Below are 144179 nucleotides of genomic sequence, written 5' to 3'. Positions count from 1 at the left end.
GTCTTCGATCAGACAGCCAGTTACCTATCCAATCAGCCAACTTTCCCTCTATCCCACACCTCCTCACTTTCATCATAAGCCGACCATGGGGGACCTTATCAAACGCCTTACTAAAATCCATGTATATGACATCATCTGCCCTACCTTCATCAACACACTTAGTTACCTCCTCAAAAAATTCTATCAAATTTGTGAGGCACGACTTGTCCTTCACAAATCCGTGCTGACTATCCCGGATTAATCCGCATCTTTCTAAATGGTCGTAAATCCCATCTCTAAGGACCTTTTCCATCAATTTACCAACCACCGAAGTAAGACTAACCGGTCTATAATTACCAGGGTCATTTCTATTCCCTTTCTTAAACAGAGGAACAACATTCACCATTCTCCAGTCCTCTGGCACCATCCCCGTGGACAGCGAGGACCCAAAGATCAACGCCAAAGGCTCTGCAATCTCATCCCTTGCCTCCCAAAGAATCCTAGGATACATTTCATCAGGCCCAGGGGACTTATTGACCTTCAGTTTATTCAAAACTGCCAGGACATTCTCCCTCCGAACATCTATTTCCTCCAGCCTATTAGCCTGTAACACCTTCTCTTCCTCAAAAACATGGCCCCTCTCCTTGGTGAACACTGAAGAAAAGTATTCATTCATCACCTCGCCTATCTCTACTGACTCCATACACAAGTCTTCAGAACCCTACCTAATAGTAGAACTATTTACATTCCAAAAAGCATAAGCAGAGCTAAGCAATTCCACAACCAAAGGAATAGATCTAAGCTCTGCAACCCTGCCACATCCAGCCATGAATGGCAGTGGATAATTAAATAACTCACTGGAGGAGGAGGCTCCCCAAATGTCTTCATTCTCAATGATAGAGGAGCCCAGCACATTAGTGCAAATTAAAAGTTTCAAGTATTCACAACAATCTTCAGCCAGAAGTGCCAAGTGGATGATCCATCTCAGCTTCCTCTGGAGGTCCACAGCTTGACAAATGTCCGTCTTCAGCTAATTCAATTTACGTGATATCAAGGGATGGCTGAATACTGGATACTGAAAAGGCTATGGATCCTGGCAATATTCCAGCACTAGTACTGAAGACTTCTGCTCCAGAACTTGTCGTGCTCCTGGCCAAGCTGTTCCAGTACAGCTACAAAATTGGCTTCTGCCGAGCAATGTGGAAAGTTGCCCAGGTATATGTCCTGTACACAAGAAACCAGACAAATTCAACCCAGCCAATACCACCCCATCCGTCTACTCTCAATCATCAGTAAAGTGATGGAAGGGGGCATCAGTTACCCAGCAATAACCTGTTCACGGATGCTCAGTTTAGGTTCCGCCAGGGTCACTCATCTTCTGACCTTGGTTCAAAAGAGCTGAATGCCAGAGGTGAGGTGAGAATGACTGCTCTTGACATCAAGACAGCATTTGACACAATATGGCATTAAGAAGTCCTAGCAAAACGGAGTCAGTGGAAATTGGGGGGAAAACCCTCCGCTAGTTAGTCATACCTGGCACAAAGAAAGATGGTTGTGGTGGTTGGAGGTCAATCATCTCAGCTCCAGGACATCACTGCAGGAGTTCCTCAAGGTAGTGTTCTAGGCTCAACCATCTTCAGCTGCTTTATCAATGACCTTCCTCCTATCATAAGATCAGAAGTGGGGATGTTCATTAATGATTGCACAGTGTTCAATACCATTTGCGACTCCTCAAATACTGAAGCAGTCCATCTCCAAATGCATTAAGATGTGAACGATATCCAGGCTTGGGCTGACAAGTGGTAAGTGACATTCGCGCCACACAAGTGCCAGGCAATGACCATCTCCAACAAGGATCTAACCATCACCCCTTGACATTCAATGGCATCACCATTGCTGAATCACCCACTATCAACACTCTCACTATTGGGAGTTACCATTGACCAGAAACTGAACTGTACTAGCCATATAAATGCTATGGCTACCAGAGCAGGTCAAAGTCTAGGAATCCTGCAGCAAGTAATTCACCTCTTGACTTGCCCAAGCCTGTCCACTATCTACAAGGCACAGGTCAGGAGGGTAATGGAAAACTCTCCACTTACCTGGATGAGTGCAGCTCCTGTCACACTCCAGAAGCTCGACACCATCCAGGACAAAGCAGCCTGCTTGATTGCTACCCCTTCCACAAACATTCAATCCCTCCACCACAAAGAACAAAGAACAATACAGCACAGGAACAGGCCCTTCGGCCCTCCAAGCCCGCGCCACTCCCTGGTCCAAACTAGACCATTCTTTTGTATCCCTCCATTCCCACTCCATTCATATGGCTGTCTAGATAAGTCTTAAACGTTCCCAGTGTGTCCGCCTCCACCACCTTGCCTGGCAGCGCATTCCAGGCACCCACCACCCTCTGTGTAAAATATGTCCGTCTGATATCTGTGTTAAACCTCCCCCCCTTCACCTTGAACCTATGACCCCTCGTGAACGTCACCACCGACCTGGGGAAAAGCTTCCCACCGTTCACCCTATCCATGCATTTCATAATTTTATACACCTCTATTAAGTCTCCCCTCATCCTCCGTCTTTCCAGGGAGAACAACCCCAGTTTACCCAATCTCTCCTCATAACTAAGCCCCTCCATACCAGGTAACATCCTGGTAAACCTCCTCTGAACTCTCTCCAAAGCCTCCACATCCTTCTGGTAGTGTGGCGACCAGAACTGGACGCAGTATTCCAGATGTGGCCGAACCAACGTTCTATACATCTGCAACATCAGACCCCAACTTTTATACTCTATGCCCCGTCCTATAAAGGCAAGCATGCCATATGCCTTCTTCACCACCTTCTCCACCTGTGACGTCACTTTCAAGGATCTGTGGACTTGCACACCCAGGTCCCTCTGCGTATCTACACCCTTTATGGTTCTGCCATTTATCATATAGCTCCTCCCTACATTATTTCTACCAAAATGCATCACTTCGCATTTATCAGGATTGAACTCCATCTGCCATTTCTTTGCTCAAATTTCCAGCCTATCTATATCCTTCTGTAGCTTCTGACAATGCTCCTCACTATCTGCAAGTCCTGCCAATTTTGTGTCGTCCGCAAACTTACTGATCACCCCAGTTACACCTTCTTCCAGATCATTTATATAAATCACAAACAGCAGAGGTCCCAATACAGAGCCCTGCGGAACACCACTAGTCACAGGCCTCCAGCCGGAAAAAGACCCTTCCACTACCATCCTCTGTCTTCTGTGACCAAGTAAGAAGTTTAACAACACCAGGTTAAAGTCCAACAGGTTTATTTGGAGGCAAAAGCCACACAAGCTTTCGAAGCTGCAAGCCCCTTCTTCAGGTGAGTGACCAAGCCAGTTCTCCACCCATCTAGCCACCTCCCCCTTTATCCCATGAGATCCAACCTTTTTCACCAGCCTACCATGAGGGACTTTGTCAAACGCTTTACTAAAGTCCATATAGACGACATCCACGGCCCTTCCCTCGTCAACCATTTTGGTCACTTCTTCAAAAAACTCCACCAGGTTAGTGAGGCATGACCTCCCTCTCACAAAACCATGCTGACTATCGTTAATGAGTTTATTCCTTTCTAAATGCGCATACATCCTATCTCTAAGAATCTTCTCCAACAACTTCCCCACCACGGACGTCAAGCTCACCGACCTATAATTACCCAGGTTATCCTTCCTACCCTTCTTAAATAACGGGACCACATTAGCTATCCTCCAATCCTCTGGGACCTCACCTGCGTCCAGTGACGAGACAAAGATTTGCGTCAGAGGCCCAGCGATTTCATCTCTCGTCTCCCTGAGCAGCCGACCAACAGTGGCAGCCGTGTCTTCTATCTATAAGATTCACAGCAGGAACTCACCAAGGCTCCTTCGGCACCACTTCTGGACTCATAACTACTACTATCTAGAAGAACAAGAGCAATAGATACCTGGGAACCCCGCCACCCAGAGGTTTCCCTCTAAGTCACTCAGCATACTGACTTGGAAATATATTGCCATTCCTTCGCTGTTTCTAGGTCAAAATCCTGGAGTTTGGGTGTACCTACACAGGGACTGCGGTGGTTCAAGAAGGCTGCTTGCCACCACCTTCTGAAGGGAACTAGGGATGGGCAATAAATGCTGGCCTGACCATCAACATCCACATTCTGTAGATGACTTTTTAAAAAAGAGTGGGAGTTGAGGGCATTGGGAGGAGGTTTGAGTGCAGGTTGGTGGAGGTTAAGGAGGAGTTGGGGGGAAGATTAGAGGGAGATTAGAGGGGGTGTTTGGATGGGAAGTTGAATGGAGTTTTGGGGGGAGCGAGGTTAGCTACAGAATTGAATTGGTTTTGTAAATGAAGCAATTTCTTTGTAGCCACTTTTCTAATATTGGATGATAGCTCTGTGATTAATTATCTTTATTCAGCATTGTGCCTCCAATTTCACCATAGCAATAGCAATTGGCTTGGTGCTGAGATAATGGCACAGTGCTTAGCACTGCTGCCTTACAACGTCAGGGACCTGGGTTCGTTTCTGGCCTTAGGTGATTGTTGAATTTGCACATTCTCCCCGTGCCTACTTGAGTTTCCTCTGGGAGCTCCAGTTTCATCCCTTAATCCAAAGCTGCATAAGTCAGGTGGATTGGTCATGTTAAATTACTCCGTTGTGTCCAAAGATGTTTAGGTTAGGTGGATTAGCCATAGTAAATGTGTGACATTACAGGGATAGGGTGGAAGGGGAGTCGGGTAAGATGGTCTTTCGGAGAGTTTATTGAGTTTAGATAAGCAGCAATTAAACATCATCTAAACACTTTAGATTTTTTGAATTTTATCGTAAATACCAAGTACATTTCTTCTTGACTTGTCAGCAGTAGATGAGTTTAATAAAGTATTCCTGGTTTTTGCTTCTCAATACTGTATATAAAGGATTTTAAATATTTTAATGACACTTTTCACTTGTAGCAAAATAAACTGTCTCTGATAAACCAATTTGTGAGATGGCAGGACGGGTGCAGGTTCTGAAGAAAGCTACTCTTTAATTATCAAGCGTTGGTGTCTCACTTTTATGTTCTGTTGCTGGAGCTGTCTGTAGGTGGTGACTCTTACCACTGCTTCCCAAAATGAGGTTGTTGTAAACATGTCCAATTCCACTTAAGAGAATTACATTTGTCTTTACTGTCATTTCAAATAGAATTTTGACACCATCATAGAATATCTTTGGCATTAAACATGTTCTGGCATACACTGCATTTTGGAGATTAGTTTTGTTTAAATTTTTCATCATAAAAACTGGTGTACAAATGCACTTAAACTGTAAGCTAAATAATAATGTAATTATGAACAAAAAGCATTTAAGGATACAGTAAGCAATCCAAAACCCACAAAAAGTGAACATTATATCTGTATCAGCTTTTCATATTAAATATGCATCTCTACAAATGGTTCCAAGCAAAGCTTCTTGTAATTTGAGAGAAAAGATTTGACTTTCATTTCAAAATCATATTCAAAACTCTGTCCTAGAAAGTTTTTATTTTAGCAATTATCATTTTGTTATTGTAGTGTAAAGAGTTACTAGAATATTTATGGTAACAAGTGATGCAGGCTGTGACATAACAGTGACATCAGCAGTCTTATGCTAGAGACTCTGCAGCAAGCCAAAAGGCAGCACTCAGGAGAAATGTGCCTACTAAGTAGCCCACTTTGTATATATTATACATAGTGTAAATAAACCAGTTTGAAGTAATGATCCAAGTCAGACTACTGTCTCTCTATGTAAGATACACCACATCACTAGTATATGAAACAGGTACAAATATTTTGGTAACACACATGTCCTCTTAATGCCTTCTATTGGTTTAAAGTATTTTAATTTTGGGTTTCTTTTGCTACGCTTGGAACCATTTTGGATTCCTTTCCCTCCTATAAATACAATTAGAATTCGCAAATTAGTCTGTCAAATTCTTTAATCCTGTCCTTCACTTGCCTCTCATAAATAGAGACATCATTTTGAAAATGCGTTTGTCGCAATTCCCTGAGAAACATCAAGTGGATAATTATCTGACAATCTGTATTGAATTTATTCAAGACCGAGTTAGATAGACAAGGGAGTCATAAGGGACAGACAGAAAGGTGGAGTTGACACCACAATCAGATCAGCCATGACCTTATTGAATAGCGGACCAGGCTTGAAAAGACCAAATGGTCTACTGCTGCTCCCAAGTCCTATGTTCCATGTATATACATTCCTAATATTTTAATAAATACCAAATTCATGAGGATAATCAGAAAATGAGTTCTTACTTAATCATGTTATACTTAATCATATTGTTGAAATGGGATCCATATGCTGTTCTCCATCTGAAGTACACTCAAGCTTGATTAATTTTAAAAAATTATTATTTGATACCTCTATGCAATATAGGATTATGTTCGGTCTTGTAACTTTAACGTAATCTGTTGTACTTTTGAGAATACCTATTTATCACTTTCCTGAGTAAAATATACATTTCTGTACCTTTTTCTAGTTGACTTTCTCACATTTTCTTATTCCTATCCTCAGCTAAAATACCACTCAATTTTATGCCATCTTTCTCTGGCCATGTGACTTGGATGAGAATATATACTAGGTTACACTGTTGGATAAAATTATGAATGAATTTCACATCAGGATTTCAAATCATGGATGGTATATTGAAAAGGAATTCATGCAGAATCTGCCAATTCTAACGTCACTATTAGAGTACTTACTAATGAACAGAAAATATTAACATTTATTTAAATTCCAGGAAGCAGAAATGACTCCAAACCCACTGCTACTGACATTTCAAAAATTAATTTCAGTTACCCAAGCAATAAAGCTGTGCTTTAATTGTGGATCATGTGCAGTCAGACTGGTTTCATGCCACAAACAAAATAAGCTAATTTGTGGATTAAATAGCAATTATCTGAACATTGAATGATATTCCAGTGAGCTTCTAGGTACCCTTGGAACCAAGCTCAGATGTTCATTTTTTGGTCCCTATTAAAATATAGGGCAGAATTCTCCCAACCAGTTGTGGCAGGCACAGTGACGGGCAGGAGTGGAGAATTGATCGGAAACCAAAATGTCAGAAATTCGCTGGCATAAAATCATGTTGCAACGAAGCCTACCTGCCACAGTCTGACTGCACATGATATACTGTTCACCACTCTGCTGGGGCAGACTGGTTGCTCCCCTCCATCTCCATGCCAAGCTGTTCTTCATGGACAGCACCATGCTGCTGGACCCATGGACCTTCCTGTGTCACTGTGTCAGATCAGTACTGCACCTGGGGTTATTGAGTACATGGGTCTCCTTCCCCCGATGCCGCACACCAATGTCTATTCGGACAGCACTCTGCTGTGGGACTCATGCTTCCACCACAAAGGTCTGAAGTTCAACTGGAGGTGGGGTGTGAGGTTAGGCTGGAGTGAAGGTTGGGCTGATGAAGGTAAGAAGGGTAATGTGGAAGGAGGGCTCTGCCAGGAGTGAGGGATGGGGAAGGGGTAAACACTAGGGGTAATATGGAAAGAGGACAATGCAAGTTGATGTTGGTGTCATGTGAATATGCTTAAAAGGTATTTTGATAGGGAAGGAAAGCAAAAGGATGTTTTAGTGGTTATAATTCAGTGAAGAACTGAATCCAGATGACACTGAATTTGACATTCCTCAAAGTAAATTGGATAACAAGGACATTATTAAAAATTGGGATAAATTATGAGTTACGTTCCAGAGGAAAATTGAACTGACTTGAAAGAGTTATTAATATCACATGGACAAGTAAGTGGGAATAATTTGAGAAGTACTAAGATAATTGTGAGTGAGATGGATGTGGGAAATGCTGTTCCAATTAAACAACATCCTGGCAAACATGATCTTTTCAAGTTGGCACAGGTTTAGGTGGAAAAGCTGATGCTTACTCATTCTGAGATGCAGCAGCCGAAAGTCTCGATTGATCACATAAAACTGGTGAAATTAGAGAAGGAGAACTAGTTAATGAACAATGATGTGAACAAAAAGTGAGTAGGTTTGGAGAGAGATGCAAGTTAAATTGACTGTTTTGGAACATGTTTCTGAGTTGTTTAAATTGCCTGAACATAATTTGCAAGATTGTCAAAGACAGCACATCATCTATGCAAAGAAAAGGGTGGATACATCAACAGTCATGTGTGATCTCAAAAAGGAGATTGAGGAGTGGAACTATTGTGCTGTAGATCAAAGGAAAGGACAACAATGTGGAATCAGACTGTTTGCTAAAATTGTGCCTTCCTCTAAAATGAATTGCTGGCATAATGATTCTGTACAGTGTGCAGAGATGTGGATGCCCAGTGAAACAGCACTGTACACAGCTGGTGTTAGAATACCTTATGGTGGTTTTCGCAGCAGCATAACTGCCAAAGTGATTTTTGGAACCATGGTCGAAATGGGTTCTGATACCAAGGAAGACAATCTGCTGTGTGTCTTTGCCAAAGAGTGTGCCAAAAGCAATGGTGCAGATCCAGAGCAAACAAAGAGTTAAATTGCTTGGCAGAGGAGGAGCTAAGTCCAATGAACATGAAAGGGGACAGAGATAAAATGACCTTTCTGAATGGCCCTGACTACACACATGTAATGTGTTATTCTGCTGATCCTGCCTAGTTCTGTGAAGACATTACCAGAGCGAATTTATCATCGCAACAACAAACCAAGTTTGAACTTGAAATCAACGCAGGATTAAAGATTGAAGGAGAATTTTTGGAAAGGATGCTTGGTCACAAATGTGATCAAAAAAATAGGAGGGTTCAATGGTGGAAGACAAGGACTGAAATGGACTATATTACTGTTATGCCTGTGTGTTCTGATTTTGTAAAAATGTATGTACATTCATTGTAGATAGAGTACTAGTAATGTGAAACTGAAAGGGTTTGAAAAATGAAACCATCTTTGAATGTTGATGGTTCGTTTTTTTCTTAAGGGGAGAGGTGTGATTTAGTGTCCCTTTAAGAAAGTTTAAAAAAAAAATCATGCTCACAGCCTTAGGTTATGTCATTGGTGGAAGGAGAAAAAAAAACTGTGTGCCAGTCAGGTGACAAGGGTTGTTTTTAGTTTTGTTTTAGCTGCAGTGTTAGAGGCATAGCTGAAAGAAGTCTCTCTCTCCCTGTTTTGCTTTGAAAGTTTTACCAGTTAGCTGGAAGAAAGGCTTGTTGCCATGCTGCAATAAAGAATCTATATTTTGGGGAGCTGATAACTACAAGCTGCTCTAAGTATTCAAGATCATTTGAAATCAGCATTCAACCCTGGGAACTGGATTCCAGTATTATGTGAGCATTAGTCTGTGCTGTGAAAAGGGTTTTTTGTTGTCTTTGGATTTTGGTTTTTAATTGGAACACATTAGAGATATTCATTCATTAAGAGCTATACATTATAATGGTTGCTTTGTTTCTTGTTTGTAATTGATAAAAGTTCTTGCTATACATGTTAACTATATTCTTCAATAAACTTTGTTTGATAAAAGCTCCCTAATGGGTCACTTGAATTGTATCTGAAGTGAAACATCTCATGCTTATCCTAGCCATATTCAAAATGCAAAACTCATGATTCAGGCAGACTTCGGAGTTTGGAGTTTGAAATCTGAACCACAACACAAGGATGAGGGGTGGGGAAAGGGCAAACACTAGGGTGGCAATGTGGAGAAAGGGCTATGCAAAGGTGGGAGGAAAGAGCAAGGGCTTACGATGGCAGACAGAAGGAAGACCAAGGGGAGGGAAACTGGATCCTGAGAAAGCTACATGAAAGGCAGACAGAGGGTCTAAAGGATAGCATGTGTACTCTGAGAAGGTGATGCATGCAGACTGCAGATTATGAGGTAGGTGTTGTTAGTCTGACACATTAGGGATGATGCGCCTGGACCTTCAAACCTGCCAGCTGACAGCAAATGGATGAATCAGCTACCAGCCTGCCAGGTGGTTCGGAGGGGAACTTGCCTGTGCATAATTAATGAGGTTCAAAGCACAGAATCTGGATTGTACACATAGATTCAAACTAACAATAGATTTATTGAAAGAGCTGTTGCCTGTACTGAGGACAAACTGAAAATCAAACAATAGCCTGAGCAACACCCTATTGACATCCGCATCATGTGGCTGGCTCTTAAAGGAATCTGCAATTACTTAAATATATAACATCTCTCCCCCTTTACTTCTGTGGTCATAACATAATATACACAGGATATATTATACTCTAGACACAATACTATGCATCATTAATCATTATACACAGTTAACAAGAAAATTGATCATGAGGACCTTTATTCCTCTTTGGTTGTATACAACATTCTGGAATTTGGCTGACCTTGACCCTAGAAGTATGATTTGGAACTTCTGTAGACACTTCTTCTCTGGGAACTAATTCTGCATCATTTTCACATGGTATAGTACCATAGACACAATCAAGCAACTCAGATTCAACAAAGTCTTCCGTAGTAGTATTTGCAACACTAGGAACTAAAAAAGTTAGAAGTTCTAGAGATGATTCTGAAAAATCATTTCAAGATGCCAACAATTGGTCAGCATGGCATCGTCAAACTAGTTCATCTTTGGTTTGAATCTTGTAAGAAATTGGACCAGATTTTATTAAAATTATGGCTGGTACCCATTTCTCACTCATGGCATAATTACACATAAACATTCGATCTCCTTGTTGAAATCGGTGTTATTTTGCCATCACTTCTAGTCTAGCTACTTAAGATTGTTGTTGACGCTCTACTATCTCGGAAGTTTCTGAAGCTAATAACAAATCAAACGTAGTTATCAACTTTCTCTTTAAGAGTAGTATTGCAGGTGAACTTTGGGTAGCTGTATTAATTGTGTTTCTATCAGATGCCAAAAATCTATTCACGTGACATGATAACAAACCTTGCTATCTTGAAGATTTTAAAGAATGTTTCAACAATTGTACAAATCTTTCAGCTAATCCATTGGTTGATGGTGTTGATTTTATATGCTGAATACCATTTACTTTGAGATAATCATCAATCTCTTGTGAAGTAAACTGAACTATTATCGCTAACAATCGATTCTGATTCACCAAATGTTACAAAAAAAGAATGCAACTTGTTCTTCTTGAAAGTCCCCAGATTCTTCTTTTGAATATTCTTCTCATGGGAAACTGGTCTAGCCCAACGAGCTTTTGTAATGTGACCCATTTTGCCACAGTTCATGCATTAGCTATCCTTGCTCAAGCATTCATTCACCAAATGGCCTATTTTGGCATATCTGTGACATGTCTGTTGCTGTTTTGTCTTATTGACAGTTCTCAATTTGTGGATCTTCATTCCTGCACCAAATTGTGAAGCATCTTTAGCAGCCAGTTCCATCAACACTGCGATTTCTACAGCTGTCTTTAAAGTCAAAGCATGTTTAATAAGCAATCTTCTTTGGACAGTCTCTTCTGAGACCACAAACTAGATGATTTCAAAGTATGTTCTAATGACTCACCAAACTCAATGTTGTGTCAGCCTTTTTAAGGTTGCCACTAACTGAGCAATGCTTCGTCTTCCACTCGATTCTTTCAGTAGAACTTGAACCGATCCACTATGATCAGTTGCTTTGGAGAGCAATGCTCTTCAAGGATCTTCGTTAAGTCATCATAAGTTTTAGTTCCTGCCTTTGCCGGATGAACCAAGTACCGGAGCAACTTGAAGCTTTTACTTTCTAATGTACTGAGAAGGCGGCACGGTAGCACAGTAGTTAGCACTGCTGCTTCACAGCTCCAGGGACCTGGGTTCGATTCCCGGCTTAGGTCATTGTCTGTGTGGAGTTTGCACATTCTCCTCGTGTCTGCGTGGGTTTCCTCCGGGTGCTCCGGTTTCCTCCCACATTCTAAAGATGTGCGGGTTAGGTTGATTGAGCATGCTTAAATTGCCCCTTAGTGTCCTGAGATGTGTAGGTTAGAGGGATTAGTGGGTAAAATATGTAGGGATATGGGGGTAGGGCCTGGGTGGGATTGTGGTCGGTGCAGACTCGATGGGCTGAATGGCCTCTTTCTGTACTGTCGGGTTTCTATTAAAAAAAACTAGCATAAGCAACTCGTTTGTAATTTTATTCGCTTATACAAAGTACTTAAAGTGCTCGACATAGGAACTCCATGATTCATTTAAGAACATAAGAACTAGGAGTAGGAGTAGGCCATTTGGCCCCATGAGTCTGCTCCGTCATTCAATAAGATCATGGCTGATCTTTTTGTGGACTCAACTTCACTTACTTGCCCGCTCACTATAACCCTTAATTCCTTTACTGCTCAAAAATCTATATATCTATGCCTTAAAACCATTCAATGAGGTAGCCTCAACTGCTTCACTGGGCCAATTTCTTAATTGGAAGGCCCCATGGATCTGAATTGACTCCCCCATTTCTCTTGCAGGCACTAGTGACTCAAAACTGCTCATTATTCTTTCTTACTATCTTCCCAGTACTCTCCTTTATACACTTGAGACTGCTAACTTGATGTATTTTTTTTCAAATGACCCCAGCTGTACAGCAAAGTATCTCTTCTTTTCAAATATGCCAGATACTGTCTGGAATCGGAAAGACCCCCTCTTTTGAAACCATACAATACTTTTTCCTTTCTTTGTCTTTCTGACACTGACACTTCAATCTTTAATTCTGTTGTTGCTTCTCTCCAGCCTTCTAATATTTGAAGTGTGAGGACCCATGATGTTTTTTTCTTTCGACTTAGGATTTTCTTTGTTTCAGTGAAACAAAATCCCGACTCATCGCCAATTTTTTTTTTGTAATGTCTCAACTATGTTAGGGGCTGTGGATTTTGAACAAATAGAAAATATGTCGTTTCACACAGAGATTCAAACTAACAACAACAGATTTATTGACGGAGCTGTTGCCTATACAGAGGACAAACAAACTAAAACAGCAGCCTCAGCTAGACCCTAATGACGAGGCAGGTTTTTTTTACAGAGGGTGGTGGGTGCCTGGAACCCGCTGCCGGGGGAGGTAGTGGAAGCAGAAACGATAGTGACTTTTAAGGGGTGTCTGGACAAATACATGAATAGGATGTGAATAGAGGGATATGGTCCCCTGAAGCGTAGGGGGTTTTAGTTCAGACAGGTGGTATGGTCGGTGCAGGCTTGGAGTGCTGAAGGGCCGGTTCCTGTGCAGTAATTTTCTTTGTTCTTTGACATCATCATCAAATCATGTGACTGGCAAATCATGTGACTGGCTCTTAAAGCAATCACCAACCACTTAAATATAGGACACCTTTAGACTGCAAAATGCTGGGTACAGAGGAATCTGGGATGCATTATTTGTGAATTCTTTAGACAGCAGAATGCTAGGTACAGAGGAACCTGAGTGTCTTTGTACGTGACTCATAGAAAGTTAGAATGCAGCAGAAGAACCAGGGGGGGTGAGAAGTCAGCTGGTGTTGGAAGGCTGGCAAATGGATGCAAGGACATTACCCTGGAGAAGATCATGGAAGCAGATTGGATAAGGTTATTGAGAGATTTGCATGTAAAGACCAGTAAAGGCGTGGAGAAAACAAAATTAAATCTAACAAAACCATCTCTATAATATAATTGAAGTGTCTCATAGTATCTTCAACCTTATAACATCTTGAAAGTCTATTCGATGTTTTAGAAATTAAGCATTAAAGTGGTAAGAAGGTTTTAGTATGCTGCCTAAAGAATTTACAGCTTGTTACAAAAGTGCATTGTTTATTACCAGTGCTAATTCAGTTTCCATTTTTTGGAATGGACAAGTGGCTGATGGATCACTCTCACTTTGCAGCATTAATGGTTCAAGCTCAGAAGTGATAACATTCCAACTGTCATCGATCAAAACTAGGAGAAAGGTTACCCATTCTCATGGGACCCAGTGTCATTGTATAAATCATAAAGGGGAGCAAGTGCAATTTGTTCATTATTTTTAGAACGGCTGAATGTTTTGGATGAATCATCAATGCTATGGGTTGATGAGTCTCCAAGGAGTTCCTGTTTTACTTTACTACTGTGATGTGCCCATCCGGTGCAGAAAATAAAATTTATTTTCATCTGCTGTAAAATGTTTATGGATCTTTTATTCACAAAAGAATTACTTTTGTGTTCAATGCTATAATAACTATAAACAAAGAGGGTTCTTTTGGTACACAAGAGCAACCGCAAGCTCAGCTAATACTTCTCTTTCAGGTATTTACATCTAAATGTTCATCTAACTTTATAATTTTGCAGTATTTCAACAGTTAAGTTTATAATTCTTCAGAACTTTTAGTAAAGAGGACAAATTATCAGCTTAAATATCTGCAGTACTTGTATGGATATAATACTTGTAACTAAAACCTAAACATGCAGGGAAACAGAAACTCCTGTTGCAATCCTGAAATGCTTCAGCAAAAACAGTGTTTACTATGATGAAATGATTAACTAAATTAGTTAGGTAGATTGGAGGACCTTTCAGCAAAACATTTACTAGATTCAATTTGTCTTTAAGTATTTGGTTTTATAATTAACGTTGTTACGGACTTACCAAATTTCCATTACAGCTTGCTTGTTCCATTTTTTAAAGCTTGTTGAAAATATTGTGCAAATGTGATATCTTTCTCAACAGGATAATTTAACCATTCCTGAAGGTTATCATTAAATGTGCACTCTTTTCATAAATGAAAGTATGATATGACATAAACTTGGTAAAAGGTTTTTTTAAAATACATACAACTTTGCAGCTCTTTATTAGTTAAAGGGGAATTATCTCAAGCCCCTCTAGTATGCCATCTGTTGGTTGTATGGCAAAGGTTTGTCAGCATTGGTTGACAAGATGAACCAGAAACCACGTCACGTGATGGATCGTCTCACTGTTTCTCAAAGATTCATCTAACAGCCTGCTTAAGAATTGGTAGCTAGGGGAAAATGATTTTAAGGGACTAGCTGCAGTAAATGAGCCATTTGAGGGGAAAATATAGTCAGGTACAATTGCTGTGATTGTTTAGGCTGCAATTTGCCATGATTTGCAATTTATATACATCAAAAACTGCTCTAAATGAATGTAAAACCGGTAGTGTAATTCAGATTTGACTTCCCCTCTAGGCAACTGTCTCAGTCTAAGCTTTTTAATGCATTGGAAAATTCTAGTTGCTGTTCATTCTCTCCTAGCCATATTTGAATACTGTTACTTGCCGAATTCCCTTCTGGCATAGAATGTATGAATCACAATCAGGGGCAAGCCAAAAATATAACTCCAGTCTTGCTGTTAGCTCTTTGCATTCTATCTATACACCAGTCTTACAGCTGTGTTTCACTTTCTTCAATTCCAACCTTAGACCAATAACACACACTTTCAAATGTAAAGTCATGCCACTGTCTGTTGCAGCACCAAGCCACATGGGCTAGGAATGTCCCTGCCTCAATCTCCAGCCTCTGTTGAGTTAGCTTAACTTAAAGTTGGAGTTCTACAATTAGCCTCAGCTCTTCTAGACTAGGGAGGAGAAAAATTACCTTGGGTTTCTGCTGCTTATTGTTAGTCAGTGATCTCTGCTAAAATATGTGTATGGATGTCAGATAACAACAGATTCATTGGCATGTACTCCAGTAGTAATTTTGGATATTTTTGAAAACCTCTGGGGGAATTTTAACAGGCTGGGGAGATGGGTTTGACTGCCTGCAGGGTGCTAAATCTCTTAAAAGTGGAACAATGTTGGGAACTGACATCAGTCTGCCCAAATCCTGGTCTCACTTGGCTTGGAGGTGAGCAAGGACTTCCTGAACAGCTGATAGGAACTGATTTAAATACCAAATTGTGTCTGTCTTTAACCCTGCATTCTGGTTTTAACAGCTAGGCCACAGATGCCATGATCTTGCTGCATCATGCCAAGGTGCAGAAGGCAAGAACACAGCAGGGAGTGATTGTTTACTGAAATTGCTAGGATGATGATAAAGACTGAAGTTTTGGCAAGCTTGTGGTTAGCCGCAGTGAAAGACTTGTGTTTACGGGATTGCTTATGTCAGCCTGAAATCACTGGTTTCAGAGGTCATTGCAACATTTTACAGTTACTTTCAAGTGCCTTGGAATACACTGATCTGCATATCAACTTCCTGGCTGTCAGACTTCACTGCAGCATGGGAGCAACCTAAGAAGAAATAGCCTGGACTGAGGTTCAACAATAGGATCAGGCATCCCCATCAACAATGACAACATAGGCAACAGCAGTACCAGGATAAGCAACACAACTGCATTCCCTACAAATACACAATTCTCCAAGGGAGGGAGAGGATACAGACACAGTGCACCATCTTGAAGAAAATTATACTTCAGCATAGGCTAGGGTTAAGCTTCCTGAATACGACAGAGTAACAGCCCGTCAAGATTTCTGAAGCAGACCTCCTCCGAGGTAGTTACACATTGTCAGAGCCTTCAAGGTCACTGCAGCCCTCAATGTCTTTGCCTCTGACTCCTTACAGGGAACTGCAGGAGACACCTCCAGGATGTCACAGTCAGCTGTACACAAGTGCAACACCTAACTCACCAATGCCTTGTTTGCCAAGGCTTTCAATTAAATCAACTTTGTCACTCAAATCCAGAGGACAGTGACTTCAAAGCCTTGACAGATTTCTACAGGTCCCCCGGTGACTGATTGCATGAGTGTTGCGATCAAGATGCCTTCAGATTAGCCAGGTATATACGTCAATCTGAAGGGCTTCCACTCCCTTAGCTAGCTTGTGACCATCGCAAGATCATCATGCATGTCTGCACTAGCTATTTGGAGAGCTATCATGACTGTTTCATTCCTCAATTATCACATTGGCTGCAGGTGTTTTCTCCACCAAGTATTCGTAGCAGCTGAATCCTGGGAGAGAAGGGTTACCCACTGAAGACCTGGTTGCTAACTCCTGTGAGAAACCCTACTCTAATCAAGCCAAAAGGGATATAACAGAAGCCATATCATCAATAGGGCAATATCAGAAGGAACTATTAGATTGTTCAAACTGTGGGCTCAGGTGCATGGACAGGAAGTAACTTGGGTCTTCAAGCTTGCTGCCTCACAACTCCAGGGACCCGGGTTCAATTCTGGCCTCAAATGTGCAAACTCCATACAGACATTCTCCCCATGTCTGCGTAGGCTTCCTCTGGGTGATCCAGTTTTCTCCCACACTCCAAAGATGTGTGGGTTAGGTGGATTGGCCGTGCAAAATTGCCCCTTAGTGTCAGGGGGATTAGCAGGGTAAATACATGGGAACACCACCACCTACAAATTACCCTCCAAGCTACTCACCATCCTGACTTGGAAATATAACGCCATTCCTTCGCAGTCAAAATCCTGGATTTCCCTCCTTAACGGCATTGTGGGTCAACCCACAGCACATGGACTGCAGCGATTCAAGGCGGTGGCTCACCACCACCTTTTCAAGGGCAACTAGGGATGGGCAATAAATGGCCAGCCAGCGACGCCCATGTCCCATGAATGAATTTTAAAAAGTGGTGCTACAGGGATAGGGCCTGGGTGAGATTGTTGTCGATGCAATCTTGATGGGCTGAATGGCGTCCTGCATTGTAGGGAGTCTATGAATTGATTGGCAGTGCAAAGTTGAATTGCAGATAGAGAACAGTGGAGAGAAGCTGGCATCAGAGAAAGAGAAGCCAGATACAGAAAAATGATGTACCCAAGGTACCTTCAGCCAGAGAAGCACGTGCTGAACTCATCCAGGCACACTTCATGAATAAGTATGCCATCTGAGAATTCCGTTTGAAATCCTGCGCCACTCCCACCACACCTCATTCTAATAGTCAACCAGCAAGCCATGAGACTCACACCCTTCCCTTCTCATTATGGCTGATCATAGCATTCATCTGAAGAACATTGTCCAGGGTGACTGAAGGATGCAACAAAATAGAAGCCATGAAAAAGCAGTTCATATAAAGCCATGCATTTATTGAAATAAAGAGAATTTTTGAAATATTAACACTCTTAGAAGCACCCAAATGAATCCCCTTGCGCAACTAAGACATTGTTTTCTTCCGCTTTCTACGACTTACATATTGCTATCCCTGTGGCTGCAGCTGTTATATATTTAAGTAGTTGTATGATTGCTATAAGAGCAGGTCACATGATTTGATGGTAATGTTGTTGGGGTGTTTCAGAGGCTTCTGCTTTTAGCTTCAGTTTGTACAGTGCAGGCAACATCTCGTGTGTTACTTTGAATCTATATATACAAATCATATCTTTTTCTTTTTGTGTAAAACCCAAAACCCTAACATAGTTAGGGCATTACACAAGCCAACTGCTCCCCCGCTCTGAGACAGGAGATGGCTGTGGTGGAGGCTTTCTGGGCTTTGAAGCCCTTGAGGGCCCTGCCAAAGACAGCCTCTCTGCACCTGTGTAGGGCCAGACTCAATCATTGGCACTGGAGATATTATGTGCAGCTCTATCAGGAATGGGGGCAAAGGCTGACAAATGGTGACAGCTTGAGAAGAGCTTCTACTGCCACGTGCCCTCATCTATCTTCCCTCTATGACCCACCTGCACTTCCCTTCTTGTCAGGAGTTGGACAGCATTTGGTTTCATGACAGTAAGGCATGAAATAGAGAACAAAGAACAAAGTACAGCGCAGGAACAGGCCCTTTGGCCTCCAAGCCCATGCCAATCATGATGCCCTAACTAAACTAAAAAAAATCTTATGCTCTTACTCGGTCCGTATCCCTCTTCATGTATCCATATCCCTATTCATGTACCCATCCAGATGCCTCTTAAATGTTGCTTTGTGCCTGCTTCCACCACCTCCTCTGGCAGCGTGTTCCAGGCACCCATCACTCTCTCTCCTTGAACCTGTGCTCCCTTGTAATTGACACCTCCACCCTGGGAAAAAGCCTCTGACTATCCACCCTGTCTGTGCCTCTCAATTTTGTAGACCTCTATCAGGTTTCCCTCAGCATCCGTCTTTCCAGTGAAAACAATCCTAGTTCATTCAACCTCTCCTCATAGTCAATGCCCTCGAGACCAGGCAAACTTTCTTTGCACTCTCTCCAGAGCATTGAGCTACCAAAAGTGAGGCTTTGTTCAATTCTTTCTCAAGCAGCAGCTAGAGTGTGCTGGCCATTTTTCTGGGCCAGCATGCACTCAAGAGCTATCAACAACTGATTGTCCATGAGGATGACTATTCTTTCAGTTCATCGGCGCAAATGCCTGAGATGGACTCCTCCATTTGCTCGAGAATACCCTGCTTCTGGAAATGCAGACAAAAGCATATACATTTCCCATTGCTGTTCCAGAAATTAGTTTTTTGTTGATGACCCCGAGCCTCAACATGCGAGTCCAGATGAGCAGAGTTTGGAGTGTGTTATGTCCTCAGAAGCGGTCCTCCAATGCTGTCTCTGTCTCCACCACTTGTTGCTGCTCACGTGATGTGTTCCTCACTATCTAACAACCTACCTGTAGTGCAACAAGGTGCTGGTAGAAGTACACAGAAATCATGGCTGAAATTTTCCAGCCATTCCCCTCAGCGGGATCTTCCAGTCCCACAATGACAGCAATACCCCACTGCAAAGGGTGCAAAAAATGGGAAAAACTGTTGACAGCAGAACTGGAATTTCCTGCCGCCGGCCAATGGCAACCACATCTGCCACTGTAAAACACATTGCCAGGGGTGTGGAAAATCCTGTCCCATGTAATGGTGAATCCTCAGATTGCTCATTCTCTTCTGAGGACTCCTCACAACATCCATTGGGACCTGCGAAAGACCTGTAATATGAGTTAGTGCTGAAAGTTCTTTTCCTCAGTTTTCTGCCCCAAAAACCCACCTCCAGTGGATTGGGAAAATTCTGCATGGGTTTCCTCTGGTCCTCCAGTTTCCTCCCACAGTCCAAAGATGTGCACGTTAGGTGGATTGGCCATGATAAATTGCCCCTTAATGTCCAAAGATGTGTAGTTAGGTGGATTAGCCATGGAAAACGTGCAGGGTTATGGGGATAGGGCAGAGGGGGAGACCTTGGTGGGTTGCTCTTTCAGAGAGTCAGTGCAGACTTAATGGTTCAGATGGCCTCTTTCTGTAGGGATTCTATGGTTCTACTGCTAGCTAACAGGAAAAAGAGTAAGCATTAATTGGTTTTTCTCTGGTTGGGAGAATGAAACGATTGGTGCACTACAGGGATCAGTGCTGGGGCCTCAACTTTTTACAATTTATATCAATGACTTGGCTGAAAGGATGAAGGTATGGTTGCTAAATTTGCAGATGACAGAAAGATAGGAAAGTAAGTTGTGAAGAGGAAATAAGGAGGCTACAAAGGACAAAGGTAGATTATGGGCAAATGGAGTATAATGTGGGATAATATAAAATTATATATTTTGGCTGGAGGAATATAAAAGAAGCATATTATCTAAATAATGGGAGATTGAAGAGCTGTGTGAGTCAGTGGGATCTAGTGCATGAACCATAAAAGACTAGAACCTGAGTACAACAAATAATTGAGAAAATTAACCAAATGTTATAATTTATTGTGAGGGGAATTGAATATAAATGTAGGGAGGATATGCTTCAATTGCACATGACATTGGTGAGACCACATCTGGAGTGCTGTGTACAGTATTGGTCGCCTATTTAAGGAAGGATGTAAATGCATTAGAAACAGTTTAGAGAAGGTTTCCTAGAATAATACCTGGAATGGTTGGGTTATTTTATGAGGAAAAGTTGGGCAGGATAGGCTTGTACCACTTGAGTTTAGAAGAGTAAGGCTGACTTGATTGAAACCTTTAAGATCCTGAGGGATATTGATAGGGTAAATGTGGAGAACATGTTTCCTCGAGGGAGAATATAGAATGTTTTTATTTTTGCCCTCTGTTTGATCGTTCATTAAAAGAAAATGGCAACATTCAAACCATGAGCAGTTTTCAACATTTTAATTCCTTTGAAGTCAAGGTGTTTAGAAGAACTTAATGAGGTTAAATCCAGAAATATAATCAACAATGCTTGGCCAACAATATCTGTATAAATTAGTGTATTAACTCACAATTAACTTACAAGGAAAATACATTTATGGTTGTAAGGTGCAAATAAAACTATCCATTTATATTAATAAAGACTTTTTAATATATAAAATCCCAAAGAAATTGACTTTCTAGCTAAGGACATAAGAACAAAAGAACTTGGAGCAGGAGTAGGCCATCTGGCCCCTCGAGCCTGCTCCGCCATTCAATAAGATCATGGCTGATCTTTTCGTGGACTCAGCTCCACTTACCCGCCCGCTCACCATAACCCTCAATTCCTTTACTGTTCTAAAATTGGTCTATCCTTGCCTTAAAAACATTCAATGAGGTCCAAGGCCTGATGGGATATACCCCAGAACACTGGGAGAGGCAAGGGAGGAAATTGCTGGGGCCTTGAGAGAAATCTTTGTATCCTCATGGCTACAGGGGAGGTCCCAGAGGATTGGAGAATAGCCAATGTTGTTTCTTTGTTTAAGAAGGATTGCAAGAAAAAAGCAGGTAATTACAGGCCAGTGAGCCTTACATAGTGGTAGGGAAATTATTGGAGAGGATTCTTCGAGACAGGATTTATTCTCACTTGGAAATAAGTGGACATATTAGTGAGAGGCAACATGGTTTTGTGAAGGGGAGGTTGTGTCTCACAAACTTAATTGAGTTTTTCGAGGAAGTGACGAAGATGATTGATGAGGGATGTTGTCTACATGGACTTCAGTAAGGCCTTTGACAAGGTCCCTCATGGCAGACTGGTGCAGAAGATGAAGTTGCATGGGATCAGAGGTGAGCTGGCAAGGTGAATACAAAACTGGCTTGGTCAAAGAAGACAGAGGGTAGTAGTGGAAGGGTGTGTTTCTGAATGGAGGGCTGTGACAAGTGGCATTCTTCAGGGATCAGTGCTGGGACCTTTGCTGTTTGTAATAAATGATTTGGAGGAAAATGTAACTGGATTGATTAGTAAGTTTGCAGATGACACAAAGGTTAGTGGATTTGCGAATAGCGATGAGGACCATCAGAGGATACAGCAGGATATAGATCAGTTGGAAACTTGGGCAGAGAGGTGGCAGATGGAGTTTAATCCGGATAAATGTGAGGTAGTGCATTTTAAGGGTCTAATACAAATAGGAAATATACAGTAAATGGCAGAACCCTTAGGAGTATTGATAGGCAAAGGGATCTGGGTGTACAGGTACACAGGTCACTGAAAGTGGCAATGCAGGTGGAGAAGGTAGTCAAGAAGGCATACGGCATGCTTGCCTTCATCGGCCAGGGTAATGAGTTTAAAAATTGGCAAGTCGTGTTGCAGCTTTATAGAACCTTAGTTAGGTCGCACTTGGAATATAGTGTTCAATTCTGGTCGCCACACTACCAGAAGGATGTGGAGGCTTTGGAGAGGGTACAGAAAAGATTTACCAGGATGTTGCCTGGTATGGAGGGCATCGGCTATGAGGAGAGGTTGAAGAAACTTGGTTTGTTCTCACTGGAATGACAGAGGTTGAAGGGTGACTTAATAGAAGTCTACAAAATTATGAGAGGCATGGACAGAGTGGATAGTCAGAAGCTTTTTCCCAGGATGGAAGAGTCAATTATTAGGGGACACAGGTTTAAGGTGCGAGGGGCATGGTTTAAAGGAGATGTACGAGGCAGATCCTTTTACACAGAGGGTGGTGGGCGCTTGGAACTCGTTGCCAGGGGAGGTAGCGGAAGCAGATACGATAGTGACTTTTAAGGGGCGTCTTGACAAATACATGAATAGGATGGGAATAGAGGGATATGATCCCCGGAAGGGTAGGGGGAGTTAGTCAAGTCGGGTAGCATGGTCGATGCAGGCTTGGAGGGTCAAAAGGCCTGTTCCTGCGCTGTAATTTTCTTTGTTGTTTGAGGTAGCCTCAACTGCTTCACTGGGCATGCACAACCCTTTGTGTGAAGAAGTTCCTCCTCAACTCAGTCCTAAATCTGCTCCCCCTTATTTTGAGGCCATGCCCCCTAGTTCTAGTTTCACCCGCCAGTGGAAACAACTTCTGTGCTTCTATCTTATCTATTCCCTTCATAATCTTTTATGTTTCTATAAGATCTCCCCTCATTCTTCTGAATTCCAATGAGTGTAGCCCCAGTCTACTCAGTCTCTCCTCATAAGCCAACCCTCTCAACTCCGGAATCAACCTCATGAATCTCCTCTGCACCCCCTCCAGTGCCAGTATATCCTTTCTCAAGTAAGGAGACCAAAACTGTACACAGTTATCCAGGTGTGGCTTCACCAGCACCTTATACAGCTGCAACATAACCTCGCTGTTTTGAAACTCCATCCCTCTAGCAATGAAGGACAAAATTCCATTTGCCTTCTTAATTACCTGCTGCACCTGCAAACCAACTCCTTGTGATTCTTGCACTAGGGGACCCAGGTCCCTTTGCAAAGCAGGATGCTGCAATTTTTTACCATTTAAATAATAGTCCATTTTGCTGTTATTCCTACTAAAATGGATGACCTCACATTTACCAACATAGTACTCCATCTGCCAGACCCTTGCCCACTCACTTAGACTATCTATATCCCTTTGCAGACTTTCAGCGTCCTCTGCCACTCATCTTAGTGTCATCTGCGAATTTTGACACACTATACTTGGTCCCCAACTCCAAATCATCTATGTAAATCATAAACAATTGCAGTCCCAACACTGATCCCTGAGGCACACCACTAGGTCACTGATCGTCAACCGGAAAAACACCCATTTACCTCCACCCTTTGCTTTCTGTTAGTTAACCAATCCTCTATCCATGCTAATACATTACCCGTAACACCGTGCCCCTTTATCTTATGCAGCAGTCTTTGGTGTGGCACCTTGTCAAATGCCTTCTGAAAATCTAGATACACCACATCCACAGGTTCTCCATTGTCCACTGCGCATGTAATGTTCTCAAAGATTTCCACCAAATTAGTCAAACATGACATGCCCTTCATGAACCCACGCTGTGTCTTACCAATGGGACAATTTAATATCCAGATGTCTTGCTGAGATAAGAATGCGGGAGAAATGGAATAAAAGCAAAATGCTGCAGATGCTGGAAATCTGATATAAAAACAGAAAATGCTGGAAAAACTCAACAGATCTGACGGCATCTGTGGAGATAACAGAGTTAATGTTTCACGTCCATGTGACTCTTTTGAAGAAAAGTTGTGCATGCTGGTTTTTCCAGCATTTTCTGTTTTAGGGAGGAAATCTACCTTTATTTTAGAATACAGAAATTTCAGCTATTAATTGTAATGCATCCATTCCCAATTTAAATTACCAGCCAGTCTATCCTGGGAAAATATACTATATGATTCTAGAGAAATTAATTAAATGAAGAATCATAGATTTTTAAAATTCATGTCTCCTGTCTAAGATCCTATTATTAATGCAGCTTTATTATTTGTAATGCAAATAGTTTTTTAAAAATGAAGTCAAAGAGTAGGTGGACTTAACAATTATTATTTTTTATTTATTATTGTCACACGTAGGCTTACATTAACACTACAATGAAGTTACTGTGAAAATCCTCTAGTCGCCACACTCCAGCGCCCGTTTGGGTACACTGAGGTACAATTTAGCATGGCCAATGCATCTAACCAGCACATCTCTTGGACTGTGGGAGGAAACCGGAGCATCTGGAGGAAACCCATGCAGACACGGGGAGAACTTGCAGACTCCGCACAGACAGTGACCCAAGCCGGGAATTGAACCCTAGCGCTATGAGGCAGCAGTGCTAACCACTGTGCCACCGTGCCACCCCAGTGTAGGCTTGTGCTGAAAGAATTGCTGAATGATATACTAGAAAATTGCCTGTGGGTATGGAATTGTATCCCAACAAGCGTTGCCACCTGATGAGAAAGTCAGATGGGGAAAATAATTGCTGGGAAATCAAAGAAAGATAAAGATGCAGCTTTCAGAAACTCTGGAGCGGTAAGTCATAGATTCACATCCAACAATCCCAAAACGGTGAATTTTCTGACTTTGGCAATGTACCGAGACCAGAACAGGGAATAGGTAGGGACAGACTCCTATAAATTATTTCCTATTCGTTGATTATGGAGTTGGGTCTGCAAAGGCTTAAAAGCAGGAGACCTGGGATATGGAAAAATGATCATATAATTTTGTGGGTCAAAATGAACCTCATGTGGCATGTTCATAAAAATGTAAGTTTGATTCTAATAACATGATCATGGGAACAAACAGTTGCATAAGAGTATTCTCTTTCTAGTGACCTTGACCATAACAAGTTATGGCCCAAACCCACGACCACTTCCATCTAGAAGGACAAGAGCAGCAGATACATGGGAACACCACCTCCAAGTTCCCCTCCAAGCCACATTCCATCCTGACTTGGAAATATATCGCCGTTCCCTTGCAGTCAATGGGTCAAAATCCTGGAATTCCCTCCCTAACGGCATTGTGGGTCAACCCACAGAACATGGACTGCAGCGATTCAAGAAGGCAGCTCACCACCACCTTCTCAAGAGCAACTAGGGATGGGCAATAAATGCTGGCCAGCCAGTGATGCCCATGTCCCATGAATGAATAAAAAAAAGTTCATAAGTTAAAGTTTATTTATTAGTCACAAGTAGACTTACATTCACACCGCAATGAAGTTACTGAGAAAATCCCCTAGTCGACACACTCTGGCTCCTGTTCGGGTACACCAAGGAAGAATTTAGCATGAACAATTCACCTAACCTGCAAATCTTTGGACTGTGGGAGGAAACCGGAGCATCCGGAGGAAACCCAAGCAGACACAGGGAGAACGTGCAAACTCCACACAGACAGTGACACAAGCCGGGAATCGAACTCGGGTCCTGGCACTGTGCGGCAGCAGTGCTAACCACTGTGCCGCCCCAGTTCATAAGGTATAGGAGCAGAATTAGGCCATTCGGCCCATTAAATCTGCTCCGCCATTCAAAATATTAACCGATGTGTGACTGTCTAATGCATAAAAATGTTATACACGCAGTTTAATTATGTGCTTGTGTTCTCTACAGAAAACCCAATGAGCATATCAGGCCAGTGTGTATATACATTAGTGTGGATAAGAGCAAAATGTTCACGTTATTCACAAGAATGTACTTTTACACATTTGTTACCATTTTTCCACTTTGATGTTTTAAAGTTAAACCCTAATAGCTGGTTGCAACAAGTTGAACAAAATCTGATAACATTCTGCAATATTTCATAATAATACTTGACCAATTTTGATGGCAACAGATGTTGGCTCAGGTGGCATTGGGTAAGAGAGCAGTGGCAGCACGAGGCAGCCAGGCTGGACAGCTCGAGACTGCCAGTTTTGGCCATAAATTGGAATTTGCATCTGCTCGCAAGGTCCTTCCAGTTAGATGGAGCAAAAGATGGTAAATTAAGATTTGGAAGTCTGGTCACCATTGAGAGTTTTTCTTACCTGGATGTATCATCCTCGTTATGTGTTGGCTGTGTCAGCAAGTCCTTTTACCAGGTGTCTAATAATTTAATTGGGCACAGGATCTACTGCAGATATTTTGTATGCAACAGAAAGGCCTGGAACCTCAAGAAAGCTACTCAGAAGCTAAGTAGAATTTCAATACTGTCCAGCAGGATTTTGGATAAAAGAGTACATGTGCAAATGCGCATGCCTGGACACGAGGACAGTTATTGAAATCCAGGCCTCTGTAAAGGAGATTAGATCTAAATCACTTACTGCTATTTATGCCACTAATTCATCCATCTATGGCAGAAAATTCATGCACTGAGATAAAGAACTTTTAATTTCATTTTTTACTTCTATTCCCTGCAAAGGCACTATTCTTTGATGTACAAGTTTTATTTAAACTCTTTGTCCCTTCCTGTCCCATTGTGCTTGCCTTTACCCACATTGCTATACTCTTCTAATGCCTTGACCTTTGTTTTTGGATTTCTAAATCTCCAGCCACAAGGAGATATCCTTAATCCTGGCACCAGGTAGGCAACACAACCTTTGGAGCTCCAGGTCAATGCTGCACAGGACAGTATCTATCCCCCCTGACTATACTGTCTCCTCTCTCTATCACATTCCTCTTCCATAACCAGTCTGCTCATCCATCTTGCCGTTCTTCTCACCCACACAGATAGTAAGCACCACGTACCTGTTGGACAGAGTTAGGGGCTGAGGCTCCTATATCTCTGTATGCTGGATCCCCTACCTCTGGTTCACTGCTACTCCTTTCTGCTCCTGACCAGCGACCAATTCTATAAAGATCTGTCTAGCCTAACCAGTGTGTCCGCCTCCTGGTACAAAGTATCCAGGTAATGTTCCCCTTCCCTGATGCATCGCAGTTTCTATATCTAGGGCTCCAACTCAATGACCCTGAGTTGAAGTTCATCAAGCCGCTAACACTTTCTTTAAAAAAAGAACTCCATTCTTAAAGTATCCATTACAAAGCCAATGCACAAGACCGGACCGGGCAGACCCAATTCAATCTCCTTGCTTGCTCCAAAAACCAAATTGAACCCAATTCATGGTCCTCATAAGAGAATAAAACAAGATCCAAGCTGACAAGATAAGGCATTGCACCCCATCTTGGGCTTGATCCAACACTTGAATCATAGCCAGAAGGCTAACTAACACTTACTGCAGATGTATGTTTATTGAAAGTTTTCTTATATTTTACACAGCAAACAAACCCAGATACAGATCCACACAGTGCTCCCGTGTACATTCCAACACGACTGGGCTCAGGGCTCCCCGTGGCCGGGCGACAAGCTCCTGGTACCCCCGGCACCCACCATGCACTTGTCAAGTCAACTCTTAGAATTTGGACGCAATTTAGATGCCACCTTGGGTTTCAGGCCTGGTCGCTGGCCTCCCCGATATCGGCTAACCATTTCTTTCCTCCGTCTGCTTTGGACGGTGCCTTCAACATATGGGCCAGGCACGGGATCAGAACATTCTGGACTTGTATGTGGACGGCGTGTTTGCGTCATTCCAGCAGGCGGTGGATACGTTTGCTTTACCTGCAACTCCAAAGATGTGTGGGTTAGGTTGATTGGCCATGCTAAATTGACCCTAGTGTCAGGGGGGTTATCAGGATAAATATGTGGGGTTATGGGAATAGGGCCTTGGTGGGATCGTGGTCGGTGCAGACTCGATGGGCCAAATGGCCTCCTTCTGCACTGGAGAGATTCTATGTGCTCTTCTATTCTATGTGTAACGCATTTTTCATATTTTTGCAAATTTGTGCGGAGGGCCAACCCCCAATTTCTGACGCTCCTACATCGTGCCCCCATTGACATCATCTTAGTGCCTTCAATTACTGTGTGTGATTACATTTCTGTTCTTTATTTTCAAATTCTGTCCCAACAAAACTCTCTAACAGTGGTTAAATCTTTATGGGAATGAGATCTGGGGGAAGAGTTCTCGGAGAAGGATTCGGACATAGTGCTGCATCGAGTATACTCCTCCTCAATATGTGCCAAGCTGGGTGTGAAAAAATGTAAGCGCCTTCACAGAGCATATCTAACTAGGGTTAGACTCTCTAGAATATACCCAGGCATAAGCCCCATTTGTGAACGGTGCCAGCAAGTTCCCGCCATCCTCTTGCATACGTTCTGGGCTTGCCCATCACTGTATAACTACTGGACATCGATATTTGACACGATTGCGGCAACGCTAAATCAGGACACAAGTGCATACCCCCAGGCTGCCGTGTCTGGGGCTGTGCCTTTAAATCCACTGCTGATGTAAGTCCAAGCGGATTTTGTAGCTTTCACTACACTCCTGGCAAGATGACTAATCCTGTTCAGGTGGAAATCAGGTGCACCCCTGATGCACTCAGTGGGTGAAGGAGGTGGGAGATACCATTTAGCTGGAGAAGATGAGGTGCTCACTACATGGGTCCACTGAGAAGGGGGAAACCAAGGTAGAACATTCGCTGGACTCTGGGGTGGTTCCCGCAGATTGGAAAACAGCAAATGTGACGCCACTGTTTAAAAAAGGAGGTAGACAAAAGGCAAGTAATTATAGGCCAGTTAGCTTAACTTCTGTAGTAGGGAAAATGCTTGAATCTATCATCATGGAAGAAATAGCGAGACATCTGCATATAAATTCTCCTTTGGAGAAAGGACAAACCAAGTTAGAACATACAAGTTAATTGGTAGGACTCTGTAGAGTGCAGTAGAACAGAGGGATCTGGGAATACAGATACATAATTCCCTAAAAGTGGCGTCACAGGTAGATAGGGTCGTAAAGAGTGCTTTTGGTACATTGGCTTTTATAAATCAAAGTATTGAGTATAAGAGTTGGAACGTTATGGTGAGGTTGTATAAGACATTGGTGAGGCCGAATTTTGAGTATTGTGTGCAGTTTTGGTCACCCAATTACAGGAAGGATATTAATAAGGTTGAAAGAGTGCAGAGAAGGTTAACAAGGATGTTGCGGGGATGTGAGAAACTGAGTTACAGAGAAAGGTTGAATAGGTTAGGACTTTATTCCCTGGAGCGTAGAAGAATGAGGGGAGATTTGATAGAGGTGTATAAAATTATGATGGGTATAGATAGAGTGAATGCAAGCAGGCTTTTTCCACTGAGGCTAGGGGAGAAAAAAACTAGAGGATGTGGGTTAAGGGTGAAGGGGGAAAAGTTTAAAGGGAATATTAGGGGGGGCTTCTTCACACAGAGAGTGGTGGGAGTATGGAATGAGCTGCCAGATGAAGTGGTGAATGTGGGCTCACTTTTAACATTTAAGAAAAACTTGGGCAGGTACATGGATGAGAGGGGTTTGGAGGGGTATGGTCCAGGTGCAGGTCAGTGGGACTAGGCAGAAAAATGGTTTGGCACAGCCAAGAAGGGCCAAAAGGCCTGTTTCTGTGCTGTAATGTTCTATGGTTCTATGGGGATATAATAACTGGAAATGAGAAAATGGCTGAGGCATTGAACAGGTATTTTGTATCGGCCATCACAGTGGAAGACACAAATAACATGCCAAAAATTGATGACAGGAAGGCTATGGCAGGTGAGAATCTAGAAACTATCATTATCACAAAAGAGGTAGTGTTGGGAAAGTTAATGGGGCTAAACATAGACAAGTCTCCTGGTCCTGATGGAATGCATCCCAGGGTACTAAAAGAGATGGTGGGCGAAATAGCAAATGTACTAGTGGTAATTTACCAAAATTCGCTGGACTCTGGGGTGGTTCCCGCAGATTGGAAAACTGCAAATGTGACGCCACTGTTTAAAAAAGGAGGTAGACAAAAGGCAAGTAATTATAGGCCGGCTAGCTTAACTTCTGTAGGAGGGAAAATGCTTGAATCTATCATCATGGAAGAAATAGCGAAACATCTGGATATAAATTGTCCCATTGGTAAGGCACAGCATGGATTCATGAAGGGCAGGTCATGTTTGACTAATCTGGTGGAATTCTTTGAGAACATTACATGCGCAGTGGATAATGGGGAAACTGTGGATGTAGTGTATCTGGATTTCCAGAAGGCATTTGACAAGGTGCCACACCAAAGACTGCTACATAAGATAAAGGGGCACAGTGTTACGGGTAATGTATTAGCATGGATAGAGGATTGGTTAACTAACAGAAAGCAAAGAGTGGGGGTAAATGGGTGTTTTTCTGGTTGGCGATCAGTGACTAGTGGTGTGCCTCAGGGATCAGTGTTGGGACTGCAATTGTTTACGATTTACATAGATGATTTGGAATTGGGGACCAAGTGTAGTGTGTCAAATTTTGCAGATGACACTAAAATGGGTGGAAGAGCAAAGTGTGTCGAGGATGCTGAAAATCTGCAAAGGGATATAGATAGTCTAAGTGAGTGGGCGAGGGTCTGGCAGATGGAGTACTATGTTGGTAAATGTGAGATCATCCATTTTGGTAGGAATAACAGCAAAGTGGACTATTATTTAAATGGTAAAAAATTGCAGCATGCTGCTGTGCAGAGGGACCTGGGTGTCCTTGTGCAGGAATCGCAAGGTGTTGGTTTGCAGGTGCAGCAGGTAATTAAGAAGGCAAATGGAATTTTGTCCTTCATTGCTAGAGGGATGGAGTTTCAAAACAGCGAGGTTATGTTGCAGCTGTATAAGGTGCTGGTGAGGCTACACTTGGAGTACTGTTGTACAGCTTTGGTTTTCTTATTTGAGAAAGGATATACTGGCACTGGAGGGGGTGCAGAGGAGATTCATTAGGTTGATTCCGGAGTTGAGAGGGTTGGCTTATGAGGAGAGACTAAGTAGACTGGGGCTATACTCATTAGAATTCAGAAGAATGAGGGGAGATCTTATAGAAACATAGGCTTAAAAGAGTGCAAAAGGGATGTGAATAGATCCAGAGGTTAAAAAGATCACAAAAGGGAGTGAGAGAGAGAGTTGGACGCAGAGGCTTCAAGAAGCACAAAGGGGGACAAGACAGGTGCGGAACAGGAAGCTTAAAAGAATGCCCGGTGGGGGGGCGGGGCAACAGGTGGTGGATCCAGAGGCTTCAAAGGACACAAAAGGGGTGGGTCAGGGAGTGGCACAGGAGGCTTAAAAGAGCATGAGTGGGGGTGAGACTGAGAGCAGACCCGGATGCTGCGAGGTGGTAGTGGGTGGGGCTCAATCTATAGACTGTCTGCATTTGGAGAACATTAAATGTGCTGTCACAGGAAACCGGGTAACTGATTGGTGAATATTTTGCTTGCTTCTCTTTTAAGAACTGGTCCAAATTATTGGTAACTGTTAAGTTTTATTCGTAGTAAGGTTTTGTAGTAGCAGTAATAAAATGTATTGGGAGTAGTAGGGTTTCTTAAGATAGAAGCAGGGAAGTTGTTTCCACCGGCGGGTGAAACTAGAACTAGGGGGCATAACCTCAAAATAAGGGGAAGCAGATTTAGGACTAAGTTGAGAAGGAACCTCTTCACACAAAGGGTTGTGAATCTGTGGAATTCCCTGCCCAGTGAAGCAGTTGAGGCTACCTCATTGAATGTTTTTAAGGCAAGGACAGATACATTTTTGAACAGTAAAGGAATTAAGGGTTATGGTGAACGGGCGGGTAAATGGAGCCGAATCCACAAAAAGATCAGCCATGATCTTATTGAATGGTGCAGTAGGCTCGAGGGGTCAGATGGCCTACTCCTGCTCTTAGTTCTTATGTTCTGTTCTATAAGATCTGGCAACCATTTATAGCACATGTTGGGATGCTGCAGTTGGAGCCAGGTGAGTAGATACCCGATGGCGCCAGGACCTTGGGTGCTCCCATAGAATTCGCCCCCCCCTCCGATTGGTGGATGCGCCCTGGCCCTTTACCCGAGTACGCCCACCCGCCCTGGCGAGTGTGGGGACCAACACGAGAACTTCTCTCTTTTTCCTCTCACTCTCTTTCTTCTCTCTCCTTTGCTGTCTCTCTCTCTCTTTCTTTTCTCCGCTCGCTAGTTTATAGCCTGGGCTGTTTGGGCACTCAGCTGATTCTCCAGCGGTGTTCCTCTGTCTTTTTGTCTTTATATTATCATCGTCATTCCTGGTGCAATTAGACAGGACTCGGGCTTGTCCCCTTGCCATGGGGAGTCCTTAGCCCAGTCACGTTGGAATGTACATGCGATTACTGTGTGGATCTGTATCTGGGTTTGTCTGCTGTGTAAAATATAAGAAAATTTTCAATAAACATATCAGAAAGAAAAACACACTGCAGACGAATTTTTCCTGGACCACGCTGGTGTCCAGGAACTGCCACATTCCACAGTTACAACACATCACTTGCCCTGCCATTTTTATTACGTGTCAAATTACTTAAAAAGCTATAAATTATTAATTTTAATTAATAAACCCTACTACTCCCAATACATTTTATTACTGCTACTACAAAACCTTACTTCGAATAAAACCTAACAGTTACCAATAATTTGGACCAGTTCTTAAAAGAGAAGCAAGCAAAATATTCACCAACCAATCAGTTACCCGGTTTCCTGTGACAGCACATTTAATGTTCTCCAAATGCAGACAGTCCATAGATTGAGCCCCACCCACTACCACCTCGCAGCATCCGGGTCTGCTCTCAGTCTCACCCCACTCATGCTCCTTTAAGCCTCCTGTTCCACTCCCTGACCCACCCCTTTTGTGTTCTTTGAAGCCTCTGGATCCACTACCTGTCGCCCTGCCCCCCCCCCGGGCATTCTTTTGAGCATCCTGTTCTGTCCCTATCTTGTCCCCCTTTGTGCTTCTTGAAGCCTCTGCGTCCACTCTCTGTCTCACTCCCTCTTGTGATCTTTTTAACCTCTGGATCTATTCTCATCCCATTTGCACTCTTTTAAGCCTCCGGGTCCAGCGGATGTAACATCTGTAATTCCCCAATTCTCTGGCACGATCCTGTTGTCGAAGGAGGATTGTGGAAGTATAGCCAGTTCCTCCACAATTTTCAGTATCACTTTCTTCAGTATCCTTTTTTGCATTTCATCTTATCCTGGTGTCTTATTAACCTCAAGTACAGACAGCCTTTCCAATACCACCTTGTGATCAATTTTAGGCCTAAGTGTTTGATGCACCTAAAATAAAAGCAAAATACTGCAGATGTTGGAATCTGTGTTTACTCACCCATCTTATCTACTACACTGCAAGTTCACGTACATGCAGTGTAATGTTAGTTTAGACTTTATTACTTACCCTTTTTACACTGAACCCATCTAATACCTTTCTATTATCATACTATCTGTCTCTTCACATGTTCTTGGCATCCCTCTATAGCAGTGGTTCCCAAAGGGTGCGGCGCGCCACACTGGTGCGGTGAGAGAGGATGGCAAGTGTGGCGGGAAGATTCAAGGACAATCAAAGAAACATTTAATAATGGATAGATGTTTTTAATGTAGCTGCATTGTTTTATACTTTCTGGATGTCCCATGAGTGGGCGGCATGGTAGCACAGTGGTTAGCACTGCTGCTTCACTGCTCCAGGGACCTGGGTTCGATTCCCGGCTCGGGTCACTGTCTGTGTGGAGTTTGCACATTCTCCTTGTGTCTGCGTGGGTTTCCTCCCACAGTCCAAAGATGTGCGGGTTAGGTTGATTGGCTATGCTAAAAATTGCCCTTAGTGTCCTGGGATGCGTAGGTTAGAGGGATTAGTGGGTAAATATGTAGGGATATGGGGGTAGGGCCTGGGTGGGATTGTGGTCGGTGCAGACTCGATGGGCCGAATGGCCTCTTTCTGTGCTGTAGGATTTCTAAGATTCTAAGATTTACTTTCTAAGATTCTAAGATCATATTATAAAGTAGTGGTGTTCTATGTTATGAATCAAGCACTGCTAGGAGTTGGTTTTTTTTTTGTTTTTGAATGTATTTCTTATGAATAAAAAATTTGGTGTGGTGCGAGCAAATTTTTATTCCGAAAGTGCGGCCCAGTCAAAAAAGTTTGGGAACCACTGCTCTATAGCATCACTTTCTGGTTCTCTCACCCCTTCCAAGTTAGTTTAAACCCTTCCTATAGCACTAGCTAATTGTCCAGCAAAGAACTTGGTCCCAGCTCTGTTTAGGTGCAACCTTTCCAGACTGTACAGGTCCCATCTCCACCAGAACTTATCCCAATGTCTGAAAAATTTAAAGCTTTCTCTCGTGCACCATCTCTGCAGACACACATTCATCTGCTTTATCCTCACTTGTATGTAGTACTGGGACTAATCCAGAGATTACTACTTTTGAGGTCCTGCTTGCTAATTTCCTAACCAGCTTTCTAAATTCTGACTGCAGGACCACATCCCTCTTCCTGTCTATGCTATACCAATGTGGACCACCGATTGCTGGCTGCTCACCTTCCCCCCCTCCCCCCTAAGGGTGTTCTGTCGCCATCAGTGATATCCTTGATCCTGGTACCAAGGGGGCAACATACCATCTTGGATTGTGCTTTGTCATGTTATAAATATAGATTATAGCCAAAGTTATTATCCTGCATGAAGGAAAATGGCAGCCAAAATAAATGTGAAGAAATTAGTTGAGTGATTTGATTTGTTTGTTTTGAGAGTCTTGTTAGTTTTTGAATTATAGTTTTGAAAAAGATTGTGGGCCATTATTGCTTGGTCTTCTGCTGCTTATTCATTCCTTATTCCTACTTTACATTCCCTCTCACTCATTGCTTAAAAGAGAGTAGGTATTTGAACTATTTGACAATTTATCAAACACTGATTGAAACGATCAGTTTTTTCACTGACCTAATACCCACCAACATTGAGTTTATAAATCATGAGGTTTTGATAACATACTCCTCTTGCTTGTAACTAAAATTTTCAAATACTTCTTGATTTACTCAGACTTTATCATCCTTTGTGAAGTTATGTCACTCCTTAAGCATTTGTGATAAGCTTTTGAAAACATATATGTCCAATTTTCAACAGGAAAGGTTTTGTTGACAAAAAACCCACTGCAAATAATTCTTACTTAGATGAGCTATCAGGTGGGTCCTCAAGTCAGTGTTAATTAAAAATCACATTTTTAATAGGTATTTTAGTGAACGTGATAGCAGTTTTTGTAATTCAACGAACAGAAGTGATGAGGTTGCAAGTTGACCACTTACTGGATTGCAGGGGATATACCTTTTACACACAGGAGATTTAAACTTGAATATGGCTTGATTTGCACTATATTTCACACAAATTTGAATGACTAGGCCAATTATTTTAAAAGATTAAATATTATTCATTCATTATCAGTTGCCATGAGTGGGTTGAATAAATGATTTAGTCATGACATTGCAAAACAAATTAGGCAAGCACACAAGGCTCTCCTCCCCCCAACTTTGTAATATAAAAACAGTTTCTATAAAGATGGAAAGGAGGAGCACACATTATAATGTTTACAAAGATCCTTTGTGCATTAAGTCCAGTACAAACTGTTTAATATCAGGTCACAATGATACAGTCCTTTCAACATTGCTGACTGATCTTTTCTGAAAAAAAAACAATGCTATCTTTGGAATGCTATATTGTATAAGACTGAATAAACAAAACGTTCTTTGTCCCATTGCAATATCTTTGCTTGAAGTAGAGTTTCGTAAAAAGACAATTTTCATTCCTAAAACCTTAAGAGTAAAGTGAGCAGCAGTCTAATATTTGACCCAGTCAAACTCAGTATCCACTCCCCACTCCATTTTTTATGTAGTAGATAGTAACCTATTTATCTTTCTCTTGTCTTAAAGAAGAAATATTAGTAACTGTGGCGATTGTTGCTTTAAGGGCAACACAGCAGAAGAGAATTACTGGTTTGAAGAACCAATTGGGACCAAGAGTAGGTAATTACCCCTGGGGGTGGAGTCCACCCTTGGGCAGAAGACAGTCTGAAGAAATGTAGAGACTGGGGCAGCTGAGTTGCCTACTCCAGGCGATGGGGGCCGGAGGGGGGAGGGGGTAGTGGAATGGAATGGCAGCTAGTTTTTCCTAATTAATAAATACCTGTTGTATTTCTGAGAAGTCTGTGAACATCCATCATTACATTGACAACAAGGATAAAATAGATAATGAGAACACTGCCTGTGGCCCCGACACATGAATATCAGGGTGGCATGGTGGCACAGTGGTTAGCACTGCTGCATCACAGCACTAGAGATCCAGGTTCAATTCCCGGCTTGGGTCATTGCCTGTGTGGAGTTTGCACATTCTCCCCGTGTCTGCGTGGATTTCCTCCACGTGCTCTGGTTTCCTCCCATAGTCCAAAGATGTGCGAGTTAGGTGGATTGGCCATGCTGAATTGTCCATTAGTGTCAGGGGGATTAGCAGGGTAAATATATGGGGTTACAAAGATAGGGCCTGGGTGGGATCATCGCCAGTGCAGGCTCAATGGGTGGAAGAGCCAATTACTGGGGGGCACAGGTTTAAGGAGAGGGGCAAGGTTTAAAGGAGATGTACAAGGCAGATTTTTTTTTTTTAAACAGAGGGTGGTGGGTGCCTGGAACTCATTGCCGGAGGAGGTAGTGGAAGCGGATATGGTAGTGACTTTTAAGGGGTGTCTTGACAAAATACATGAATAGGATGGGAATAGAGGGATATGGTCCCTGGAAGGGGAGGGGGTTTTAGTTAAGTCGGGCAGCATGGTAGGTGCAGGCTTGGAGGGCTGAAGGGCCTGTTCTTGTGCTGCAATTTTCTTTGTTCTTTGACCTGAAGTGGCCAATGCAGTCAAAAGTTTAGAAATGTATAAAAGAAAAAAAAAATCAAGAGAAAATAATCTTCAGAAGCAAGAACTATGATTTTGAGTTTAAGGTAAAGTGAAACCCAAGTTTTACAAAAAGACAAAACGTTGCTGCAGTTTTTTTAAGATAATAAGAAAGGAGAGCACCAGGAGCAGTGCTTAAAGTGAAAAGGGAAAATGCCCCAAGGAGTTGCAGCGAGTTCTGAAGTGTGGGAAGCTGAAGACGCTGTGATTTCTCATCTTCAGACCACAGCAGAACTTGCGGGTGGTCAAAATAGCGATGCCTGCACTGAGGAACTGCATGCAACAAAGTTCTGAAGTTTTGGGGTGAGAAGACCCCAACCTGTTTTTTAAAAAAAAATTAAACCTTTTTAATAAACTGCCATGAACAGAACATTCTGGATCTCCCTTTGAAATTGACAAGGGAAATCGGCACCTCAGGAGAGGAGGGAGAACACCTCTCCATGCAGCAAAGGGCAGATATTAAAACACCAAAATAAAATGACTGATAACAAACTTTAAAAATAAGTTGCAAAAATTTACAAAATGAAGTTAAGAAGAACTCAATGAGACAATGTAGAATAAGCTGAACTCCATGAAAAAGCAACTAGAAGATAAGAATAAGTCCAGTGAATAATTGAATCAGGAGAATAAGAGCCTGAGGACTGAGTAACTCAATTACTGAAGATTGTTTAAAGGAACTAAAGAGGGGGCAGATGTGGTGTTTGTGGAGCTTGTCCCTTTAAGGACAACACAATAGAAAAAGGTCACCTGGCTTGATAAACCAATTGGGACCAAGAGTGGATATTCACCCCAGGGTGCAGAAGCCTGTCTTGGGGAGAAGACCAGTCTGAAGACATGTAGAGAGTGGGGCAGCCGTGTGGGCTGCTTGGGGCGGGCGGGGGGAGAGAGAGAAAGGGGTGCTGCTGCTGCTAGCCTCTGTAAAATTTTTCTAATTAATAAATACTTGAGTTTCTTAGAAGTTTGAACGTGCATCATTAGAGTAACAAAGGTATGTTTTTCTCTTACTGTTTGGTTGTATCCATCTTTTTAATACAGCAACAATGCTGAATAGATCAGACAATAAACGTTCACATTTTAACAGTTTCATGGTACAGTGTTTAATTGTGTGCTTCGTGTCCACATTTTTTGTTTAAAAAAGCTAATATGCTATCTAATAAAAACTAACGTTGGAACTTGTTAATAGCTAACTACAGTCTGTTTGGCAAGGAAAGCACCCCCATAATTAGGTGATTTACAAATTAGACCATAAGGATTGGTTTTTAATTTCAATATTCCCACAACGATAGATAATACGAGGCTTCAAAGGCAAATGTGTAGTGCTGGATGGTTAATTAATAGAACTGTCTCCCAATCATTCAAGGAGACATAGCATCTTAAATGAAGAATCTCTGTGATTTCAAAATAGAGCCTAACAAGTGAAAAAGGTAAATATCCTGATGTGAACCAACACACAATGGGATAGATATTTAGTTTGCCACTGAGGGTAAAGCTACCATTGTGTTTTGGCCGCTGTTTAAAGAAGCTGCTCAGTTTATCTTAGCTGGAATATCTAGTTATCATCACCTTTATGAAAAACAGTAAATACCAAAACTGATGACATTACACAAACACAGGTCCCCGAAACCCACGTGCCTTGTGATCATACTTTTTGCTGATTGCACTGATCAGAAGTTTTGTATACATCTTTAGATAGAACAATTCATATTTCCAGAGCGCCTCTCGTGGGGATGCTGTATGGGGGTTCGGATACAGATGGCTAATTTGCTGTCTTTCACAAAAACGTTTTGAACAGAATTGTGCTGTTATCTCCAACCCCGCACTGACCACCTATACTTTTTGTTCATAGTTGGCCATGGGGCAGTGTCCCTTAAAAGGCCAGCATTTGCATGAGATTCTGTTTATGAAAAATGGAGAATGGAAACTTACTAAGTATTTGCAAATTATTTTGAACAGCAAGTTAGAAAGGTTTACTATGCAGTTCAATTAAATTAGGATTAACCCATGAGAGTTTCTTGGGCACTGATTGAATAAATCTGCTTAAAAGTATAATAGTCTATGTTGCTATTCTAAATAATGTTTTCCAAATTTATTTAATTCAGAATCTCTTTCCCTGAGACTCTGGATTTCCACAATGTGAGATATGGAGCAGAAGTGACAAGCACAGGAATTAAAACCTTGTAGGTCACAACTCTATGGAGGGTATTTTATGACTTTTTGTCCAAGTGTCGGGTGGGCGTGAAACTGGGAGAGTTCCAGATCTGTTTTTTGGGTGCATTTTCAGGCCCCTCCCCCATATGCACTCTGGCTACAAAATTTTGAGCGAGTCCATTGCTCGCTGCAGAAGCCTGTGGGCAGGACTTAACGTGCCCGAAAGCCTGCAGCTCCGATCGGTATGCGCAGCAAAAAAAATAAATAAATAAAGCAGCTCCCTGCCACATCCTTCCCAGGCTAGATAATGCCTCCCTCTGGGCCCAACAGACATTGGACTCCCCCCCCCAAACATTACTGACCCCCTTATCCCCCCACCACCCAGACCAATCGCAGCAGAGTGGCAGCGCCCCATCCCCTGCCGATCACAGGCAGAGTGGCAGCGGTCCCCCCTCCCCAGACCTACCTGCACATGGCCCCTATCACCACTTGGCTCCAATGGCTGTCTGACACCTCCCTCTCTCCCCCCTGCCCCCAATCATAGAGCCACAGATCCCCCACACCCTCATCGACACACCTGCAACACAACCCCCCCCACCTCCTCCCAGGAACACACACCTCCAGAAACCATGCAGTAGTGGCCACAGACAACGCTGCTTGAAAAGTCCTGAGGCTGCAGCACTGCCACTTCAAAGGGTGTCCAGCACATCCCCCACCTGCAACAGTGCTGCATGCACTAGGACCCAACAGCATCCCTAGGACCCCAGGTCAATGCCGAGATCCGGGTCCATGCTGAAAATTGGACACCCTGATCAGCAACAGCCCCCACACCCCTCCCCCACACACTTGCAGACCACTCCCAACCCAAAACGCAACCACAAAACGACCCCGTGCGCACCACGGAGCCATCTGACAGTAGGCACTTACCTCCTCACTAATGCTCACTGATGGAGCGCCAGAAGCCGACTTTTAAAGAGATGTTGTTTCTGGACTGATCCGGCTCCGGTGAACGAGATGGTATAGACAGGCATGCTTGTAAATTGGGGGCATGCAGCTCACTAATTGCATTCAGAGGAATGCTAAAATATTTAAATTGACTTCCCACCCATTTTGGGTGGGCTCCTGATACGACGATTTTTTTCCTTCGTAAAGTGGGGACTGGCACGAAAACAGGTGCAGATTGCGTTAATCGCTTCACGCCCCATTTTACGACATTTTCATGCCTGAAAACAGGCACAACACTTGGAAAATTCCACCCATTATCTACAAGTTCCAAAATTGAGAGCGAGTTTGAGGTGGCAATTGGCATGGAGAAGGGTTTCAGCATCAAATTGGCTGAATGAAAGTCAGAGGCAGCTAATGTCATGTGCAAGTAAGTGGGCATTGTGGACAGAATATGGATTTGGAGGTTTAGCAATAGATCACTCACATTGCAAAATGCTTGGAGCTAAGACTGTAGCCAGGAGGGGATGGTATCACCAGCAAAGACATATCCCTAGCATAATCAGTGAAACCCCAATAGCTAGGAACTCTGCAGCTATTAGGGCAGAAAAAAATTTGGCAAAATTACATGCTATGGCAAATGTAGCTAAAGTGCCAAGAAAGAACTGGTCAGTAATGGTACTTTAAAGGTATCAATTAAATGAAATTTGTTTGATGTAGAAAATGTTTAAAAGGTACCAAGAAGCATAATTAGGTCGGCAAAACTAAATTTTGAAAATGGGGTGGTCAAAAGGTAGTCAGAGCAGTGGGTTTTAAGGAGAATCTTTAAGCCACATGTCCTCTTCATTTTTAGGAGGAAATGGAAATGTTGTGGGATTTGAGGGGAAGAATTCCAGACCATGGGTTTAAATAACTGAAATCAAGGTTGCTGTAGAAACTCAGAACACGAGACCATTTGACCCGTGCTGGCTCTTTGAAAATGTTTAGTCTCTCAGCCCTGTTTTTGTCTGTAACTCTGGAAGTTCCTCCCTCCAGTACCTGTCCATTTCCCTTAGTTATTTATGAAATCGGATATCATCTCCGGAGTACTGCTACTGATTAAATCCAATACTTCTCCATATGATAAGCAAAGAACAAGTTCTTGATCGCACCCTAAACTATCTTTTTACTATCATACTATCTATTGAATAAAGTAACACACCCTAATTTCTGATCAATTATCATTTCAGACTACAAAGAGTTTTTTTGTTTTGGGTATTCAAAAAGGATAAAGGATGTGATTGACAAAACTTCTGGATCCCGAAGAAACCTCTACATTCCTAGAGAATTTGGCTTAAATGGCCAAAGTCTTGATCTTTGTAAAATATTTATTAGGTTTGGAAACCTAAAGAGCTCAGTCCTGGTGCTAAGATTGCTTGATTCACTCCTACTTATGATAAAGGAATAAAGGGCATTAATCAAAAGCAGAATACATTCTTTGAGAGAATGCAGGCTTGAAGTGAAATGATTTGCCTCACCTTAGTGTTAGGCTAAGGGATTTACCTGCAAGTGTGCTTCTCTCCCCCAGTGAGCTGGTAGTGCACTCCTGTATGCCACATTCAACTACGATGGCGACTGCTCCTTAAACACTTCAAGTAGCCAAATACATTAGTGCCAGATGGCACCTCCCCAGATGGTGGCTGTTGTCCTGATTGGCTCACTCCTGAAGGGGAGAGACCCATTTCCTGGATACCAATGAATGCCCCACATACATGTCCACTCTGACAACAGTCTTTCCCTACTCCATTCTCTCCCCCTCTTCTCTCCTCACCCACGACTGGGTTGCATTCGTGGTTTATTAATCCTGGGTGTCGCAGCCAGTCTCCAGTCTGAGGTGCCAGAGGTGTGTTCCAGCTGCAATACACTCCACTGGTCTGTTGAGGGGGGGGGGGGGGGGGGGGGGGGGAGGAAGGTGGATGAAGGAGCAGGATTGGGTAGAGATGCCATGTGAGACACTCTTTGCGTTCTTACATTCAAACTCCTGAACACTGGGTGCCAACAGCCGCTGAGCATGTCAGAACTACAACTTCCATCAGACAGCGCAGGCAGTGACCCTGATTCCATGCTGATGTTCCTTACTGTACAGATGCTCAGCTAGATGCAGCAAGGATAATATGGTTCCAACTGGATAAAGGTTGAACGTAAGGCAATTACTGAGGCCCATCATTGTAACTTCACAGCTCTCAGAAAGAACAATCCACATCGTCCTAATTCCCCAAGATAGGAAAAGCATTATGGATTCTATTCCTGCCACTGTTTCTGATGGGACCTTCCAAGTCCTAACAATCCCTCAATTCACATAAATAAAATAATTGCTGCAGACAACTTGGTACCTGCTTTAAGAATAGGTTCAATTTTTTGGTATAGAAGATCAGTGTGCGCTGGTTGATGAAAAAAGTCAGAGCAAACAGAAAATCTTGTTCTGCCCGTTTCATAAAATGGAGAGTACATGCCAAGCAGAAATTTAAATGACTGAAGATGCATAGGAAAAGTAAAACAATGAAGCCACAACTGAATGCCAAAACATGCATTGAAAGAAAACTGATCAAGTGGCATTCCATGGTAAAGCTTTGTAAATTATGTCAGCAGCCAGAAAAGCCAAAAGGTCCTCTGAAAAAATTTCACATGGTGGATAGGATATGGCTGAAATATAAATATATATTTTGTATTTATCTTCATCATTGATAATAATGATACAGGTACAAATGCTTTAGATATTAATTCTTTAAATGCAAATGCAAAAATAGCCTTAGCTTGGTTTCAGGCACGGAAGGTTGATTAGGTTGCAGGACTCTGTATGCAAGGGGTGACTGGGGGGGCGGGGGGAGAGAGAGAGAGAGAGAGTGCGCATGTGGATGGGGGCAGGGCAAGAAATCACAAGGGGGCAGAGTGAAAGGTCACACGAGCAAGGGGGAAAGATATTTTGCATGTTAGGGGTGCACGTGAGGGGGCTGGTAAAGATTGAGGGGTGGGGGCAAGAAAGTGTACACAAGCAGCGTAGGGGGTGTGGGAGAAAGCGTCAGAGAGAGGTGGACCAGGGCCTTCACATATTGGGGTTGGGCAGGGGGGGCATAAAATGAAGCCGAGCACAGAACCCTACCAACTGTAAAACTGCCACTGGTGAAGTATCTTGGCAATTTTCTTGTACAGCGCATAGTCCTGCAAATTGTAACAGAATACTCGATTTAAAAAGCCCAAAGACACACCAGTCCTTGTTAGAAGTTTTATTTGAATAATCATACATCTATGTAACATTCACAATATTTTTCAGCCTGAACCATTAAGACTGCTAATCTGTTAAATATTATAAATACAAGGTTTGTACAGTTTACGGGAAATCAGGTAGAGGCCAAGGATGAGTGGGGTAAAATACAAAAAGTAAGAAAAATACTGCCCTCATTTCATAAAAAATTTATACAAAATATTCCCAGTTAGATAAAATTGTCCCCATCTCTTTACTAAAGAAATTAGACGCATAACAAATTGACAAAAATACATAGATGGTCTAAAAAAACCTCAGGAAAGTTATACCCCACCATTGAACCCTGCTGACTCCGAACTACCAATAAAGTAAAATGTGGAAGGGGGGGGCGGGGGGGAGAGAGAGAGGGAGAGAAGGGGGGATCTCCATTGAAATAAAGTTAAAGTAATGGTTGAAACAAGTTCTTCATAATGTGATTAGTCATTTATATTCAAATAACAATTTAAAATGAAAATTCCTGAAAGCATTTCACTTCAATTTGTGTTTTTTCCCTGAATGCCTTTTCAGTATTAAGGAAATATTGTCTTTTAATAAAAGTTTTTGGCAGTCCCAGATTTGTTTTGGGAGAAAGCAGAGCCAGGAAACACTGTGCTCATTCTACAGGAAGCTTATTAAAACTGCTGAGTCATTGTGCTTCAGACCAGTGAAAATGCTTTTGAAGTGTGCAGAGATGCAAATACTTCGATTATTGCTTTTAATCCAGTGGTCAACAGTGAATGGATTCTGGATTTGAATTTTAAGCATTTTAGGTTGTAACTAACTAGCTGGGACTAAAAAAGTTTAGTTGGTATTTCTTGATCTGCTTTTCCATACAGGAAAGAAACCAACCCTATTTTTATTGTTAACGGCCCCTCAGAGGGTCTGCATGGCTTGTATGTGGTAAGCACTCTTAGCATTTCTATCATTTTTAATGAAGGAAGATTAGTCATGCTATAAAGGTTTATATTGAAACAGACTCAAGTCTGTTCTATTACAAAAGCTTTAATAGTCAATTTTGGTCTAGTAGAAAAGTTGTTCTGGGAATTTAAGCTATCCAATAGCTTCCCAACGTGGGAACACTATTTTTAAAACCAAAATTAAAATCATATTTTCATGGCACTGAATTAACTACTGCAAATAATTAATGTAAAATGTTAAAGCCATTTACACAGTCAATGCAGATGACAGTGCTGCTTAGGTTAAAGTCTGAATCAAGGCTTTTTAGTCGTCTAGAGCTTCCATTTTACTGATCTTGTTTATCATTGAGTCAAGGTCAAAGAAACTTGAAAACTATTGAGCTATCAATTTTTGACTTAACTGTAAAATATTAACTAAGGAAAAATGGGCTCATGATCTACAGTCTCACTCATTTCAATGCTGAATATTGCTTTGTAAAAAGTATAGGCTATAAAACAATTACAACATAAAATACTACATCAAGCTGCATGATGAAGAGCACTGAAGTCAGCAGGGTCTCTTAAGATACAGGTAGTGTTAAAAGATAGACAGATTACCCTCATACCACCAAAAATTAGAAAAGTTACTTTACAGCAGCATACCTATATGTTTAAATTTTCAAAGCAGCCAAATATTCTTTTCCTCTCAGGGAACAGAACAGCAACTTTGTGATAAGTGTTCCACAGAAATGTCAGTACACAGTTTCATAATTGTTTTCCATAGGAAAAAGGGGCTGTCTGCTATCAAAAAGGTAATGGAAATAATTGGAAGTTGCCAAGGTTTAAAAAAAATCAATACTACTACTAATGAGGTCACTATAAGATGTGCAAGTTTTGTGGTATGAGGTTGTTTAATTTAATTTTAAAACACTTGTTTTGCAATTTCACAAGATACATTTGTCTTCAGTTGCAGGTAACATTTGTTCAATTGTAACTGTGTGAAGTGGTGCATTTTAGTTTTTATAAAAGCGGAATCAGTTTGGGAGGTTGGCTCCTAAAGTGATGTCTTAGCTGAAAGTATTTGATAATTACCAAGATTCCAAGTTATAAAATGTTTCATTTTCAAAATAACGTGAAGCACAATTCTGAAAGATCCATAATGTAAAAAGCGATTGCAATTTTGTCTTGCTTTCACCAATACCTTTTTGATTTACCGGTCAAATATTTCAGGACAAAAATAAATTGGATTCCAACCTCCTTAACAAGGTTCCTGTCAAACTCAACATGGAATTAACTGAGAAATATAAAATTTTATTCTGAATGCTTCATATATTAAAAAAGTGATAAAACAGAAGGTGGTCTATAGCGTTATCATTGTTCCATCTTCTCGCATATTTCCATGGCTTGAACTTATTTTGCTGGGACTGTCACTGTGTGTGTTCAAAGAGTTTAATGAGCCTTTGTATTTGCTTTCTTTGTTGTCTAGCAGTGGGCTGTTTAGAGAGATGTTATGCTGCAGCTTTTTGGTTAGGTCTCCATTCACATAATTGGGGAATACTGTTTTTGGAATGTATGATGGCATGTCATTTTCAATTATTATATCACCTTCATCTTCACTCTCTCCTTCTGCTGTACTGTAGTGGTTATAGTTTGAAGTAGCTGTCATGGTGTACTGACTTGGTGTACTGTCTGTTGACACACCAGAGCTACCAGAAGCTCTGCTGCTGCGAATAACATTATTTCGTTGATTTGCTGGCTTCACTGTGATGATCAAATTGTGACTGTTGGCCACCATCATGTCAGTCACCTGGTCCAGAGACTTGCCAGCAACGTCAATTCCGTTTACCTCTAGTATTTCATCATTCACAGCCAGCAGACCTGTGCTCTCTGCTAAGCCACCTCGGACAAGCCGAGAGATGAAGATTCCTGGAACTTTTTCCACTCCTTGAGGGGTGACCCGTACACTCACCCCATCACGAATATAGAATCCAAGTGGTTTGTCAGAGCCGTGTTTGTGAAGGCGAACTCTACGATGAGTTTCTGGAAGGATGTCTACATCAATAATAGATGAGATTTGTCGGAAATCCTGAGGCATTCCAATCAAAATGTGAGGCTTTGACTTGTGATGGACAGGGCGCAAGACATGAAGACCTTTCTTCTTACGCAGGAGTGAATTGGTTCCAAATGCTCCACAGTCACCTTCAGCTGCAGAAAGATGAAAATATTTGGTTACTTTTCTGCATCAGGAATAACATTTGGTCTTGCACAGAACAGAGCAATAAACAAAGACATACTCATTGAGTTTAGAAAAATGAGAGGTAGTCTTATTGAAACATACAAGTGTTACAATCCCAGATGATATTACAACTGGGCAGGAGACTCCAGAATGGCACCCTGGCTCAAAAGACCGTAACTTTTACTTTTAAAAAAAATAAAACATTGAGAAACAGAGTCAATGGACTGCTAATTAATTTTAACAAAATACAATTATGATACGATACTCCTCCCTTAGTTTAATAACACAAATTTTAAGATTAGCACAGATTACAAAGTACATCTTAAGCTACAACGGTCTCAGTAACAACGTCTCTTTAAACACACAAGACGGCTGTGGTCAAATACACTCTCCACTCTAAACCTCAAGGGAATGTCTGTGGATTCCTCCTCAGAATCCCCTTCAATGATTGTCATGAGTTTCCAAACTCCACTGCCAAAAAAGATGCTTTAAAATCTTTCACAAAAATGCTTTTCATTCGCGGTTTGCATTCCAAGCTCTAATCCACCTTTTAACAATGAATCCAATATCCAGGTCTTACCTCTTCTCATTTAGGATTTTTGTCTCGACTGTTGTACAAACGGTTCACAATTGCTTGAACTATCGATTCCCATACTAATTACATGGCATCAGCTTTTGATTTCTCTGAAGTCTGTTTTCTGACTTTAAATCTGGTTACTGCAACTGTCTAACTCAGAACACTATTTACTTTTCCCCCTTGAATTCTCCTGAACACCACCTTGGTTTTTGTTCTCTTGAAGTCTGAAGACTGAAGTTGTATCCCAATCCCCTCATTATCTGGGCTGTATCTTATTCCTTGGGAAGCCTGCCCCTTTGCAGCGTTGTCCTGTCCAGTCTCTCTTCTGGCAAAGTAGAGAGATATTCATTCCCATGTCCAGCAGAAAGATATTTGCTCCCATGGCCTGTCTCCAAATGCCAACAAATTCAGCTAAACCAAAAACAAAAAACCTTTCTACCTTCAAAGGCCCCTAGTTGCTAAGCAACTACTGAGTTTATTTATTCTTCACATCATAACCCTCTCCAAGCACAATAGAAACAGTTGGAATTGAAACCAACCCCCACACAAACACCTTTGTCCAGCTTGAATCTAACTAAATGTTTACCCTTTCTTCCACAGAAACATTGAATTAAACCCACTTAAAATGATACCATATTTCTAATGCTTGCCAATACAAATATAAACCCCTTAAATCTACCTTTGTTTTCCTAACACCAAGATCCTCAGGGGAGTTGGAGTGGAAACAGAGTGGAGACTAGAACTAGAGGACCGAGTTTAAGAATGAGATGCGTCTTTTAGGACAGATGAGGAGAATGTTTTCTGAATGTTTGTTAGCATGTGGACTTTCCTTCCCCAGAAAGCAATGGAAATAGGACCACTGAATTTATTGAAGGCCAAATTAAATTGATTTTTGATAGATGAGAATCAATGATTACGGGGATGGGGTGGGGTGGTCAGACAGGAAAATAGAGACCACAAGCAAGATTTAAATTAATGGCAGAGCAGGTTTGAAGGGATGAATGCCTACTCCTGCCCGACAAATCAAGGACCCCACACACCCTCCCATCTCCTCATTCCCCACTTCATATTACTTCAAAACACTTTCGGAAGTGTCCAAAGTACCTTTAAAATGACAGTTACATAGCTACACTGTTACATTATGGTACATCTTAGAATAAATTGAGTTCAAGATTTTACTCTTTGAATTTGGCATTTAGCTAGGTACACTTTTCAATGACACGTAGCTGTACAGATTGCTCACAAGTGCAATTCATTTGCTACAATCATTTAACACCTTGATATAGAAACAAAGTAAAAACTAGAAGGGAGTGAAGGCGCAATCCACTCCACAAACCTTTATACATCTCCACCAATTAGCCCTTGGGACATTCTGAAACACCTGTTCCCATTAACCTGATCATAACCATTCTGAGAGGTGCTAACCTTTTCCTCTAGAACAGGAAGGTAACTGTGGATAGGAAACAAAGAAGAAACTTTGTGGCTGGCAATAATATATAAAATGATAGCTCATTTGTACAATTCTATACACACCTCCATTTTTTGTTTTCATGCTACTCTTTATATTAACTACAATTTAGGTTGCATACTGATGGTATAACTCAAAGTACTAAAGATTTTTTTAATATTAGGGATGCAATTAAACAACTTTTCTACCACTGTTTTCTCTCTACACACCATCCACCACCACCCCATCCCACCAGGGATTCACAGTGGAAGTTATGAATTGTACATTCAACTAATCAATCCTCAGAACAGAGTGCATTGTACTACTCTTGTGGTGACCTTTTGGGTGACCTGAAAATCCATTCTAACTGGATTTAAATGATTGGCAACCCCTGGGAATTCAACCCTTGACTGCACAAGCTGATAAAACGTTGCTGCAACTGTTGGTCTACCAGACCACTTCAAGAGATTAACTTTTCCTTGTGACAAAAGAGACTCTTTATGGTCGGTTTATGTTAATGCAAAACCTAGAAACTTGAAGTAATACACTTTTATGCTGGGCCAATCCAATCTATGTTTGGATGGTAAATTGAAAATAAAAATAAATCAATAGGGAACCATCTTGTGGGGAAGGGAAGAAAAGCAAGAGATCAGGTCAATTGATTTCTGTTCAATCCATTAAATTCTTAATCTACTACATGATTCAACTTTATTTATCCCTGGCATCAAGATCTGGTTTTCTCCCTCTTTTGCCCCAAAACATGCATACAAAAATGCATTTCAAATTGGATAGTAAATTCATATTCCATCAAATTCAGTAGTTTAAATGAGAGGGCACTTCCAGCTCACTGGCAGCATCACCGGGCACGTTGCTTATTGACAGATGTAATGGTGATTATTAAAACCTTTGAATATCTTAAAAGCAACTGTAACAGCGGTTACACAGTCCTTCAGATTAGATACACTACAGAACTATAAATAAAATATTCAAGTATTTGAAGACAATATTTAAACTTCTATTTAAGGCAATTATTATCCAGATTACTAACAATTACTAAACAAGAGATGCATTCTTCTCTTCCTCTACATTTGGCATGGGGGTGGGTGGCCATTTCTTATTAAAAATCTGTTGTTTTTGTCTGTACTACAAGATAATAATGCAACATTCCTCTAAAACTTAAGGAAATATCTCAAAAATCATTCTATTTACCCAAATGCATATTATTGACAGTTTCTTTTATTTTTTTTCTCCCCAAGATGTGGATGTCACAGGCTTGGCCAGCATTTGTTCCCCCCCCCCCCCCCCGCCCGCCATTTGCTTTTGAGAAAATATTGAAGTCACTGCAGTGTATGTGCTAGCCAAAACCATGAGATGAAATTCAAAACACTGCAATGAACAAAACAGATGCAAATTTCGAACATTTTACATGGCCTTGTTGCAGGAAACCTCCCACCAAAGACAAGAAATAAATTAAAGAGTGAGCTTGACTTCATTACCAAAACAGGTCACTTAGTTCACAACAGTTTTAAAGTTTATTTTATTAGTGTCACAAGTAGGCTTACACACTGAAAATCCCCGAGTTGCCACACTCTGGCATCTGTTCGAGACTGAGGGAAAATTTAGCATGGCCAGGGCACCTAAACAGTAACTAAGGCTTTGAAAATTAAGAATTGCAAATTCCACAAAGATTTTAAATCACATAACATGTTTCTGTTCCAATTAACAGGTGCAACTCCTCAAAACAACTGACCAGTGATCAACACATTGATCACCATCTTATTTAGTACATGCTGATTCACTGAACAGGGGTTCATTTCCAACTTTGCTGTTTGATCAGTGACCTCAGGAATATATTAAAGAATAAAATCAAAAGGAATAAAAGCCCTGAAGGCTAATTCATTCCTCCCCAACCCCACCCTTGCTGCTCAACAGCTACCCAAAGTCCAGACAAACTGGCTTACTCACCACTTCCCTGGTGGCTTTTTTTGCAAATTCTGCCAGCTCCAGCAGTGCCTCACACTCGCACCTCACGGACCTTGCCTTGCTGCTGGCTGCTCAACTATAGCCTGCTCAGCACTCCTCAGCCCTGGTATGGGGGCAAGTCACTTCTGTTCCCCTTGATGACCGCATGCTTCAGAGTCCTGACCAGCTGGCTCTCCCCCACCCCTTGTGCTTTCTCTCAACAATTCACCCAGCCCAGTGGCACCAAGACAACCTTGCCTTGCTGCTGGCTGCCTAGTGATGTCCTGCCTGGCCCTCCCCAGCTCTCGCCTGGAGGTCAAGTTGTCTCATTGATGGCTTGCTTCAGAGTGTCAACCAGCTAGCCAGCTCACCACTTCCCTCCCTCATGGCTTTTTCACCAATTTGCAAAAATGTTAGTTAAGTAAAGACAGGAGATTTTCACTTTGACTGCTGCTCCTCTCCCTCGTAATCACCTCAGCATTCATAGAAACATAGAAACCCTACAGTGCAGAAGGAGGCCATTCGGCCCATCGAGTCTGCACCGACCACAATCCCACCCAGGCCCTACCCCCAGATATTTACCCACTAATCCCTCTAACCTACGCATCCCAGGACACTAAGGGGCAATTTTAGCATGGCCAATCAACCTAACCTGCACATCTTTGGACTGTGGGAGGAAACCGGAGCACCCGGAGGAAACCCACACAGACACGAGGAGAATGTGCAAACTCCACACAGACAGTGACCCGAGCCGGGAATCGAACCCGGGACCCTGGAGCTGTGAAGCAGCAGTGCTAACCACTGTGCTACCGTGCCATTCAATGTTTTCCTGCTCTAAGGGGACTCGACCAGAGTTTGATGTTGCTCTGCATTATGTTATCAGGCTCCAACTGGTATTCAGACACCAGCTGGCATGAGGACCCCCCATTGGTTGGGACCCTGTGCATCTGCACTTTGTTCTATTACAAGTCCACCTCTGATGCAACAATTTGTATGAAGTTGGTTTTAACCCCTTTTAACCACAATAGAATCAAAAAAGCCAATACCAAATTAAATCTTTGCTTTTCAGTGAAAAAAATAAGTGCAAATGAAATCTTTGCTTTTGTCCTTCTACAACAGCCCTAAAACAAAATCTAACCTGACATTTCTCATTCACTTTTATTACAATTCTATACTCTGGTTACTCAATGATATAGGATATTTGACCCATTACACCTCTGTCAGCTGTTTAAGAGAGCCATCCAAATTAGTCCCACTATCCTTGCTTAGCTCAGAGCCTAGCTCTCCAATTTGAAATGCATCTAAGCAGGCTACACAGAGCTGAGACTAACCTTTACATTGTAAAAAAGTTACAAGGAGCACAATTGCAAGCATACACTGAAGAGAAAGTCTTTAAAATTAGAATTCTTGTTAAACAATGTAGGAATGAGTGTAGCAAATAGTTAAATTTATTTGCAACTTTTACAGCATAGGCATAATATAGCAAATCATGTCAGATGATAGTGATTAACATACTTACCAGAGTCAACCACATACATGAATTTGCCCAGAAAAATGTCATTCAATGCTTGTGAAAAAGCATTCTGGAGTGATGCTCCACTGAACCACAGTAGATAGCCAATTAAGCTTACAATATAGTATTTCAATATCAAGCAGCTTTCTCCAGTATTAATTGATTTTAAAGCACAACAGCAACACTTACTCCTAAGTTCTACTTTATTTCAAAATCAATTTCTATTTTATTTCAAAAATATACTTAATTCACAAATTTGTAAAAGTATATTACAATTGAAAGTTACAGAAAGTGCAATAAAATTCAGCTTTTCTTCATACAGCATGTTCCACTCAAAATACCACAATACAATTGCAATATTCTTGATGTGTGCAATATACATTTCACATCAGGAATACGGTTAGCTTCCTGCCCCTTTATGTACTATGGCTGAAATGCCTTCGACAGTGACTTTTCCCCATTGTACCTCTACAGCAGCTTCCGAAGCTTTAGTGCTAAATATTCATTGACAGTGAGTTGTACATTCAGTTCCTTGAGATCATGCAGAACACGAGACCTCTGATTCAATTTCTCATCTGTGTTGAGATAGCTAATTTCAGCTGTAACAGGAGAAACAAACTAGTCCCGATATCCCTGTATCGGGAGGAAAAACAAAAAGCAGCAAGACCTTTACAGGATGGTGTATGCGAGGTGGAATGGTGCAAGGTTCCAATTTACAAATCATTAAATACACAGATCATGCTTTCTTATGACCAAATGGAATACATCAATTGCCTAAAATTATATGCCATCTGCCCCCTTGTTATCCACTCACTTAACCTATTAAAAAATTGTCTTGGCTCCATCTTGGAGACCCGGAACTTAATCTTTTTTATGTCAAAGTTCAAATGCAGAGTTGCATACTAACATATGAACATTAATAGAGGTAAAGATCCTTTTGTCCATCCTGCCTCTCACACATAAGTGTGATATCTTGTGCACTCTCCATCCCAGCTGAAACCATGTGATCTGGTTAAGGCATGGAAAGACAAAGAAAACCCAGGTGAATTTGGGGGAAGAAATTATAGAAAATTCCTCTCCAATGCATCTTAGCAGTGATGGTCCAGGAGATAACTCTGGCCCAAGTTTCAGCATGTAACAATTTGTAAGACCAATTTCTCACTTGACAGAATTCAGTGAAAGCATCTAGCGCAAATGATAGCAGCCTATTCTTAAGGGTCCACTATTCTCTGCAAAAAGAACCACTTCCTGACTACTAATCTGGATCTGGACCTATAACTTAATTTTTACCCTTGGTCCCCTCTACCTATTTAACTGGAAGTTACAATCACTTGTTGAACAATGATATGCTAGTGTAACAGCAACTGATGTGCAAGTTACAAATTTCACAACATTTAATCAATGTCCAGCAACCAAATGTGAAACACTAGGTTTCACACATTTCTTCTGAAAGCACTATTGGAAATCTAATATTGCAAAACTTCTAATAGCACACAATACAATATTTTTTCATTGGTCCAAATGAAATAAAAACTAGTAACCTTTGAGCTGCTCACAGGTAATACTAACTGCCAAATTGACCCAGATTGGTCATTAGGGCAAATTTACAAACATACATCAGGTGAGACAAACATATGGCATCTTGCTTTTGCACTTTGGACCGGTTGGTGTAAATACACAAGGATCAAAGTAATACAGCAGGAACATTAATTATTAATGACCACTGCTGTTTAAAATTCCTATTGTTACAAACTCAACAAAGAATCCAATTCACAAGATAAATTTCCTGAAGCATGCTGCAAAATAGGAGGACTATTTGCTCACCAATAAGCACTGAATACACAAATTGAGTTGTTTCTATATCGCACTGAAAACCTAGGATTGTAGCACTGCTTCCTGAAATGTGGCTTTAGTGCAGCCAGCTTGAACCTTTTCAGGATCTTCCTGGCTGCTGGGCCATGGCAGATTCTAGCCAATTTACTTTTGGTCACAGTCAACTACAACAGAGATGTGTACTGGATGCCAATAATGCTAGCATGGGATTTAGCACAATATAAAAGCAGTTAAGGGTACCGATTTTTAAAAAATGCATTGAAGCACTAAGGTTTGTTTGGTGTCCAAGGATATTTTCCTTGGAAAACAACTAGGCCTACTAGAGGGCAAATAATTTAAAATTTAAATTAAAGATGCTTTTGAATTTCATATTTTTAAAAAAATATGGAAGGGGGAACCAGTCTGCCAAGAACAGAGCAAAGTTAGCGATTTTAAGTTGATTAACTTTAACTTACTAGTTAAGCATGACAAGAAAAATGTTCCCACACAGTCGGTAGTTTAGAGATTCAAGCTATACTTTCTTGGGATGCTGATAGTTGGGGACTGACCAAAGCTCCAGATTATATTAAAGAACATGCCTACTTTTAATCAATAAAGTTCAACTGGGCAAAGAGTTTTATTATTTAAAATAAATTTTGCTTTAATTCTAAAAATGAACACCCGGTCACCACAAAATTCTGCAGAAATTGATTCCCTTTGGCCTTCAGAAGTACACTAATCTCTACACAGAAAATATTGCTTTATCAGTTCTGTGCATCATTTTGTCTCTTTCTCCCTGCCCCCCAGCTCAGTTCAATTTGCAGATTATAATATACATAAGCCAGTCTTGCATCTGGCCCCTTTTATTCTGTCCCCCCACAATAACCTGCTTGGTTCTGCACTGTTCTAGCAAATTAAAGCATGTTATTTTCCATCCTCAAATGTGGCAGCTTTCCTTAACGCAATCTATAATTAACATCTTGTGGCAGCGGCCAGCCATCCTTTAGGACACTGCCACTTTTGAAGTACAAAAATAGTAGCTCTAGGGATCCTGTTCTTTTTCAGGGTGATATTCGAAGATCTTTTAACAAAGTATGTCAAGACAATCCTTTATAAACTCTGACCTATGAATTTAGTGAAGGTGATTTCTGTTTCTTGCAAAATAAATATCTTCATTCAGTTTTGAAAGATGCACTGAAGCAGGAAACATCCTATTACTCAATGTCTTAAATATGCCAGTTACAATGAACAATTTTTTAAAAAAGCATTTAAGGAACATTCTTGAATTGTAATTATACCAGTAAGTCCAGCTGGTGAAGAGGTAAACCATTCTGTAGTAGTTTTTTTTAAAAAACACCTGACCTCATAACTGAAAGCAGGACATAAGACCTGGGTGAAGACTGTCTCCTAATTTGCTCGCTCTACATTGGAGAGCCTTTAAAAATGGAGCCCAGTTCATTGATTCACTGAGTTGATGCTGGAACAGGTCAGTGATATGACATGGAAGCCCTGCCCACCATCTTCTTCAAATGGTGGCACTGTGGTGGAAAAATCCACTATTGCTGTCAGAGAGCTCAAAGCCACTTACCCTGCCCGACATTGGGTGAAAATCTTGCCCAAAGTTATAGATAACTATCTGGCATCACAAAACATGTCCTTGCATAATCAAAGTACGCTCATATCCATGGACCTCCTGAAGAATTTTGTTTTAGCAGCTTTCAATCCAAGTACCTTCTATTTACACCATGTATGTGATCTTCAGCTACATAGAAAATATTTTTGTTCTGTGGCTAATAAATAAATCAGTGGAAAGGAATCTGGTTGTTCAGTTCTGATGATAACACAATTGTAGGAAAAATATATTCCACATCACCTGTAGTTGAACACAGTATTGTTTACAGAAAATAATTGTCCACCTGTGATATACAGAGAAATTCTGAGCTTTGCATTAAAGTAGGCTCATATACATAGCATTTATGAATCATTGCTTAAGAATGGAAGATACCAAGGAGACACTTACTTTTCATATATCAGTTGGCCAGTTCACATATGGGTGGATTCTAGTACCCACTCTTGTAATGATTCCCCCACCCGCCCCCCAGGAATTGAAAAGGAACCAGCTACAGAATTATAATGCAGGGGTGACATGGGGACAGAGAATGATAAATCTTCAGCACCAATTAACAGCAACAGTTCATAACAGCAAAACAAATTCAGAGTGGGAAACTTGAATCAAGCCTCCCTTCCCCCACATCAGGAGCTATCATTCATAAAATTAGAATTGAGATGCAGCAATTGCTGCAACTATTTTGCTGTATGGGACTAAAATCATCAAGATCAAGTGTATTTTTAACCTTGGTAACTGGCAATTCTTAAAGATAAAAGATTGGAATTTCGGAGACTGATAATTTCTTAAAACACTACTTTAAAATATAAAATGATAAATTGCTAAGGATTTACCATGTTTAGTAATTTATCCCCGCATTGTCAGAAGCCAACAAATGTAGACCAAGTTTAAGCCACAACTGAAAAGGTCTATGTGTAGACATGATTTAGTAATATTGGACAGACCCAAATTCTGAAGGTTAGGAATTAACTTCATTGCTTCCCATTCAACATGACCAGGCCAGTCTTTGCACAAGTGCCTGTAGTCAATATTTTGCCAGCATTTTCTGCTTTTAGTCCAGATTAAATGACAATTTCAACAATTGAAGAGAGAGGACAAAAGACAAGCATTCATATTGTGCCTCTGATCCCTAGACCATTCCAGAGCACTTTAGAGACAAAAGATACCTTTGAGGTGAAGTCATCATTGTAATGTATGAAACATACACCAACAGCAAGGTCCTACAGATAATGATCATGAACAGATAACCTGTTTTAGTGATAATAATTGAGGATTAAACATTGGCAACTACAAAGTTTTTTGAATCTGATCATTGGATCCTTCAAGGGGTAGATAGGGCCTCTGTTTGACAGCTCATCCAAAAGATGCCACCTAAATAGGCGCAGGGTTGGAATGCTAGTCTGGATGATGCACTGGAATGTGACTTTATCTTCAAACCTCTGACTCAGGTGAGGTAAGCCACAATGAAGCATGCTATTCTGAACATGTGATGGAATGTTTGCACTTTACATACAGAATTGATTGCTGTATAAAGGATACTTTTTGACAATGGTCATATCTAGTGTCTTCAAATCGACTGTATTGCTGGTCATGTTCCCTCACATTTAACCCAACAAGGTGGTGGTATATTCTTTCCAGCACCTCTAGTGTTATCAGCAACAAGTATTAAACTTGTAATAATTGCCATCTGAATTGTTCAGAAATAAGTGAATTGCAGCAAATTGCCCAAAAGTTCAAACAGAAATCAACATGTCCTCTCCACAGTTGCTGCCAGACCTGCTGAATATTTCCATCACTTGTTTCTGGAAAAGAAATGTTCACTATTTACAGCATTTTGAACGGTCATTAAATGTTGCAACTCTTAGCTGACTTTTGTCATGTGTACACTGTTATATATTGGGTATCTAAATTAAACAGTTTTTATAGGGTAGCAATTGCAATTTTACAATGTGTGAAAAAACAAATGTGGATAACAGTGAATTTGTAGAGATATGTTCAAACATGTTTCAAACAGAATCCTTCAGGGAGTTGGTTTCACTTGGATTCCAGGAGACTGATGTCTGTGCTGTGTTTTGTGGTGATGCTAAATCCAGCTCTTAAAGCAGTACAATCAGTAAACCAATTGGAGGGGTTGGTCTGCCAAAATCTAAAATAATGTCCTGTGCCAGAGGACTGGAGAATTGCAAATGTTACACCCTTGTTCAATAATAGGGTGTAAAGATAAGCCCAGCAACTACAGATCAGTCAAGTTAACTTTGGCGGTGGAGAAGTTTCTAGAAATAATTTGGGATAAAATAGAAACCTGGGTAAATGTAGGTTAATTAAGGAAAGCCAGCAGAGATTTGTAAATGGTGTTAAGCCAACTTGCCAAGTTTTTAAAGAGGTAACAGAGAGAGGGTTGATGAGGGTAATGCTGTTGTGGTGTAGTGGCTTTCAAATGACATTTGATAAAAGTGCTGCTCAGATTTCTGAACAAAGTTGAGCTCATGAAAAAGCAACATGGATATGAAATTGGCTGAGTGACAGGAAAGATCGGTGCTTAAATCGATGTTTTCAGACTGGAGTGAAGTTCCCCAGTGTTAGATACCCTATTCTTCCCAATATATATTAATGATTTAATGTGCAGTGAAATTGCAAATGAGTCAAACTCAGCTGACACAAAATTCTAGTTACGTTGAAGTGGTCAACCATTCCCACCGGCAGAAAAGCAATTCCCCTAGAATGATAACCGTGATGAGCCAAAATTCCACACTGGTTACTCAGCTGAAATGGTCTAAGCTTGTCATATGACATTGCCAACCAGACCAGAGATAGACCACACAAGAGGGCAAAATCATGGCGTGCTGGACAGGCCGTCATGCGTCATTGCAATCTTCCTGTGAAAAGATGTGCAAAACCTTAGCATGGCTAAGCCTGAGAGACAGTTTAAGAGTGTCGACTAGAGAGAAGGGGAAGTTGATATATATATGTGGAAAACCATGGCACGAAGCAAAAAGCAGACATTGTAAAGGAGATTTCACCATCAAGTTTGTCCATTATAAAACAACATCTGTGAGCAGTTCAACAAGCAGGCATTCTCTCCACCAAGGAAGATGCCATCATACCTGCTGAGATTTTCCAGCATTTTGTGTTTTTGTTTCAGATTCTAGCATCCAGACTATTTTGCCTTTAACTAAAAGTAACTAACTTGCAGAGAAACCACAAGGTACTTTTCCAGCTGCATATTAAAAAAACACCCAATCTTCTTTAGGAGTTAGAATATCTGCATGCATGTTAGTTCAACATGGTACATGTGAAAATAAATGTGAAAGCAAGAAGGGGTGTTTTGAAACATGTCCAGAAGGAGGCAGAATTAGCAATAGCAGGCTTAAATAAAGTAATTCAGTTATGGATACATTTTTTCTGTGCTAAATGTGTTTAAAGGAATGTGATTCAGCTGGATAACATTTTAAATTTTGAAACTATTTTGCTGCCCATTTCCTCCATTGTTTGTTTGCTTTATTCACTACGACTGTCCAACTTATTGAGCCTTTTTTTAACCTTGGTGTGGGGTTGGGGGGGGGGGGGTAATTTCTGGCATTGTGGTTGGATAAAATAGCTGTGATAAGAGTTTTTAACAACTTTGCCCTTGATTTTGCAAGTAGCATTTATGAAGCTCTAAACAGGCAGAAACATCCCAAGGCAAATTACAGTTCAACATTGAAGCCATTAAGAGATCAGTTTGTGTAAACATGTAGTCATGTAGGCAAATTGTAGAATTCATAGAATCTTACATCATTAGGCTGCACTGACCCTTTGAAAAGGTTATTAGACCACAAGACCATAAGACATAGGAGCAGAATTAGGTCACTTGGCCCTTCGAGTCTGCTCCACCATTCAATCATGGCTGATATTTTTCTTATCCCCATTCTCCTGCCTTTTCCCCATAACTCCTGATCCCCTTAATCAAGAATTTATCAATCTCTGTTTTAAAGACATTCTGGCCTCCACAGCCTTCTGTGGCAAAGAGTTCCACAGATTCACCACTCTGGCTAAAGAAATTCCTCCTCATCTGTTTTAAAGGATCGTCCCTTTAGCCGGAGGTTGTGCCCTCTGGTTCTAGTTTTTCCTACTATTGGAAACATCCTCTCCACATCCACTCTATCCAGGCTTCGCAGTATCCTGTAAGTTTCAATAAGATCCCCCCTCATCCTTTTAAACTCCAACTAATACAGAGCCAGAGTCCTCAACCGTTCCTCATACGACAAGCTCTTCATTCCAAGGATCTTTTTTGTGAACCTCCCATTTAGAAAATAATCTATGCCTCCATTCCTCCTTCCAAAGTGCATAACCTCACACTTTTCCCCATTCTATTCCATCTACCACTTCTTTACCCACTCGCCTAGCCTGTCCAAGTCCTTCTGCAGCCCCCCTGCTTCCTCAATACTACTTGTCCCTCTACATATCTTTTTATCATCTGCAAACTTAGCAACAGTGCCTTCAGTTCCTTCTTCCAAATCGTTAATGTATATTGTGAAAAGTTGTGGTCCCAGCACCAACCCAAGGCACATTACTAGTCACCGTGCAGTCCTGAAAAAGACCCCTTAACCCCACTCTCTGCCTTTGCCAGTCAGCCAATCCTCTATCCATGCCAGGATCTAACCCTTAACGCCATGGGCTCTTAACTTATTTAACAGTCTCCTTTGCGGTACCTTGTCAAAGGCCTTCTGGAAATTTAAATAAATCACGTCCACTGGTTCTCCTTTATCTAACTTCTTTGTTACTGCCTCAAAGAAGTCTAACAGATTTGTCGGACATGACCTCCCCTTGACGAAGCTAGGTATTCAATTAGTCCCATTCCCATACTTTATCCCCATAGCCTAGTAACTTTCTCCAATTGAAAGTTATAATCTACCTTTCTAGACAGATCATAACTCAGTCTAAAATAGTCTGATGTCACATCTGGTACTTGCAATAACCTTAAATCTTTGTCCTCTGGTTGCAGATCCTTCTGCCACTGAAACAGGTTTTACTCATTTACCAAATATAAAGATTTCATGGTTTGAACATCTTTATTCTATTCCTCCTTAACCATTTCTGCTCCAAGAGCTATGGGATAAAGTAGGGGAGTGGGACTAATTTCAAAGAGTCAACACAGAATGGGCTGAATGGTAGCCACCTCTTATGCTGTAAACTGAGAAATCACAACTGAAGTTCCTCATCCTGTACCATTCTTGTAAATCTCACCTACACCCTCACCAAGGCCCCAACATCCTTGCTAACATTTGATACCCAGGGTTTGGCACAATGCTTTACCGGAGACAGTGATTTAGCAAAATTAGCAAACCTTGCTTTTAAGTCTCTGTAAAGCCAAAGATTCCACATGCTACAATGGGCATAACAAATCCTGCCAAACATTTCTATACATAACCTTGTGCCATAGAATCCTACAGTGTAGGAGGCCATTTAGCCCATCAAGTCTACATCAATTCTGAAAAAGCCCACCATGCCATCCCAACCCTGTAATCCTGCATATTTACCATTGCCAATCCACCTAATCTACACATCTTTGGACTGTGGGAGGAAACCAGAGCACCCAGAGGAAACCCAAAGTCCTGTATACCCAAATCAGAGGACCACATTTTATTTCATTCTCCAGTCTGAACAGCCATTCACCACTACTTTGCTCTCCGAATCTCAGCCAATTCCATGTCCATGCTTTCCACTGCTCCATCAAACTTTATTAAGTGGCACTTTGATGAGGTCTTCTAGCACAGTGGTAACATCCTTACTTTTAAGCTAGGCACTCCAGCTTCAAGTCCCACTTCAGGTCCTGGATCACCACAGAAGGTGCATTTATAACTTGGCCAAACAGATTGATCATCAGCCTGTAACTTCCTTCACTACACCTAATAGCAGGCAGTAGGCAATACGTTTCCTGGTCTGTCATACTGCAGAAGGCAATGGAAACCACTGCAGTACTTTGCCAATCATGGACCAGCCATGGTCCCCAACAGTCCTTTAGGGCATGGTACCGGAAGGGTGGAGGAAATTTAAAAATTCATATATACAGCAAACATCACAGAATCCCTACAGTGCAGAAGGAGGCCATCCTAGCTAGAGTCTGCACCAACTTTCCAAAAATAAAAGCATCCCACCCAGGCTCTCCCCTTCCCCTGCAATCCCATGCATTTTTCCACTGCTAATCCACCCAACCTTCACATCTTTGGACTGTGGAAGGAAACTAGTCACAGTGGTTGCTGGTTAAGTGTTTTATTTTTACCTGTATATAAGTTGGGCGGTTCCTAAACCCGAGACACTACACTTGTAGTGTCCCCCAACCTTTCACCCCCTCCAACCTAATGGGGGTGAGTAAATATCAGGTAAGCTCTTTCCTTCTTTCTTGTTGTATTACCAAGTTATCTAGAGGGGAAGTGAAGGAAGTGCTATGTTCCTCGTGCAGAACGTTTGAGGTGAGGGACGCCGTCAGTGTCCCTGCTGATTTCACCTGTGGGAAGTCCACCCATCTGCAGCTCCTCAAAAACCGCGTTAGGGAACTGGAGCTGGAGCTGGATGAACTTCAGATCATTCGGGAGACAGAGGTGGCCATAGATAGAAGCTTCAGGGATATAGGTACTCCGAGGAATGAAGATAGATGGGTGACGGTTAGAGGGGCTGGGAGGAAGCAGTCAGTGCAAGGATCCCCTGCGGTCGTTCCCCTCGGCAACAAGTATTCCGCTTTGGATACAGTTGAGGGGGACGACCTACCAGGGGTAAGCCACGGTGACCGGATCTCCAGCACTGAGTCCGTCCCTGTGGCTCAGAAGGGAAAGGGGGAGAGCAAGAGAACAATAGTTATTGGGGACTCGTCAGTTAGAGGGATAAATAGGAGGTTCTGTGGCAGCAAAAGAGACTCATGGATGGTATGTTGTCCCCCGGATGCCAGGGTCCGTGATGTCTCGGACCATGTTTTCAGGATTCTTAAGGGGGAGGGGTAAACAGTCACAAATCGTGGTACACATCAGTACTAACAACATAGGTAAGAGAAGGGATGGGGATTTAAAACAGGAATCTAAGGAGCTAGAGTGGAAGCTGAGAGCCAAGACAAATCATGTTGTCATCTCTGGTTTCTGCCGGTGCCACGTGATAGCGAGTTGAGGAACAGGGAGAGAGTGAAGATAAACAAGTGGCTGCAGGGATGGTGCAAGAGAGAGGGTTTCAGCTACATGGATAATTGGAACACATTCTGGGGAAGGTGGGACCTGTACAAACAGGACGGGTTGCACCTGAACCAGAGGGGCACCAATATCCTGGGAGGGAAATTTGCTACGGCTCTTCAGTGGGGTTTAAACTAATTTGTCAGGGGGATGGGAAAAGGAGCTGTAGCCCAAAAGTCAGTGTTGAATGTAGTGAGGTACTGAGGAAGATATCAAGGTCGCAGGAGTGTACTGGCAGACAGGAAGGTGGGTTGAAGTGTGACTACTTCAATGCAAGGAGCATCCGAAATAAGGTAGGTGAACTTGGAGCGTGGATTGGTATTTGGGACTACGATGTTGTGGTCATTACGGAGACATGGTAACAGGGACAGGAATGGTTGTTGGAAGTTCCGGGGTATAGATGTTTCAGTGAGGGAAGGTGGTAAAAGAGTTGATGGAGTAGCATTGTTAATCAAGGATAGTTTAATGGCTGCAGAAAGGCAGTTCGAGAGGGATCTGCCTACTGAGGTAATATGGGCTGAAGTTAGAAATAGGAAAGGAGCGGTCATGTTGTTAGGAGTTTACTATAGGCCCCCAAATAGTAATAGAGATGTGGAGGAAGAAATTGCAAAGCAGATTATGGATAAGTGTGGAGGTCACAGGGTAGTTGTCATGGGTGACAAACTTTCCAAATATTGATTGGAACCTTTATAGGTCAAATAGTTCGGATGGGACAGTGTTTGTTGAGTGTGTGCAGGAGGGTTTCCTGACACAATGTGGATAGGCTGACAAGAGGTGGGGCCACATTGGATTTGGTACTGGGAAATGAACCGGGCCAAGTGTTAGATTTGGTTGTGGGAGAGCACTTTGGAGATAGCAACCACAATTCGGTGTCTTTCATTATTGCAATGGAGAGGGATAGGGCCGTACGGCAGGGCAAGGTTTATAATTGGGGGAGGGGTAATGATGATGCGATTAGGCAAGAATTAGGGAGCATAAGATGGGAACAGAAACTGTCAGGGAAAGGCACAAATGAAAAGTGGAGCTTGTTCAAGGAACAAATACTGTGTGTCCTTGATAGGTATGTTCCTGTCAGGCAGGGAGCAAATGGCCGAGTGAGGGAATTGTGGTTCACAAAAGAGGTTGAATGTCTTGTCAAGAGGAAGCGTATGCAAGGATGAGAAAACAAGGTTCAGTTGGGTCCATTGAGGGTTACAAGTTAGCAAGGAATGAGCTGAAAAAGGGGCTTAGGAGAGCTAGGAGGGGGCATGAGAAGTCCTTGGCGGGTCAGATCAAGGAAAACTCCAAGGCTTTTTACTCTTATGTGAGGTTTAAAAGAATGACCAGGGTGAGGTTAGGGCCGGTCAAGGACAGCAGTGGGAACTTGTGCATGGAGTCAGAAGAGATAGGAGAGGCAATGAATGAATACTTTTCTTCAGTGTTCACCAAGGAGAGGGGCCATGTTTTTGAGGATGAGTGTGTGATACAAGCTGATAGGCTGGAGGAGGCAGATGTTCTGAGGGAAGATGTATTAGCAATTTTGAATAACCTGAAGCTCGATAAGTCCCCTGGGCCAGATGAGATATATCCTAGGATTCTTTGGGAGGCAAGGGATGGGATTGCAGAGCCTTTGGCTTTGATCTTTGGGTCCTCACTGTCCACAGGGATAGTGCGAGAGGACTGGAGAGTGGCGAATGTTGTTCCTCTGTTCAAGAAAGGAGATAGGAATGACCCTGGTAATTATAGGCTGGGTAGTCTTACTTCGGTGGTCAGTAAGTTAATGGAAAAGGTCCTGAGGGATAGGGTTTACCACCATTTAGAAAGATGCAGCTTAATCCGGGATAGTCAACACGGATTCGTGAAGGGCAAGTCTTGCCTCACAAATTTGATAGAATTTTTTGAGGTGGTAACTAAGTGTGTCGATGAAGGTAGAGCAGTTGATGTCATATATATGGATTTTAGTAAGGCATTTGATAAGGTACTCCATGGTCGGCTCATGAAGAAAGTAAGGAGGTGTGGGATAGAGGGAAAGTTGGCCGATTGGATAAGTAACTGGCCATCTCATAGAAGACAGAAGGGGTGGTGGATGGAAAATTTTCAGACTGGAGACCAGTTACCAGCGGTGTACCACAAAGATCAGTGCTGGGTCCTCTGCTAAGTGATTTTTATAAATGACTTGGAGGAGGGGGCTGAAGAACGGATCAGTAACTTCACGGATGACACCAAGATTGGTGGAGTGGTGGATGAGGTGGAGGGCTGTTGTAGGCTGCAAAGAGACATGAATAGGATGCAGAGCTGGGCCGAAAAATGGCAGATGGAGATTAACCCTGATAAGTGCGAGGTGATTCATTTTGGTAGGACAAATTTGAATGTGGATTACAGGGTCAAAGGTAGGGTTCTGAGGAATGTGGAGGAACAGAGAGATCTTGGGGTTCATATACACAGATCTCTGAAGGTTGCCACTCAAGTGGATAGAGCTGTGAAGGCGGCCTATAGTGTGTTAGCGTTTATTAACAGGGGTTTGAGTTTAAGAGCCGTGGGGTTATGCTGCAACTGTACAGGACCTTGGTGAGACCAGATTTGGAATATTGTGCAGTTCTGGCCACCTCACTATAAGAAGGATATGGAAGCACTGGAAAGAGTACAAGGAGATCTACCAGGATGCTGCCTGGTTTGGAGGGTAGGTCTTATGAGGAAAGGTTGAGGGAGCTAGGGCTTTTCTCTTTAGAGCGGAGGAGGTTGAGAGGCGACATAATAGGGGTTTATAAGATGATGAGGGGGATAGATAGAGTGGAGGTTCAGAGACTATTTCCTCGGGTGGATGTAGCTGTTACTAGGAGGCATAACTATAAGGTTCGTGGTGGAAGATATCGGAGTGATGTACGAGGTAGGTTCTTTACTCAGAGTGGTTGGGGTGTGGAATGGACTGCCTGCTGTGATCGTGGAGTCGAACACTTTAGGAACTTTCAAGCGGTTATTGGATAGGCACATGGAGCACACTAGAATGATAGGGAGTGGGATAGCTTGATCTTGGTTTCAGAAAAGGTTCGGCACAATATCGTGGCCGAAAGGCCTGTACTGTTCTATGTTCTATGTAGAGCACCCAGAGAAAACCTATATCATTCCCAACCATCATTTCTGTTACTTCAAAGAGCTGCAACTGGTTAAACCATTTGTTGCAAAACATTACTTGGACTGGATTGCTATTCTACCTTCCACCTTGATATTTGTAGTACAATTATTTGCATGGCAACAACTTGCACCTAATTACAAGCACTAGGGTTCATTACTCTATCCATGTACTAAATTACTATCTAGCAGTGTGAAAGGTTGAAGGATTCAATTTTTGTAGCAACGTCTGACTACTACTTTTGAGCAAAGTAGTGAGCCGATATGGCAACTTAGGCCAACCTCAGAATCCTGGTGCTAAGTTGTGACTAAAGTCACGCATTTGGTATGCAAAGTCATTAAAAGTTTCAAATTTTAGTTTCTGAATTAGTTAATCTTTTTCCACAAGAGTGGGAAAACAGTACCAGATGTTTACCCCCACCATTCCCTTTGCTGTCCATTGATTCAGGCTAAATAACACTTGCACAAGGACAGGATCAGGGATCAGTTAGATGTCAGTCAAGATTCAGCCCTGAAGAATGACCATTTGCACATGATAACAGTGGGCTGTTTATTTTGTGAAATTGCACCAGTAGCATTGGAAGCTTTTGTACAGAAAGAAACAAATGAACCTTGGAAATTCTTTCTACAACAAACTCAATCTAATACCACTACTACAAATCACCTTTCCCAATAGACTTACAACTGTGACTAGAATTATTCAATGTACTGCAGCAAGATAACTGAACATTGGATATTTGGATCTTATTACAAGGCAGTAATCTCATCTGTGCTAAGAGATCATAAACCACAAGAGTGAAGTTGTACTTATCTAAATCCAAAAGGAAATTATAGCATGTTTGCTTTCAGTGTTTTATTAGGGACTCACAGCAGTGTCATTGTATGGTGATGACCAGGAAGCAGTATTGCACACCAAAGCGTTAACTGCCATCAGTGCAAGCTTATCAAATGATAACAGCTGAATAACTCAATTAGTATATATTGGTTTATATTAAGATTAGTTAGTTACACATAAATCCATTATTCTCTTCAGGAGCAATCAATAGTGCAACAAATAACTAATCTGTGTATTACGAGAATTTTGTACAATTATTTCTAGTACTATTCCTACAGATCTTCACTTAGCAACAAACACCACCAGCATCAATGTGCCAAAACGTAACCAAACCCATCTGGTGGATGTAATATTTTTTAAATAATGGATCACAAATGTGATCTATAAATACCTTTACAACATCAAAGGCAGACTGCATTCTCAAACAGGAATGTTCTTGCATGTGCCTTAACAATTGGAGGGAGGAATTTTCCATTTCTCGGAAAACATTTTCCTTCAACAAAATGTCCTGTATATTTGATGTTCCTAACTTTAGATCCACTTAATATTTTCTTTTCTTACGTGGATTAAAGTTGACTGAACATATTAAGGACAGCCACTGGCCACACAGCCATCATTGTTCTCTCTTGCTCCTGCCCTTCCCACAACATGGTTCCTGGACTGGTAGCTTTGTAGGGAGATCCATTGTTCCACAGTTCTGTACTTGGCCAACCACTGCCCTTTCTCTTTATGTCTCTTGTTCTACTGTTTAAGTTTCCCAGGCTGTAAACATGCGTGTTTTCAGCCTCATTTGCAAATAAACTGCTAAAATACTTACTGTTCATGCCTACATTTTCCTCAGTAAGCATAGACTCTTCAAATTTGCCTTTGGGATATCTGGACTTCTTTGGAAATCATGACTACACTTTGACTGGACGCCGCATTAAGACTCAGCTGCTGTGTCTCTGATTCACAATTCAGTTTAAAATTTGAAGTCACTTTGTTTAGCTTTCAAATCATCACTCACCTCTGCTCTTAATGAGCACTTGTAAGTTCATCAGGTAACTACAATCTGGTTCCTAACCACAAATTCTCTCAAGTGGTCTCCACTGGCTCTAGATCATGGAGTGAACACCACAGTTAATCTACCCCATGAACTATTCTGCACAACTTAGGTGTTCACTTCCACTGAAATATTTCCAGCAGTATGTCCTCCAAGGTTCTACCGTTCAAATCGCTCACCACACAACCTTCTAAAAAAAAAACTGGATGAGCACTTGAAAAGACTATGGGCCAAGCTCTTGCAAGTGGGATTAGTGTAGATTTTATGTAGTTTTGTCAGTGCAGTCTCGATGGCCTCTTCTGTACTGTATGACTATGACATCAGTCTCGACCTGGATGTCAGATCTTGAATGCTCTATCTATGCTAACCTTTGACCAACTCTGCACTTCATTTCCACCCATCTTATTTATCAACAGGACATTTCTACCCTAATCTTTATGTAACCACGCCTTTGTAACTTGAACTTCCCTGTGCCTATTTGCATGCACAATTTGGCTGCCGATTGAAACTTGAGTCCATCAATCCCAATTCCCTCTTCCTTTTTATCCGTTTATCCTTTTAAGGACTCTCCTATTGATGTGCCTCCTTTCATATATCCCATCTCAAATTCTTACTCCAACTCTTCAGTATTTCGCAAATCTTCCACTCCATCCACCATTCCAGATTTGACTCCTGCAGACAAGCCTATAGCTCCATCTGTACCTCCCTTGGCATCCACTAAAGGACTTATTGTCCTTAGTTGGTTGAGAAAGTTGAAAATCACCATGATGTGTTCCTTTCCCTCCCATTCCACATATAAGCTTGCTTACCTGTATTCATGACCACTCAACCTTGCCATTTCATGTGACCACGCTACAACCATATCAAACCTATTGTCTGATTTCTTTGTATTGCTCTTCACAAACAAAGATTCTAATCCCATTCCCTTGTGTCATCCTGGAACAAGATAATTTCTGGCTTCTCTTCTCCAAAGGAAACCCTCTCCCCACCTTTTGCATCCTCATCGTCCAAGTGTGACAAACCCACAGACTTCTTGGTCACCAAGACAGAGACCCATTTGCTGCCTGTTACTTCCCCTAGTTCTCTTGGCCAAGCTTTGATGATTTTCCTAGCCCTGAACTTTCATTTCCATTTTCTCTCCCATCTTCTTTCATACCCCAACTCCTACCTATTATTTTTGAACTTGCCTCCCACTTTCCTGGACCCCATTTCCAAACTGTTGTCCACCAAATCTATTTCACTGGTCTCCACATTACTTGATATTTCTAACAGTTCTCTTTTCTCCCCTCACGTATTGTCCCCTTCCCCCTTTAAATCTGCCATCACTCAAAAGAAAACTATCCTTGCTTCCCACTCCAGGGCTTGAGCACAAAAATCAAGATACAGTGACAGCAGAATCCATGACTGGGCTCAGTAAAAAGCCCATGTATCCTGGCTGAAATTTGGTAGTCCTTCTATGCTTAAAACATTTCTGTACTTCTGTTTTTTTGTGCAAAGCCAGCCAAAATCAATTTTAAAATGGTACTATCCAAATAAGCTGTTAAGGCTTCAATTTTGTATTCTTGGCTGATCAAGCCAATTATGCTATTATTTTCCATTGTAAGAAAATTCTGGTTGTTCAAATTAATTGAGGCATTGTTGCCTGGATACCAGATCACAAATTGCTGGACCAGCAGAACACCATTTTAAAATTTATACTTCCATGTCATCATTTTGGCTCAGCATGGCCACCTTTAATTTGTTTCACAATGTTAAATTCTTTTGTAAAGGGGAGGTTGAGAGGAGGACTCCCCAAGCAACAATTTTACCAGATAAAATTAAACATGCTTTTGAAATCTAATAAGAGCAGCTCTATGTAGATAATTCAAACAGAAAATAAAATGAAGACATATGCAAGGGGTTTGTGACCTAGTAGCCCTAGGTCAATATAAAAGCAAATTACTGAGGATGCTGGAATCGGAAACAAAAACAGAAAACACTGGAAAATCTCAGCAGGCTGACAACATCTGTGGAAAGAAAACAGAGCTAATGTTTCAAGTCTGGATGATCCAGATTTAAAACGTTAACTCTGTTCTCTCCACAGACACCGTCAGACCTGCTGAGAATTTCCAGCATTTTGTTTTTGTTTCAACCCTAGATCAATGTTGGTTAGACTCCATTTCATCACTTATGCCACATCAACAAGAGAGTCACTCCACATTGGATTTTCAGGTAGTGCAATTAAACACATTTATATACCTCAATTTGAAAATGTGGTTTTCGTTGGCAAACCTACAGAAAATCTATATGCAATTGCTGCCATGGCATTTTAGGCCACTCCCTAAAGGAGAAGATGTAATTCTTGTTCATGCACAGGATTGACACCATCCCACTATTTCTCCAATCTAAACATCCAGACCTGGCCAAAATTAACTGCTAATTCCTTCATCTGGACTTCATGTCTTGTTTAAGAATTCTTCCACACGGACTAGGAGGAATGATCACTGATTGCCCATAATGGAAACCACCTTGGGCAGTCAACACAAGCTTTGACATATCTGGTTTCAAATCAGGATGCGGATGATGCATTTCAGCTGTTGTCCCTTTCAATACCCTATCCATCATCCTCATCACAGGATCATTTCTGGTAGATTTTTGAACTTGAGTCTGTCACAGGCAAATGATCTTGCAAAAAAATGAATACTAGCAAAATTAGGTGGCATTTGCTCAATAGGTAAAGCTAAGCATGAAAATGTATCAGCATAGTGCGCTGATTGTCAATACTTTGTATCACAGGAACGTGCAGATAAGTCAGTGACCATCTTTGCCATTGGCTAGCAGCTAATGATGTATGCCCAAACATGCTAAAGTGTAAATCATCAGTCAATAATGTGAAATAACAGCATTATAAATAATGAAGAAATTTTCATGCACCAGAAATTATACTCAATGCTTTTTCTAGCTGAGCATAGTTAGATTCAGCATTAGGCAGAGTATGTGAAGCAAAAGATATTGGCTGTTCTTGTGAAACTATTGCCCCTACGCCATCAGGTGAAGCGTTGCAACCAAGCAGTATTGATAACTTCTGCAAAGTATCTCTGACATCCTTGAATGCTTTCTCAGTCTGTTGTCCAGTTCCATGACCAATCCACACCTAGTAAATTTTGTAATGGCTTCAAAAATGTAGGAATAAATTTGCCATAATTTATTAATCCTAAAAAGAACCTCAATTGTGTCACATTCATCTATCATGGTTTCCATTTTGTTTTTGGGTGCTTTATGTAGGCCTTTAACAATAATGTGATCCAAATTCTGGACTGTGCCAGGAAAAAGTCACATTTTTCTTTCTTGATACACAAAACATGTACTTGAAGATGTTCCAATGTTGCTTCTGAATTATTCAAGTGCTCTTGTTCATTGGACCCTGTAATTAGAATATCATCCAGGTAACATTGTACACCAGAGAGAATACTTAAAACCTGATCCATCGATCTTTGGAATAGGGCTGATGTGGATGTTATTCCAAAAGACAAAGATCTTTATGAGTGACAATGGTTGAGGTTTAGCAGCTACATGCATCTGTAATATGCCTGTGAAAGATCATTCTTACTGAGTTTATGCTCACCTAATAACCCAACTCAGCAAACAAACGTTCAATTAAAAGGCAGAAATTGAATTTATGGTTGTTTTAAAATTGGCTTCTCCGGAGCCTTCAACATGTCATCGATGAAGATGAACATCTTGCCAAGGCCATCCCCACACCCCCACTTCTTGCCTTCAAACAACCGCACAACCTCAAACAGACCATTGTCTGCAGCAAACTACCCAGCCTTCAGGAGAACAGTGACCACGACATCACACAACCCTGCCACAGCAACCTCCGCAAGACGTGCCGGATCATTGACACGGATGCCATCATCTCACGTGAGAACACCATCCACCAGGTACATGGTACATACTCTTGCAACTCGGCCAACGTTGTCTACCTGGTACGCTGCAGGAAAGGATGTCGCAAGGCATGGTACATTGGGGAGACCATGCAGACGCTACGACAATGAATGAATGAACACCATTCAACAATCACCAGGCAGGAGTGTTCCCTTCCAATCAGGGAACACTTCAGCAGTCTCGGGCATTCAGCCTCTGATCTTCGGGTAAGCGTTCTCCAAGGTGGCCTTCACGACACGACAACACAGAATCGCTGAGCAGAGACTGATAGCCAAGTTCCACACACATAAGGACGGCCTCAACCGGGATCTTGGGTTCATGTCACACTATCTGTAACCCCCACGACATGCTGGGCTTGCAAAATCTCACTAACTGTCCTGGCTGGAGACAATATACGTCTCTTTAACCTGTGCTTAATCCTCTCTCCACTCACATTGTCTGTACCTTTAAGACTTGATTACCTGTAAAGACTCGCATTCCACCCATTATCTTGTAAATTGAATTTGTGTCTTTACATGCCCTGTCTGTGAACACGAGTCCTCACTCACCTGAAGGGGCTTGGGGCTCCAAAAGCTAGTGCTGCCAAATAAACCTGTTGGACTTTAACCTGGTGTTGAGATTTCTTACTGTGCTTACCCCAGTCCAACGCTGACATCTCCACATCATGTTTTAAAATCACCACATATGAGCTGAACCATCTGGTTACGTGGCAGGTATGATGGAGATAGCCCAGTCATTGTAACCAGTTAACAAGTCGTACTAATTCTCCTTTGTCCTTGGGATGAATTGCATACAGCACTGCTATTGCTTTGAGTCTTTTTAGTTGACTATTCAGCTTTTTGTTTCACTTGAACTTCCTTCATTGAGCCACGTGTGTCTTCAAATACAGTTATTTATCAGAAGGTGTTGAAGGTCTGTTTTGACATCGACCAATCCATTGACAGCACTCCAGTTAAGCATATTATCTCCAACCATAATCTCCTAATAAAGCTGGAAAATCACAGACCAGAGTGAACAGCAGAGCTGGCCCTCCATGTTGACCATGATGTAATCTTTTAACGGCACTATCTCTTCTATGTCCTTAAAATCACACCAGCTGGTTTTAAGGGAAGGTACTTCAGCTTTTGTTGGTATGTAGCCTCAGGAATTAAAGATACAACAGCACCAGTATCAACCTCCATCCTAATAGGTTGTATACTTAACTTCAGTATCACCCAGAATCGGTGTGATTCACCCTGTATCGATGAGAAATTCAATTGGAGCTCTTCATCTTTTCTCCCATGTTGCAAATTCTTTGCAGAATTGCTCTTCTTGAAAGTACCCAAATTCTTCTGAATATTCTAAGGGGAAGCTGCTTTCGCCCAACATTATCCATTTTGCCAGAACTCTTGGATCGACTATCCTTGCTCCGACATTCACTCAAATAGCCCATTTCAGCACATCTGACATGCTTGTTGCTGTTTTGTCTTCTTATGGGCAGTTCCTGCACCAAATTGTGAAGCCTCTTTAGTGGTCAGTTCTATAGGCATTGATTTCTGCTGCTGTCTTTAAAGTCAAAGCCTGTTCAATAAGCATTTTCTTTGGATAGCCTCAATTTGGAGTCTACAAACTAGATGATCTTGAAAAGCATATTCTAATGACTCCATGTCATCCCAGCCTTGCCATAAACTGAGCAATGCTTTTGCCTTTCACTCGATTCCTTCAGTGGAATTTGAACCATTCCATGATTATCAGTCACTTTGGAGTAATACTCTTCAAGGATCGTCATCAAATCAAATTTTGGTTCCTGGCTTTGTTCCGGAGCAAATTGAAGGTTTTACTTCCTATTGAATTGAGAAAAGCTGGTACAAGCAACTCACTTGCAACTTGTACTTCAGTACAAAGTACTGAAACTGCTCTACATAGGTGTTTCATGATTAATTTTCTTCTGGATCCTAATTGACCCACCATTTCTCTTATAGGCGCTAGTGGTACAGGACTGCTCCATTTATTTTTTTTGCTGTCTGCCCAGTACTTTCTTTTTACCCCAGAGAACATTAACTTGGTTTTATTTTCCCCAAACAACCCCAGTTGTACAGCAAAGCATCCCTTTTTAAATATTCCAGATACTGCCTGGAATCTCTGATGGGAAAAACCCCTTCTTTTAAAACCACACAATTTCCAAAGCGTAGTGAGGTTCCTGCTCTGCTGCTACACACTACAACACGTGTGCAGACCCTGCAGCTTAGAGCAGTCTACCAGATTCTTTATCCCCCCTCCCCCCCAGAAGAAACACTTTTTTCCTTACTTATCTTCCTTCATTGACATTTCAATCTTAAATCCTGTTGTTTATTTGACCCAGCCTTCCAATATTCAAAGTGCAAGGACCCACAATATTATTTTTCTACTTCAGATCTTTTCTGCAAAATCTTTTCTATTAAACAAAATTCTGATTCATTACCAATTTTCTTTTTGTAATGTCCTAACTATGTTAGGGGTTGTGGAGGTTTACACAAAGAAAACAATGTGATTTTCACATGTAGATTCAAACTAACAGATTTATTGAAGGAGCTGTTGCCTGTACACAGTACAAAATTAAACTAGCAGCAGCTTGTGAAACACTCCAGTGACATCAAATCATGTGACCAACTCTGAAAATAATCATGCAACCATTTAAATATATAACACCAAGCTAGGCGGCATTGTAACTACTTGTCTTTCAAAATCAGAGTCATCAAGCCTCAAGAAACTCAATCTTATTTCCTTGCGAGCACTGCTCCATCTTCAAAATCCTTTCCTTTCAAGTTTGCAAACACGTTTTAACTCCTTGGGCAGAATTTTACATTTCCTCAATGGCCTGTTTGCATTGCAGTGAAAAATTCCAGGCTCTTGCCAGTTCAGCAGTAGGGAGGGGTAGCCTGGTAAGTGATCTACTCAAGCCTCCGAAAAGAAGAGAATTGAGGGAAAAAGTGGGGTGCATGGCATGCCTTCCATCAACAGCCTCCTTTCAACACCTACAGAGGGAAGGATCAGTTGCTTCATGTACTATGTCAAAGTCTCAAACCTCTACTGCCTTTGTCAAGCTACTTGTCCAACATCTATTCTAGGATGAGCCAAAATTTCATAGCATGTTATTTTTGCTGCTAGTTTGAGGTTTTATTTTCCCCAAACAGCCCCAGTTGTACAGCAAAGCATCCCTTTTTAAATATTCCAGATACTGTCTGGAATCTCCGGTGGGAAAAACCCCTTTGTTCTAGACATGCAAGTCCTGGTTTAAAAAAATCTTAACAGCCAGTCTAGTAAACCTATTTTAATGTTGCTGCTGACTATACAAGAACATTGAGCCAATAACACTATCAGAAAGCAGCAACTGTTCTCCACTTCACCAGCTTATTTTCCAATGATATGTAAAATTTGAAATAATTACCACTGTCAACATCCAGTATCTCACCTGATCTAGCAAGGCACCCTAAATTGAAATGTATTCCCTTCTTTATTTTTAAAAGTCATAATGCACCCAAGTTCAATAGGCAGTGACCCCCAATGCTATATTTGTGAGCCTTTCTGCCTGGAGTGCCCAAACTGACAGACCCCTAAATATGTAAAGTAAGGGCCATCACCTATTCAGAAATCATTTGCTGCTGAGGTCAGCTATTGGCCCAACTAAACGCCAGGTTCTTCAGCAGCCGTCGCAACAAAACAAGACTCATTTACCTTTTTAAAAAAATATTTGAGGAGCCAGAAGGAACAGGACTACAGATTGCCTCCTTACCACAACACCCCCCTCCCCCGAATTACCTCCTCACTGCAACCACTGGAATTTACAAGGACTGCTGCCAATGAGGGAGACATTGACACTTGAATGATCTCTTCACTCAGGTTCACTGCCCATAGATGCTTGGGCCACCCAGACCAAACTAACCTTAAAGATTCTTAGTTTGTATAACTCTCATATTAGGACAGGATATCAAAGGACATGTCTTCACTAAAATAGGTTTCATTTTTGAATAACAATTCATTCTTGCCTGTTATTCTGAGAAATATGCATGTTTATAATTTTCCATTTCAGTAGACAGTAGTTTCTTTGTGGTACTCCTAACCTGCAGCAATAGGACAATGTTCTTGATCTGATGATGGCACAACTGTCAATCCTCATTTTCCTCAGTTTACAGCACAGGAGATTATTTTTGCCTGTTGTTTCTGTACTGGCTTTCTAAATGAGTTAGCGTCCTCACCCTCTCTCCATGTCATTTTTTTCTTAATATTTAGCCATTTTCCTTTTTAAAAATTGGTAATGAATTCTGTTTCTATCTGATGGAAACCTATTTCTAGTACTCAGGTCACGTAACTGAGCACTCACTAATTATGTATTCCTTCTCTGTTTGCTATGATCACATTCAAGTAGTTTTATCGAAGACAGACAATCTAATGCCAACTTATATTAAACAAACTACACATTTCAAATCATAGCATGCTAGTAGAGCTTATGCATAATTGTTTACAGTATCAAAGCTTGCACAAGTTGGATAACTAAAAAAGTCAATAATTTTATAATATAATCCATCTAAAGTAAATATGTGCAGCAGTCAGATTTTGTTTTTCAGTTTGCACTGATTTAAAAAGGATGGATAGCTAGCTGACACCCAGCAGCAAAATCACATTCCATCCTTCTCACTGGAGTAGGTAGTGATGGAAGATCAAAAAGACGGGTCAGGTAGGAAGAATAAGACAAAAAAAGGGAAGGTTCTGAATGTGTAAACCCGAAAGAATGAATCCTCCTGCCCCTTGAAAGATTTGGTGAAAGTTTCCAAAATAAGTGATAGAGATAAGCTAACACAAAGGAAGAATATTTTGTAATAAACAAAACTAAATTGTTTGGACCCATTGTATATTATGGGAAATTAAAAAAAATTAAGAGTTTGGAACTTCAGACTTCTTGTCCTTAGGATTTTGTTTATATCACAGAATTTGTCCTCAAAAATAAGCAGAGCAAAAGCTTCAATTTAACCTGAGCAGAATGCAAGTCATGGGCAGGGGCTTAAGCAGACTAAAATATAACTAGTGACACATGACAGATTTATCTGTACTGAGGCAGTGCACCTCTCTTTGAACTTTCAATCTATGAATCACCACTTGAGAAATAATGGAATGAATGATTCCAACCAGTCATTCTTCATTCTTTTACCTGAATAGCTTTTTAAATGTATTCTTTTCACGTATTAGTGGGCAGAACGCATATCTGACTGGTTACAGCAACTGATTGAACTGATAATGGAATCAGATGATCCATCACTTTGAACTGAATGGAATGTGGTGCCGAATACCACAAGCAGCACATCACTTGGTAACCAAGGTGCAAGGGAAGAAACTGCTTGCTCATAAATGTGAAGCTTATCTTTCATACGAAGCATGCAACAGAGAGAGCTAAACAATCCTTTAACCAATTGATCAGAGCAGAGCTCTTCAGTCCTGCTGCATCCAGGCATGAGAAAGAGTGGATATTTAAACTAGTCAGAGGTGACTCCACAGACATTGCCCTGCAACCAACACCCCCCCTCCCCCACTCCACAAGATGGAGCCAAACACATCAATGCAAAAGACATAGCTGAAGCATTTGTAACCATTTTCAGTCAGAAGTGCAAGTGGATGATCCAACTCTGACTCTTCGAGGTCGCCAGCATCAGGTGTCAGTGTTAAGCCATTTTGATTTACTCCATGATTTCAACAGCTGAGGGTAATTCATACAATAAAGGCAATGGATACAATAAAGGCTATAGGCCCAGACAGTGTATTTACTGTAAGACTTGTGCTCTGGAACTAGCTGTACCCCTAGCCAAGCTCTTGCAGTATATCTATAACACTGGCATCTTCCTGAAAAATGTGGAATACTGCCTCCTTTCCACAAAAAGCAGGAATAGTGCAATCTGGCCAATTACTACTCCATCAGTCTAAGTTTAATCAACAAAATAATGGAAGGCAGAGTGCTATTAAGCAGAACTTGCTTAACAACAGCCTGCTCAGTTTTGAGTTCTGCCAGGGGCATTTCTGCTTCAGATCTCATTACAGTCTCGACTCAACATGGCTAAAAAAGAGCTGAATTTCAGGAGGAGAGAGTGACTGCCCTTGACATTGGAACAGCATTTAACCAAGTATAGCATTAAAGAGCCCTTGCACAAAATTGAAGTCAATCAGAATTAGGGAGAAAACTCAACTGGCTGGAGTTATATCTAGCACTACACAAAGATGGTTGTGGTTAGTGGATGCCAATCATCTCAGTCCCAAGCTATTGCAGTTCATCAGGGTAGTGTTTTAGGCCAAATTTCAGTGACCTTTCTCTCCATAAGGTCAGAAGTGGAGATTTCACTTATGAATAGTACTGAACACTGAAATGGAGATTCCTCAGATACTTAAGCAGTCATTACCCATATGCAGCAAGACCTGAACAACATTCAGGCTTGGGATGATAAGTGGGAAGTAACAGGGCATTAGGAGCATCCCATGGGATAATGGCTACCCTGATCAGATCATTTCATGCTGTATATTGCTCAAACTCATGAATGGGCTTAAGGCAGTCAATTTCAGCCCTGAAATGCCCAGTCTATCTCTGATTGCTCTGGAAGGACAAGGTATCTCAAAATATTGAGAAACAGGTGAAGCTAGCTGTTTCATACTGCTATTGGGCAGTAGGGTGGTATTCACCACTAGCCGAAAAGATATTCTGCCTATTGCACAAATGAGTAATAAAGGTACATGATACCAAGTGTGGAGGCTGTACATCCCAAAGACTGGCAGATTGTAACAAACAGCATGTCCATTTCACTGTTTGCAATGGGCAAAAGTACAGACCATACCAAACCAGCCTGTTCTTGCAAAACTCAAATCATCATCCAAAATAGATGTGATTCCACAATTGGACAACATTTGGTAATTAATCCTTGGTGTGCTAAGTCAGGATCAGTGTGGCATGTGTACTGGAAGCTTCATATATTAATATACAGGGTCATGTTCATTACAGACAGATAGAACATCTAGAGTGCCACTGGTGTAGAGGTATCATGCAAGATTCCCATTCTTGAGACCTGGGTTCGATTCCCAGGTGGCGCACTGGCACACAGTGGTTAGCACAGCTGCCTCAGGGACCCAGGTGACAGACTGTGAAGTTTGCACATTCTCCCAGTGTCTGCGTGGGTTTCCTCCAGGTGCTCCGGTTTTCTCCCACAGTCCAAAGATGTGCGGGTTAGGTGGATTGGCCATGATATTTACCCTGTGTGTCAGGGAAATTGTGTGGGGTCACGGGGATAGGACCTGGGTGGCATTGTTGTTGGTGCAGGCTCGATGGACCGAATGGCATCCTTTCTATGATCTACACACATTGCACCTTTTTGAGTTAAACAAAAGTGGCAGCCATTCGCTGATTCATTCCTCAGGGAAAAGCCTTTACCAGAGTTAAGCTGCCTGGTTTAAATTTCAAATGATGCATAGCAGTTAACTGGCAAACACCATCAACTGGTGCATTCTCCATGGCAACACCTCTACCAGAGACTACTTGTCAACCAATCTGCATCCTCTTATACAGTATAAAGTTATTTCTCTTGAGATTGTCCTGATGAGTGAAAAATGAGTGAAAAGCTTAGACAAAATGTCTTTCTTCAGCAATATGCAAGTTCTAAACTATCAAACTACTATTTGAACTAAAAAATACTGGAACTATTTATAGGACTCTTATATATCCCTAGGTGTAATATTTTGTACCATTTCAAACAATTTGTCTAGGCACGTACAAGTACTGTTAGCATAAGTTCCTGCAAATTCCTCAGCTACAATTCCAGTGTAAACTAGCATTGGTTGGACTGGCTGTATTCCCCAGCAACAAGGGGAGATAAAGTTCCTGCGAAGAATTTGAAAGCTGAACCAATAAACAGTGTAGATAGCTGGTGTCTGAGCTAAATTAATTGCAACGCTGGAATTTGTAATTTTAAATGTTAGCATCTAATCATTATCCACTAGGAACCATCACAACTGCATAAGAAACAGAACTATGAACAGGAGTAGGCAATTCAGCCCCTCAAGCCTGCTCCACCATTTAATACAGTAATGGCTGATCTCATCCTGGCCTCAACTCCACCTTCCTACCCATTCACTACAGCCCTTCACACCCTTGCTAATTTAAAAAATCTGTCCACCTCTTCCTTAAATTTACTCAAAGGTTCCAGCATCCACCATTCTGTTGGGCAGTGAATGCCACAGACTCATGATCCTTCGAAAAGTAATTTCTCTTCATCTCTTCAATCTGCTACTCCTTATCCTAAAACTATGATCTCTTGTTCTAGATTGTCCTACAAGAGGAAACATCCTCTCCACATCTACTTTGTCAATCCCCTTCATCTTGCAAATAATTGGTATGTCTTTCACAATTTCAGAACATCCCAAAGCATTTAGTCAGTCATAGAGGTCTACAGCACAGTAAAAGGTCTTTTGGCCCATCACACCTGTGCTGGCCAAAAGCAAACCACCCAACTACTTTAATCTCATTTTCCAACACTTGCCGCATAGCCTTGTATGCCTTGGCATTGCAAGTGCACATCTAAATACTTAAATGTTATGAGGGTCTCTGCCTCCACTACCCTCGGGTAGTGAGTTCTAGACTCCCACCACCCTTTGGGTGCAAAAGGTTTTCCTCAACCCCTCCAAGCCTCCTGCCCCCTACCTTAAATCAATACCCCTGGTCAATGATCCCTCCACTGAGCTTCTTCCCAACTACTCTATCCATGCCTCTCAATTTTATACATCTCAATCATGTCTCCCCTCAGTTTCCTCTGCTCCAAGGGAAACAACCCCAGTTTATTCGATCTCTCTTCATCACTGAAATTCCAGCCCAGGCAATATCCTGGTAAATCTCCCCTTCACCCTTTCCAATGCCATCACATCCTTCCTATAACGTGGATTCCAAAACTGCACACAATACTCTGATCTAACCAATGTTTTACATAGGGAGCTTATGCTGGAACTGCTATTTACCTCGGCTAATAAAGGCAAGTAAACCATATGCCTTCTTAACCACTTTATCCATCTAATGCAATAAAGCAGTGACTGTGGTTCAAAATGTAGGGAAACAAAAACAATTTGCACATAGCAAGGTCCCATAAACAGAAAAAAAAATCAAGTAGTTGGATGATCTGACTTTTGAAACTTTAAATTTGGCCACAAGAACCTTTACATCCACTCAAGTGTAAAGAGGGCCTCTATTTAACCTTCCATTTGAAGACCCCTCTAAAATGATCAGGTATCCTGATCACAGTGCACTGAGACCCCCCCATGAACATCAAGACAACCACCCACTCCCCCTCATCACTAGCATCGGGACCCTCCCAATCGGATCCCTGTCATAGCCACTTCAGGTCCTGCCCCAGCTCAACTGGCACTGCCAGGGTGCTGGATGGGCATTGCCCAGCTTCAATGGCCTCTGGGCTCCCTAGCATGGTCATCACACCAGTTGAGATTCTCACTTGGCCCACGCCACACCAGAGGGTTGGAAGATCCCATGAGCTGGGAGAATCTGGCGTCAAACGGGCTGAGCATATTTAAATACTACTTTAAATCTGCTAATCAGCTTCGCACCCTTTCTGGGCATGATTCAGTTTGTGCCAGGAGAAAGGGACTGGAATGATTGTGAACACTTTGGCGCCCGGCATAAAACCAGTTTAAGGCCTGCACGCAATTTTAGGATTGGTGTGATCTGCGTCAGGCGCAGCAAGGTCGTAAAATCTCATCCAAAAAGATACAGGAGAGTTGGCAGCAGCCCACAATATTCCTACAAAGCTGGGTGGAGCACTCCTCTCCATAAAAAAGGGTAAGAGTACTAAAAGTACTTAAACAATTTTTTTTTAAGCTGCTGCAATGAAAAAACTAGTTAACACTTGCATGACATTGGCCCTGAAGGACTGGGAAACATTACTGAAAGGAAGAACAGTGGACAGGCAATGGCAGACATTTAAAGAATGAATAGTGAACTCCAGAAGTTGTTTATTCCTGTTTGGCGCAAGAGTGGTAAGGGAATTATGGCCAAACCATGGCTTACAAAGGAAATTAGAGATAGTATCAGATTCAGAGAAGCATACAAATTGACAAGAAAAAGCAATAGGTCTGAGGATTGGGAGCAGTTTAAAATACAGCAAAGGAAGATGTTGATTTGATTTATTATTGTCACATGTATTAGCATAGAGTGAAAAGTATTGTTTCTCACGCACTATACAGATAAAACATACCATTCATAGAGAAGGAAATGAGTGTGCACAGAATGTAGTGTTACAGTCATAGTTAGGGTGAAGAGAAAGATCAACTTAATGCCAAAGTAGGTCCATTCAAAAGTCTAATGGCAGCAGGGAAGAAGCTGTTCTTGAATCGATTGGTATGTGGCCTCAGGCTTTTGTATTGTTTTCCCGATGGAAGAAGGTGGGAGAGAGAATATCCGGGGTGCATGGGGTCCTTAATTATACTGGCTGCTCTGCCAAGGCAGCAGGAAGTCTAAACAGAGTCAATGGATGGGAGGCTGGTTTGCATGATGGATTGGGCTACATTCAAGACCTTTTTGTCTTGGGCAGAGCAGGAGACATACCAAGCTGTGATACAACCAGAAAGAATGCTTTCTATGGTGCATCTGTAAAAGTTAGAGTTGGAGAGAGTCATAGCTGACATGCCAAATTTCCTTAGTCTTCTGTGAAAGCTGAGGCATTGGTGGACTTTCCTAACTATAGTGTTGGGGGGGGGGGGGGGGGGGGGGGGAAGAGACCAAGAGAAAAATAGAGTATGAAAATAAACTAGCACGGAACATAAAAACTGACTGTAAAAGTTTCTATAGGTATGTAAAGAGAGTAAGAGTGACAAAAACGAATGTAGGCCCCTTAGGCAGAAACAGGAAAATTCATAATGGGAATAAAAAATGGCTGAGGAATTAAATTTGTACTTTGCTTCAGTCTTCACAAAGGAAGACATAAATAATCAGAAGTGCTGAGAGAAACATGTTTAGTGAGGAGCTGAAGGAAATCAGCATTAATAGAGAAATGGTTTTGGGAAAATTGATGGGATTGAAGGTGGATAAATCGCTAAGTCTTTATAATCTTCATCCCAGAGTACTTAAGGTGACAATCTGGCAATAGTAGATCCATTGGTGGTTATTTTCCAAAATTCTTTGGACTCTAGACTAGTTCCCAAGATAGGAGGATAGCTAATGTAAGCCTGCTATTGAAAAAGGGAGGTAGGTAGAGAAAACAGGAAACTATAGACCAGTGAGCCCAACGTCAGTGCTGGGGAAGTTGCTAGAGTCTATTATCAAGGATTTCATAACTCAGTATTTGGAAGGCAGTGGTACAATCAGATAAAGTCAGCATGGATTTACAAAAGGGAAATCATGCTTGACAAATTTATCTTTGAGGATGTAACAAGTAGAGTTGACTGAGGAGAACCAGAAGATGTGGTTTATTTAGACTTTTGATAAGGTCTCACATAACAGACTACTAAGTTAAGTCAAAGCACATAGGATTGGAAGTAATGTCTTGAGATGAATAGAAAGCTGGTTAGCAGATAGGAAGCAAAGAGTTGGCGTAAATGGGTCTTTTTCTGATTGGCAGTGACGAGTGGGGTTCCGCAGGAATCTGTGCTAGGACCCCAACTGTTCACATTAGATATTAATGATTTGGAAGAGGGAACTGAACGTATTATCTTCAAATTTGCAGATGATATAAAGTTGGGTGGGAGGGTGAGCTGTGAGGGGGATGCAGAGATGCTTCAGCGTGATGTAGACAGGCTGAATGTGTGGGTGTGTGCATGGCAGATACAATATAATGTGGATAAATACGAGGTTCTCCACTTTGGTGGCAATAATAGGAAGACAGATTATTACTTGAATGGGTGTAAATTGAGAGAAGTGGATACTCAACGAGACCTTGGAGTCCTCATGCATCAGTTGCTGAAAGTAAGCACGCAGATACAGCAGTCAGTAAAGGCGGCAAATGGTATTTTGGCCTTCAGAGTGAGAGGATTTGAGTATAGGGATAGGGATGTTTTGCTGCAATTGTAGGGAGTTGGTGTGGCCACACCTTGTGAATTGTGTGCAGTTTTGGTGTCCTTATTTGAGCAAGGATGTCCTTGCTTTGGAGGGAGTACAGTGAAGGTTTGCCAGGCTGATTTCTGGGATGGCAGCTTGGTCATATGAGAGACTAAATTGATTAGGATTATATTCATTGGAGTCCAGAAGAGAGAGAGGGAATCTCAGATACTTATAAAATTCTAACAGGATAGACTCAGAAAGAATGTTCCCAATGGTGGGGGAGGTCCAGAACTAGGAGCCATAGTTTGAGGATAAGGGGTAAACCTTTTAGAACCAAGTTGAGAAACTTCTTCATCCAGAAGAATGTGAATGTGTAGAATTCACTACAAGAGAAGAAATTAGATATAGCTCTTGAGGCTAAAGGGATCAAGGGTGATATGTTTGTTTGGCGGGGGGGGGGGGGGGGGGGGGAGAGAAAGAAAGGGGAGGAAATCAGGATATTGAATTCGATGATTAGCCATGACAACCATCATCAAAATGAATGGTGGAACAGGCTATTCCTGCTTCTAGTTTCTATGACACAGGGTTCACCTAATTTATCCCCCTGATCCTGTAGACAGTTCCCAAAAGAGGCACAGGACCATTTTTAATGCAAGTGTAATTTTAGAAACTACCATGAATGTCTAAACTAGCAAGTACCAATGCAGTAGTTTCAGACCAATTGTACCCAAATAATCATATCACACATCAATTTCTACACCAGCGAATTCAAAATAACTTCAGCTAAATAAGGTGTACACCAAGTGCCAGGGTGTTCGAAGAGGTTATGTACTCACATCTGTGGACTGAACCTTCAACCATGGTAAAGTCACTGTATCCCAAATAACCATAGGCTGGTGGTAATTTAACATGATCACACCTCAGGCAAGGGACAAAGGTTGAGAAAATGGGCCTTCACGAATAATCTCAGCCGGTATGGGAATTGAACCCATGCTGTTGGTATTACTCTGCATCATGAACCAGCTGTCTGACCCGACTGGCAAGTAAGACAACATAAAATGTATTTCAGAAATCCTCTTGTGGATCAAGTTGTATGCAAGGAGGATGAGGACAATGACTTTAAACATCTTTCCAGTCAGGTTTTAAGGTAATTTAGTTCTCCCATTGCTGAACATGTGTGGTGAATGCGATTGCAGTAGACCAAATTAATGATTTTTACCTCTTAACCCACATTGAATGGAACTAAATTTCAAAGCTCCATGGAAATTAGGTTAATTTTTCACTTGCACATTGCTGTATTTGTGGTGTGACACCACTTTGACCTCTACACTTGCAGTCAATGATCTGTTCCATAAACTTACTTTCAGGTTGTCACGAGTTATGCTCCCAGGAAAATACTGACCGATTTCAGAACTTAAGGGATAACATTAAGCTTTACATTTTTGATAAGGCTACAGAGAGAGAAAGTTAGTTATAAAAATGTGCTGCAATGGAAAAATTGCCTCAAATGAATATACGTAAAATTACAAATTTCCAAAAAAGTGCAGCTTTTTTAAAAAAAAAGTAGTTAATTCAGTAAATGGCAGTTTTCTATTTCAAAAGCAGGTTCACTTGGGAAAAGTTCTTGAAACTGACAAGACATTCATATGCAAGAAAAAGGGAAAGGAGACAGTATAGCAAAAACAAAAGGCTAGAAAGAGAGAAAAGAGTAAGGAAAACCAAAAACCAGAAAAGATTGAAAGAAAAGCATTTCCTATTTACTTTTTCCAGATTTTTGCTTTTTGCCATTTAAAAAAAATTATTGGAACATAGTTAACACGCACACCCTCAATTGCTCAAGGGCATCAAGAGTTAACTACCTGTAGTATGAAACCGGAATTACATGTGGAGGAGATCAGATAGGGTGAAGCAAGTCCTCCAGTTAAAGGGATGAATCCTTTTTTTAAAAAAATCCAGCACCTTTCATAGTCACATTGTTTTTAAGAATCTGCCATGGTGAAATTTTAACATGATCCCTCTCCAGCCACATAATCTTGAGACTGTGCGCTCTCTAATTCTAAACTCAAGCATTTTGGATTTTTTTTTCACTCCTTTGTTATTGGTCATGTCTTCAATCGACAAGGCCCAAGCTCAAACACCTTCCCTAAACCTCACCGCTTTAAGACACTTAAATCATGGTGCAAAAGTTGAAAGATGACTTGATTTCTTTCAGCACTGCAGATACTTGGCATGCAAGTCAACTCCCATTTTGAACTATAAATGTTACACTCAGAATCCCTACAGTGCAGAAGAGGCCATTCGGCCCACCCAGTCTGCACCGACCACAATCTCACCCAGGCCCTATTCCTGTAACCCCACTTTTTACCCTGCTAATCCCCCTGACACTAGGGTCAATTTAGCATGGCCAATCAACCTAACCAGCACATCTTTGGACTCATAAGTTGTCCTCCAATTTTTCATCCCAGGCTTGTAAATTTTTTAAAAATGCTTTAAATTGCAAGTTGGTACATGGGATCAAGCAGGCTCTGTTGCAAAACGTGCCTGAATTAAAGATACACCGACAGTAGACCATTCGTGGTACGGCAGTTGACAACATAAATAGGTCCTCCATAAAAACGAATAAAGTATGAAGCCAGTTTCAAATTAAGTCAGAGGTGTGTACTCCCCCACCCTCCATGCTGGAAGGCTGGGATGCCATTGAAGCCCTTGGGTGATCATGCCTGGGCAGTGACTGGCACAGACCCAGCACCCTGGCAGTGTCAGCACTTCTTTGCAACCCCATTGGGGAGATTTGCAAACTGGGTGGATTTTCTTTTTGCATGTAATGAATGTTATTAGTGACATACTGATTTTGCTTTTAAGCGAACTCCATGACCTATGGTTACATGCAGTTAGTCCTAATATGTTATAAAAAAATTCAGTTCTGACCAAGTGGTTGACAATCATTCAACACTATTGATACAAAAACATATAAGTGACATTATCTGTACAATAGCACAGGAGAAATTCTCAAGTTACTAGTTCTAATGTTGTGGTTTTAATGTTTCTTTCACTGCCAGCAGACTCCTGAACATTTATTGAATTGCAGGAATGTTATGGACCACTGATCTGAGATGCAACATAAGCTGAATGCTCAAAAGTTTGTGCTGGTCAAAGGTTTTGATAGTTACACAATGAGTAACAGGATTTTGTGAGCTTGACCAAAGTACAGTATGATGTAGAAGAATTATTTGACTGCATTTCTTTTGGTATTATGTAATAGTCCCAAACCCAACCCACCCAGTCAAACTGTTTGATATTCAAATGACAGACAAATGCTTCAGAAATTGCTTAGAAAATAGGCACAAAAATTAGAGTGCTTTTTAATATCAGATTTTGTATATACAAGATAGCTTAGTATTAGTTATCGAAACTATGCCAGGTAGCAAGAAAATCCTCAAAATATACTAAAATGAGACAGTTGTTTGGACCAATCCAAAGAACACTACCTTCAAAATGAGAGATTGCCATTTCTGTTTCAGCAAAGTATGCATTGAATAATTAAAATAGTGCCACAGTTGTATTCAAGTAAAAGAAAAGGGACTACAATAGAACATTGTGGTGTAATTCAATTCACCCCTTTCTCCTCCCAGTTTACCCCCTTTATTATAGTATTAAGGCCAGTTAAAGAAAGCATTTTAAAGCAACTGAAGTCTTTCACTGTCATGTCAAAATCTTTAAATAATTTAACTTTATCCCTCCTTGGATGTGCATGAAATTGAAGCCAACACTACAGAGGTTACCTGATCCAATGGAATACGATAGAGCAAAGTAATGTGCTACAGAACAATTAAATCTCAAAGTTATTGTGAATTAAGAAAAGAGGATAAAAGTTATATTTTGCAAGCATTTGAGTTTGAAGAGCAACGATTTTCAATTCATCATGAATGCAAGGGATTTTAAAAATCATGGCCAACATATTTGGTTTTTGGGCACACAAATAATAGACCTAATTACTATTGATAGACTTGGAGCCAGCAGGAAAAATATGGACTTGTCAACTACAATCTCTTAAGATTTGTTGCTTTTAGAAATAATCCATGTTTTGTGTAGATTTGTAAGCCAGTGTTCTCAGTGGCATTCATCGTATCTTACCTTAGACACAGTTAGTGCCTCCTAGTCCAGTCCCTCCCAGTCTATCATGCTATGTTAGCCAGTATCCTTCATTATAATATACTTTCAGATCAGCACTTTATACAGTTTTAAGAAATCCACATTCCAAGAATGCAGCTGTTGATTAAGAACAAGGCTATACCAAAGAATTATTCAACTTTATGCAGCAAACTAACTGCTTGTCATTTGTAGAATCCAATGACTAATGTGGAAATCATGATGTGGAGATGCCGGCATTGGACTGGGGTGGGCACAGGAAGAAGTCTCTCAACACCAGGTTAAAGTCCAACAGGTTTATTTGGAATCACAAGCTTTCGGAGCACTGCTCCTTCATCAGGTGAGTCAGGTGGAGTTGAGAGACTTCTTAAAGTGGAAGTGGTTTGCATTATTTTCCTTACCTATACAGAGACATTGCACAGAAAAACCTATGTTATTTTTGCAGCTATACTGAATTAAACACATCATTTACTTACAAAAAATAACTTAAAATCAAAGATTTAAGTGTGCACAGGTTCATAGCATCCATTTAAAATTGAACAGTGCAAATACATCTGGTCCATATAACTGGGTAAATCACGTGTCGATTCAAGTTTGTCCAAGACAATAAATGCTCTGCTTCAGAGCAAAGTAGTCTAGACAGAGGCCAGACTTGTTTTTATTGTAATTTAGTGCATTCAGCATTTATCAACTACCCCAAATTGCCCTCAAAAAGATGGAGAGGAGCTAACTTCTTGAACCACTGTGGTCATGTGGTGAAGGTACTCCCATAGTGCTGTTAGGTTGAGAGTTAGAATTTTGAGCTTGTGACAATGAAGGAACAATGATATTTTTTTCCCCCAAGTCAGGTAGTACAGAAACTTAATCAAAAATACACTTTAAAAATGATTAACGTTCATAGCATCCAGGATATTATGTATCAAGTGGCATTTTTAACAAGGCAATTCTGTTTACAGAAGTATTCACTGCTAACTGGCGAGGAAACATTTGCAAATTATTCCTTCCAGTGCTGTGGCTGTGCATACCCCACCTCTCAGGCTGATTAATAAAAGGCAGATCAAGTGACATTTAAACAAAACAGCAGAATCGCATATTGCAATCCTATTCCATTCTACCTTCCTTTTTGTTATCCATGACCTCAGCTAGAAAGTATGCATGTGTAAAATGTCACATGATTAAGAGGCTTGGCTCGTCTATTACACACAGCACTAAAACTTGCCAACACAAAAAAATTCCCACTGGGCAAGGTACAGGTATGTAGCTGGCATGTATATTCCAGCAAGGACCTGTGCCTTCAGGGTGAGGAAGAAAATTGAAACCTCTCACAATGCAATCGATTGTGGATTTGCTTTAGGAAACTAATTCAGGAATGTTGATTTGCTGCAGAAACAACCCCAGTGTATCAGTAACTGCACATCCATAGTTTTAGAAACTTGGACATACTTCCCCCAATTTACTAATGAAGCTACACAGTAGCAAATCTGAACTTTTGTTTACACTTATCTACCAATGAGTCCCAAGACATAAAAGAACAAATCAGCAAGACCGTATTCTACTCATGTTCTCAGTGAGGGGGTGCTATTGGTCAAACTCCTTTGTGTATACATAATCTTACTGGACACCTAATCCACATGTTTATTCACTACAATCAGTAAAACTGTTGTCCATGGTGAACCAACGGCAATACAAACACTGCAGTCAGATCTATGGTTATGGATTACTAATTAAATGAAAGATAATGTCCTTATTCACATTTTATTTGAATAGTCAACATTTTCTAGTAGTGAAAAGTGTTTCAGGATGACCTGGGCAAAAATTCAAGTTATTTTAGATCTATCGAGTATTAAGCTAGATAAATCCCCTAATGCTGATTCAATAACTCAATTAAAAAGTTTCAATCCCAAATGTATTTTACATCTATATTTTTTCATTTTAGGTCTCCATTGGCTAATATATTTAATTCAGACCATAAAATCCGTTAATACATAATTAAGCAATATACAAGCCCCCTGTTTTCTGCTACAAAGCTGGTAATTTACTCCAGCATCACACTGCAAGAACAGAATTAAAAAACAAGATATTGGCCTGGAAATTATATTAATAATGGCAAGACTATCAGCACTCATCATTATTAGAATAAACTGGACAGTAACCTTTAGATTTCTGCATTTTATTGAACACACATGAACTCACTTCAAACAGCAACTCTTGATGTGCACATTACAGAAATCTGGAAGCTGCTGTCCAAGTTGCTCTGCTTTTACGCAGGCTGCACAATACTGGAAGCTTGCCAATGAACCTAGCATTGGAATCCACGCAAAGACAGAGTTTTTGTATCTCTCCAGTAGTTACCCAAAAACATACAAAATACAAAAGTTAGGGCTGGTACATTCAGGCACAAGTGATTTTTTAAATGGCATAATATTTGAGGTTGTTGCTAAACAATCTCTGGTCCTGAATTTCACATTCCTTCAGCATATACACAATTTTTTAAATGTTAGTTGTTTTTGTCTTTTTTTCCCTAATCCGGTCTTTCCCTCTTTTGCTTTCTGTACATTGTGATTTAAATAGTTAACTAATTGAAAGATTTTTGTCTTTCAAAAATCCACAAAAAAAGGTTTGCAGGCAGCTGCAAGCAAAAATGAATATCAGACACTATTCTTTCACCATTCTCTTCAAAGTCTGGGCTGACTGAGATAGTGTAAAAGGGCAGATAGAAAATCAGTAATCCATGATGTATTTCTCCAGATTCCCATCTCCACTAGTTTCAATGGGAACAAAAATTGTAAAGTATAAAACAGATGCAAACAAATGCATTTGTAGGAATTATATTAATTATGAATACAAATGTTCGAAATAGCAATAACCCTCTTCTGGACTGAATGGGTTTTCTGTGCTTTAAATACGATGTAATGGATGCTTTCGTAATGTAGTGTAATGAAGCCTGACCAGTAACAAAGGCTCAAACGTTGTAGACTTAGTGGGCATCAGCTGTGTACCTAGCTTCCACACTATTGGGCTAGAGAGTGAGAAAACACACCGGTTTCTTGTTCGCTACGATCAAATAACAAGATATTAATCTTTATAATCACACAATTGGCAATTAGGAGGAAATGCTGGACGGTAGCCAGCACTGATGGATGCATATCCAGTTTGAATCAGTGTCTTAGGACAGGAACCAAGAGGGAGTAATGCAGTAAAATAGATTACAACACAGTAAATAAAAGAAAGTGGATTGTTGACCAATATGCTTTTTAATGCAATCATAAATCATTGCCTTAATGGTGTAAAACACTAGATTTTTTATTTCACTACTTATGATTGAAAGCTTATTGAATAAATATTTATAGTCAATGCTCCCTGTTGGAAAACTGTACAGACATGTAATTTGTATTCCAGTGGCACGGGACTGATTTAATGCAATTAGCATGCCAAGATGTCAAGTCTCAGGGAATTGAACAAAGAAAGTTATAAATTCTCACAGCTCAACACCAGCTACTCAAGGATGTCAATAGCCATGATTTTTCCCAATGATGATCACAATTAGTTGTGCATAAAAGTAGAACCAGTGGCAAAAGTGGACACAATATTTTCTAGAGCCAGTGAGTGGGCAGCAAGCAAAAAAATGCAAGTTGCAAAATAAAGCATATGCCCTCAACATGAAGGAATTGAATGAACTTCAGTCTCGACTGAATTGACTATTTTAACTCCACTCACTGGTCTAGTCATTAAATCGAGACAATACGAAATACTCAAAACTTTGTGCCCTCAACCTCCAAATATTACTGCTAAATGCCTTTTGAGACAGTGGTTCTAATGCAAAGATATTGGGGAAAAAAGATGCTCTGAAAATAAACTCTAGTTCTGTCAGAGGTGCTACACACAGCAGTGTGCTTATTCTGCCATTCAGTGAGACCATCGCCAAGCTAACTCAACCCCTCCCCATATTACTCAAAAATCAAAATAGACTAACCAACTGAACATCCAAATCCATCTAGTTTAGAAAATTCCAAAGATTTACAACTGGCTGGGAAAAGACGATTCTCATCTCCTTTCATCTCACGATTCAACCTTTTGGAAAATCTCAATCGAAAAATTTCTGCTTTTTTTAACTCCAGGTTATAGAATTAAATTTGCCACCTTGACAAAAATTAAACATTCACTTTTATAAGCACAGCGCCTGTACATTAAGATTTGTTTTTCTTCTAGACAGACTAGAAAATATTTAGTGAGATCCAAATTAAGGAACGACTACTCCATCTTATAAATAGCAAGCGAATGTACCGTTGGCAACAAGACAGCCAACTTATAGCTGCCATTCTGAAATATGTTTTAGACAGCCGACAGCATGGTCAAGGTACATCCTCAAATCAACCCATTGCAAATGTGTTAGAACAGAGTTAGTTATATTTAGAAAAGACCATGGGGGTGATTCGCCACTCCTGGGCGTCAAGCCAGTGGTATTTCCCCTGGCCCGCTCTGCTGGCCCCGAACAGGTTCCTATTGGGGGCAGGGGGGGGGTTCATGAATACACTTAAAATCAAATTAACACATTGTTTGAGTTTGAGGCCGGATTCTCCGGCCTCCAATATGCTGTTAAGCATGGACCTGGTGCCTTGGACTACACCGAAGGGTGCACAGAGATAAGTTCTGTGCCCATGTGCCCCTTTGCCACTGCCAAGGAACCTGGGGGAGGGAGGGAGGACTCTCCCATTCTAGGTTGAGGAAAAGTGGAGATCACTTTTAGCGTGGTGATCTCAGGCAGCTTTCTGTTAAAAATCTTCATTTTGGTCTGTGTACTGTGAAACCTTTGAAGTGAAGTGGCCTGGTCACTTTACTATCCTCGTCCCCTGGACGCCTAGAAGCCAGAAAGATAACAGCAGCACTCCATTCTACAGAAAGGATTCCCTTGCACACACTCAGAAGCTCCAAGTGTGAGCAGTCCCCTTTTGAAGTTCTCTGACAGGAGATACAGCCTGGTCACTTTGAACTGCTCTGATAGCTCCAGAACAGATCAAACAGTTCACTGTTGATACAATCGAGCCTCAAATGCTTCCTCTTTTCACCACAGCTGCTTACTCAGTCCCATTCTTTTAACACTACATTTTTAGTCTGAAGTTTAAATACACTGAAAAGCTTTGTTTGCATTCAATTACATGCGCTGGCACCTTTAAGTAGTCATGATGTGGAGATGCCGGCGTTGGACTGGGGTAAACACAGTAAGAAGTTTAACACCAGGTTAAAGTCCAACAGGTTTATTTGGTAGCAAAAGCCACACAAGCTTTCGGAGCTGCAAGCCCCTTCTTCAGGTGAGTGGGAATCCTGTTCACAAACAGAGCATATAAAGACACAGACTCAATTTACATGAATAATGGTTGGAATGCGAATACTTACAACTAATCAAGTCTTTAAGAAACAAAACAATGTGAGTGGAGAGAGCATCAAGACAGGCTAAAAAGATGTGTATTGTCTCCAGACAAGACAGCCAGTGAAACTCTGTGGGGGTTACAAATAGTGGGACATGAACCCAATATCCCGGTTGAGGCCGTCCTCGTGTGTGCGGAACTTGGCGACTCTGCGCCGTCGTGTGTCGCGAAGGCCGCCTTGGAGAACGCTTACCCGAATATCAGAGGCCGAATGCCCGTGACCGCTGAAGTGCTCCCCAACAGGAAGCTTCGGGTAAGCGTTCTCCAAGGCGGCCTTCGCGACACATGACGGCGCAGAGTCGCTGAGCAGAAACTGATAGCCAAGTTCTGCACACACGAGGACGGCCTCAACCGGGATATTGGGTTCATGTCACACTATTTGTAACTCCCACAGAGTTTCACTGGCTGTCTTGTCTGGAGACAATACACATCTTTTTAGCCTGTCTTGATGCTCTCTCCACTCACATTGTTTTGTTTCTTAAAGACTTGATTAGTTGTAAGTATTCGCATTCCAACCATTATTCATGTAAATTGAGTCTGTGTCTTTATATGCTCTGTTTGTGAACAGAATTCCCACTCACCTGAAGAAGGGGCTTGCAGCTCCAAAAGCTTGTGTGGCTTTTGCTACCAAATAAACCTGTTGGACTTTAACCTGGTGTTGTTAAACTTCTTATTACCTTTAAGTAGCCCAGGTTATTACACAGCAGGTAGGAGCTGTGTTGGTTTTTGAATATATCAAGTTCTCTCTTTTCTAACTGCAATGTTTATAAACAGGCTTGTTCTGATTGACAGATCCAGGCTATTTCACAGCAGGTAGGGTTTTCACTTACTTTCCAACTGCAGTGCTTATAAACAAGCTTGTTCTTTTAAATTTTTTTTACTCCATTCTTAAAGTTACAAAGCTAATGCTCAGAGTCAACTCGGCAGACCCAAATCCATCTCCTGGTTTGCTCCAAAAAAACAAATTCAAATGGAATCCAATTCATGGTCCTCACATGAGACAAACAAGATCCAAGCTGACAAGGCAAGGCATTCCACACTATTTTGGGATCGATCCAAAACTTAATCTTAGCCAAAAGGCTTGTTCTTAACTGCAGTGTTTATTTTTTAAAAAGTTTGTTTTTTGATCTCAAGACCTTGACTGACTTCCCCCCCCCTCACTATTTTGTGCCGACATCCTGCCCCATTTTCCCAAAAATGGTTGAGAATCAACCTGTTCAGTCACAAGATTTGCCATTGCAGAAACTTGCCACCCTTAGTTGATGCCATCCTTCAACTAAGGGACAGCTGATGATTTGGAAAAATCAGATTCCATTTGTCCAGAACTTGGTTCTCAAGTTAAGGGGATTACTTCCATCACTGCTTTAACCTATTTTGATAACATAACACAGCCACATATTTTCAATTATGCACTAGTTAATTTATTTTTTCACCCCAGCCCAACTTGAATGTTTCCATCATTTGGGGGCTTGATCATTCTCCTTCAATTGTAATAAATTCTTCTATTTCAAAAAAAGAGGGTTATCATAAAAGTAACAAAGGGGGTTATATGTAGCATTCAGGGGGTTGCTGCTTAGTGGGGAGAAAGAGAGAAAGCAGAAAATTGGAAAGTGTGTACAACTTATTAAATTGGAATCTGCTTATACTGAAGTTTGAAGACTCTCATACTAGCTTCTCACATTGTGTCACACAAAACATTTACATTTGAAAAGCAGTTTTGATTTGTTAGCGACTGTCTGCTGATTTGATGTGCTGTTTGCCAGTTTGAGATTGGTCTACAATGGATTTAAGAAACTTAATCCTGAATGCCAAGTACAGTCACTCATCCGTCATTTCCATGAATATAGTGAACGCACAAAGTGATAGGCAAATATTAATCTTGAGTTTGGGGAAAAAATTAAGCTACAATTTTGTCTCCAGGATAATCACATTTGAAAGGCTTTCAAACCATATTTGAAAAAGCAATTAGGATATCCAGTGTTAAAATGAAGTGTATACCTTATCCAAATTATCCCAGACAAATGGTGTTCCTCAATGTGCAGAACTGCCTAAACCATTAATGTATTTACAAATGCCAAGTGATCAAAATTACCATGATTTGAGAAAGTTTTGCATTACTCATTAAAGGGAACCCTCAGGATTCTGTTTTACTATTGTTTTACCTCCATCCTTAAAAACATTTAAAAGAACTAAGCAACTCTAGCAGACATGCCAAATCATATGCATATAACTATAAATTTTGACCAGCATCTATGTTTTGTTAACATTTGCCATTCTTTGGTTGATATTTCACTTTCAGGAACAATGACAAGCCACAACTTAATGGGTACCAAACACAAACCATCAGCAATTGTAATAACATCTAATTAAAAGTCAAACAAAAATAGCAAGGAAAAATGGACTGATAAAATTTCTCCAAATACCTTTTTTGGCCAACATCTTAAATAGTCACTATGCGGAACTTATTTCCAGTATTAATTTTAGTGGTCACGTAATAAAGCAGCAAAACTTGTCCCAATTAGCCATATAGTTTTATTTATACAGCAGCAGGTGTTTAAAATGTCTAAAAAAAGCTTTCCACTGGTGATCTTACCTTTGTGACAAACCCAGCCAAAGTTAAGGTGCGCTCTCAATCTTAACATGCATCTATCTCCTACTTCGAGTTTAGATTGACTTAGAAGCCAATCACAAAATATTAACCTCTGTTTGTAAATTCTCACCTGATTGACACATCATTTGCACAATTTGCAACAGAATTTTACTCGTGAGCCCTATGATAAGAAATATGCTAGTAAAGTGTAGTCTTAAGGAAAATTTTAATTGCATAGGAAGTTATAATGCTCAGAAGTCTATGGGGGCAATCTTACCAGCTAGTCACGCTGGTCAATTGGTTTGGCGTGCTGGCAAGGTGAAAAATTGGGTTCGTACCTGGCTTTTTGCCTCTCGATGTTACTGGCCCCACTTCGTGCCCATAAAGGGGGTGGCAAGTGATAAATTGGGGCACTTGTGCAATGGCACCCCTAGAGTTCAGCAGCTGGCAAGAACTGGCTCCACCCACTCCTCCTGCTGGCAAGAATCACAACTGGGCTCATTTTTTCTAAGTGCCTGGGAGCTCACCCAAAAAATGGACATGATTCTCTCCCATTTTATCACTCATTTGGCACTTAGAATTTTTTTTTTGGTAAAATTGTCCTTATATAGTTTTGTTTTGAAAACTCTAATCAAATCTGATGTCTGATTATTCATCTCATGGTTGTTCACGAATACAGAATGACTGCTATACCAGTCATTGTACTTCTAAAACAGGTAATTCATTGTGAATTTGCTCACCAAACTACCTAATGTTACAACATTACGACCCACATACAAAACCATCTAACTGAAGATGAAAAACAAAGCTTTCTATTTCAACAACTGCCATCACTTACGTAACACCAGCCTTGATTTAATCGTCCTGCACCCAGGATCAAATGTGGAGCCAAATGACATGATCTATTATAGTGCACTTAGAGATGGTGCTAAGTCAACCCAGGGTTACCTTGGGGCAAAACTGGTCACTGGATAGAATGATGCCTAGCACCAAAGTAGTTTGTGCGAGCCTGTGTGCCAGTCATCGAAAGAAAAATTAGTTTCGGCAGTTAACAAGCATGCAAGCCCAAAAGGGTTAATCTGATCTGCTTCAAGTCTGTGATGAGTTAGTTGCTACTTTCAAACCCCTCTGCAACACCATTCCTATCACAATCTCTTTCAGTCCCCAGGTTCCTTTTTGCACCCTCTGGTCTCCTTGTTCCCCAGTCCATCATCTGATATGGCTGCATTTGCATCTGGTGTTCCCTTTCTAGAACATTCAGCAATCCCACCTAGTCATCTTCCCACATGCTAAGGAAGCTCCTAGTCTCCTCTTCCTCCAGCTCCATCTTCATTTATGAACAGTGAGCTTGTGAAACCAATACCGGGCCAGATATTATTCACTAAAATGTACACAAACAGTTCAGCAAGAGTCACTGTAGCAAAATTAGCAGCGAGAATCCTAGCCAAAAATAGCACCACAGCTGAAAAATCAGCTAATTTAGCTGAGTCCAGGGATTGATCCTAGGGCCTTTGCTAGCCTGTATGTCTCTGTTTTACATTTTACACCCAAGTCATTAAGGAAATTGCCAGCTTCAAGTTGCTCATGCTAAAAACTGTGCAAGAGCCAGAACTTCAAAAGACAAAAGTTCAACAATGCTAGACATGAGTTATACAAGCCAGTTGAGACCAAATAATAGCTGAAAAAGGTTGATTTATAAAAAGAAGACAGTTACCAAAACATCTCAGAAGAAATTCAAACCAATTTAAAAACAAAATACAACAGTCTTGGGGGAAAAATGTTTTACATCTATTTTTGGTAATGAGTTTTGTATGGACACGCAAGTTCTCAAAAACTGACAACACTTGACGAAACATCTCAAAGCACTTCACTGGAGCATTACAAAAATAAATTCACTCAGTCACACAAGGAGATATCAGCACAGATGAACAAAAGCTTGGCCAAGAGACAGGTTTAACAAATACCTTAAAGAGAAACAGAATGGTAATAACAGTTTTCCAAAGTTTAGGGCCTAGTCAACAGAAGGTGTGGCCAAAGATGAACAAAGGAAGGTCAGTTGCTTAAAAGGCCTGAATTGGAGGAACACAAATATTGTGGGCCCGGAGGGGATTAGAGATAAGGAAATGTGAGGCCTTGAAAAATAAGGATGAGAACTTTTAAAATCAAAAAGGTTGCTTGACAAGAAGCCAAATGTAAGTCGCAAGCACAAGGTAATGGGACTTGGTGCAAGTTGAGACACAGCAGAATATTGGATGATCTCTGGTTTAGAGGGTAGAATATGGGTGCAAATTAAGCAGCACAGCAGGCCAGGAGACTCAAGCAGAGACCGTATAGTGGATTCCTCGCTGGGTGCCACGGCCTCCACCTGCTGGATTTCTGGTGCCATCAGCTCCGTGCTGATTTCTGGCACCCCCAGAGGCTTGGGGGTAAGGAGGTAATTGCCAGCTTGGCACTGCCCAAGGGGCAAAGCCCAGGGGCATCTTGGCAGTGCCCATCCAGCAGTGTCAAGGGTACAGGACCTAATGGGGGCAGGATGGTGGGGGTGAGGGGTCCTGCTGCCACTCTGCACGGCAGTGACAGGGAGGCCAGCAATCAGGACCCCTGGCAGTGTAGGGCTACTGCGCATGTGCCGATCTTAGCTCTGACAGATCGGTGCGTGCACAGTGGCCTGCTCAGCACTATGCTACCAGCCTTGCCAGCAGAAATAGGCCCCGCCCACTGATTTTTAGCGTGAATCACGCTAGTGCACTCTGCAGTGGGAGATTTATTTTGAAACTCCTGCTGAAAAAAAACAACGGGATTTACTCCAGTTTACATGAATTCGATACTGAGAATCCCACCCCAAGTTTATAGAGAATAGAATGTGAGAAAACAGGCAGGAATGCAGATCTAGGAGGTAATAAAAGCATGTAAATGAGGGTGTTAGCACAAGATTAGCAGAGATGGGAGTGAAATCAAAAAGGTGGAAACCGGCAATGGCACAATGAGGTCAGAAGCTCACCACCTCCATTACTAAATTACCTCGAGTCTACACCCTCCTCTTCCCGATCCTTCACAATTGAAATAATTTCTCCCCATCTACTCCGTCCAGGATCCTCATAATTTTGAAACTTTTATTGAAATTCTCAGCCTTCTTTTCTCCAAGTATCTACCTACATAACTGAAGTTTTGTCATCACTAGAATCATCTTAGTAAACCTCACTCCAATGTCTTCAAATCCATCCCAAAATGCAGTGCACAGAACTATATGCATTCCTCCAGCAGTGCCCAGAACAATATGCAGTACTTCAGCTGAGGTCTAACTAGTGTCTAATACAAACTCAACATAACCACCTTGTTCTTGTACTCTTCACCCTATTAATAAAGCTTAGGATACTGTATGCTTTATTAATTGCTCTCAACCTGTCCTGCCATCTTTAATGACTACGCACATTTACACTCCGGTCCCATCTTTAGAGCTGTACCCTTTATATCATCTCTCCATGTTATTCAAACCAAAATGAATCACCTCATTTCTCCACATCTGCCATCCATTCCACAAACTTGTCTACGTCCTTTTGAGGTTTTATACCATCCTTTTCACAGCTTACAATACTTAAGTTTTGTACATTCTGCAAATTGAAATTGTTCCCTGTACACAAGGTCTAGATTGTTAATATCAAGAAAAGCAAGGGTCCTAACACAGACCCGGGGGAACTTCACTACAAACCTGAAAAAAACATCCATCACAAACCAATTTTGTATCCTGATGTTACTGTCCCTTTCACTCCATGACCTATAATTTAAGCCTGTTGTGCGGCACTGTGGCAAAATGTCTTTTGGAAGTGAACAGATGCATAAAAAATGCTCAAATAGCTGAAATAAAGCCTCCATTTTCCTAAATATTCAATATATAGAAACATACAGAGTAGGTCATATGGGTCTTCGAACCTGCTCCGCAACCCCCCACCCCCCCGCCCCATATCCCTTTAGCCACAAGAGTTGTATCTGATTCCTTCTTGAAATGACAACATTTTGGTCTCAGCTACTTTGTGGTAGTGAATTCTACAGATTCACCACACTGGGTGAATAATTTTCTCTTCACTATAGTCCTAAAAAGGTTTATTCTCCAGCTATGAGCCCTAGTTCTGGACCCCCCACCACTATCGGGAACTTTTTTTCTGAATCTACCTCAGGTAATCCTGTTAGGATTATATTCATTGGAGTTGAGTGAGGAGATTTTGTAGATACTTAAAATTCTAACTGACTTAGTCTCTCATATGACGGACCTGCCATCCCAGGAATCAGCCTGGTAAAACTTCATTGCACTCCCTCTATAGCAAGAGCATCCTTCCTCAGATAAGGACACCAAAACTGCACACAATACTCCAGGTGTGGCTCACTGCCTGCCAACTGAAGAAAGACCCATTCATTCCAACTCTCTGCTTCCTGTCTGCTAACCAGCTTCCTATCTATCTCAAGATACTACCTACAATCCCATGCGCTAACTTTTACATAGTAATCTGCTGAGATCTAGTCAAAAGCCTTCTGAAAGTCTAAATTACACCAGTTCTCCCTGGTCAACTCTACTAGTTACAATTTGTCAAACATGATTTCCCTTCTATAAATCCATGCTGACTTTGTCGGATTACATCACTGCATTCTAAATGCTGTGCTATGAAATCCTTGATAATGGACTCTAGCAACTTCTCTACTACCAATGTTAGGCTCACTGGTCTATAGTACCCTGTTTCCTCTCTACTTCCCTTTTTGCATAGTGGGATTACATTAGCTCAATCTGTAGAACTATTCCAGAGTCCAAAGAATTTTGGAAAATGACCTCGAATGGATCTACTATTTCTAGCGTCTCTTAAGTACTCTGGGATGAAGATTATCAGGCCCTGGAGATTTATCTGCCTCCAATCCCATTTTCTCTACTAATATAGATTTTCTTCAGCTCCTCACTAAAACTTGTATTTCTCAGAACTTCCAGTACATTATTTATGTCTTCCTTTAATTCAGAAGCTAGGGATGGGCAATAAATGCTGGCCAGCCAGCAACGCCATGTCCCATGAATGAATAAAAGTATGAATTTAATTCCTGAGCCATTTCTTTGTTCCCTGTTAGACTGTAAGGGGCCTACTTTCAATTTTGTCAATCTTTTTCTCTGCTAGCTTACTTTCATACTCTATTTTCCCCTTGGTCTACCTTTGCTGAATTCTGCTCTCAATACTCTTGCAGGAAATAGGAACATACAACTTTTGGAGTTCACCAATATGTTCCTTGAATGCCTGGCCACTGTCCTTCCTTTCAGTTTCACATGGCCAATTCATGGTCATATACTATCATAATTACCTTTGTGGAGATTCAAGATCCTGGTCTCAGAATCAACTATGTACCTTGACAAAGAATTCTATCATATTATGGTCACTCATCCCCAAGGGTTCTCTTGACTAGACTACCAACTAATCCTCTCTCATTGCACAATAGCCAGTCCAAGATGGTCCATTCCCTTGTTGGTTCCTCAATGTATTGGGCCAAAAAAAAATCCCGTATACACTCGAGAAATTCCTCCTCAATCGTACTGTGACTAACTTGACTCATCCAAGCTACATGTAAATTAAAGTAATCCATAATAACAGATGTTCCTTTACATCTCACATTCATCTCAGATTTCCTGGTCTAATGCTATTCTCAACATTACCTCTACAGTTTGGTGGTCTGCATGCACCCCCACGAATGTTTTTTGCCCCTTGGTTTCTTAACTCAACCCATATAGATTCCACATAGTCTGCACTAATATCTTTCCTCAATATTGTATCAATGTCTTCTTTAAATCAACAATGCAACTCCACCACTTTTTCTGCTGGTCCTTCCTAAACACTGAATAGCTCTCAATGTTTAATTCCCACCCTTGGTCATCTTGGAGCAATGCCTCTAATCTTTACTATATCATACTCCTTAACAATTAATTCATCCATTTTATTTTGAATGCTTCGAGTATTCAGATACAAAAAACTTTTAAGGCTAGTCCTTTTAACATTGAATAGTAGGAACAGGATGGGACAAAGCATCATACTGTCCCAATCATATCTACATTAACGATAAGCTAATCAAAAGACAAATTCATTTAACCAAACTCTCAATTCTCCACCTTGCTCTCCTGCAAAGCAAGATATAAACAGACACTTGAAAGTACAGGACTTAAGTATTATTGAAAAGGAACAAATGCCACATTACAAGTGAAAAAGATGCCAATGAGATGGCTAGTGGATGGATTGCTTTCCCCATGGCAATGCTCAAGCCCAAGTTGTGTTCATTTGAAATTTGGCATTGTTGCATTTGTCCTGTTGAATACAAGATGAAAGCTTTAGCAACATGTCTCTTTCCAGTAATAAAGCATGATTTTTGATTCAAGACATATTGGGCCAAATAGTCTCCTTCTCTGCTGTACTCTACTTGGAGCTCCAAGTAGTTTAATGCTCCCTCTAATTAAATGGGAGTTCAATAGAAGGAATTTACCTTGTAAAAAAAATGCAAGATTACAGCTTCATTCTAGCACTATTGACCAAACTAGTGGCTGAATCCAAATTATCCAAATGTTTATTTCTATACAATAGAGGTGAGGTCTTGTTGTTCTATAGGCCATGATATGTCTGACGTAAACCACTGCATACATGTCACATAATATTGTAAATTCGATCCAGCTCCTGAACTATTTGAAACAATCAGGCATCATGCATACCAATTCCCCACAATGTATTTTTAAAAATATCTCCTGGTTTGATAGTAACTGACCTGACTAAAAAGGCTAATAATACTTTAATAAAAAATCCAAAGTTTAATTGATGGATCATATGCTTTAGATTGAAGAAAAATAGAGTGCTCCCCGCAGTGACATGCCAGCTCAAGTCAACCAAGTTGTGCATTGCAATGTATTCTGCTACTAGGTCAGTATAACCCTCAGCTTCAGTTCCTCCCCCACCACCCCGCCCCCATGTGACAATCTGAAACAATTTGCACAAAATTAACACTGGCAACTTTTTAAAATGCCAAACTACTTAAGCCATATTGATGAGAGATTGCAAAGGAAAACTGCAAAAGCCACTCAGCAACTCTGTTAAATCAATAAGTATCACTAATATTTCTCTGTCCAGCATTTTGAATACCAAACTATTCAAAAAGATAAGCTTCAGAAATGTAAACTAACCAGTCACCCATAAACAGTCTAAAGCCAACTGACATTTTTGACATTGTTGGAAATACACCCAGTTAAACCATTCTGACCAGTTGAGTAAGTTTACTTCTGGAATGTGGCACATTGTAAACCCAACCCAAACTACTTCCCTCAGCCACATGTTAAAAAAGACCAAGCACAACACAAGACATGACCCAAATTATTTCCAATTACTCTAATAAAAACACATTCACACCTTTGCATACCAGGCTGAGTTTTAACCAAAGCAAAAGCCATTAGTCATATTACTCTGATCAACAAACCTAGGAATGTGAAAAGATGGAGGATTACAATCACTGATCCAGATCATTTCATGCAGTCGAGATCATTCAAGTTCACATTCGGTCATATCTAGCAGTTACTGCTTATTTCTTGGCTGTATTAATTTCAAATCATTGTATAATCAGGCTGTGGAAGGATATGCATCGATGGAATCAGAGTGGAAAAAATTCAGAATGCAAAATCAATATGAAGAATCATAGAAACCCTACAATGCAGAAACAGGCCATTCGGCCCATCGAGTCTGCACCGACCACAATCCCACCCAGGCCCTACCCCCATATCCCTACATATTTACCTGCACATCTAACCTCTAACCTACACATCTCAGGACACTAAGGGGCAATTTTAGAATGGCCAATCAACCTAACCCACACATCTTTGGACTGTGGGAGGAAACTGGAGCACCCGGAGGAAACCCACGCAGACACGAGGAGAATGTGCAAACTCCACACAGACAGTGACCCAAGCCGGGAATCGAACCCAGGTCCCTGGAGCTGTGAAGCAGCAGTGCTAACCACTGTGCTACCGTGCCGCCCAGAATGAAGGGAGATCTTATAGAAACATAAAATTATGGAGGGAATAGATAAGATAGAAGCAGGGAGGTTGTTTTTACTGGTAGGTGAAACTAGAACTCGGGGGCATAGCCTCAAAATAAGGGGGAGTAGATTTAGGATTGAGTTGAGGAGGAACTTCTTCACCCAAAGGGTTGTGAATCTGTGGAATTTTCTGCCCAGTGAAGCAGTTAAGATTACCTCATTGAATGTTTTTAAAGCAAAATTAGATTTTTGAGCAGTAAAGAAATAAGGGTTATGGTGAGCAGGCAGGTAAGTGGAGCTGAGTCCACAAAAAAAAAAATCAGCCTTCAATCATGCCTGGTTGTTTCAAATAGTTCAGGAGCTGGATCGAATTTACAATATTATGTGACATGTATGCAGTGGTTTACATCAGACATATCATGGCCTATAGAACAACAAGACCTCACCTCTATTGTATAGAAATAAACATTTGGATAATTTGGATTCAGCCACTAGTTTGGTCAATAGTGCTAGAATGAAGCTGTAATCTTGCATTTTTTTTAAACAAGGTAAATTCCTTCTATTGAATGGCAGAGCAGGCTCGAGGGGCCAGATGGCCTACTCCTGCTCCTAGTTCTTATGTTCTTATAACCTTTGATTGAGCCAATTTACAAGCACACACATTTCTGATGGAGCTACCATAACACCAGTTCTTCCAAGCAATATTATTTCACGTGAAGGAAGTTGGCATGAGTGTTTAGCACCATTTGCAACTCCTCAGATTATGAAGCAGTTCTTTCCCAATTGCAGCAATATTCAAACTTAGTCTAAGTGGCAAGTAACATTCACATCACACAAGTGCTGGGGGGGAAAAAGACCATCTCCGAGAGATCATAACCATATCCCTTTGACATTACCATCACAGAATTCCCTACTATCAACATCCGAGCAGTCACATTGACCAGATACTAAACTAGACCAGCCATACAATTCCAATGGCTAAAAAAGAGTAGGTCAGAGGGTTAGGATTCTGCAGAAAGTAACTCACTTCCTGATATCCCAAAAGTCTGTCTGCCATCAACAAGTCAGGAATGAGATGGAATATTCTCCACTTGCCTGCAATTGAAAAACCTGGATGAGCGACATCAACACAAGAAGCTGAACTCCACTCAGGATAAGGCAGCGTACTTCCACCACTAAACACCCCACTCCCTCCACAGCCAACTCAGTGGAAGCAATGTGCACATCTACAAAATGCACTGCAACAAATTGCCAAGGCTCTTTGACAGCACCCTTCAAACCAACAACATGGGGCAGATGCATGGAAACACCACCTACCTGCAAGTTCCCCCTCCAACCCACACATCATCCCTAGTGGGAACTCTTTGCTGTTCCTTCACTGTCACTGGTCCAAGTCCTGCCACTGCCTCCCTAGCACTTTGTAGGTGTAGCTACATCACATGGATTGCAACATTTCAAAACATAGCTCAGAACGATCCTAGAGAATTTGGAATTGGCAACAAATGCTGTCCTTGCCAGTGATGCTTAGATCCCAAGAAGCAATTTTTAAAAATGTAACTATCCTTCCTTTTGATCAAAAGGAGTCAAAAGTTATTCAATACACATCTGATCAATGAGGTCAATTTTGTATCAATTTTGGGTGGCTGGTAGCAGTGCAGCCACCAGGTCTACTGATGGATGCCCTTGATGTTGAAAAATGGTCAGTCTAAAAACACCAAGTTTCATTTTACTGTTCAGGAGGTATATTAAAATCAATGAACTAAATTAAGGTTTTCCAATTGCAGTCTCTCTAGTCCAACCTATAATGCTAATATTCTAAAGCAACTAGAAATATAATTGCTTAAAACATTGACTGTATGCAAAATTCTTAAATTACTGGTCAAGCCACTTCAATTAGTTTTCGCACAATGCCTCACTCATGCCAACCCTATCTACCCTTCCATTCTTAGTTGTGGCTCCATGCCCCGTTCAAGACTTCAGACCATAATTTATGCTGGTATAGGTGATCAATGTGTAATCGATTAGGAGTAAAGCATTATGGAATTTCCAGAGATAATGAAAAGTGCATTAGAAAGATAAGTTCTCCTTTGTACTTTTAGATTGTATTATTTGAATTCAGGTTCTAGCACAATTTTTTGGCTCTTGCCATTTATACAGCTACTCTGACTGGTACTATCATGGACCTAGTTTTCATGGGTCCATGACAATATTGGTCCACCGCACAGTACTTGTGGAGACAAAGTCCTTCCTTTACATTGAGAATAACCTCCATTGTGTTGTGTGGCACTATCACCGTGCTAAATGGGACAGACTTCAAACCAATCTAGCAACTCAAGACTGGGCATCCATGAGACGCTGTGAGCCAAGAGCAGCAGGACAATACAGCATAATCTGCAACCACATGGCCTGACATATCCCCCACTTAATTAACCTGGATCAATCCTGGTTCAATGGAGAGTGCAGGAAGGCATGCTAGGAACAGCACCAGACTTACCTAAAAATGAGACGTCAACCTGGTGAAGCTACCAAACAGGACTACCTGCATGAAAAACAGCAAAAACAGCAAGTGACAGACAGAGCTAAGCGATTCCACAACCAACGGATCAGATCTAAGCTCTGCAGTCCTTCCACATCCAATCGTGAATGGTGGTGGACAATTAAACAACACACTGGAGGAGGAGGCTCCACAAATATCCCCATCCTTAAATGATGGAGGAGCCCAGCACATCAGTGCAAAAGATAAGGCTGAAGTATTCTCAGCAATCTTCAGCCGGAAGTGCCGAGTGGATGATCCATCTCAGCCTCCTCCAGTGGTCCCCAGCATCTCAGATTCCAGTCTCCAGCCAATTTGATTACTACACATGATATCAATAAATGGTTGGAGACACTGGATACTGCAAAGGCAATGGGCCTTGATAACATTCCGGCAGTAGTACTGAAAACTTGTGCTCCAGAAATTGCCGCTCCCCTAGCCAAGCTCTTCCAGTACAGTTACAACACTGGCATCTATTTAACAATGTGGAAAATTGCCCAGGTATGTCCTGTACACACCCAGTCAATTACTGCCCAGTCTACTCTCAATAAGTAAAGTGATGGAAGGAGTCATCAACAGTACCATCAAGCAGCACCTGCTCAGCAATGCCCAGTTTGGGTTTCACCAGGTCACTCAGCTCCTGACCTCATTACAGCCTTGGTTCAAACATGAATAAAAGCAGAATTCCAGAGGTGAGGCAAGTGTGACAGACCTTGACATCAAGGCCACATTCGACCAATCGTGATATCACGGAACCCCAGCAAAACTGGAATCAATGGGTATCAGGGGGCAAACACTCCACTGGTTGGAGTCATACCTGGTACATAGGAAGATGGTTGTGGAAGGTCAGTCATCTCAGCTCCAGGACATCTCTGCAGTAGTCCCTCAAGGTTGTGTCCTAGGCCCAACAATCTTCAGCTGCTTTATCAATGACGGAAGGAAGGTCATAAGGTTAGAGGTCAGAAGTGGGGATGTTCCCCGATGATTGCACAATGTTCAGCATCATTCGCGACTCTTCAGATACTGAAGCAGTCCATGTTCAAATGTAACAAGATCTGGACAATATCCAGTCTTGGGCTGACAAGCGGCAAGTAACTTTTGCATCACTCAAATGCCAGGAAATGATCACCAATAAGAGACACTAACCACCGCCCCTTGACATTCAATGGTGTAACCATCACTGAATCCCCCACTGTCAAAATCCTTGGAGTTACCATTGAACAGAAACTCAACTGGACTCACCACAAAAAGTGGCTACAAGAGGTCAGAGGCCAGGAATACTGTGGTGAGTAACTCACCCGACTCCCCAAAGCCTATCCACCATCTACAAGGCACAAGTCAAGAATGTGATGGAATACACCCACTTGCCTGGATGGGTACAGCTCCAACAACACTCAAGAAGCTTGACACCATCCAGGACAAAGCAGCCTGCTTGATTGTTTGTAGATGTGGTGCCATTCAATCCCTCCGCCACTGACTCAGTAGCAGCAGTGTGTACTTTCTACAAGATGCACTGCAGCAATTCAAAGATCCTTAGACAGCACCTTCCAAACCTGCAACCACTTCGATCTAGAAGGGCAAGGGCAGCAGACACATGGGAATGCCACCACCTCCATGTTCCCCTCCAATCCTGACTTGGAAATGTATTACCATTCCTTCGCAGTCACTGGGTCAAAATCCTAGAATTCTCTCCCAAACAGCATTGTGGGTTAACCCATAATATATAAACTGCAGCGATTCAAAAAGGCAGCTCACCACTTTCTCAAGGGCAACTAGGGATGGGCAATAAATGTTGGCCAGCCAGCGACGCCCATGTTCCACAAATAAATAAAAACAAATCTGTAACCAAGATAAAGGGAGATAAACAGGATTTTAAAAAGGTTTTTTGCTCTGATGCATGCCCTCTGCATTAAGTTATGTTTTTGGTCATGGGAAGAGCATGAATGCAGCTATATAAACTGGTTAACACTAGTATTTTGGAAGCTGTTGGCCTCAAATGTGCCTCCATGAAGAGCAGGAGAAATTTTCCTGGTCCTGGCCAATGCTTAGCCCTAAACCAATATCACCAAGACCAACGATCTTGCTATTTATGTCATTGCTATTTATGGAAGCGGTGTACAAATTGGCTGTTATCCCTAACCATAAAACAGTGAATTTACTAAAAAAAAACTACCTCACTGACTGCAAAAAGTGTTTGGGACATCCTATGAAAGGTGCTTTACAATGCAAGGTTTTTCTTTTCATCTTGATTTAGCAGCGATTCCAATGATTTTCAGATGCTTGGTGAAGGACAGAATGATTTCTATTTAAATATGCAAGTGGAGCACCAATATGGCAAATTTTCCTTCACATTTGTCACACTCTAATATTCGGAAAAGCAGATCAATTGAGTCAATTTCTTTTCAAGTACAACAATTTTTGCACCAAACTATTTTATGAAAGAGGAAATATTGATTGCTCAATTCACAATGTAACCCTTTTTATTTTAATGACACATGATTTAATCTGCTAAAAGCTGAGAATTTAAAATCTTCCTCATTTAAATACATAATTTGTATACAGCTGTATGAAGGCCTCTTATCCAGGTAAGTGATCACTAATGCTGTTCTCCTGCTATCCTTGCAGCATGTCAATGTGCAAGATAAGCGTAGCACAAGTCTAGAATGGAAGGTTGCAAAAACTGTCGTACAATAGAAAAATTCATTTAAATTAGATATACATTTAGTATACACCAAAAATCCTCAATTTTATAGGATTCTATGAGTAGGATAATTTGACAATTAAAACGCATTTGTTCTGTGAAAATTTCTCCTGCTCTTCAAGGAGGCATATTTGAGGCCACCAGATTCCAAAATGGTGGTCTAATGTTAACCAGTTTATATAGCTGCGTTCATGACCAAAAACATAACTTAATGCAGAGAGGATGCCTCAGAGCAAACAAACCTTTTTAAAATCCTGTTCATCTCCCTTTATCTTGGTTACAGATTTATTTTTTACTACTGTGGCCAGGTCCCTCACTACACTATCTGTAAATATAGCAGTTTAAATTAACCAACACCTTGCATATTCATGGTCTTCTTGTACTGGGATTTTCAGGCCAGATTGGTACTATACAACAATGGTAAACAAACACACAACTGAAGAATTCAAACCACCAAAATGGTGTTAAATGTTAGTGATCAACACAATGCATCATCTACTGCATTATCAGAATACAAGCACATCCAAACAATTTATGGGATGTATTTGGAGACAAAGAAAAAGCTATATACATTGAAGTAATATTTTACATGTACTTAAATATAGTCAAATAAGATACTTATATGACTCATCTGTCTACCCAAGTACACATTCCAGCCAGAATGTGCTGGCTCCATGGGAGGCTCCTCATTATGTTTGGGAAAATTGCAGAGGAAGTCAGTACCATGCAATTTTCAGAACAAGGATTGAGACTTGCACCTTGAGGGAAAATGAAAAAAGATCTCCCTTTCAGCAGTTCACTTCTATCTGGCGTCAATTACTTTGGTGAGCTGAGGTTATACAAAAGTATTTAAAATCTTTTGCCAATAGCCTGTACTAAAGTGTTCTAAGCATTCTTTCCATTTAGGTTCATCATCCCCTGCTACTCTCTTCTCTAGTACAATGAATTATTTTATAGCTGAAAATGGGAAGAGGTGGCATATTCATGCCAGTACTGAACGATCACTTGATTGTGCCACCAAAAGATTTTACAAGAGTTACGGAAGACAACTCATTTCTAATTTTGGAACAGGACAAGTATACTTCACTCCCACCTCTCAGACAAAAGATCAGGACCAGGATCCAAAGATTCAGTGGTGACAATGCACCACATTTCTATACAAAATCTTGCATCCCAAATTTTTAAAAATTTATTCTAAGGATGGGATATTCTGGCTGTACCAACAGCAGACATGACAAGAAAATTGGAAAGTTGACTTTTGGCTGCTCTCCAAATTTTCCCTTCCTACCTGCAACAATACTGACCATTGGCAGGACCTGAAAATCCTGGCCTAAGTATTTTCAAAGCCAGTTAGGCACCAGCAGTAGAAAGCTAGTGTTGTGTAGTATTTTAAGAGGGGATGATTTGTACTAGTTTATGGCAGCTGTTAAAATCTAATTAGGCATGAATAAACTGCTACATCTTGTAGCCCCCAGAATGTTTAGACAAAGATACTGGAGCTGACGGTGTATTTTCCACATCTCACCGTGTGCTGTGGAACACCATTGCTTTGATACACAGACTGTAGAGCAGTAGTGAGAGTGAGGCGACATCCAGGATACTTGCGTGTATGCACAACATTCCCAACTCTTCAAATAATAAACAGGAAGACCAAAAATTAATTTAGTGGAATCTTGGTGCCTGCCGTGGCAGGATCAGGAAACCTGCTGGCAGCCAATGTGAAATTCATTTGCACCCTTCTAATGGGATGCAGATGAAGACCTGACCACCCATGCCTGATTCTCCACAGGGCCAGAAAACATACTGATGCAAAACACATCCGGAACAATGTAGCATGCAGATGTCAAGACTGCAACTCTGGACCCAGGAACACCAGAGCAGTGGGTGGGAGAGCATCTACAGATGGACCTCCCAGATAGTGTCCTGGAGGGGTCCATTTTCCACCCTCAGAATGTTCCTGGAGGTCCATCTTCATTTTCAAGAGGTCCATCTTCTTTCTTCAACAGCGGGTTAGTGATGTTAAACATCTTTTCAATGATACTCGGATAGGACTGTGGACTATGCACCATCATGCTGGCCCTGTCAGAGAATATAGCGCAAAACATCTGGTTGCGTAATGAGATCAGAGTTCGAAGATTTGTCACATTTTCCTCATCGGCCTCTGCAGCAAGAAACACTCCACATTTCCACCCCTGCCACAGGATTTAGTCCCTATAGAATCCCTACAGTGCAGAAGGAGGTCCATCAAGTCTGCACTGACTCGCCGAAAGAGCATCCTATCGAGTGAGAGAGAGCAGGGGCAGGGCAGGAAAATGCAGTGAGCAGATCAAAAGCCTATGACTGACCTCAGTGTGATTGGAAAATCCCACCAGCGGGTGGCATCATAAAATTCCATCCAAAGCATTTGATACAACACAGCATTGCCAAAGGCAAAAAAGGTGCCCAATGCAGTTGAGCCACCACAGGCAATGGGTAAGCCAAGGTACTGTATAAAATGAAAAGAAAGGATTTACACAAATACAAGGAAATGTAGCAAACCAGGGGATTGGAAGAACTATAAAAAAGAGACAAAGACAATAATGAGATAAAAGATCATGGCTAACTGTAAACATTTTGATACCAATATTTTTAATATATTGCAAAAAATCTGGGACAATTAAAGGCATGCAGACATGATACTTAGAAATGAAAGGAAATGGCACATCTGTTAAATTAATACTCTATCGACTTTCCCCCTCCCCCACCCCCCCCCCCCCCCCCCCCGATTGGTAGAAGGTGGCAAATACCAGCAGTTTAAAGAAACCCAACAATTAGTTAATGAGAGGTACTTAGTGAGTTTAATACTAGTTTGAAAAAAAATCCATGGAAAAGACAGTAGGACTTAAAATAATCAAATCTCCAGGGCTAAAAAGGTACTTGGTTCATAAATTATGGATGCATTAGTCATAATTTTCCAAAACTTGCTTGATTCAGGGATTGATGTCTTGGTGCAAATGCCATTCAATTTTGGCGAGTGATGGAGAAACTACGGGGGCAATTCTAACCCCACCGTGCTAGTTTTCTAGCGCAGCAGGGTGAAAGAATCTTACGTTTGGGCATGCGCAGGATTCACCCATGTGCTCCCGCCACGCACACATCTCCCAACCCTGGATTTCCGGTGCCATCAGATCCGCACTGGAAACTGGCAGCAAGACAGGCAAGTTATTTTAATCCAACTTTAATGTTATTTAAACGTGATTAGCGGGCTCGGGACTGAATTCTCCAGGCCTGCTAGCCTCTCCCACCCTGCCAGTAGTTCTGGAGTTAATGTGTCCTTGATAGAAGCAGATGACTTCACTTGCTAGCAGCTCCAAGTTCAACACAAAAATAGTGATGTTGGAAATCAAAAATAATAGAAAATGCTGGAAATACCAGCTTCTTTAAAAAAAAACTTGACATAAAAACCAGTATCTTGCTACTCACCTCAGCCCATTGTTGTCTTAAAAGGATGATTCATCATAATATAACAAAACATATTACATTTTACAATGGAAGTTTAAGTTTGTTAATTTAATGCATTATTTAGCCAACCATGCAGCATTTTGCATCTGTCATGCCTACAATAAATATTGAAAACATCTGCAAAATGAAGCAAGATTTAAAATTTTAGTACATAACCAGCATTCAGGTGGAACTTGGATGTTAGGCATCTTTTAAAGTAGTACAGTATAGTTCCATTTTTCCCTCTTCCGCAAAACTTTAATTTTCCTCTCTAGGAATTCCAAATATCTGCATGAAAATTCATGTTTTCCAAGTTAGGTATCCTAACAGCATGAATGCAAGATTTTTTTCCAGATCGTGAAGTAGAACACAGACCTGTTTCCAGGATCCTGGCGTAGAACTATGTTCCTTCACTTTACCCATTAACCAGGCTGTTCAGTAGGCAACAGCTGGAGCCCACACTGAAGAAACATTAGGCAAATATTTCACTCAGTGATGAGCAACAGCTGGACACCAGATGAAGTCAGATACTAACATATTTGAGGCAGTCTAGCTTATAACCTAGGCCTGCACTTAAAATGCGTCAGAATATTAATGCCTGAAAAGGATAGATAATCCAAAATGAAATGACAAGGAATAATCCTGCTTTCGTTCAACACATTTGTACTATTCAATGTCGAGCAGTTCATTCGCAGTAAATGTTGATTACATCATGGTCATTAGTTTGGCATAAGCTGAGAAGACCAGACTGTGTTGAAAGCATTACACCTTCAAAACAACATTGTTACTCATCTACAAGATGGAAGTGATAGCATGTGTACTTATCTAAGTGTCAAAGTAATTGTATTCCCTTCCAATCAAACAGCAGATCATTCCCTTAATTTCTGCCACCAAGTAGAATGCTGACACTTGTGCATCGTGTCTTCCTGGATGCCAAAACCAAACTTGGTAATTCCACCAATTAAAAGTGAAAGGGCCAGCATTATGGGCTCAATGCTTTAACCCATTGTAGTAATACAAACCAAAAGTTATTAAAACAATTCCTATAACAATCTTGAATAGAAATGGCTTGTAAAATTAATTTACTGATCAACTGTGACAAATTAAAAGTAAAACTTTCAAAAGAAAATTTGGCTGCTTGCCCAGAAAGAATTAGACTTGACAGTTAACACAACTTTAAGTTCCAGCTTTTGAATACATTTACCCCAAGCTTAATCAATCATCATACATGGGAGAAATTATTCCAACTGTTCATTTTCAAAATATCTGATAACAGGAAATAGACTACGATCCCACTGTTGCTTCATGTTTTAGTGGAGGTGCTCCAGCCAGAGATCAAAGTTTGCCCACTAAGTAGCTAAACCACACAAAAGGAGGAATGAGATTGGATCCTATGTGCTGAGTTAGTTGAACTCAGCTGTGATGGTAGAATAGTGCTAGTTTAAAGGAGGGGAATATTAGTCAAAACTCTCACTTCCTACCCACAATTCAAAACCCATGAGGATCATACAAAATGGGAGGACAGGATCTAGCTTAACTGTGCCCAATAAATCAAGAATCAATTAAGTTTCAGGAAAGGAACAGGAAAAAAATTAATCTGAAGGTCACAATGATCAGATGAATATATTTTGATAAATTTTGTTGGCTTTTTAACCAAAACCTGTCTAAATATTTATTTTATCCAATTTGAAAGAAAACAATTTGAAATAGGCAGTGACATTAATGTGGCTCAAAAAAAACAAATGTCATTTTGGTTCAGGCGCAGAGAAAAGTTATCAGATTTTAGACACTGACGTACATACTCAATTCACATCTCTCAAATGGTTTGAAGCCCTCAAATCAGGTTTCAATCTTGGAGAACCAAGATAACCATAATCAAACCCACAAACATTCTGTACTTGTCCACCTTCTCCTCCTTAATGCCAACCTCAGAACTGACATTTAGAGGGTGGGAAGTTGGCTGACAGTTCTATTTGACAGAGCAAAGTTTGAGCCCTATGATGCAAGGAAAAGTGCATCTACCCCTAGCTCAGCCCATTTGCTGGAGAGACTATCTTTCATCACATCCAGGCTCAACTTATTCTAAAGATTTATTAGCCACCTTTTTCATCCTCCACGGAGTGTTTCCCTACACCATCCCACTGGCCTCTTGATAACCCAATTTCTTGATTTCCCTCCACATCCAAATTCAAAAATTCTCCAGTGTTAAAATCCTTCCATGTTCCTCCTACTACCCCAACTTCAACCTTCTCCGGTACAATGATTAAAATTTCTGTTCCTCTGACTTGAGTTAGATTGATTGACCATGCTAAATTGCCCCTTAGTGTCAGGGGGACCAACTAGGGTAATTAGGTGGGGTTATAGGGATAGGGCCTGGGTGGGATTGTGATTGGTGCAGACTCAATGGACCGAATGGCTGCATTCTATGATTCAATGACTCAGGGGTCTTCCGCATATCCTTTTTCATTATTGGTAGCTGCACCTTTTTAAAAAAAATTGCTCATGGATGTGAACATCACTGATAAGGCAAACAGCTATTACCCATCCCCAATTGCTTGAGGTGGTAGTGGGTGATGAAGTGCCTTCTTGAACCGTTGCAGTCAGTGAAAGTACTGCCACTGTGCTGTTAAATAGGAAGTTCCAGCATTTTCAACCAGCAACGATAATGCAACAATGTATCACTGATTCAGGATAATGAAACTTGGAGAACTGGCAGATACTAGTCCCTTTCCTGCTCAGCTGTAACAGACTCAGGTTTGGGAACACAGTTGAGAAAAAGCCACAGGGCACCAGTGATGAAGGGATGAATGTTAACATATGGATAGTGTGGCAGGTCAATTGAGCCGTTTAGCCTGGATGGTTGTTGGATTCATCCAGGCATGTGGGAGTATTCCATTACTGTCCTGATATGTGTAAGTGGTGGAAAGGCTCTGGCAAGTAGTTATTTTCCACAGAACACACCTCTGACCTGCTCTTACAGCCACAGTATTCATGTGACTCATGATGATCACTCAGGATTCCAATGTTAAGGAATTTGACGATGGTAATGTCGTCATGAGGAGATGGTTATACTGTTGTGTTGGGGATATTATTACCTGGCATGAATGTTGCTACTCAGTTATCAGCTCAAGCCCGGATGTTGTCCAGGTCTTGCCGCTTGTGCACACCAACTGCTTCAGTATCTGAGAAGTTACTAATTGAACACTCTGCAATCTGTGAACATTGCTATTTGTGACCTTATGATGGAGCGAAGGTCACTGAAGCAGCAGAAGACCATTGGGCCTGGGACACTATCCTAAGGAACTTCTGCAATAATGTCCTAGGATTGAGATAATTGACTGACAACCATTTTCTTTTGTACTTGGTTCAACCAGCGAGATCCCACCCCATAATTCCCATCAACTTTAACTTTGCTAAGTTTCCACAATGCCACTGTGTCAAGAACAGTCATATTCACCTCGCCTCCAAAACATGGGCATAAACACTGAGTTCCAATGTTGTAATATCTATGCAGAGCAACCCTGGTGGAAACCAAACTGAGTATTGGTAAGCAGGCCAATGGTGTCACTTGATAGCACTGCCAGTGACCTCTTATTTCACTGTGCTGAGAGTAGACCTATAGGGCAGTAATTGATCTGTCCTGTATTTTGATAGGGCATACTTGGGACCACGTTCTCCCAGTGTCTGTGTGGGTTCCCTCCAGGTGCTCTGGTTTCTTGCCACAATCCGAAAGACGTGTTGGTTAGGTGCATTGGCCATGCTAAATTCTTCCTCAGTGTGCCTGAACAGACATCGGAGTGTGGCAACTAGGGGATTTTCACAGTAACTTCATTGCAGTGTTAATGTAAGCCTACTTGTGATAAATAAAGATATTGACACTACAGCTGGGATATTTTCATAGCCTAGAGCTTTTGTCATTTTAGCTCTGACATCATATTAGTTGAAGACAATCATCTGTGATGCTGAGGACCTCAGGAATTATCAGAGATGGATCATTCTTTCAACACTTTCTGAACCATGTCTTTTCACTGAGGTGCTAGACTATGCCATGGTTGAGGATGGGAATATTTGTGGGGCCTCCTGCTGCTTGTTTTTTTAAAAAAAATTCATTTATGGGAGGTGGGTGCCGTTGGCTGAGCCAGCATTTTTACCCATCCCTAAATATCCTCTGGATGAGGACAATTAAGAGTCAACCACATTGCTGTGGACCTGGACATGTAGGCCAACAGACATTAGTGAACCAGAAGGGTTTATACAACAATGAATTCATGGTCATGGTTAGACTTCTAATTCCAGATTTTAAAACAAAATGTCAATTCAAATTCCCATCTGCCATGGTGGGATTACAACCAGGGTCCCCAAAGCATTATCCTGGGCCTGAATTACCAGTCCAGTGACAATGCCACTATGCCAGCACTTCCCCATGAACTGTATAAGTGCTCACCACCATTCATAGCTCAATGTGCAGAACTGCAGAACATTGATCTGATCCACTGGTTATGGGATTGCTTCGCTCCATCCATAACATGTTGCTTCTGCTATTGTACATTTAGTCCTTTACCAGGCTGGCACTTCATTTTTTGTTAAGCTCCTGGTATACTCGTAATGGAAGGAGGGTTAGTTCCTGCTTCGATAGCAATGGTAGAGTGAGGGATTCACCAGGCCATGACATCATAGATCTGGTGGAATTCAATTCTGGTGTCACTGATCAATGCCTCATGGATGCCAGTTTGAGTTGCTAAATAGGGCCGATTCAGAACTTGGGCGTGCCACACAATGAATGTCCTCAGTGTAGACACATGATTTGGCTTCCACAAGGACTGTGCATAGACATCACTACTAATACTGTCATGGGCAGATGCATCTGCAACAGGTAGCTTGAAGAGGAGGTCGTCGAGACTTTTCCCTCATGTTGGTTTTCTTTATACTTACCTGAGGCCGCATAGGGCAGATAGGTCCTTCAGAACTCAAGTCAGATCAATCACTAGCGGTGCTATCAAGCCAAATTTAGTGATGGACGTTGAAGTCCCCCACTCAATACATTGTGCCCTTGCTACCCTGTGCTTAAGTGGTGTTCAACATGGGAAAGTACAGATTCATCAGCTGAGGGAAAGCAGGAAGTGCTAATCTAGTAGGTTTCCTTGCCCACATTAGACTTGATACCATCGGACTTCATTGTACCTTAGCCATTGATCAAGATTTCCAGCGAGAGTCCTGACTGTATCCCATTGTGCTCCCACATCTGATGAGTCTGTCCTGCAGTGGGACAGGACACCTCAGACATAGCACCTTCAGCTATACTGGAATTTCCTCCCCATGTCCCTTAATTTCTCTCCTCCTCTTCCACATCATAGCCGACAAGAGCTTTTGGTCATTCATCCTAATAGTACCAGCTTTGCTTCAGTGTCCATTTCTACTGTAAATTGGGACATTTAACATTTAAGGTGATACATAGGTACAACAGCAGAATACTCCGGCTTTGCACGCCCTGCTACTGTTGCCAGCAATAATGGAGAATTTGGCACTCAGCCAGATTTTTCTGGTCCCAGTGCAGTAAATGGAGATATAACCAAGTGCTAAATTTTCCATTCGCGCTGGCAGAGATAGCAGGGCATGAGAGACTGGTGAATTCCAGCGTCCATTCACAGCAACGGGACTGGAGAATCCCAGCCGCAGGCAAGGTCTGAGAATATTTATGAAATACAAACTTTGAGATAACTGCCAGTTGTTAGAGGCATATAGTGTACATTCAGCAGCTATGAACAAAGTCTCTTTAAATCGTATGTGCTACACTTAGTGGAATGCAAATTTTAGTAGCATTCTCCAATATCTAGCCTGGTTGAAATAGACAGCCTCTATTATTGTCTAGACCCACCGCTCTTATAATATTTGTTTGATGGCCTTTGATGACATGGATTGTTGAACTGATGCTTTGTATAGAGCTTGGGCTATTAAATTAGTCTAATGCAAGTGCACTTCAATCAATAAACTGAGCCCTTGGGAGGACTCTGAGCATCTCCTAAACCTAGAGGAAATGGTGGTAATGGTTTCCAATATACTTCAGCCCGCAAGAAATTCTTTTTTTTGATGGATGGTTTGAATTCCCTTACTTTATCCAAACAGTAAGCAGTAATTGAGAAAAACTCACCAAGTAGTTCATTATCAGCTGCCCAAATGTACCACTTGCATCCCACTCCAGGCAGATTAATTAGGGGGCAGTGAAGCTGAAATCCTCAGACAAACAGCAAATATGTCATCTGTTAAGCGTCTGCTCCATAAAATGTATCTTCAACAAAACATGCAGTACACCAGCTATTGTAGATACAATATTATTTTGTAATTCAAGTAATAGCTAGCATTTTAAAGATTGGCATAATTGTTTTGCAAAGCAAAGGTAGATATAAAACGTAACAGATTATGTGTACTTCTGTTACTTGCTCTTTTTGTCCTTTGTTCTTTCTGCAGCGGAAATTGAAGTATGTTGTCTCATGTTTAACATCCCCCTTAACTAGCTACCATGAAATACAAAGGATAAAGCAGCCCACTTGATTGGCACCTCACCCACCATCTTAAAAAATGCATTCCCTTCACCACAGTGCAGCAGTGTACTATCTACACTAGTGGTGGGCCACCTGCGGTCCAGGGGCCACAGGTGGCCCATGAGACATTTCATTGACACTTGCCCACATGCAGGTTGCCACATCCCACTTGATTTCTGTCCACGTAGTTTTTTTCCTATCGATACGACCAAATTGATACACACAAATCAAGGGCAAGTGAAGTGCATGTTGATGGCACACATTGACTGGGAGCCATGTGCTCCCTGTGGAACAAAGCATAAAAAATTATTTAGTTTTTACCATTTGAAGTTGATTATAGTCCTATTAATATATAGGAGTAAGCATTTTCTGTAACTAGTGTAGTAAATGTATTTATCTTATTCATGGGGTCATGGTTAGCGAACATAATCTTGCGGCCCACTGAGATGGAGGACCACTCACGTGGCCCACTCACTGGCCAAGATTGCCCTTCATTGATCTACAAGATGCACTGCAGCTACTCACCAAGGGTTTGACAGCACCTCCCAAACCCACAACCTCCATCACCTAGAAGGACAAGGGCAGCAGAAGCATGGGAAGACCACCAGCTGCAAATTTCCCTCCAAGCCACACCCCATCCTGACTTGGCACTATATTGCTATTCTTCACTGGTTGAAAATCTTAGAACTCCCTCCCCAACAGCACTGTAGGTATATCTATGGAACATGGACTACAGTGGTTCAAGGGATCAGATCACCACCACCTGCTCAAGGACAATTAGGGATGGCCAAAGACTGCAATGTCTGTACCCCATGAAAGAATGAAAAAACACAAGTGGCCAGGTCCAGACTCCAGCTGGTGTGGGCACAGGTGGAAGGAGACGTAGCAGAAAGGCAGAGAAGAAATAGATGATAATAGAATATGGATTCTGCATTCTAGTAAAATTATCTATAAATATTTACAAAATTTCATTAGATCGCGCCCTGCTCAAAAAATAAAACATTTGCATGAAACTGCCGCAATAGTTTGCTTTGTTAGCAGTGTCTGAACTTTTCCAGTGACAGAATTTCATTATGGTGAGCTTTTGGAGTATTGCCATTCCAGGAACTAAACCGGTCAAAAACAAACACTTCCTAGAATAGCACTGTATCTTTAATTATTAAAAAAACAAGGCTCTGCATTACTTGAAACAGCAGAGGATTTGGGAGGAAAATTGAAGCTTTTGGGGGGCGGGGGGGGGGCGGGGACGGACACAGGTTAGATCACCAGATTGATCAGAATCTCGAATTTACAAGGGGAAGAGAAAAGCAAAAGCAAATCATTAGAACTATTTACAGAAGCAGCTCAATGGTCATCTTCTTTCTTTCTCTCCTCGTCTCCTCCCTCCCCCCCAAATAGGATTTCAGCCTATGGTCAAGATACTTGAGATGTGACTCTTAGACTTGCCATTTCTTTTAAAAGGAGGGAATTGTAGCACTTGCCCTTTGTTAATGAGAACAGATTTTTTCCTGGGATATCTAATTACCACAACCTGTATTTGCCTTTAAAAAAATGCAATTTTCTTGTTATGAACCAATAGCTTGTACTTTCCCCTGAAAGAAATGTGGTAGATGCACAGATGCTTTAATGTAGTTTAATTTGAACTGAAAACAAAGTGGCTAATCATATGTAAAGCAAAATACAGTCAATCCAAAACATTTGGGGAGAATAATTAAATGCATTCTAATGAATACAAGTCTTATGGATCGCAAATCTTTTTCCACCCTTCAATTGAGCCATTTCTGAAAACTACAATCTTACAAGTAACATTTGAGCATCAAAAGGTTTTGACCAATAGAACTGCTGATAAACTCAGGCTCATTAACTGACCATCTCCCAATTAAAATGTGTGCGTGTCTCACAGACTTGCTATGACAGTAATAGCATTTTTTCTACATGCGGTTTGGTGCTATGGATAGAGATGGTGGAGGCTCCAACATTCCTTTTCATAACATAGTAAGACCAGGAGATATTCCCGGTCAATCCTACCGTTAACATGTGCTGGAAAAATTTGCGGACTGCTCCTCAAGTTGTTCGGTCACAATATGAACAACTTCATTGCCCATCAAGTCCTTAGGTGGATCTTGAACCTAGAGCTACTGGCTCAGAGGCAGGAATGCTATCCACTGCACCACAAGATCCCCCTCTTGTAAATTTTAAAAGTAAAATAAAGACTGGGACGCGCCTGTGAATTTTTTGCAGGATATTTCCACTTCTAAACTTTAAAATCTAGGATTTAAATAGGAAATTAACATTACAAATATGAAATTAATTTGCTAGCACTGAAGACATTGTTCAGCAACAGTTGTGACTTAAACCCCAGTTACATTTCAAGGTGCAATCTTATTAGGCATTTTCAATATCTATAATTACTGCGTAAAAAAGTTTTCATCCACCCATTTCCATGCAGACAACACCACCACACTTTGTAGTAGCAATCAACCAACAAACATCTAGGATTTCCACATTTAACTATATATGTGGACATCAGAAGTTGCTGCCAGTTTCAACGGGTAACAATGGCAACTGTAGACTGTTCTGCTGTTATCGGAACCATAATGTTTTCAGCTCATTTTCTCCACTCAAAAGGGGCTTGCACATTGCCCATGTGACAGTGAAGTTACCAATTTTCCCCTTCTCCCTCCTCATCCATCCTGGGCACTTGCCCCTAATTTAGGAACCTGCCCCAGAATTACCTTTGCTAATAATGCAGCTTGATTTTTTTGGGGGTAAACTAAATATTTGTAGCAACAAGTAAAAGATCTATTTCTGGAACCAATGTATCCTTACAAGATATAAATAAACATTGCTTTGGCAACTGGATTTAGGAAGAGACCACACCCTCCATCTCCGTCCTGGACTTCTCGGTTACAGTAATTTACTCCCTGTGACATTGTTACAATAGGAAAACTGGGTTGACACCAATGAGTCAGAATTTTAAGCCCTACCCAAAAAGAAAATTTCTTTAAACGTCACAAGTAACGTAAACTGTGACGTACATAAAGCTGTGTTCACTGACTGTCACTAGGTGAAGTAACAAATTATTCTTACCCAAAATTTGATAAGAGCATAGTTGCCCTCAATAAAGGGCAAATGGTAAAAGTACCATGTAGTTTTTGCTTTTCACCAATACTAAACTTGTGTAAATGTAAAGCTGTTTAGATCCAAAGTGAATGTCGAATTCAGTTTAGTTTAGGCTGCATTTACAAAACTTTTTATGTTGTCACTTCCAGACTTGCATCCCACCTTGTACCCTCTGCAAATAAATGGTCAAAATGTTGCTTCCAGTATCAAATTGTACCAAATCCATTCAGCCATCATGGCCTTGCCCCCTCAATTTCCTCCCATCTTATTACCCTTTAAAATTTGTTGCCTTTTTTTGGGAAAACAAAATGGCACAACATTCCAAATATTTTGAAATTAAACTAATTCACGCCTTTGTTTTATGAATTGTAATAGCATGAGTATTTATATACACAGGGTGTTAAAATAAAAGCTGTATGATTTATTGATATTTGTCAACTCGATGAAATTTCTGTGGTTTCATGATTGACAGATAAACAAAAATGGCTGCTGTCTCATCCTAAAGCTGCAAAATAATAAAATATTTTATTTGGTTTATATCTGAGAAAGCAGCTTTTGGTACTCCATGCCTCCAAAGACCAGTGTCAGCTCATTTAGAATACAAGGTAACTGAATTAGAGACTGTTGTTGGCAATGATACTACAATAACAGTTGCCAAACTTGTGCCACAAGTCAGACTGAAAGGGGAACACAAACTTAATCAAATTAGGATAATTTAAGCAAAACATTGTTTTTGGTCAACACCTTTAGCACAAAATGCTGTCTTTTTAAAAAATGTAGACAGGGAAGGGTAAATTCACCAAAAACACTAAACTACACAGTGTACTTCAATTAACTCAAACTGACTAATTAGAATTATTCAATACAATAGTGTCACTGGACAAGTAATCCAGAGGCCCAGGTTAATGCTCTGGGAAACAGTGTTCAAATTCCACCACAGCAGCTGGAAATTAAGAAATGTGTACTGTTAATTATAATTTAAATCTGGAACTCAAATAGAGTCCTAGTAATGGTAACCATGACAACTATCATTCATTGTCTCAAACTCATCCTGTCCACCAATGTTCTTTAGGGAAAGACATCTGCCATCCTTACAGCCTGGCTTACATGCAACTCCAGACTCTCAGCAATATGGCTGACTCTTAATTTCCCACCAAAATGGCCTAGCAAGTCACTCAGTTGTGCTCAACCACTATAGAAAAGTTAAGCGGAATAGGAATGCACTTGCACTAGATGGACCTCAGCCATTCAAGGTGACGGCTGACCATCATCTTCTCAAGGACAATTCAGGACGGGCAACAAATGCTGGCTGGCAGCAATGCCCATGTCACTTGGAGGAATTAAAACTTGATTAAAATAATCTATTTATTGCATCAGGCAAAAATATGAACTGACAAACCAAGTCAATAAAGCAATTTATTTTTCATTGGTTCAGGGGTTAATGGACAATGGCAGCTCTGCACACCAGTACTACCTGCATCTTCAATTCTGGAATAAGTCACTCAACGTCTGGGCCTCTGGTACTCTTTACAGTATAATATTTCAGTTATTGCTGGTCTCATTGAACAAGCTATCAAATGTAAATATCTTGGTAGGTTAGGTGCAGATGAAATGCAATCTGGGAGCCTCTATTTTATTGTCCTTTACTGAATGAACAGCTTGCCTACCCTCGGGAAACAGTTAGATTGCAAGAGTCCAATTCCACTTGGAAATATTGACTTGCTGAGGGTGGATTTGGCATTAGGTGAGGCATTAACATTAATAATGAATATACATGAAACTGCATGCATTCCTCAGGGTCAGGGTTGAATGACTGTTCAAGAACTCCGGGCTAACCCATCACATGTACTAAATAGTCATAGTTAGGATGTCATTTTTGAAAGCATAATCAATCTTGTCATGATGGCAGGATTGCTACTCAACAGGAAATGATCTTCTGCTGGACAGTCAAAACAACTATCGATCTCAATTGTATTAGATTCAGAAGTGGATGACCACAGATAAATTAGAATACTAGATTTGGCAGCTGTTAAACAAAATCAGAGTAGCTGGCTACATTTCTATTGATTTTTAAATAAATTAAAAAGGGGCAGCACGGTGGCACAGTGGTTAGCACTGTTGCCTTATAGCACCGGAGACCCAGGTTCAATTCCCGGCTTGAGTCACTGTGCAGAGTCTGCAAGTTCTCAATGTTTGCGTGGGTTTCCTCCAGGTGCTCCGGTTTCCTCCCACAGTCCAAAAGACGTGCTGGTTAGGTGCATTGGCCATGCTAATTTCTCCCTCAGTGCACCCGAACAGGCACTGGAGTGTGGCAACTAGGGGATTTTCACAGTATCTTCATTGCAGTGTTAATGTAAGTACACTTGTGACTAATAAACTTTACTTTCAAGTCTTCATGGCTGAAAATAAAACAATTCTGATATGGATTGGTCATTTTAAGATGCAGTATTTACAAGTCTTTCAAATTCTAAGAGCTTCAAACATTAGTTTATTTATAATGAGTTTCTCTCCCAAGAGCTTTGTTGATTAACATTCAACATCTTGCATAGCGCCTTGGGTGTTTTTCCAATTTAAAAAGGCACTATATAAATACAAAATTGCTGAATATAGCAGTCTGTTTTTAAAGAAATTGGAAATCTTTTGTTGCTCAGAATAATCCTGCCTATAAAAAAATTGGATTACGTCACGCTTCATATATTTGATGCATCTTTTCTTACTCATTGGCTGAGATTTCTTATATTCGCCACTAGCCAACAATAAACCTTTGGTCTACAGCTTTGAAAAAAATTGGCACAGGAGCAAAATAAAAACACTGACATTTCTAAATGCACACTTGCATGCAATCTTTCTGGTTCCTGTTTAAATGGAATGTAGTTTGGTCACTAACTACAGGGCAATAATTCTCCCACAAGAGTATTTTATGCATGACAATGGCACATACTTGTATTCTAAATAATGATAGGTACAACCACAGCTTGAAGTCTCACTAGCATGAGACTGGTTGCTGTAGAACTGCATTCTGACCAAGGTGACACCCAACCCAATAGAATTTTACACTAAGAGCTGTTGTGAACCCGCTGTCGCAGTAACTACTTAAAGAAGCCTTAGTGGAAGGCAAGCGCAGATATTCAGCAGGAAATAAATTGCTGTATTAACCAATGAGATCAAATTTAAAAGTGGGGGAGCACAGTGGCAAGCATTGCTGCCTCACAGCACCAGGGACCCGGGTTCGATTCCCGGCTTGGGTCAATGTCTGTGCGGAGTTTGCACATTCTCCTTCTGCCTGCGTGGGTTTCCTCCAGGTGCTCCAGTTTCCTCCCACAGTCCAAAGATGTGCAGGTTAGGTGAACTGGCCATGGTAAATTCTCCCTCAGTGTACCCGAACAGGCGCAGGAGTGTGGTGGTATGGGGATTTTCACAGTAACTTCATTGCAGTGTTAATGTAAGCCTACTTGTGATTAATAACTAAACTTTTACTTCACTTAAGAAACAAGTTTTCCTTCCTCTTTTATTTGAATAGGTGGAATGAGATTGCTCAGTGGTATGGGAGAACGAGATTTGAATACAAGGATATTAGTTTACAAAGATTGGAATTGAAGTAATGTTCAAAAAATAACGACTTGGAGTGATACAAGTATTAAAAGACAATGCAATGTAACATTAGATAAATAGATCTTTGTGGCACTGCTCAAATTGAAAATAAAATAAAACTTGATGCAAGATATTTTTCCACATTTGTCTATTGACATGGTGCACATCTTCAACATTGTGTAATTAGGACTCGAATGTTAATTTCTGCCCTCCTCTCTATCCAAGTATAACAGAAATAAACCACCTATAAGAGCTATCCAAATAAGCCATTTGTGAGAACCTCAGACACTGGGGACAATCTTATGACTTATTACCATGCCATATCATAATCTTCTCAAAGACTTTGGAATTAGCAAACAGATCAGAAAAATGCTAATTTATAAAAAAGTGAGCAGATTTAGACCGCAATATCCTAAAAACATGCTAAATGTTACTCCAGTCAGATAGACAGAAAGCATTGTCAAGTGTTGGAAAAACCTATCTGGTTCACAAATGTCCTTTAGGGAAGGAAATCTGCCGTCTACCTGGTCTGGCTTACATGTTACTCCAGATCCACAGTAATGTGGTTGACCCTCAACTGCCCTCTGAAATGGCCTCGCAAGCCACTCAATTCAAGGGCAACTAGGGATGGGCAATAGATATTGGCCAGCCAGTGATGCCCATGTCCCACTAATGAATAAAAAAAAAGAGTCTCAGTTTTGCAGCAGTAGACACCTGACATTAGGCAGTTCCACAGTCGATCTGAAGATCTGTTTTCAGCTGGTTGTATAATTTGCTTTATGGAAAGCAAAATTTGAAATATTATTTTATTTCCAATTTTCACACTAGCTTGTCAGATTTTGTCTTCACTTGAGCAGTGATGCGTTTGAACAATTAATTCTAACTTGTTCCACCACAGAATTGTTCCTTCTGCTTCCCAGACAAATCTGTAACCAGCAAAAAATTAACCATCTGAATTTTGCAGCGAGCAATTTCAAACAACTTCTCGCATTTGTTGGTTGCCAGCTGATCATATTGATTCAATTCACAACAAATATGTCAGACTTTCTGGCCAACAAGGCTTCATAGGACAAAATCTATTTTACTTAATGCACCAAAACCTATATACTGGCAAAGAGAAAAGAAAAAGCACCCTCTTTCATTTGATGTCTTCCAACAACATTACAAGTTAGAGGGGTATTAATATCCCACATGAATCCACAGTCCTGCATCTTAATTTAGTATTCATCCAGAATTAATCCAAAGAATAGGTTTATTACTATCTCATCTAAATTCTACACCAAACTGGTCACCATCTCATCAAGACACATGCAATGGTGTTATGCCAATTCCCATGACAAAAGTCAAGGGCTTGTCAATAATAGCAGCTGCTTGTATTGGCATTATGAAATTGCCAAAGAATCAACTTGTGGTTACAACCTTAAAAAAAATGCAGTGTCAAATCTGTGCCAAGTTTGGTTCTAGTTGAAACACTGATTTAAATTAAATACAAATATCAACATTTCCAAACGCTCAATATTTTGACTGCCCACAAACTGAGCTTAAAATAAGCTTCCTTGAGTCCAAATTTATGTGGAAACCTTGGATGATTCTTTTATCGGTGGCAACCTTCTTGTCTCATAAGATAATGCTTTGTGCCTTGGTAGTCAACTCTTATGCAAATGACCCTAAAATAGGTGGGCTAGTAAATTAGATAATTTCCCTATTGAGTGCCTTTTTTACTTTTGACTTTTCTGGCTCACTCACCCAACCTATTCATATGCATATCCAAAATTTGGCAGATGGAGTTTAACGTGGAAAAGAGTGAGGTCATCCAGATTGATTTCAGCGATGAGGGGTTTGTCTTATAAAGAGAGATTGAACAGTTTAGGCCTATACTCTCCAGAGTTTAGAAGAATGAGAGGAGATCTTACTGAAGTATATACGATAACAGGGATCGACAGGATAGACGTACAGAGGAAGTTTCCTCTTGTGGGGCAATCTAGAATGAGGGGTCATAGTTTTAGGATAAGGGGTAGCAGATTTAGAACATAGAACATAGAACAGTACAGCACAGAACAGGCCCTTCGGCCCACGATGTTGTGCCGACCTTCATCTGAAACCAAGATCAAGCTATCCCACTCCCTACCATCCTGGTGTGCTCCATGTGCCTATCCAATAACCGCTTAAATGTTCCTAAAGTGTCTGACTCCACTATCACTGCAGGCAGTCCATTCCACACCCCAACCACTCTCTGCGTGAAGAACCTACCTCTGATATCCTTCCTATGTCTCCCACCATGAACCCTATAGTTATGCCCCCTTGTAATAGCTCCATCCACCCGAGGAAATAGTCTTTGAACGTTCACTCGATCTATCCCCTTCATCATTTTATAAACCTCTATTAAGTCTCCCCTCAATCTCCTCCGCTCCAGAGAGAACAGCCCCAGCTCCCTCAACCTTTCCTCATAAGACCGACACTCCAAACCAGGCAGCATCCTGGTAAATCTCCTCTGCACTCTTTCCAGCGCTTCCACATCCTTCTTATAGTGAGGTGACCAGAACTGCACGCAATATTCCAAATGCGGTCTCACCAAGGTCCTGTACAGTTGCAGCATAACCCCACGGCTCTTAAACTCCAACCCCCTGTTAATAAAAGCTAACACACTATATGCCTTCTTCACAGCTCTATCCACTTGAGTGGCAACCTTTAGAGATCTGTGGATATGGACCCCAAGATCTCTCTGTTCCTCCACAGTCTTCAGAACCCTACCTTTGACCCTGTAATCCACATTTAAATTAGTCCTACCAAAATGAATCACCTCACATTTATCAGGGTTAAACTCCATTTGCCATTTTTCAGCCCAGCTTTGCATCCTATCTATGTCTCTTTGCAGCCTACAACAGCCCTCCACCTCATCCACTACTCCACCAATCTTGGTGTCATCAGCAAATTTACTGATCCACCCTTCAGCCCCCTCCTCTAAGTCATTAATAAAAATCACAAAGAGCAGAGGACCAAGCACTGATCCCTGCGGCACTCCGCTAGCAACCTGCCTCCAGTCCGAAAATTTTCCATCCACCACCACCCTCTGTCTTCGATCAGACAGCCAGTTACCTATCCAATCGGCCAACTTTCCCTCTATCCCACACCTCCTTACTTTCATCATAAGCCGACCATGGGGGACCTTATCAAACGCCTTACTAAAATCCATGTATATGACATCAACCGCCCTACCTTCATCAACACACCTAGTTACCTCCTCAAAAAATTCTATCAAATTTGTGAGGCACGATTTGCCCTTCACAAATCCGTGCTGACTATCCCGGATTAATCCGCATCTTTCTAAATGGTCGTAAATCCCATCCCTAAGGACCTTTTCCATCAATTTACCAACCACCGAAGTCAGACTAACCGGTCTATAATTACCAGGGTCATTTCTATTCCCTTTCTTAAACAGAGGAACAACATTTGCCACTCTCCAGTCCTCTGGCACCATCCCCGTGGACAGCGAGGACCCAAAGATCAAAGCCAAAGGCTCTGCAATCTCATCCCTCGCCTCCCAAAGAATCCTAGGATACATTTCATCAGGCCCAGGGGACTTATCGACCTTCAGTTTATTCAAAACTGCCAATACATCCTCCCTCCGAACATCTATTTCCTCCAGCCTATTAGCCTGTAACACCTTCTCTTCCTGAAAAACATGGCCCCTCTCCTTGGTGAACATTGAAGAAAAGTATTCATTCATCACCTCGCCTATCTCTACTGATTCCATACACAAGTTCCCACCACGGTCCTTGACCGGCCCTAACCTCACCCTGGTCATTCTTTTATTCCTCACATAAGAGTAAAAAGCCTTGGGGTTTTCCTTGATCCGACCCGCCAAGGACTTCTCATGTCCCCTCCTAGCTCTCCTCAGCCCCTTTTTCAGCTCGTTCCTTGCTAACTTGTAACCCTCAATCGAGCCATCTGAACCTTGTTTCCTCATCCCTACATAAGCTTCCCTCTTCCTTTTCACAAGACATTCCACCTCTTTTGTGAACCACGGTTCCCTCACTCGGCCATTTCCTCCCTGCCTGACAGGGACATACCTATCAAGGACACCCAGTATTTGTTTCTTGAAAAAGTTCCACTTTTCATCAGTGCCTTTCCCTGACAGTTTCTGTTCCCATCTTATGCCCCCTAATTCTTGCCTAATCGCATCATAATTACCTCTCCCCCAATTGTAAGCCTTGCCCTGCCGTCCGGCCCTATCCCTCTCCATTGCAATAACAAAAGACACCGAATTGTGGTCACTATCTCCAAAGTTCTCTCCCACAACCAAATCTAACACTTGGCCCGGTTCATTTCCCAGTACCAAATCCAATGTGGCCTCACCCCTTGTCGGCCTATCCACATATTGTGTCAGGAAACCCTCCTGCACACACTGCACAAAAAGTGCCCCATCCAAACTATTTGACCTACAAAGGTTCCAATCAATATTTGGAAAGTTAAAGTCCCCCATGACAACTACCCTGTGACCCCCACACGTATCCATAATCTGCTTAGCAATTTCTTCCTCCACATCTCTATTACTATTTGGGGGCCTATAGTAAACTCCTAGCAACGTGACCGCTCCTTTCCTGTTTCTAACTGCAGCCCATATTACCTCAGTGTGCATATCCCCCTCAAAGTGCTTTTCCGCAGCCGTTAAACTATCCTTGATTAACAATGCTACTCCTCCACCTCTTTTACCAGCTTCCCTACACTTACTGAAACATCTATACCCCGGAACGTCCAACAACCATTCCTGTCCTTGTTCTACCCACGTCTCCGTAATGGCCACAACATCGTAGTCCCAAGTAGCAATCCACGCCCCAAGTTCATCCACCTTGTTCCGGATGCTCCTTGCATTGAAGTAGACACACTTCAACCCATCTTCCTGTCACACTGAAATCAGATTTAAAACAGATATTGGATTTACAAAATTTAGTTCCAGCAAAACTTAAGATCTTGTAAAGTCCCTTGCTAAAAGAGGGGAAGACTAAGCTATATAATGCTTTGAAGCCACATGCGGAAAATCCGTTTGCTGAGTTGTTTGGGAATGCAGGTCTTCCTGTAAAACTTCTTTAGTCTGATGCCAATCAACTTCAATTTCTACAGAGAAGGTTTATTTTCATAGTTAGGAATGAGGGGAGTTGGTGGTGTGGAATTCAGTACCTCAGTGCTGTGGCTGCTGGGACATTTTGATTGGTAATGGGTTGAAGGGTTATGGAGACCAGACAGGAAAATGGAGTTGAGGCAGAGATAAGATCAGCCATGTTAGTATTGAATGACAGAGCAGGCTCAAGGGGCTGAATATCCTACACCTCGCTCTTATGTTTATCTGGTGTAGCTGAGGAGCCCCACCAGACATAGTAATCTCCAGTGCATAATTTTCTGGTCTCTCCTCAGTTAGTTGAGCTTTTAGTTTTTTTGCTCAATGCCTATGTTGTTCAGGTCACACCTCCAACGTGAACTGTAGGAACCATATGACTACCAAGAGATTTCAGTGTGACACTAATTTAAAAATTGTACTACAAGGATATAACTGTACCACAAGGAACTAATACTCTTATCTAATTAAATAGATACTAGATCAATTTGATGCCTTTTGTATTTAACTGCTGAAACACAGAACGGATTCCATAAGTCAATTTGCTCTAGGTATCATGTGGTATCAATTCCTAAGCCTATCCCACATTAGCATGGGTATGTTATCTTAAGGGATCTCAAACAAGAGTTTGTGCGGACATCACTATCCATATACTCTTTGGTTCTTGTCAGAATCCTAGACAGGATTCTCACAAGTCTGACTATTAATAGCCAAAGTGGAGTTTGATATATTGAAGTGCACGTCTCATTGGCAACTTTCTGCTCCCATCCACAGAACTTACTGTTCCTCCCCACTTGGTATAATTTACAAACCTAGATATACAACTCTCCTTCATACAAATTAACAAACATTCTGAAAGGCTGACGCCCCAGTACCAACTCCCTGGGGAACACCAATACTGTTCCTAATCCACACAGTTAGAATCTTTTGCTCAATGTGGAAACTTATCACATCTTCCAGAAAGTCCATAGGGATAACATCTATTGCCACACCCGATTCATCACGCTAGTGACCACGTTAAAAAAAAACTATAATTAATGATACACAAAAATATCTCCTTCCAAAATCAAAGGTAGAGAAGTTGCTTTTATATTAGGTTAATGCTTTGCTAATACAGTCAGCAACAGTGAAGTAGCAATGTCAGATTTGCACAAGATTTTTATATTAAAAGTGTTGCCAGGAGCCAGTGTTAAAGCCAACAGGGGCGATTCTGCCATCCTGCTGTGCTTGGAGTATTTCACTCCAGCAGGATTTACAGTAGCTCCCCACTTTCAGGGAGCTAGTGGCCCAACCCCACTGGAGCGAGGGTGTGGGGGGGGGGGGGGGGGGGGGGGGGGAATCAGGGCCCCTAAAGGGTTGGATGCTGGGGGGTGACCCCTGGGCATTGGCACCTTGGACAGTGCCAGCCTGTGCCCCATGGCACTGCCCAAGGGGTGAAGTACCAATGCCCAGGAGGCACCTTGGCACTGCCTAGATGTGCCAGCAATTGAGCTGGCTAGCAAAAATCAGGAGGCCAGCAGTGTGGCGCCACTGTGCATGCACCAATCTCGGCGCTGACAGATCAGCGCACGTGCAGTGGCCCGCTCAGTGCTATGCCGCCGGCCTGAGGCAGGAATAGGCCCCTACCACGGAATTTCAGCATGATTCACACTGAGGCACTCTACAGTGCAGTGTGGGAGACTTTTTTGAGATGGCAACTGAAAAAAAAACAGCGTGATTTATGCTAGCTTTCACGCAAATTCAACACTTAGAATTTTTTTGGGAGAATCCTAGCCAAAATGTTTACATATGCCAGTACCTGCAGAAGAACCATGCACATGACTGACAACTCAGTACAAAAGCAGTTCATCTGCCACCAACTACCCTCACTCCTAACCATGAAAATAAACCTTCCAATAGAAATTACAGTTGATTAGTATTAGACTAAAGAAATTTTACAGAAAGATCTACACTCCCAAACCCAAACAGTTTTTCCACATGTGGCTTTGAAGCAATATATAGCTTAGCTTTCCCAGTTAGTAAGGGATTTTACAAGATCTTATGATGGCTTGCTGGACAATTATCACTGATTATGGGTGTTCTTCCCCTACTCATTCCCCCCAGTAATTTTGATTTTACAACACACTGAAATATTTACCTATACAAATTGTCAAATTCTGAGTGATCCAAGGTTGCCAATGCGAACCCTCATGCAATAACTCAATGTAGTTTACTTGAGTATATGGATCTTACTTGATGTTGCACATTCAATGCCAACTATTGCACAACAAAAGAAAAAAGAATCTAATTTGAAGACAGATGATATACTCATGTTAGAAGAGTTAATATTTGTCCATCTAATATCCAAGTGGACACAAATTGGCATGTACCCAAGAAATGCCAACATATTGTGGAAAATTCAAAGTTGGGTTGCTACATTAAGATACCAATAGTTGCCTCTGAATTTATTCAGTCAGTAATTTTGGACTATAGAAACCAGAAAGGTTTCAATTGAACAGAAAGCAAAATATCGTACCTGTTGGAAATCCGAAAAAAACCCCGACAAGATCAGTGTGGTATGGTTTCAAATAGCTTACTTTCTTATATTGTCTCCAGTATACACCAATTTCACTGGACTGCATGCCCATTTAGATCAATTAAAATCAAATCCTATCAGTTCAATGGGGGTTGTGATGCAAGCCTCCCATGATTATGTACTTTTTGGATAGCATTGACAAAGACCGTTTTACAATGATAGTATATTTAACTTCATGTGCCACAGTCAAAGTCTACATACAAAGCATTGGCAGGAAGGATTGAGACATTTGCATATGGACACAAAGGATTCACACTGTGAAACACAATCTCATTGACAGGTCCACAAATACAAAATAAACATTTAAATCTAGCAAAGAACCCATTACTTGCACAGCAATTTTCCATATTGAAATGTCAAATTTAGCACTTTTATTCCATCTAAAGCTTGCACATGAGATCTCTTGCTTCTTTTGCAAGGGGTACCTGCATGCTTTAAATAATCAACTGGCAAATTATCTTTTTGGTAGTTTAATCATAGATTTATTAGTAGATCTATCGGTACAGTGATTCAAGTGAGACCAAAACTTGGAAACCAAACCATGATTTACATTCGTAACTTTTCCTTCAGAAATGTTATTCTTAATCTTGACCAAAAAGGAGAGAGAAGACTGGTGGATGCAATTTCTTGTTGCAAGAACAAAGGGGTGACATTGATCAGGTTGGTGGACCAGCCCATATCTTGACTTTAAATATGCCAATCATTCATCTACATTGTAAATTAGCACAGGGCGAGGAGGCAGATACAACTAAATTTAAAGTTAGATCAACTATACACACACATTTTACCAACTAGAATCTTACATGCATAGCTACCAAAGTACTGCAAGTTAGTCCTATCCACTTCTAAAGTTGGAGGGATTACCAAATTGATGCCTGCATCATCGGCAAGCATTCAACTAAAATTTATGAAAACTAGAGACAATTGCTTCATGGCTGTGATGCATTGTTACACTTCACACAATTTACTAAGTAGAACTTGCATTACGTAGCATCGTTTGAATTAAAATCCCACAGCACTTCACAATCAGCAACCTATGCTAACGAATCTGGATCCATTTTAATTTAATAACTTCTACCAAATCAGCTTTCCAGTTTGTTACATTTTACCAAAAATTGTGCCAAACATCTTGCAAAATTTAGACATTAGCTCTTGCTAAATGTTTACAAAAATCTTGTTAAGATGCTTTCCTAAAGAATAATTTTAATGGAAAGTAGGTGTTAAACATTGACATTGTTAAATGCTGAACAATGTGGCACAAAACCCCATATTAGATGGTAAAACTTGGTGCCACTGAAACCAACTAGAACATTTAACATCATCAAAAGGAGGTAAATATAAAGCAGGAGAACACAAATGATTGGTATGAACTTGACTGATGATTTGTGACAAAGTTCCAGTAGATGATTGCCTGTGAAAGAGCCAATTAAAAATTTTGAGGTTTGGCACAAGATTGAGGTTTAAATGCTTCAATTGAACATTCAATATTCCTGGCATAAACATGCAAGCCCGGGTTTAATGGAACAGTGGGGTACATACAACTAACTTGAGGTCCCGTTCTCTTCAATTTTTAAAATGTATGAATTGTGTGGGACAATGTAATAAGCTAGTAAGGGCAGTATTTTTGCCTTGTTCTTTTGCTTCAGAAGTTTACATATTTCTTTTAAAAATATTTATGGTGAAGGCACAAACTCAGGTTTGAATTCAACTAACTTTTGTTCTCGTTGGCATTAATTGTATAATCTCATGACGGTGGGTGGGGTGGAGAATGAGGATAAAATTTCATTACCTGGCCAGCACAACCATCATCTGTTAGCACACAGATAACAAAGGCTTTCAAGTCAACACCTTCAGCCTGTTCTGCATTTTCGCAGAAAAATCTTAAAAATGTATCCACCTAAGATTATAGAAACCAGTCTAGAAAGTTAACTCAACATCAAATACTTGGATGCTGTATTGGAATTGATGAGGTCTTCATTGTGTATCTTTATCAGCATTGCTCAACTATATCCAAGCACTTAAACTTCTTGAATATGTGCCACTGCATTCTTGAATCTTGGCAGCATGCCATTTGCTTACCTACCAGAAAAGCACTGCAATAAACAATTTCACTAGAAAAATACTTTTGACACAAGCTATAATCAAATTATTAGGAAATTAGTTAACTCAGTGACTTAACCAACCAAGTCTGATAACATTACAAAATCCATATTTGGGGCAGACTTCAAATACTATCGGAGCATAGTTTTTATCAAACAACATTTGATACCAAGCCACATAAGATGTTAGGGCTGACAACCAAACTTTTGGTCAAAGAAATAGTTTTAAAGAGTGCCTTAAAAGTAGAGAGATAACAAGAGAAAGGTTTAGGGGGGCAATGAAAGCTCAGGACCCTGGCAGCTGAAGTCACGTCCATCAATAACAAAGAGCTTAAAATTATAGTCGATCAAGGGGCCAGAATTGGAGGAGGTTACTTAAGAGGGAACAGTGAGGCCTTGGAGGGACTTACAAAAGGTTGAGAATTTGAAAAATGTAGGTATTGCTCAACAGGGAGTCAGTGTAAGCACAAAGTGAATGCATGAACAAAGCTGGGTGTGGAGTCAAGATATGGGCAGCAGCATTTTACAAAAATAGAGAACACAGGAGATTGGCCAGGAATGCAATGGAATCATCATGTCGAGAGTTAATCAAACACATACACCAATGAGTTTGAAATGGTGTGGTGCTGGGCAACATTAATGGTGGAAATAGATTACCATCTTAGAAATGGCACAGATAAGTTCTTAGCAGCTTACCTTGGGGATCAAATACAACACCAAGGTTGAGGCCTTGAGTTTAATTGGAGAAAATTTCTGTTCTTCTAGCACTGGATGTTGGATAAGCAGTCTCATAACTTAAAGACAATGGAGGGACCAGGAGAGATGGTGGTGATACAGCTAAATATCAGCATGTTATTTAGGGAAATTGATGCCATCTTTTTGGATGGTGACACCGAGGGGCAGCAAATGGCTGCAAACTAGGAGAGGTGCCAATGATAGCTCCTCAGGGGACAGTGGTAAAAGGTGCAAGAGTAGGAATTAAAGCTATCGCGCTGGCTACAATTAAGATTAGAACGCAGCTGGATGACAATGGAGAATCATTGGAGGACGATAGTGTGGTGTGGGTATAGTTCGGTGAGCTATGTCAAAGACAAATCAAGAAACACAAGAATAGTTTACCTTGGTCACCATCACATATGATACCATCTGTTACTTTAATGAGGGCCATTAGTGGTGCCATGGCAAGGGTGGAAACCTCATTTCGAGGGATTCAACATTGGGTTCAGAGAAACGTGGGTGCAGATTTGAAAGGTGACAAGCCAAGGACATGGGAATGTAATTTGCAAGGATGGAGCAGCCAAGTATGTTTTTCTTTGAGGAGAGAAGTGATGGCAGATTTGAAGGAAGGTGCACAACACATAAGGAGAGAGTACAATTGACTTTCAGGTTACCCAATATTGCTAAATAGGGAAGTCAGGTGGTCAGCAGTTTATTGGGAATAGGACTAAGGGAGAAGGTGGGTTTATGGACAAGGCAAACTCAGACGGGGACAAAAGAGGAAAGTATAGCAAAAAGTTTAGTGCAATCATCCAGAATGGGACCATGGATGGAAAGGGCCTTGTTTTCAAATGATGGGACATTCTAGAGGAGATGCAAAGAGGAGCACTGAGAGTTGATCTGCTGGCAGAGACCATAGGGTTAGTGAAGAAGGGGGTTGGATAGAGTAGAGATTGACAAAATTGGCAGTGAAAAGCAGCAAATGCCACCTGCAGAAGCAAAAATATTTGAAATCTCATTCCTCCAAATAACTAACAGTATATTTTCAATCCCAACTTCATGTTAAGCCTTCACTTAAACATTTTGCTAACTCAAATTTACCTTTGGTTACAAGTTATTTGGATACCGGCAAACATATAAAATACAAATGATGGTTGCTAATTAAATTGCAGCTGAACTTCAGAACAAGATGTTTTTCAATTATTCTAAAGCAATTAAAAGATCCAGTGATAAAATAACCAGATTGAGTTCCACTTAATCATTCTCAGTGGATAGCATGGAGGATACTCATGAAATCACTGACACTGTTGCACATTTTGGCTACCTACTGTAGTTTAATAACGATTATACTTGTGCAAACAACAACTTCACAATTATACTGTTTGAGTTGTGATGCATCGTTAAGGCATCAGAGCACAGCATCAATGGTTGACAATGCAATCCAAAGAACTTGAACGCTGCTGACCAAGTAATAATATCATTTGGGGGATTGTAAGATAATTATTATTGCAAAGTTTGTAGCCCACAGATCAACTCCTCTACTTTGCAGACTCCATAATGAACAGGAGGAAAAAGGCTAGAATCACATTTCAGCACATCAGAAATATCTTAGAAGATCAGTACGCAACTGTCGATATGTTTGCACATTCGTACAATTTCACTTGGGTATTTGTGGAACATCGTAATTATAGGTGGCCCAAAGAAGAGCATTTTAAACGAGAAAACAAGTCTTTCCAGGAACCAGCAACCCTTGAGTGAGATACTTCCCCAGCCTCAAAGGTAATACATTTTAACCCAATATAATCAATGATTGTAACAGGGAACACAGAGTTTAGGTAATTTCTCTTAAAAATCTATATTTTAAAGCCACTTCTATCCCCAAGTCTAGTACTGGCAGCAGTGAGTCAGTATGTCTTGTTTGGGCTAAATATAGATACAGTCAAAGTGAATAATGGATAAATCTTCGGTCAGAAATAGCACTTTCATTTAAATAGATTGTGGGTTAACGTTTTTTTTGGTTCAGTCAGGATTAACGGGATTCCGCGCATAGTTCAGACCTGTTTATGACCATTGCAGATCTTACAAGGTTTTAGGATCAGGAGTGATTAAGGAATATTACATCAAATAGTCGCGGCTGGTAAGAATGTCTCATGTAGTTTCAAGTCGTTACCGAGACCATTTAGCCCACTATCAGATTCTGCGATACCGTCTCCAGAAGCATTTTTTTTTAAAAAGGGAAACATCTTTTGGAGCCAGGGTTTCAATAAAAAGATTGCCGCTTAGCAGGTGTTGGACTTACCCCGTCTCTGAATGATGACTCGCAGTAGAGGACTGGCAGACGAAAGCGCTTTGTGATAATTGTCATCGTTGTTGATGGGTAACAAATCCCCGTGGATGTCGGTGTATCCCAACAATACATCCACGTACGGGATCTGATGGATGGCTTGGATCAGCTGGTAAAACTCCTGAAATCCTCCAACATTTGACCGTTTCAGAGCAAATCTTCTAAATTCAGCATCGAACTGTGTAAAAAGACATTGGGAAAGATGAGTTTGCAGCACCTGCATGATTCGACTCTTAACTGCTAGGTTTTGAATTCAGCAGAACAATTGGACTAATCCAGTGCTCCAAAATACCGTCTTAATAATCCAAGAATAGATTTTGTAAACGGTAATAATAATGTTACCGAGCGAGAAACCCTGCCTATCAAACTCTTTGCCATACGTAATATTAAACATGGCTCCAAAATTGCGATAATTCACATTATGGGATGTTGAGAAACTGGCACCATTGCTCAGAGTCGGCGGAGAAAACAAGAAAAGCAGGAGCCGAAGCAACATTACCCGCCAGCTTCTAAAAATTACAGGCGTCTCGAGATTTTTTGCGAGGAGGTGAGGTTTGTTACATTAATAGCGGATCAATTCGCTCCCAGACGCATCACGTCCCAAGTAACCGTAGTCTGTGCGCAGTTGTGAATATAACACAAACACACACACACAGCCCCTGGAAAACATCTAGAGAAGCAACGATCGGAAGAATTGAGACCCGTTCTGTTGCATTGTTACATAACCTGAACTACCTTACATCACGCCAAAAAGCCCACAAAATTCCACTCTGCTACATAGGCTTTGATAAATGAAGCCAATTTAGCATTTGAGGGAAATACTGTTTTTTTAAAAACACAAAATAAAGGATATGGCAAATTCCCTACCTTGCTTTTCACCTCGATAATATTATCCACAGTTCTGGCTGGTGTCCTGTGGTGTTTGGACATGGTCTGACTGCGTTGCCCGCGGGTACGCTGCTCACACTGGGCTGCAGGTAGCTGCACTATTACCGTGTAGAACTGACTTCAACCAGAATAGCACTGACCCAGCGCTACGTCACCGCGCTATGCTAACTCCCGCCCCCTCAAAATCATGAATGGCTGCTTGTTGTCCTCGGGGCGTGGCCGGGACAGGTATCATTGTGACGTCATCTGGAATGTTGCTGTCCAGTAACGATGGCAACACCAGAACGCGATTGTAATTTGTGCCCTTGCCAGAGAATGGTTTTTAGAGCATTCACTTTGCAGGTATTCACGGGCAATGTCGATAGACATCAGCAGAAAAGCGGCATTGTCTCACTCACTTCGTTACCAGTTTCCGAAACATTTCAACCCGCTTCACGTCTAATAATTTACATGAAATGCAAAGACTCGTGAAAGCAAATGCCACCCTCCATGTACGTGCAAAGCAAAATTCCACAAATAGCGATGTGATGAAAGCGCATAATCCAATTTCGGTGATACTGAATAGATAATTTGTCTCAATTTTCACCGAAGCGGCAAGAGGAAATGACAAACGGTAGAAATCAATATTATAACAGGTAAGTTAGAAAGAGAGGAGTTAAGAGCCAAATTTAAAAAAGAATACAATTCCTGCTCTAGATGGATTGCACATTTGGATGCTCAAGGAGACTAGGGGTGGAATTCTCCCATCTGGGACCAAGTCATAGAATCATAGAACCATACAGCGCAGAAGAGGCCTTTCGGCCCATCGAGACCACACTGACACATTAGAAACACCTGAACTCCCACCTAATCCCATCTGCCTATAGCCCTGAATGTTATGATGTGCCAACTGCTCATCCAGCTACTTTTCAAAGTATGTGAGGCAACCCGCCTCTACCACCCTCCCAAGTAGCGCATTCCAGACCGTCACCATCCTCTGGGTAAAAAAGTTTTTCTTCACATCCCCCCCCAAGCCTCTTGCCCCTCACCTGTGAATCAGTCATCGGGACTGATCCATCAACTAAGGGGAACAGCTGTTCCTTATCCAGTCTGTCCCTGTCTCTCATAATCTTGTACACCTCGATCATGGCGCACCCCCCTCAGTCTTCTCTGCTCCAATGAAAACAACCGAAGCCTATGCAACCTCTCTTCATAACTTAAATGTTCCATCCCAAGCAGCATCCTGGCGAATCTCATCTGCACCCCGCCAGTGCAATCATATCCTTCCGATAATATGGCGACCAGAACTGCGCACAGTATTCTAGCTGTGGCCTCACCAAAGTTCTATACAACTCCAAGATGACTTCCCTGCTTTTGAAATGTATGCCTCGACTGATGAAGGCAAGTGTCCCATACTGCTACCACCCTACTAACATACCCTTCCACTTTCAGAGATCCATGGACAAACACACCAAGGTCCCTTTGTTCCACAGAACTTCCTAGTGCTCTACCCTTCATTGAGTACTTTCTTGTCAGAATATTCCTTCCAAAGTGTATCACCTCACATTTTTCAGGCTTAAATTCTATCTGCCACTTATCTGCCCATTTGACCATTCCATCTATATCTTCTTGTAGCCCAAGATACTCTGCCTCACTGTTAACCACCTGTCCAATCTTTGTGTAATCTGCAAACTTACTAATCCTACCCCCCCCCCCCCCCCCCACACACACACACACATAGCCACCAATGTCGTTTATATAAATGACGAATAATAGGGGGCCCAACACAGATAGCTGTGGTAGGCCACTGGACACTGGCTTTCAGTCACCAAAGCAACTTCTGTCATCACCTTCTATCTCCTACAAATGAGCCAATTTTGAATCCACTTTATCAAATTACCCTGTATCCCATGTGAATTTACCTTCTTCACAGTCTCCCATGTGGGACCTTGTCAAAGGCTTTGCTGAAATCCATTTAAACTGCATCGACTGCCCGACCCTCGTCTACACACCTGGTCACCTCCTCAAAAAGTTCAATCAAATTTGTTAGGCATGACCTCCCTCTGATGAAGCCATGCTGACTATCCCTGATCAAACTTTGCTTCTCCATGTGGAGTTAGATGCTCTCCTTCAGAAGTTTGTCCAATAGTTTCCCTACTACTGATGTGAAACTCACTGGTCTGTCATTCCCTTCTTAAATAGCGGAACCACATTAGCTGTTCTCCAGTCGTCTGGCACCTCCCCTGTGGCCAGAGTGAAATTAAAAATTTGGGTCAGAGCCCCTGCAAACTCCCCCCTTGCCTCCCACAGCAGCCTAGGGCAAATTCATCTGGACCTGGAGATTTATTCACTTTTAAGGCTGCCAACACTTCCAATACCTTGTCCTTCCCTATGTCAATTTGCTCACGAACCTCACAGTCTCTCTCCCTGAATTCCATACCATCGTCCTCATTCTCTTGGGTGAAGACGGATGTGAAGTATTCATTCAACACTCTGCCAATGTCCTCTGGCTCTACTCACAGATTGCCCCCTTTGTCCTTAATGGGCCTATTCTCTCCCTGGTCATCCTCTTCCCATTGATATACTTATAGAATATCTTGGGATTTTCCCTACTTTTACCAGCCAGAGCTTTCTCATATCTCCTCTTTACATTCCTAATTGCTTTCTTAAGCTCCAACCTGCACTTTCTATACCTCACTAATGCCTCCACTGATTTGCTTTTATTTTAATTCTCATTGAATCCTGAATATCTCTGGTCATCCATGTTCTCTGGGCTTGTTATTCCTATCTAACACCCTCGAGAGAATATACTGGGCTTGCATCCTCCCCATTTTCTTTTTGAATGCCCCCCCACTGCTCTTTTGTAGATTTTCCCATTAGTAGCTCTTTCCGGTCTACCTTGGCCAGATCCTATCTTATTTTACTAAAATCCACTCACCCCAATCCAAAACATTTGTTTGCAGCTTGCCTATTTACTTGTCTATACCAAGCTTAAATTGTACCACGTTAGAATCACTATCACTAAAATGCTCCCCCACCAGCACTTCAACCACTTGTCTGGCTTCATTCCCCAGAATCAGGTCCAGCACAGCTCCCTCCCTTGTTGGACCCTCCACATATTGATTTAAAAGGTTCTCCTGTACACATTTCAAGAAATCTACTCCATCCAAGCCCTTAACATTATTTATATCCCAGTTAATGTTGGGAAAGTTGAAATCACCTAATAACCCTCTTGTTATTGTTGTTACACACCCCCACAAACTGAACACATATTTGCTCTTCAATATCCCTCTATCTGGGGATCTATAATAAACACCTAACAATGTGCTGCCCCTTTTTTATTCCGAAGCTCTACCCACAAAGCTTCATTTGATGCCCCCTCAAAAATATCGGGCCCTATTTTACCATTTTGATTCTAAGTGCTGGGGGGATTTGAAACTGGGAGGGTTTCAGATCCAACTTTTAGACCCGTTCTGAGGCGTCCCCATACGCACTCTGCCTGAAAAAATATCAGCGATTCCGAATCGTGCTGTATAAGCCTGTGGGTGGGGCTTAACGCGCCCAAAACCCTGCAACTCTGATTGGCGCTTCCAACTGCACATGCGCAGAAAAAAAATGATAGAATGCCGCTCCCTTGCCACATCCCTCCCGGCCAGATAATGCCTCCTCCTGGCCCCCACAGGCATTGCCCCACCCCCCCCAACATTACTGACCCCTTTCTCCCCCCACCCCCTCTGCCGGCCAGATAATGCCTCCTCCTGGCCCCCACAGGCATTGCCCCACCCCCCCCAACATTACTGACCCCTTTATCCCCCCACCCCCTCTGCCGGCCAGATAATGCCTCCTCCTGGCCCCCACAGGCATTGCCCCACCCCCCCCAACATTACTGACCCCTTTATCCCCCCACCCCCTCTGCCAGCCAGACCGATCGCTGGCTCCTCTCTCCCTTTCACCCCATGGATCTCAGGCAGAGTGATCCACCCTCCCCCCCCGATCTCAGGCAGAGTGGCAGTGGACCCCCTTCCTCCCTACCCCCAATCCCAGACCTTGCTACACAAGGCCCCCATCTCCTCCTGACTCCGGTGGCTGTGTGATACCTCCCTCTCTCTCCCCTGTCCCCAATCATTGAGGTATTGTTCCACCCCCCTTCCCATCAGCACCCTGCAAGTGCTCACTTGCCTTTCCCTCAATGCTAATAAGCAAACTGCATGGAACTTGCTGGAATGTTCTGCCAAACTGTCTGCAGCTGATCTGCCCTAACGAGGGGCAGCTCCGTTAAAAACTCAAGAATGGACAGGCAGGCAGGCATTCCTGCACAAAATGTGCGCATGACCAGCCCCCGATTTACTGAGGGCGACCTGGGAAGACTGCTGGATGCAGCAGAGGCGAGGCGGGACAGGACACCCTCTTCCCCCCAGGAGGATGCAGTTCCAGGGGGCTGTTGGCAATGCGGCCTGGGAGGAAGTCACCACCTTGGTCAGTGCCAGGGCACTGGCCCCCAGAACCGGGAAGCAGTGCCACGAGAAGGTCAATGACCTTATCCGTTCAGCAAGGGTGAGTGCTTAACCCCATCTAGTATCTTCCCCCAAATCTCCACCAGATCCTCCTATCCCCAGCACCCTGCATGTT

At 41.4% G+C, this 144179-nt stretch overlaps 1 protein-coding gene and 1 non-coding gene across 2 annotated transcripts; one reads left to right on the top strand and one right to left on the bottom strand.

Annotated features, from left to right (window-relative positions):
* Positions 1-43440: 43440 nt before the first annotated feature.
* pard6a (par-6 family cell polarity regulator alpha) lies at positions 43441-139684 on the bottom strand. Its single transcript, XM_078210949.1, has 3 exons — positions 139551-139684; positions 138639-138861; positions 43441-46567 (listed from the first exon to the last, which is right to left on the bottom strand). Exons 1-3 carry the CDS (start codon positions 139611-139613, stop codon positions 45723-45725), a joined length of 1131 nt encoding a protein of 376 aa, XP_078067075.1. The 5' UTR covers positions 139614-139684; the 3' UTR covers positions 43441-45722.
* trnag-ccc (transfer RNA glycine (anticodon CCC)) lies at positions 78657-78727 on the top strand. The gene has a single exon. It is a non-coding gene; the product is annotated as a tRNA-Gly (tRNA).
* Positions 139685-144179: the final 4495 nt, after the last annotated feature.

The sequence above is a fragment of the Mustelus asterias genome, chromosome 4, assembly GCF_964213995.1.
Source record: "Mustelus asterias chromosome 4, sMusAst1.hap1.1, whole genome shotgun sequence".
Lineage (NCBI taxonomy): Eukaryota > Metazoa > Chordata > Chondrichthyes > Carcharhiniformes > Triakidae > Mustelus > Mustelus asterias.
This window is presented reverse-complemented; position numbering and strand designations above follow the sequence as displayed.

Bases quoted from the DNA above. Each gene is read 5' to 3' on its own strand.
- pard6a (XM_078210949.1), bottom strand. From the start codon at position 139,613: ATGTCCAAACACCACAGGACACCAGCCAGAACTGTGGATAATATTATC. The intron at 138,862-139,550 runs GTAGGGAATTTG...CTTTTTACACAG, and splicing joins TTATCGAGGTGAAAAGCAAG to TTCGATGCTGAATTTAGAAG. The intron at 46,568-138,638 runs GTAAGTCCAACA...ATCTTTCTGCAG, and splicing joins AGTCATCATTCAGAGACGGG to CTGAAGGTGACTGTGGAGCA.